The following is a 122309-nucleotide window of genomic DNA, read 5'->3' on the forward strand; positions in this document are numbered from 1 at the left end:
GGGCTCCGGAGATTTCTACCACCTGGGGTTCTTTAACGTGCACCCAAATCTGAGCACACGGGCCTACAACATTTCCGCCTCTATCTGAAATGCAGCCGCCACAGCCGGGAATCGATCCCGCGACCTGCGGGTCAGCAGCCGAGTACCTTAGCCACTAGACCACCGCAGCGGGGCGGGTTCTTTCATTGTGAGACCGCATCTCTCTACATTTCGCTCTTTACGATCTGCATGTAAGTTCTTTTTTTTGTATAATTTTAAGTTTTCCCCGCAAGGAGAGTAGATTATGGTGGATGACATTTTCGTCATAGGTTCAGGTAGGTTCACCTATATTCCGTCATAAGACAGCACGCGCAAGATCGGAAATGGCAATTCATAGGCATACAATGGGCAAGTAATTATACGTTCCTTGAGTTCTAGCGATTAAAGAAGATGCCAGTTTCCACGTAACAAGGGCGTTGGTTAACGCCTACCTGGGCGAATTTCCTGGCTGACTGTTAGCACGGATTTGTGGCTCAATGAAAATAATTTTATTTGAGCAGGTGTCCGAAGTATGTGCTTGTGTGTTTGACGCTCAGCACAAGGCGAAGGAAATTCAGAACCCGCATTTTAGAGCCGTCATGCACGCAGTGCACTATAGCTACCCATATCATGGCACTTAGCTCAATGAAAGTCAATGCGGCACACAAAATTGGCAAAGAAGTGGGCGCGATGTCCTATTTTTACCTTCCCCGAATGACTGATCATGCTACCTGTCGAAAGCTGTATGCACGTTCGAGTGATTTGCAATTCCATTTAACTCCGCACTGGCACCGAATTAACGTGATGTTTGCTTTATGCGCTTTAATTTTGTGTGCGCACTTGCCACAGTAGATACTGCCCATGAAAAGCTTTGAACTATCAAGGTGATGTGATGCTAAATGCCTTTGGACGCCGCGTTGTACTCAATCGGAGTTGTTTCCACGTTTTCATAGCCATAAACAGGTAATAGCTGCACTCCGTCACCGATCTCGACGCGTTGTCACTGTTAAACGATCACTCAGGGCGAGCGACTTGATGTACGTCGTCTCGACGATGGATGTCGTGCTGGTGCTAAAACACCGTTCCTTATCGTTCTTAAGAGTTGCAAGACGCGGACACGTACCGCCCCGGCGCCGTACCTCTATCGGTGCGCTATCGTGGGACGCAAGCTTATCGCCGTCCGTGGCAAGGTGCGTGTCGCGGGGGAATCCGGCCGAGCTCGGCAAGGACTCCAGAAGCCGGTCTCGCACCTGCGTCAGCGTGGGAGCGTCCACACGACGTTCCCGGACCCAGGCTGGTTCTCTCGCGAGTAGCCCTGGTCGACTGTGGGCACCTGAGGTCAACTGCACCCTTGCCGGCCATCGACGTAACGTCCGCACAGCACGTAACCTTTAACCACTGCAGCAGCACTCAGAGGCGCGAAGTCAGCAGAGGCCCGACAGAGCAGCGCGCTGAAGTACGAAGGCCAAGAGACCCTCGCCGACCGACAAAAGGCGACCTCTCTATAGCCGCACAGGGTGACCCACAAACGAGAAACAACCAGGAAACTGTAGCCGTTCCCCGACGATCTGGCTGGCACCGTTAAACTGCCAAGGTAACAAGGACGTAGAGGTGAGCACGTTTGATTCTTCCTGCCTTCGGCGACATCGAGGAGCGCCGTACCTAACTACGCAGAATTGACGGCTCCAACCTGATCTGAAACGTACTGCTCTCACTTGCGTCATGTATTATGGTGGCGTTTAAATTTTGCGGCCTCATAAATGCGCGCGAGGGGTACGAGTTCATATATTAATCTTCGAAAGCAAGCTCATATATTATGGAAGCAAGCGCACGGGCCGACACAATATCATCTCCAATATGAAAATAGTGCTGTCAGCAAACTGCCACGATAGTGATGCAATATGTTTACATCAGAAATGACTCGGGCGAGTCGTTGGAAAGAAAGTGCCGATTCGTAGCGCAGTTGACACACTGCACCATAGACCGCATCCTATACGTATACTTACAGTTAGTCAAAACCAGTTAAAATAGCGAGACTCTTTTGGTACGCACTCTTAAAACATTAAGTGCGAGAGTTGGCAAACCTAGCTGTCTTTGGATGAAACTAATGAAACATTAGCGCAAAACCATCTCTGATTATTATTTTCTTTAAAAGCTAATCGTCAACATTGTGCAAGCATGTATGGGCTGTTCAATAATGTTCTTGACAAGAAAAATTAATCTGCAACGATAGTGGCAATGTCAATTTTTCTCATAAAAGTTAAAACTCTATTCGCTGGATTAGAACACTGCCGCAAAACAAATTAGGCATATGCCACCTGTCGTCGTGAAACATAATTTTAATGCGTATTAATTGCGTTCTGGTTCCGGTGATCCCGGCTGCGGCGGGTGCATTTCCGATGAAGGCGGAAATGTTGTAGGCCCGTGTGCTCAGATTTGGGTGCACGTTAAAGAACCCCAGGTGGTCTAAATTTCCGGAGCCCTCCACTACGGCGTCTCTCATAATCATATGGTGGTTTTGGAACGTTAAACCCCACATATCAATCAAGAAAAGAACGCTGTCATCACAACTCATTATATTTCAATCAGCCTTGCTGCTTATTGTCATTATGTCAGCCTCGGTGGATACAGAACTCGACTGCTGGCCCGAAGGTCACGGGTTCGATTTCGGCGTTTCGATGGAAGCGAAATGCGCCCCCTGTGCGATGTCAAGGAACACCGTGCGGCCGACATTTTTCTGAGCGCTCCACCACGCGTGCCCCATAATCCCGTCGTGATTTCGGTGCTTAAAGCATATTATTTTTACTACCATAATAGTAAAACCAATATTCGTTGCCCGTAACGTCTGCTAACAGTAATTCATTTCTTTTGCGAGATTTTCTTCGCACTGAACGCTTTTTTTCTTTTCGAAACTTTTGTTCATTAAACAAGTATATAGTTCTGGTACGACCAGTGCGTTCCCGTCATTCCTGTTCTGAAAAAAAAAAATCTTGGGGATCTCTTGCAGAGACGGCTGTCCAGGACCAAGTGCTTTGATAACGGTCCTTCGGCAATAGTCCCTCACTGTACGCGCACGATTACATTGCGCGCGCTGAAAGGGTATCATCCGTGGAACCTTCCTTCCCGGAAACCCCGATTTAAAAAAAAAAAGTTACTTCATTTTGGCTACCCTCTCCCTTTAGGCCTGTTATCATGACTGCTAATTTCCGCCCTTTGTTTACCCAGTTCCACCTGAGAGTTGATAGCGATCCTGTGTTCTATCTGAAGCTTTTCATGTCACAAGAAAGGCGCGAAATTGGGGTTGAACAAAAAGAAATACGTCAATGAAATGCTCGCCTTTATAGAATATTCGAGATCACGCAGGATATACGAGGGAAGTCGTGTCGAATAAGAAGAGCGAGGAAGCGGTGCGGTCATTTTCTCTCCCACTTCTTTGTTCGCTTACTACAACAAGTTTCTAAATCCAGTTAACGTATAACATATCGGTTCCTCTGAGTTAAGCCGTTCGTTATGTTATCTACCGACACAAATACTGCTTGCTTGCACAGGCATTTCAGACGTTTTGTAGTAAAAAATCTTCACGTAAATGCATGGAATCTGAAATAACAGGTGAAAAAAATCTATATTTTTGTGTGTTCGTGAATTATTGAGATCATTGTTCATGCTAGTATTCGAATCTTTATTTGTGTCTTTTAAAGTGCTTCTGCTGCGAGATGTCCATCAGAATATTCACAATCGTTTATTACCCAGTCAGAGGCAAGACGTAAAGGAAATCCCTCGCATGTATGTGCCGTAGCCCACTGGGTGGGAAACAGTTAAGACAATCATGTTTCTTGTCGTCCGAAAGTCGGGTGGAGCGCAGTTGTTGTCAGACACGTAGTGCTACGTGTTACGTGGGGTGATGAAGTCTCCTTTTTTTCGGAACCAAACATGAATGAGAAATAAGCGTACCACTATTGATCGGAAAATTCGATCACTGAAGACCACAGCTTTACAAATAAATGAATTGGAGTTGTCCTTAACAGAGTCGTGGTAAAAATCTTTAATGCAACGGAGCAGCATAATAACGAAATATTTTAATTGTGTACTTCACTATAGTTCATGAAAACTGCCACCTCAAAAGCACACGAACAACAACCACTTGTGCAATGAACAGTGCGTATGTAGCGTTTTATTATTATTATTATTATTATTATTATTATTATTATTATTATTATTATTATTATTATTGTTGTTGTTGTTGTTGTTGTTGTTGTTGTTGTTGTTGTTGTTGTTGTTGTTGTTGTTGTTGTTGTTGTTGTTGTTGTTGTTGTTGTTGTTGTTGTTGTTGTTGTTGTTGTTGTTGTTGTTGTTGTCTTTGGGGAGCGTTTTTTGGAGCAGCAAGAACATAATGAAGGAGACCTTTAAAGCGATAATCACATGAAATATAGATCACAAAACAGTTGGTGTAGTGCAGCTTATGTACACAGTATGTCCCAGGTAGCAAAGTGCATGCTCACTTTTGGGCTTAGGAGTCTCTCTCGAGCGTTCACAGAGAGCAGACGTGTTGCCCGGTGCTCCCGATTCTGCGAGAGACGCTACCGCGTCAGCCCGCGAGAGACGCGACCGCGTTCCGCGCAGTGCTCCTCGCGTTCCTGGACTCTCATACCCGTTCGAGTCTTGTCAAGGAGAGTAATCTTTACAGATTATGCCCTTGGATCCCTGCCACCGCTTTCGGTGACCTGAGCCCTGTGACAGCGTCCTCTGCTCCTGCGCGTCGCTGGGGCAGCTGTCATCCCGACTACCATGGCAGAGCAGTCCCCTCCATTCTCGGCTACGCCATTGGAACGCCCGTCGCGTTCCCTGGTTCCCACATCGTCACACAGACGCTCAGCGAGCGTCGCGTGCACCCGCGTGCTGTGGAACCTCATCTCCAGTGCCAAAGCGGTGCGGTTGCATCATGAACAGGCACAGAAACTGTGCAGAGTCGTCAGCGAGAAACCGACATCACTTCGCCTACCGGTGCTTGCTGCCGACGTCGAGACAACTGCAAGGGGCCTGACGTCCTCGGCGGCCTCCAGCCCTACCACTAGCACCACAGCATCTTCGACCGCTGTAGCGGCGCATCATACAGCCCAACTCGAAGATGCCGGGTCAATTCTGTGCGTGAACGTCACCGTTCCGCAGAACGTACCACTGCCGTTAGACGAGGAACCTGATATTGCAGACATGGATACTACGTCAACGCGTAAGCGCTCGCGTCCTAGCGAGTCGGGCAGCGACGATGAGGGTGGCTCGCGGAAGATGCACGCAGTAGCGCCTGAACGTGCCACAGTTGCGTGTCTTACCCCAACGTCAAATGATGCGGTTGCCCACGAAGACGCCGTCACACACGCAACTGACGAAATCAGTCAGTCTGAGTTTCAGACCGTCCTCTCCAAGTCTAAGAAGCGCCGACAGCGAGCCTCGACATCTCAAGGACCCGCTGCCCACACTGGTCCTCGTCCCGCCACTGAATCGACGGCTATGCTTGCCCACGTTGCTCCAGGGACTTCTAATGCGCCCACTGCGACTCAGACCGCTCCTGCAGGGGTACGCGCCACTGAACACACCATGCCGGCTTCTGCTTCATCGTCGCTAGACTCGGGCACTATTCTTTTTCGACCAGCAAACGCCAGCGCCTCCTTTCACCGCACCTCTCGTCTTGCCATTGCACAAGCTCTCTCTGCGCTGCCCGGAGTCAAGGAGGTGAGAGTAAACACGAAAAAGAACATCGTGGCAGCAGACGCATCTACACCAGAATGGATGAATCGCCTACTAGCAACATCGGAGCTCGCAGGAATACCCGTGACTGCCCGCCTCCCTGCTGACCGTTCACAAAGCAGTGGCGTGGTGCAAGGCGTCGATGGCGACTATACCGACGAAGCCCTCCTGGCCGCCGTGTCGTCCGATGTGCCGGTGATTGCAGCCAGGCGACAAGGGACATCACTAGTCTTGCGGTTCGCCTCTCCCGTGCCTCCCACCCGGGTCCGCCTTTTTCGCATGGTGTTCGAAGTGAGGCCATCCCGACCTCGCCCGCTTCAGTGCCGGCGGTGCGGACGCTATGGGCATATCGCCGTCACTTGCCGAGGACCAGAGCGGTGCCTGCGATGTGGTGGCCACCATGGGAAAGACGCCAACTGCACCAACAAATTAAGATGCCTGCACTGCGGCAGGCCACATTCAGCTGATTCCGCAGACTGTCAGCTCTGGCAAAGAGAGCGGCGCCTGGCCACCATCAAGGCATCAGCTCCCACCTACCTGCCTCACCGCGAGGCTCAAGCAGTCTTGCGGGCAAGCCCTAGTGTAACTGATAGTCCTCAGCTGAAGCAGACCACGGGCAAGAGCTATGCTGCCGCAGTGGGATCACCATCCAAGATGACGGTCAGCTCGACCCATCCAGGCCAGACAGGCGTACAACAACGGGGCCCTTCGGCTGGTCTCAAGCACCCAGACTCTACCACGACTCGTCCACCCGCGAAGGTACCTTCCCAGCCTCGTGTGGACCAGGAAAATGCAAACCTGAGGCTCCTGTTAAGAGCAGTTGCGGACCTGCTGCCTCCTGAAAATCAGCTGCGCTCCATCTGCCTTCAGGCAGGTGGCGCGCACCCTCATAGCAGCCACCATGGCTGACACTCATCCGCATGCTGCAGAGAACCACCGCCGCCGCCGCCCGTGTGTGCTTCAATGGAACGCTCACTCGTTGCGGCGGCGGCATGCAGACCTCTCCTCACATCTCCTGCAGAGCGAGTATGATGTGCTTGCTTTGCAGGAAGTGTACGTAGCAGCGACCGACTTGCGACTTCCCGGATACATCGGTTACCAAAGTATCACGTCGTGTACTCTAGACACGTGCCAGGACGCGCCGTGCATAGCGAGTGCACATCCCCAGGGTCGACCACGTTGTGCAGTGTACGTGCGACGAGAACTACCACATGTGCACATAAACGTGGCTGATGTCACTGGAGGGGCTCTTGAGTGTTGTGCCGTGACGGTGCGGCTTCGCGGTGTGGACACGACAGTGGCCTCTGTGTATGTGCGACCTGGACAGCGGTGGGACGCCTCCATGCTGTTACAGCTCACGGCTAAATTCGGAAGAGACTACCTCATATGTGGGGACATGAATGCTCATCACACCATGTGGGGGAGTAGCACCTGCTCCTCTCGAGGAAGGGATCTGGTGGACGTTATCCATCAACTGGGCCTACAAGTTTTGAACACCGGATCCTTCACTTTCGTCCGCAGAACAGCACGACCGTCATGCTCCGCCATTGACGTCACCTTGGCCAGTGAAGGGGACCGGTACGATTGGGCAGTGGAGCCTGACTCCTGGGGTTCAGACCACCTGCCGATCGTCATCTCACCTGTGGGCGGAAAGATCCCAAGGAGGAGGCTGTGTAGTACGATCGATTGGCGGGCTTTTCGAAGGCAGCTTCGAGACGTCCCAGAGGATCAGGATTTCCTGAATCTGGTAGCAGTGGCAGCGCAGGCGGCAACTATCCAGACCAGGGTGCCAGAGCACCACCCTGTGCCAGACCTCCATCACTTGAACTTACGGGCTGCGAGGCGCAGGGCTGAGAGAAGGTACCTAAAATCCCATGACCCAGCTCAACGTACACTCTTCAATCGTGTGGATGCGGTATGTCGGCGACATGCCAACCGTCGCAGGCGGCAAAGCTGGCAAGGCATCTGCCTCTCCCTGAGTCAGGCAAGAGGTGGCGCAAAAGCATGGCGACTTCTACGATCCCTCGTCACTGGACCAATGGTGCGGCAACCCGTCATTGCGGTGGCCATCTACTTAGGCATTAGTGAAAAAGAACTGGCAGAGCGACTGGCCGATCGCTTCACAGAACTCCCACCAGCCAATCCTTCAGCCCTCATCGCCACGCCTGCTCCCAAGCCACCGCAAGGTCATCACCCTGCCTGGACGGCCAGCCAGATCGCATCTCTGTGTCAGGACCCTATTTTCGAACACGAACTGAACGTTGCTCTAGCCAGAACCAAGCGCCGCAGTTCCCCTGGTGCCGACGGCATCACATACCAGATGCTGCGCAACCTGGATATGGCCTCACGACGACACCTGTTGAGGACTTTTAATGAAATATGGCAGAGCGGCAACCTACCTGAAGCCTGGCTGACCGCTGTTGTGGTGCCGATCCGGAAACCTCGCCGCCCTTGTGCCGCCATTACGTCCTACAGACCCGTTTCTCTCACCTCTGCTGCCTGCAAGCTCATGGAAGCCATAGCACTGGCACGCCTAAATTGGATTGCGGGGGCAAAGGATTTCCTACCAGAACAGCAGACGGGCTTCCGACGCCACCGATGCACAGCAGACTCGATCGCGGACGTCGTCTCTACCTTGGAGGAGGCCAAGCGCAACGGCGAAGTGGCCCTCCTCGTCCTGCTGGATGTACAGAGCGCTTTTGACAGCTTGCCTCACATAGCGATAGAGAGTGCTTTGGACACACTCGGCATCGTGAGCTGCCTACGTACCTTTATCAGTGCCTTTCTGGCAAAACGCACCCTCCGGGTTAGAGTACGACGCGCGCTCAGCGATCCACGGCCAGTGACAGCAGGCGTTCCACAAGGTTCCGTCCTGAGCCCCTTTCTGTTCAACCTGGTGCTAGCGGGGCTGCCGACCGCGATGCCCGCAGACAAGCGTTACCCCACGCAGTGCTCCTTGTACGCAGACGATGTGGCACTGTGGGTTAAGGGGCCTAGGCAAAACTTCACGGCCATAAGGCGTTCCCTGCAGCGCTCCTTGGATGCCGTCGTCTCTTTCTTCAAGGCAATCGGACTGAACGTTTCGCCCACGAAGACGGAGGCACTGCTGGTTCACCCCAGAGCCACTGCGCGGAGGGCCGTCCGAAGGCTTGTGCTAGGTGACCGACCTATCCCGTGGAGCGATGCAGTGACGTACCTGGGGCTAAGGATCGACCACCGCCTTACCTGGATACCAGCCGTTAAGCTCGCCGTCCTCAAGGCCACCAGGGTCGAGACTGCCGTAAGCAAACTGCTCAGCAGGGGCCAAGGGTGCACCTCACGGCTGGCTCTAAGACTCTACGAAGGGGCTGCAACGACAGCGCAAACTTATGCACTGCCCTTGGTGCAGCTAGCGCCACACCGCAAGGAGCAACTGGAGCGGCAACATCGCATGGCAATTCGGCGCTTCATGGGACTTCCCCGTCAGTCACCCATAGCTGCAACCCTGGCGGAGGCCCAGACCTGGCCTCTGTCACTCTTGATGCTACGACAGGCGCTGCATCACGTGGATCGCCTTCACAGGGCCCTCGGGGGCGCTGCCCTCCTTCGGAGACTGCGGAGCCGACCAGCGTCACGGATGGCACAGATCTGCGCTCTCTATGAAGAGCTGGTCCCCGATCCCCCCAGTCCAATCCAACCCCCTCCACCACACCAGCAGCCTCTGGACGTACAATTAACTCTGGACAACCTCAGAAAAAGGCGCACACCGGCATGCGAGCTCCATCAGGCAGCCGTGGCGAAACTTCATGAAAGACTTAAGGGGCAGCTCCTGGTATTCACGGACGGGTCCGTTCGGGACAGCCCCCATTCGGCCGCGGCTGCCTGCGTCATACCATCGACTGGGACAACCATCCGCTGCCGACTTCCCTTTCACGCCAGCTCCACTGCAGCTGAATTGGCCGGCCTTCACTTGGCAGCCGACCACCTCGCTGCCACGTTACCCCAGTTGCCTGTGGCGATTCTGTGCGACTCCCGACCAGCCCTACAAGCGCTGCTCCAACCAGACCAAGCAGGCATAACTGTGGCGTTGCTGCACGCAAAACTGACCGCCATCAAAGAGAGTGGTGTGCGCCTGTCCCTCCACTGGCTTCCCTCGCACGTTGGAATAGCTGGCAACGAGGAGGCTGACGCCGCCGCTAAGGCAGCACACCACTGCGACACGCCAGTCACTAAGGCGGTAACCCAGTCGGATTACTCACGGCAGCGACTGCGGAAGCTCTTACCAACGGCCCACCCTGACACACGGGTGGCAAGCGGCAAACCTCCACCATCCCTTCCGGAGACCGGCCTGGACAGATGCGAGCGGCGGTTGTTGCTTCGCCTGCGTACTGGCAGCGTCTGGCCTGCGGCACGCATGTATTCCGCGGGTCGCTCTTCATCGCCAGCGTGCCGAAGGTGCGGTGATGACGAAACGCTGCAGCATATTGTTTGCTCCTGCCCTGACCTGGCCACTGAGCGTTGCGCACTGGTAAGCCGCTATCGTCTGCTTGGACTACCTGCCGAAACAATGGAAGACATACTTTTTCCCGCGCGCTCGAAGACGAAAGCCCTTCGAGCCTTCCTCGAGTTCTGTGCTTGCGCGGACCTCGCCGCCTTATAGACGGACTCTTTTCACTCGCACTACTGACTGTACTGACAAGACGTTCTCTTGCCATGACATTCACTTTTTCTTTCCTTCCTCTCTTCTTCCTATCATCTTTACTTCCCCTTCCCCGATCCCTAAAGGCGCTGAGCCGTGCCCCCGCGACGGGAGGCAGAAAATAGCGTCCTTTTTGTCTCTTCCTCTTTCATTAATCTCTCTCTCACTTTTGGGCTTATGGGAGAGAAGTCGCAGCCTTGATCACGGCCGCTGCATTCGAATGGGGGCGCAATATATGAACGCTCGTGTGCCGTATACATTTGTGGCACGTTAAGAACCTCAGGTTGTAAACATTCATCCATTATTCCTATAAGATGGTATAGAGTTGCTCGAGTTGGAAAAAGCTCTTGCCGTTCAGCGCAAACAGAACACGGACGAGAGAAGAAAACAACATTAAACATTCAGTTGACAGGTTTGTTGGTTGTGCATTAGAGTCGTGGCGTAAGCCACCATGGGGCATCAGCCATAAATCGGACGGTACCTCATTTTAGAGATAAAATTGTGCTACGAGTTGACTACGTTCTAAACGTAGTCAGCTCGTAAAACAATATTTTTATCTCTAGAACATTTGTAAAGTTTTATCTCTGAAATGGGTGGTTCAAAAATGAACAACATTGGTAAAATAAGAATTAAATATATAATGAATAAAAAGAAGAAAACTTAATATGCTAATATGGATGAAAAATAAAGTGAATTTATGCCAAATCTTAACATTCTATTCCTTTTGTTTCCATTAAAAAATCGCATACGGCTTCGCAAACGATCCTGCGGCTATAGAGCCCATTTCAGTTGCCCCCTAGGAAATAACCACTGGAAGGGTTAAATTTAAAGCCGTCCTACAAACATCTTCTTTTAGCAATGCTTCTATTTTACTTGAACAATTTTGACTTTGAACAATCTGCCTATTTGACTTTGAACAATCTGCCTGTTAAAAGAAAACGATGCAGAGATTCACTCTCGATTGATTGATACGAGGGGTTTAACGTCTCAAAACCATCATATGATTATGAGAGACGCCGTATTGGAGGGCTCTAGAAATATTGACCACGTGGGGTTCTTCAACTTGCACCCAAATCTGAGCAAACGGGCCTACAGCATTTTCACCTCCATCGAAATTGCAGCCGCCGCAGCCGGGATTCGACACGTGACGTGCGGGTCAGCAGCCGAGTACCTTAGCCACTTGATCACCGCGGCGAGGCAAGAGCACACACTTTTGTCTGTTTTGCCCTTCGCGTTAGCTAAAGAAACTGTAACCTTTTTATTATATTACTTTTAAAATATACAATAGAAAATGCTCGAGGTAGACTTGCGCAAACAAAACTACGTTGTCTCATCGTCATCCTCGCTTTTTTTTTTCTTTTTTCCGCCCAGGGGCAAGCAGACAAGTGGAAGGGCGGATTTGGGGGAGGGAGAAAGGGAAAGGTATTGTCTTTCGTATAGCCACTTTTTTTCTTTTTTACCTTGGATAGAGCGTCGCCTTGTGAATAGGCTTCGTTCCAAGTCACGAAAAGTGCGTCGATACATGGACAGCACAAAGGCGATTCATATTATCGCGCGCAGGAATTTCACGTAAATAGAGACTACGACCGCATCTATGGTGACGGGTCATCACGCGAGTTGTTGCAACCGCGCCTGAAACAACACTAACAGACGTGACGTCGCCCAGGGAACGCGGCTATCATTTGTTTAGCACAGCTGCGGCAACTTGCACGCTCGTGTTTGTTTCCGGAACCTCCGGCGGCCGAGCATCCTCGGTCGTGTGGCAGTATAAGGTGTTCTGTGGTGTGGCGTTGCTGGTTGCTTTTAAAGACGATAGTCTTTCATGGGGACCTTCAACGCCAAAATTTTGGTCTGTCTGTCTGTCCGCCCTTAGCGGTACTCTAAACGGCACCAAAGTGTCCAAACGGCCGACCCCATCTGCAGCGCCCACCAATATTACTCAAGATTCAGCGTTCATACTTGCGCGATCGTCAATTAAAAAGCAATTATTGTACATATCTGAGGCACCTTAACAACATGTCAATAATCTGTATGCGTGTATCTTACTATAGAAAAGGCATACATAAGTAATTATAAGAACCGTAGCGTTTATCACGTTGCGCTGACCATGTAACGCTTGCACGAAAAGGCAAGTGTTTCCAACGCTTTGCTAAGGCTACACGGTGGTGCCACCTACCTGTCGCCTTGCGTTCTACACCTTATCACCGCCGAGACGGGCGTGCAGGGCGCGCGCGCTTCGTTTTCCAAGATAACTGCCAGATAGCGCTCATGCCTCACGTGTGACGTGACTTGATGCACTCGTTCGCCTCCGCTGCACGCTCGAGGCACTCTAACGCAGCGCCTCCAAAATATCATTTACCGATTTCTTGCGCAAAACTTCAAATAAATGTTTTGTTCACTCTCTCCAGACGTAAGACTATCGTCTTGCGACGACATTTACAACGTAACATGCAGATATGGGGACAATTTTTTGTTGCATTAATATTTAGAGTGTTCTTAACTCTGGTTGGTGAAAAAAAAATGTGTTGCCTGTTTTGCAGTGTTTGACGTTGGTGTTGAAGTAAAGCGTCTCACAACGAAGGCGGCCGACAACTGTCCCACGCACGCGGCTATAGTACACATGCGGCAGCTACTGACGCTCGAATAGAAAACTGACCAGTCGAAGCGACTCGCAGACATTTAGAAGGTACACACCGAATCGATTTTCAATATCGAGTCAGTTGGGCACGTGCCGTAAGAACACATAAAAGCGAATAACAGCGAATGACGAATGAGGGATTTGTAGTATATGCGCAGAACTATGAGAGTCTTGAGGTTCTAAAGAAAGGTATACCTCGGTTGTCATAACAGTGTTGCATCATTGCCGCTGCCTCACGCTGTAACTTGCGTTGTTAACCACACTGCACCTGATGAGATATTCTTGTAACGATTCTTCAGAAATGCTGGCGTGGGCCTTCTCGTCGCACTGCTATTGCCAATATAACGAGCGTCTCTACAACTTCTCGAAATCATGCCGAGACTTCGCTTAGCTGATGTTATTGAATGAGTTAGAAGAACTGAATATTTAAGAGAGACACCAGCTTAAAATTTCAACATGTCTTGTGAGGACAGTCTGGCTATTTATTAATATTGTGAGATAACCTGGAAAACTGATCGGCTGTAAAAAAAAAATGAAGGGTATTGTGTACGACACGAGAATGACGTGATAAAGTATATGGAATTGTGCTGGGGTAAGAGAAAAAGCAATAACATTTGATTAGTTTGGGCGTGATTTGGTCATGCTTGTAAAGCGTGAGAGTTACATTGGCGTGGGTGTAATGAAACATATATGATGTTTGGTCGGCTGAACTGGTTTGAAGTGCACCTACAAATATCCTCCAACACACTTGTGCTGTTATCGATGCCATAAACTATCCAGTTTGAAGCCTGAACTTTCATTTTTTGACGCATTTCGCATGATACTCACACGCCTATTTAAATACCTGGATGATAACGACCTGTTTCCGCACACGATGATCAGTTTCAGGTTGAACCTATATCCCCACATATATCATGCTGCAGATCAAGCATCAAATCATTGACGTGCAGACACAATCAGCCGATGACAAGGCCATTCGAAAGAACGTAGAGCAAAGCTGATCGGGAATACAAATACTCAGTAACCTTGACATAACGTAGTGCAACACGCAGTTAGGACAAACACACCACGGGAAACACGGCAACACCATCATGTACCACTACTGCCGAAGAACATGCACCGAGAGTTACAAAGCGAGAGTACAGAACGATTGAAGGCAATTTCAATACATTCATGCACTCAACGGACGCTGACACGCAGCGGAGTACACACACTCATGTGGCATGGCGATTGCGATCGTGCATACGCCACGCCGTTGATTAGCAGATCCACTCGAACTGGCAGCGTCTAAGCGGTTGAAAAATCGCTTACCGCACTGGCATCATCTTCCACACAAGCGAAAGATATATTCGTCAATTCCAATGCCACAGTCAGAAATTTTGTCTGAGGGTTAATGTCGCCGGAAGCAGATATGATCATGGTCAATTTTCGAGACCAAATAAAAATCCAATTCGGGCCTCCCTTCATGGCACCGAGCCGGTGTACACCGCGGCGAACTGCAGAGACATAGGGTCTAGAGGAGACCGCATGGTTACCTAGTAAGTTACAAATCATTATAGATTGAAAAAGCTTATGGGCGTCAGCAGGGGGGGTGCAAATGTGGCACTTGCCCCCCCCCCAAGCCACGCCAGCAGTACCCCTGGGCTCATCTGCCCCGCCGTTATGCAACACGGCTTTGCGGTTCTCAAGCGCAATTGGTGCCGACATCCATGGAAAGAGCCCGGTATCCTCCCGCGCACCACACTTATCGAGCGGCTTCTCCTACAAAAAAAAAAAAAAAAACACGTACCCGAGCCCGATGGCGTGCAGTGACTACTATACTCTGGTCAATATTCAGACATCTGTAAATTGGGCGAGAAAAAGGCGGACCTATAGTGCACATCCAGTGGGCCTGCCCAATAATGGTGTGACAGGGTCACTCTGTCACAAATGATGAGCAGCGGTAAACCGCGATGCTCAGCTCAGATCTAGAGAAGCAGGTCTTGACAATCAGACGGTTCGAGGACGCTGCCAGGACTAATAACTGCTCCTGGCTGACACCTGTAGGCGTGAAACCAGCACCACACCCAGGTGTGGAACCAGCACCATCAAGGCCACTGGATTCTGATAATAAAGTTTCATCTTTCTTCTAACTCTCGTCAGTTGATGCTCTGGCAACGTTGAGGTATCTGAGTGAAAAAAAAAAATAGAGCTTCGAGAGAAGTTATATTTTATTTTCGTGTCGCGCTTCCGAAATCGAACAATACAACTTGTGCAATTCGGCCAACTCATCTGCACAAATTTTACACGACTGTTATATGAAGCGAAAGCTCGAGCGCATTTGTGTCCAGTTACCTGTTTTTATGCTCCAAATGCTAAGAATTATTTGCCGATGCTTCGAACGAACTTTGAAACATCTGGTAAGTGTGTATGTTGTTTTGAGTTATACTGTTGTCTAGCTCGGAATTCCAATTCAGTTTCCCTCGTGAACTCACTTTCATTCACTGTCATTCGACAACGTATACCCAACGTATTGTTTGAAATTGTTCCCGTCGTGCGAAATGCTTGCTCAGGCGTAAGCATGCATCAGTTTAGTTTAAAGCTTGGTCGCCTGAAATCAATTGTTCAATGATTTGATAACGTGCTTCTTGAAAGAAAGAAAAAACGTATGTAAGCGCCTTTTCTGTTATTGCACATCTCGAACACACCAACTCTGGGGATATGGAGTTACCCGTATTTATAGACTCATGGCCCTTTGCTAGCCCATGCAGTTTTCCTTCAGAGAACAGCTGTGTAATATGGAGCATGTTCAATCTAATGACATAGTGGTCCGTTCTCCGCATCGACAGTATTGCTTCGAATGTCTGAAAACTTGATGCAAAAAGTAATATTGAAAAAAAAATGTTTTATCCAGTGCATTTCTGTAAACCTATCAATTAGCGCGTGACCATTCATTTCCATATCATCACAAACCTAGTGACAATCGGCGCTTTCAAATTACATTAGTGGTATAACGTTGATGACTATTAAGCGAATATTAGTTAATTAGGCAGACAAATGACCAGACACGCAATTTTAGTTTCTTCCGCTTTTGCCGCAAATCTTATTCTGCAAAAAACAACACTATTATACCCCAACTGTTTCCGTCAAATAGACAGTTGTCGCTGAATAACCATGGCGTGGTATATGTTTATGCAAACGGGACATTCTTTGTGCCGTGCGACCGAAATGCGGTGGGACCGAAACACAGTCAATAACTCTCGGATATATGTCCGCTTATCATCGACCATTCGGTTTGCTCTCCAAACACCAGTGGTGCGAGGGCGAACGGATTGTGTTATCGGCGTCGCAAGAGCACCTTTGCGCGCCGTGAGTAAATATCTTGCAAAACCCATTAGCACCACAAGACTTGCCGAGTGAACTGAAAGTGAGCTCCTGTGGCCAGTTTAGTGGCCCTTGACTACAGCACACTTTCACATTGCTGGAAGCGAGCAGGTAAAATAAATTTAAAATAAAAAAAATGTGGCCACACTCCCAGCAAGTTTGCGAAACGGGACACTTGTTCTGTATAAGCGACCCGCTGTCGGCCGCATCGTTTTTAGTGTATCCCGATATGGTTCTGTTTTTTCGTTTCCGTATTTTTTTATGTAAGTCCTAGCCGGCAGTGCTTCATTTCTTAGATATATAAAAAAATAACCTGCTATATATCACACAGAAACCACAATGTCTTGCTAAACGCAACACAGCCAGATACTCGCAGACGTGCTTGTCGGCCGTGCATATATAAAGCTGTATGAGAAGAACTGAAGTGACAGTTAAAATTCATGTTCGCATCCTTCGTATGGCTTCTTTTACTTGTTGCTACCTGTTTATTGATTGTTCTCGGATGTTCTATTTCACAACTTCGGACTTTTGGAATAGTGGTACTTTTTTTGCAAAGAATACAGCGTTGTTTCAATACTGTAACGACTTCGCAGACGGTCGCGAAGTATTAAAAGCCTTTTACATCAGACGGCGAGGGCATGTGCGTCTGACGGTTATATGGTTTGCATGCTCATCGCACGAGAGGAACAAGGTGAGGACAGCGCTCTACCGTGCTTTGCATTCATAACTCCCTGCACTGCAGGAAACGAGCAGGGGCAAAAGCATAAAAACAATAATACATTATAGATATAGGGCTGTAAACAATCAAATCAGACGTTTTGCAAACCAATCTACAACTTAATAATTGGATTTTTTGCGCAGCTACGTTACATCAGAAGTTAATTAATTTTGTCTAATTAAGTAGTCAAGCCAAACACTAATACAGTGTGACTTATTGCATACAGGAGCCAGCAACATGCATTTGGTCGCGCCGTCGACAAGTGCGGTGGCATATACTTAAAATCTGGCTAAAGTTAACTGTGGTACCCTATATTTATATAGCATTTTTGTCAGATAGTATTATGTTTTAAGAGCATTCATTGTTCTTTTTTTCTCTTTCTGGCTGCAGGACTTTCTCTTCATTGCTATGCGGGCAAAATTATCCTGTCTGCGAATCCAGTGAGGACACGCCATATCAGGGCGCACAGCGTGGAACAAAACTAAGCGCCGTAAGTGATAATGAACACGTTGCATCGGAGGCCAGCGTGGACGTTTGGGTTCCGTTTACCCTAATGCCAAGCCTCATCGGTCGACCGAGGACCTCCATTTCGTTCGTGACGACATGTCTTACCACTCGTCACGTTGGTGGGCCTACTGCCTTATCTTCTCGTTCGCCTGCCAGTTGCTTCTTGTGAGTATACCATCACTAATGCTGCACGCATGCACTGCGCAACAGTGATCTACAAATAATTTTGTTTTATTAAACACATATAAAAAAGACCTACGTGATTGACTACGTCACTGTGGGTGAATTTCAGGCGGGTGTCATTGCTAAAAAAAAAAGGAAGACGAATAATTTTGCTATCTATTGTCAAATTAATTCAGCGACATTACTAAATATAAACATTACGGCACAAGTTCTGAAATTGAAAGTTGTGGTAATCATAAAAAAAAAATATCTAGTGGCGTTGCTTCATATCAAAGCGGGGCGATGGGACGAACTGAGGTATCACTGCCGTCAAATTACTTGTTTAATTTATCTGACTGTGCGCGCGGGCCCGCCAGGCACGGTTTATAAAATACAGGAATCCGCGAACGCTGTGCCTAAACATAGTACGGCTGGAACTAAATACGCAATTTCTTATTGTAATTAGTTGCGATTGTATGGTTATAGTAGCATGGATATGTTTATAGAAGAATTTCAACCTTTTTTTTTATGTCAGTATATATAATGTTTGAACTTACGGCTCCCTATTTTGCTGCTTTCGTAAAGTATGCATAAATGGCTAGCTCATCTTGATAATCTCAAGGCCACCGATTTCTCCCAAGCCTTGGGCGACGAATGCTTACAACATATTCTCGTTCATAGGAACAGTCGGCCCGTCTCTTGACGTTCTTCGCTGTCAGTCTCGTGCGCATGCTTCGTGCAAAAGAACTTCTAGCATTCTGGTTCTGAAGCAGGGCGCTATGACGTGATGCGATGCGCCCGCAGGCGCTGCCCGGCGCGACGCTGGAGTTTCAGGCTCGCCACCTGGCTTACGCGCCAGAAGGCGAACGCAGCGAAAAGCACGAGCACAATGGGACGTGCACCTTCCGCGGAGACCCCTACGCCTGGAACAAGTTCATCGAGAAGGCCGCCGTGGAATGCTACATGTACACCAATGGACTACGTGAAGAGTACCAGAAAAAGTAAAGCAACCTCTACCCCTCTCTCCGGTCGGTCCAACCACCTTCTATTTTTGTTTATCTTGATGTCTATCTCGAGCTCGGACAGCAGCTCTCACACGTCAGGTGTGCAGCCATCCTAAGTTTTAACTTTCTTTCCGCACCTCTCGATGGAACGAAGTTGCAAAAAGATGCTTTGTGGGCATGCACTTGTCCTCCCCGTTCTTGGAACCAAAGTGATACGGCGAAGATACACAGAAAAAACTTGGTCGTGCACGATAGTTAAATTCTTTCTTTTTCTTTGTAAATGACAAGTAAATGCGTCTCGAAATCATGTTACTAGACGTATTTCTTGCCTACCCTCTTAATATATATATATATATATATATATATATATATATATATATATATATATATATATATATATATATATATATATATATATATATATATATATATATGTGTGTGTGTGTGTGTGTGTGTGTGTGTGTGTGTGTGTGTGTGTGTGTGTGTGTGTGTGTGTGTGTGTGTGTGTGTGTGTGTGTGTGTGTGTGTGAGATCTAAGATCTAACACACAATAATGCCAAGGAATGTATAAAGGAAGTTATTAGACCCAATTGTAATGTAAATGTGAAGAAAGAAAAATGGGTGAAAAGATAACTTGCCGTGAGCAAGAACTATATATGTGACGTATGAAGCGATGGTTGGTAGAGGCCGAGAAGGAAGAAGTGAAAGAATGCATGAATTACGAACAAGAAAAAGTAAACAAGGAGAGGTTGAAAAGTCACAAATGTCAAAATTCACAATTGGTTCTACGCTCCAGTGGAGTTTCGTACACTTTCAAGGACTTCAGCAGAGAGTGCAGCAGTCCGGTTAACAAAGGCGTTCGGGTGGGCGAGGCTGACTGTGGCGTTCTGGAAAAGATAACCACGTCTTGCACAACTGCACTGACCATGACACGGCTTCAGCAGCTGCGAAGAACGAACGAGGTTGGACGTCCTTGTAGCCTTTGAAGGTCATACGTCGTATGCGCCAAATTTTCTGTCATGGGTGCTGTATTTTGTGTCGTGGCTAAGACAGAAGCATTACTTCCAGCTGGCGTTTGACAGAACCGAAGTTGATGATACGATGTCTGTGTTCCTGCATTTTGCAAATGGTAGCGTTCAGTCTGTTTCGTGGTTTTCTGTGGTGGTATCTCCGTCGGTAGGATTGTACATGATGCATTGATATCTGGTACAGAAGGCTTCCTTGACGTTTTCTTCTACGAATATGGCTCAGATGTCGACTTGTTCTTTTCTTTAGTTGGTGTCGTTCTTGACGACCATCCTTAAGCCGCAAATCTGCTTGTTATCTTATTTTAGTTCGTCGTAGTGCTTGATGTAACTGCCGTACTTTCCGGAGTTCTTTGAGTTCTTGATTGCACTGCTGATGTTGCGGAATCTGTCGAGGTGGTACTCCTTTAGTTACACGAACCTGCTTTTTCTTCATAGTTGATGTGACTAGTAGATAGTTGGTAGTCATTGGGTTGTCGTGATTCTCGAAAGAAAACGAAGGTGGTGCACTAGAATGGACAGGGAGGTCTTTGGGGGCTCTTGCGACGCCGTTCTTAATAGACGCTTCTGGTACAGGGCAGTGCTTGAGAGTTGATTCTTCCGAGCCTACTGTGTTCGTTGGACTCTTAAATGGCTGAGAACTCGACGGCGACACTGACGAACGCTTGATTTGGTCGAATTTCGCTTGAGATTGTTTCTCTGTCTGCGCAACTTTGGAGGTTGACTGTTCTGATGCATGAATATGGACGGTAGACCCTGGGCTTGGCTGAGTATGCTCGGAGCTTCTCCGCTCTATTCTGACCATAGTGAAGGCGTGAGACGCGAGGTAGACGTTGTGAGCTACCGAAGGGCCAAGTGATGGAAAAGTAGGAGGTGGTCGAAGTGCGCGAGACGGAAAGTACTGTGCACAGGGTGGCTCCCTAATGTGAGTGCTACGATGCAGTGATGACGTAAAGGTTGGTTTTCGATCGGGCAGTTGCAAAACGCGGTGCGGCAGGTCTTTCTGCAAACAGATCTGGCTGCCTTGATAGGGTGCTTTAATTGCTCTTGTTTCAAAGGCCAATTGATTTTTGGTGTCCCAATGCGTGAGCAGTGCTTTTGACTGCGGCGACCGAGCACGGTTGTCTGTGGATGGTCGGTTATAAGCGAATCTTCGTCGTAGTCGTCATTGTCTTCTTTAAACCAAACGATCATTTCTTGTTTTATCTTTTTCCATGACTCATCGTTTTGAAATATGTGGGTGAGGTAGAATTTGAAAGCCTCACCGGAGGCGTAGTCGGTAAAGTTGATGATCATTTCCCGTTCCGACCATGATGCAGCGGTTGCGTGGAGCTCGAACAGGTCGAACCAGTCTTGTACAGGTACATCGTCCGCTGCTCCGGCGTACTTGGGGATGGGAAGGGCAGTCGATGATTCTGGCATGGTGCTGGTCGCTGTGTGCGGCCAGGAGATGATTCCGTAGTCGATGTATGGTCAGGGCGTCTTGTGGAGAACTGCTTCAATGATGAGACACTGATGACGTGGCTGGGAGGTTTTCATCCTGTCGACTCGTGTGACGCTATGATGAATGGGAGACGTGGCCTGGCTCATACGCCATGTATTATTCCATTCTGACTTCTTCTTCATCGGCTTCTACCAACCATCGCTTCATACGTCATATATATATATATATATATATATATATATATATATATATATATATATATATATATATATATATATATATATATAGAGAGAGAGAGAGAGAGAGAGAGACAGAGAGAGAGAGAGAGAGAATCTTTGATTAGTTACGGTGAAATTAGCACATCGTCAAAATTTTCGTGAAAGGCTCCGGGCTCTTCCGGAGTTTGTACGACGTTGTTGCTGTACACCCATTTTCTAGGGTGAACAACGGACCATTGTAAGCGAATTATCATGCTTACCAGGCATGCGCTATCGTGTGAGAGATTTTGGGGCCTTTCGTGGTTTAGGTGCACAACAGCGAAGCAGTCTTGTTCTCATACTGTGGTGGCTCCAACCACGCTACATATGTATGCTGGGTAACGGCTGTGCTCTCTGCTGAATTACAAAATCAGACACTTCACAGCAAATATGCACCATCAAACTAATTATTCTTAAAGAAACTTGCCAAAGCATTTAGCTATTCGCATATGCGGACAATAGCAATCAGTCACAATAGGATTATGAGGCATTTCGTAACGGAGGACTGTAGAGTAATTTTGGCCACCTCGGATTTTTTAACGTGCGTCAAGATCCACATATACCAGCATTCTTGCATTCTGAACCCAATCGAAATGCGACCGCCACTACCTGGAACAGAACTCAGCTTCATTGTGTGCCGCCGCTGCGCAGGGTGTGCTACAAGGTCCGTTTCCCCAAGATCTGCTTGAACTGCACGAGTGATACGCGACCACCGAATGAAGAGGATTGCCACTTACCAGACATTAACAACGAGAGCAGCCCACTCTTCTTGGCCTTCCGCACCAAGGCGATCGGGCGTCTGTGGGCAAACTGCGTCCGCGAAGCCATGGCCTGCTGTCAATACATGCTGAAAACGCCGCAGAGGACGGGTGAGCGTGCTTCTATGGAGCCTCGTGATGTTTTCTTGCTGAGACACCCTGCTTGGTTGCGTACATTAGCATTCTGAGTGGTGACGCGCACTACTGCTGCCACACGATTTCGAGCACCTTGTGAAAAGTTGTTTTTTTTTCTGCGTTTTTTTTAACCTGAAAGTGTTTGATTCCGGTGTTCACCAGACTTCAGTGACGTTATTTCTACCACGGAAATGACGTCAAAAATACACGCGATCAGAAGACAGATAGTTCCGTCAACGAGAGTCGAACCGATGACCTGTCGGCGGACGACATTGTGGGCACGCTATCCCCTGCGCCAAGGTCACAGAGACTTTAAAAACACGCCTTTTATATCTACCATTTCACCAACGCTCTTGGCAAAGTGTAGAAATGTATCATTACCGTAACACCCACGATTAGTTCCTTCAATGCGTCGTTTCTACGCGTCCATCCTATTCTACGCGTTTCCAATAGATCTAAGTGCAATTTTCTCAACGCCTTAACACACCGCCAGGGGGTAACCTTTCTCATAAGTGTCGACGGGGCTTATAGCCCCCATCCACATTATAAATTGCTCTACAACGCGCCTGCTTCACCTAGATGTAACTCCGCGTTCCCCTCTTACGCTCGTCTCGCGAAAAATCATGGCTGGCCAACAGGGAAGCCACAAAGCACATTGCGTTTTCCTCTAATCGGGCAGTGGCGTTCAATAACCATAACATGCCGCGAGTAAGCGAGCTTAGCCAAAGATCGGCGTACAATCAGTCACACTCTTCTGGCTTTCACACCACTTTCTTTGGTTCCGCCCTAATCGTTAACCATTTCAGCTACCACAGGCATACAAGACCACAAGGGCATGTTCAATCATTAATTATGGACGTTAGTCGTCGGGATGGAGATGTATCACTAAGCGTCAACGCGAATGTATTTACGTTAAACGGTGCTTCAGTTGTCAAACACCCAACATACATTTTATAAGCTGCCTTGTATCAATGCACAGTAAGCATCGAACTACTTCTGTAAGGAGACATTTTACTTTCGTGATATGCCGGTTTCTATAACGGAGGAATCAACCTTTTTTTTTTCGCGCTATTTTTTAGTTGCAGTCATTTCATAGTTCTCCTGACGCAGTAACGTAGCCAGGGTGTGGCACACCGGGTCTATGCGCCCAACCCCCTTGCATTATTATTTTTTTCAACCATGACATACAGAGCACAAAATGACACACGACCACATGTGCCTGCTAAGCCCCCACTTCTGTTCAAGGTGGTGCCCCCCCCCCCCCCCCCAAAAAAAAAATTGTGCCAACGTCCCTGTTCTGACGTGCTATTTTCTGCTAAAGAGCACCTACGTCCATGTTACCCTGGGAGATGACGGTGACCTAATCTTGTTTAGAATGAGCTGCTCTGGTCATTACCGTTTGGTTTGTGCATATTCCAGCCATGTAACATAACGCGAGCGACATCGCGCTGACCCATTGCAATGTATACCATAATATAATGTTTGTGCAGAAAATGCTGAAACAGTCACTATAACGCCTTGACGTCGAGCTTCGGGTGACACTTTTCTTTTTTGTCAAGACGCAAAGCAGCTTCAAAGTCATACGTACTGGCTGCAGGACACATATTGAACAAACAATGCCACTGCCGAGAAGTGCATCTTTGAGATCAAAGAAGTGTATGTGTAGTCTTTCTCTCTGGTGTAGTTACTTCGGATTTCACTGACAAATAGAAAGTACAATACGCCACGTAGCAAAATAAGTGTATCTCTCACTCTTGATCTTTCTTTTTTTTTTTCCAGAGGGGGTATATTGCAATCGCACGTGGGATGGTCTCACGTGCTACGAAGATACTGACGTTAACAGAAACGTATCGAAGGTCTGTCCACGGGTTCTCTACATCTACTCGAAGCCGCACTGCGAATGTAAGTGCATGAGTTAATGTCCCCTCTCCGCGCGGCTAATGCCTTCTGTATACGTAGCTTTCATAAGATGTAACTGAAGACACTGCCGGCAAGTAGTGAGACCATGGTGATAAAAAACAGCGAAGGGGGGTGGGGGGATAACATGGCCGCGACCGCATCGATAGCGGTAAAGTAATAGTGGTTACGTGAATCAATTTCCGAGTCTTTCACTCAGGGTGCCCCCGCCAACTTTGCTTAATAAATGGTGTCTTCATGCAGCTGATTGGAATGATGCGTTCATGCGGCATTTGGCAGATTGACGCCTGTCGATGTCGGTGTCTTCCCAACGATAATGCACGACGAGACTCGCTATCTCGTTTTCTCAGCCACCCTCGTTACTCGAAGGAATAAGATCGTACGGTCACTGAAATACCGCAACTACTTTAATAAACCGTTTCAGGAAGACAAGATGCGGCAGCCAGCTACGCTTGGACCTTCAGCGAGGCGGTCACTAGGCACTTGATGGTAATCGCAATGGTGGATTGTGATATCGCGTGACTTAAAGGCCTAAAAAATGTTAAAACGAACGGGATCCAGCTTCAAGTGCCCAAGTCACGGGAGCTTATCTCCCCCGCCCCTTTATTTTTGTTGACGAGTGTTTTCTCCTTGTATTTTCGGGGACGATGCAGACTACTCGACAAGGTGGTGCCATGAAAACGGCTCCTGGTACCGGCTGATGAACGTTGAGCGGACCTTCTACACAAGCTGTGCGCCCAAGCCGTGGGTCAGTGGGGTCTGTGGCCAGTTTGGTTTCTCCACCAATAAACAATGTAATTAGACGACATTGCTCCAGGCGCAAGCATACTGCCCGATTATTACGCGGCTTTTTTTTTTTAATTTACGTTCACGAATTCCTACTGCGTTAATATAGCGGAATGGTAAAAGAGGCCGCAATTTTCGTAATGCGTTTCAAGCTATACGCCACGCGTTACGCTTCGATTGTTCCGTCCGGAAAAGGTGCAGTCTTTGAAGTGCGTGATTCGCCGCGGGCAGCCCAACAGAAGCACACGTCCCACAAACAGGCAGATAAAAGATAACCGGTTCAAGATAAAAACCGTGCCTTTCAGAGATGGTAAAACAAATATATGCCAGTGTTTTCCGTTTTACTATAAGCATACTTACTTCTCTATCATGGTTCGACCAAATGGGTCTAGAGAAATAACGTTCAGCCTCTCCACGCGTAGCCATTCAGATTGAACGAATAAAAAAACCTACAGCGGGACACCACTTGTGCTTGACGGCGTTCCTTATCGCCCAAAGTCTGACCAACGAGTAAGTGGCGCCGTCTTACAAGCATGGTTATTTGGAACTGCGGAATCCAAGTCAGGCTCTTATAATTTATGCTAGATCTTAAGATTTTGCGCGAAATTCAGCGAAATATATTCGTATGCGATGCGTGTGACAAAATAAACCAAGTCGCAGAAAGGTGAAGGCCATGAAGCCGTTGCTGGCTACAGCTAACTGGCCTTGACATTTCTTTTTAATTGACAGTGTGTACTAAACTCACATTCTACGTCATTACCTTACTGAAAAAATATCCCTCGCCACCGCGGGATAACACTAAGTGTATAATGCCAACGCATTTCGTTGCAGATTTCTCAAACCACTGCTGTTGTATGCTTCGAAACCGGTGATAGGCGGTATTTCTACAGAACAAACAGAGAAGAAAAGAAATTATACAGCAGGAAAAACAGGGATGTTAATCACTTGAGAACAACCAGTTCGCTACCCTACACATGGGAACGGGATTGAAATATTGAGAAGTAAGAAATAAGAGAGAGAGAGAGAGAGGATCGATGTTATTGCTACTCTGGGTGCTGCAGTAATTACGTGAACTTACTGAAGCTATGACGTTTGTTTATGAGCTTATTTAAAGTCGGGATTTGATGTCTACATGATTTCCGCTTTTTTTAGTAATAGGGGAGACATCTAATAGATGATATCTACATGCACTGTGAAGTCGCATGGGCAGAGATAAAAAGAAAAGGAAACACTTCTAGTTAATGGGAAGTGAAGCTATGTGGTTGTATAGTAGCTCGAGCAACTTTGCATCGGTACTGATTCTACCACAATGACCACGCATGCCAGCTGTCTCATCGCATCATTGCAGGAGTACGTCGGCGTATACCACTACTCCATCGGTCTCTTCACGCTCTCGGTGTTATCGCTGATACCGGCATTGTTCATCTTCAACTGGTACAAGTGAGTCCACTTTACGCATGTCAATAAGGTCGGGACGCCTTGCATGAGCCACCTATTTATAAGCTGTTTTCCAAAGTTCATCAGTTGATATTCTTTTTTTTTCTAAAAATTGTATATTTCATTGAAATATATAATGGTTGTGTTTAACCCCACAGTGAAGCGTTTAGCTGTGCACCACAAAAATGTTTGCGTTATAAAATTATGCAGTCGCAGGGGTGAGTCAAGTTTGCACGTCACCATATTGCGTCCAATTGTGCACAGAAAGAAAGCCGATGACAAAATGTCCCGTAGAAAATCCTCCACTATATAAGTGCACCTGTTGACAGCATCTCTGGGGGTCAAAGCCTCCAGCTATCTCGGGCCCAAGAGATGTAGAAGCAAGTGTCGTCGGTTGATATACACTACAAATGCTGCGACATATTATACTGTTTAGTGACGACGGTACACAACTTCAGCACTCTATTGGCCTGGTTCGAGCAGCGCCGCTTAACCTTGACACTGCGTGTCGAGAGGTTGCCGTATCGCTGCCAGAAATTGATTTTTAATGCCCCCATGCGCAAACAAGACGATCGTCGCAACTTGTCGACTAAGATAAGCCTTCGCGCGCACGCTCGACGCCTTGAAAGACGTCAGGACGAGGTCTAGCCCGTGAGGCAGGGGGAGCATTTACTGACGGAGTGAGGTCCTACCGCGCGGAGCATTTTTATCTCTGGCAGACGCCACGGCCCCGATTGGCGATAAAAGCTGTGCGGCCGCATCTGCGCGTCCTCGTAAAAGCCAGCTCGACCATTTCGTCGAGATAAGCCTCCCGCATATAAAGTGACCTGGCTCACTTCACAGCAACCGTTTGTAACTGCCTTGGCATTTTACTCCATACCAACTTTTTAAATGCGAATACAATTCTTAGTCGGGCTATTTCAGGCATCCGGCGTTGTCCGCGGTGTCCGCGCGCCGGCCGGTGTTATCTTTCCGCTCTCACTCTCTCTCTCTCTCTCTCTCTCTCTCTCATAGCAACAGCTACGGGTGCGCGCGCTTATCCTCGCCCCTAGCAACCGTAGCATGTTGTGCGAGAGTGTATAAGAGAGGGTAGGTGCAGTGTTTTGCCGCTCTTTCCCTCGCCGTTCGCTCTCTCTCTCCTCCCTGCGCCCCACTTCCCGTCCGCGCGCACGCCTCACTCCCGCAGTTCGCTGGCTGGGCGCCTTTCAAGAACATTCGGAAATGTGTGATCGAGACGCCGCTCTGAAACGCCAACGCCGAGCTGAGAACGCTGTTTGTTTTGTTCACTTCATATTACTTTTTAAGCGTGCACGTTAGCTACAAGAGCTGGAAACACGTACCACGTTTTCAGCTCTAGTAGCTAGCTCGCAACAAAAAAAAACGCCACTTGCGGCGAACGGCGCTATTGACTGCCCGGTGTGAAAAAAAGAGAAAACATTATTCTTCTAACACTGGATTCTCACGTGCGAAACGACGTTACGGACGCTACGCAATGCATTCGCGCGTTTCCTCACGATTCCTTTCGGGGAGGTGGGGGCATTTTTTTAACCACGTACCAGACCACTGCAACGACAAGTTCGCGTCACAAGAGTGAACCCAGGTCTACTTTGCGATATGAAGATACATTGAACGCAGTCAATCCTAGGTGGCAACAACTTGTAGGTTTGAGCGAGTCAATTCATTTTGCAAATGAAGCAGAGCAAAAAAAAAGAAAACAAAGGAGGATTGATTTATACGTGTGGTTTAATGTCTCAAAACCACCATATGATTACGAGATATGCCGTAGTGCAGGGCTCCAGAAATTTCGACCACCTGGGGTTCTTTAGCGTGCACCCAAACCTGAGCATACAGCATTTTCGCCTCCATCCGAAATGCAGCCGCCGCAGCCGGGATTTCATCCCGCGACCTGCAGGCCAGCCGCCGAGTGCCTTAGCCACTAGACCAATAAAAAGAGGACGACGAAAGAACACACACAAGAGAAATAGCGCTGGTCCTGGTGTATGTGTTCCTTCATTGCTTTTTTTTTTTTTGCTCTGTTTCAAGTTATTCGCGATCCTGAATCATTTGCTTTCAACGCAGGGTATCAAAAAAAAAAACTGCCGTACATGCGTATCACCTCTTTCTCTTGTCTTCCTCGCCTTACAATTTTAAGTCGGCTTTGCCGACAGGCGCTGTGGCAATACCGCATACACTTTCTTTCATCAGCAGGTACGTACCCGGCTGGTCAAACGTTCCCAGCTAGGCCGCTATCCCATGTATTCCTATTGGAGCGTGGCCTGGGAACTTTTGACACAGCCCTGCCCCCTCTGCACTCAAGTGCTTACCTAAATGGTGAGCTCTACGAGATGCAGGTTGTGACTTGACTGCGGCGAAATCGTGTGGGGCAGCCAAATGCTAGCACTCGCAGTTTGTGATTTGCTTTCATCTACAGGACGTGTACATAGTCAATGGCAAGTGCACTGTGAGCAAGCACACTTTCTAATAAATTTTTAATGAGTACGCTCACCGCACGTAACATTGTCAAGGTTAATTCGAATTGACAGAATTGTAAGAGGCATCATTTTGCTTCATTCAGTTTCGAGTTGCCGTATAGAAGTGTTTTCTGGCCGCATATATGCATGCATGCCCATTTCTTTTGCCGCAAATGTCCGTCCAGCTTCTGCTTAACTATATTCGTTCTGAAGTCAAATAATCATAACATTTCAGCGCACGTACTTAAGAAATGCAACTATAAATCTCTTTGTAAGAGTATATGGCAGCAAATCATGATATCGGGCATATCATTAGCAATGGCGATTGGCCAAACACCAAGAGCTCTTAAAGGCCAACTCCTGCGATTTTTTCACCATGCCAGGGTAATCGCGCTTTTATATCCCTGAGACACGTTTGTCATGTGCCTGATAGGTTAAATGCTAAGCCACTTCGAAAATAATTTTCAATAAGCAAAAAGACATAATACCCTTGCTCGCTAGTATTCATTTTTATTCATTATAGCACACGGCATAAATGTTGCCAAGTAGTTTCCTTGAGCGCTGAAAAGCTGTGAAGCGCTCTTGATATATGCCTGTCATTCTGTCTTTATACTTGTAGCTAATGCTGTCCCTCCTCTAATGATTTTACAGAGCAATACAGGTACCTCGCATCATGATCCACAAGCACCTTTGCTTCGCGGTCATGATGTGTGGAGTGATGTATATCATCGATCATTCGGTCTTCACGCTGGACGACGTCAAGCCTACCAAGTACACCAAGAACCTTACTCATTCTAACGCGGTGCGTCTGAGTTCTTTATATAGTAATATATATATATATATATATATATATATATATATATATATATATATATATATATATATATATATATATATATATATACATATATATATATATATATAAGGGGAAGAAGTGTTACTTAAGGGCTCATTTTTCCGTGTTTTTCGACACAATATTAATGAGATCTAACAGACAATAATGCCTAGGAAAGTATAGGGAAAGTTATTAGACCGAATCGTAATTTAAATGTGAAGAAAGAAAAGTGGATGAAAAGATAACTTACCGTGTCGGTTCCTGCCCACGGCAAGTTATCTTTTCACCCACTTTTCTTTCTTCACATTTACATTACGATTCGGTCTAATAACTTCCCCTATACTTTCCTAGGCATTATTGTCTGTTAGATCTCATATATATATATATATATATATATATATATATATATATATATATATATATATATATATATATATATATATATATATATATATATATATATATATATATATACTTCAAAGGACAATGTGCGGAATCACACCCACACGTAAATGATGTAGTGGAGGTGGTGACAACGCCAGCGCTTCCTTCTTCTTCTTCCTCATCTATCGTGGCTCATCATATCAATCACAGGGGAATAACCAAGAAGCTTTACTATTATTTCCCAATTGTTAGTATATGTCGGTGAACTGAAATAGCCTTATAATGCTATAATGCAATTACATGCGAAGCAGGAAGATGAAGAAGAAAAGATACAAAAATAGATAAACGTTCAGGTGAAATAGTGACTAACAGTGAATTAAGTAATGAACCAATATATCATCGAAGGTAATTTATCAAAGTAATCTTTTTGTGTCTCGGACAAAGTTAGAAACGAGGCTAAAGGCATGCATGTCAGAATGTGTCTCGATGCCCTAAATGAGAGAATTATTGTGAAAGTTCACGTTAGGCCAATTTAAAATAAATAGTTTACCTTTTGTAAATCAATTGCACGATAGAGAAAAAAATGTTTAACAGTTTGAGTCACAGACTACAGTTACAGACTACAGTTGGAACATCATGATGCAAATAGTGCCATGCTATACAGTCCCGTGTAAATAAAATTTAAGCTGTGGAATATGGTAGCGCTGCTTTGTAGTGTAAACTTCACAGTGCCTTGACTGACACCAGTTATTATTCCTCAGAAAGCTAAAATGACTGAAGTCAAATGACACTGCTTGGTTAGGTACTTAAGACTTTCAAAATATCGCCAGACGTGGGCCAAGATTATGGGATACTGAAATGCCGTCAAAGATTGTTCGTTCTTGTGAAATCTGCCATTTCATTAAAGTGTAATCTACGATGTCTCGGTACCCAAAGTAAGCGAAATTGCCAAAAGAGCCGAGGAACAATTGCATGCAACAATCTCAGAATATATAGTTGAGTTAAACGACGGAGCAAGTGGAGGGCGTATACTGACAGGAAGTCAATTGCACAAACAGAAAAGAAAACATTTTGGCTATAGTTTTGTAAGCCCAGTGTACAATCGCCAGCAACTGTTCCTGAAATACGGGTTTACCTTCGCCTTCATAAATAAAACTTGAGGGCTGGGTATACCACGGTCAATATACATTAAAAAATGACGTGTGTTCTAGTGTAAATGCATAATGTGAAGGTGTTTTCTAACAAAGAAACAAATTTTGAAAAATTTTTGGCATGAAAATGCCGAATCAATACGCCCCTGACGTTTTTTTTCTGTATTTTTTTCAGAATCAACTAAAAAGTTGGGAGGTTGTGATTATGTACGAGTATGATGTACTTTTTTATAAGCACGCAGTTTATGTCCCATGGCAGAAGTCTCGGTCATAATCCGATATGTCACACCATGGACGTTTTTTAGCTAAGTTTTGTGATGCCATAAACTTGCTGGGTTTCCTCCTAGCTCTAATGCTGCGTTAGTTTGTCGGCATGCTAATAAAATACAAAATTTCCCTTGTTGCTGCAGCGGTAGGATACAAAAGAACGAAACGACGCGAAAAGCCACTGCCACCAGCGAGCGCCAGTTGCAGCAGCAGCAGCAACAACAACACTTAAAATAGGAAGCTTGATCTATCAACACACTTGCTATTGTTTGTGCAACTCGAAAAAGAGAAAAGAAACGTCATTACTCTCACGTGCTTGGACCATGTCTTCTACGCCGGGGTCAGCAAGAATATAAACTGAACACACCATTCCATTTAGTTCACGCTGCAGAGTTCCGAGAATTTTTAGTCTTTTCAGCGAACTTGTCATGATCTAGGCTTGCCGTGCGTTGGAGCATTATCATCATTATTATCATCAGATGGAACATTATCATCATCATAAATCGACAGGCGTTAATAAATTCCCCGCCTAGGCAATCAGCACAGATGGTTAACAAGAGGAATTAAAACGTGCGGCCCCTAATCAATGTTTGCTACCCGTGTGTTCCCTTGTAAATTTTTAGATGACTAGGGTGAGCGAATTCAATTTCGTGGCACATACTCACTATATGTGTTTCACAGCAGAACTGTTATTTCAGATCGAGGTTTGCCGTGCGTCGTAGTGAGAAAGCTGAACCAGCACGCGCTCTCTCCGTCCTATTCTTAATTGCCTTCCACTTATACTTTGCCATCAGGACACGTTTGCCGATTTGTCCGGCGTGGAATGCAATAACTCTGATGGGCGAGAGAACGAGTGCAGAGAGGGAGAGAGAAATAAAGAGGCAGAGAGGGAGAGATACTCTTGGCGAATGGTGAAGCGAGAAAGATATGAATGTCAGGAAAAGGGGAAACGAGTACAGGGCGAGAAAGACACAGATTTAAAAGAGAGAGAGAAATACGAAAAATACAGGAAGCATTGCAATGTATTGTGTAAAGAAAAGCGTAAGTTTAAGAGTCTTCTTTTGTTTTTGACACATTATAATTGAGAACTAACAGACAAAGACGCCAAGGAAAGTATAGGGGATGCTGTTAGAAGTAATTGTGTTGTAAGTGTGAAGAAAGAAAAGTGGACGAAAAGTGGCGTTACACTGACACAGAACTCCTAGCCGGCCTAGTTGGAACGAATTTATCTTTTAGCCACTTTGAGTGCGACAAACAAGGACGTAGCAAGGAGTACACATGGACGAGCGCAATCTAACAACTCAGCCTAACAACTTGTTATATTGCGCTCGTCCGTGTGAACGTCTTGCTTCGTCCTTGTTTCTCTCGCGCAATGTGGCTAAAAGATGTTACGTTGACGATTCTGGTGCCGAAGTTATGAGGCGAAATTCGAAATGGCAGGTTCTGCGTCCAGTTTATAGCATCCTCCTTTTTCTTTAGCTATATTTAAAGAATCGTCTTACCAATTTAGTGTCCTGACTAAAGAAAAAAAAGTCATATAGCAGGCAACACTTAATTGTTCCTGTTTAGCGTCTCTTTAAATCTACCTCAAACACAACACACAAAATAGAAGCAGCAGATCTTTCAATGTTAATCAATAGGCGCAATGTAGTCGACATCAGAAGGTATAACATGGGTAGATATTGAACATGCTCTAAAGGACAGAGAAAGCCTCAAAGTGGTTAAAAGATAACTATAGGCACAAGCAAAAACCAGATGTGTGCAATAAGGAACTATAAAGGTAACATCACTGTACCAATAATGGTAGGTAAGTTAAAGTAGCTTAAGAGTTTTCCGAAAATTTGTACAGTAGCCGGGACAACCAGTATGATAATGTAAGAAGACGTAGTAGCCCAAAGGAATCGGACATTCCTCCAGTTACAATAGCGGAAGTCAAGAAAGCCTTGGAGGGAAAGCAAATAGGCAAAGCCTTAGGATCGGGTAACATCATATCTGCTGGAAGACGGTGGACAGATTGCATTAGAAAAACTGGTGATCGTGTGAACCGTCTCTTGGCGGTGAGGGTACAATAATCATGTAATAAATCCAACATCACCTTAATCTTAAGAAATGGGGTACGTATAAATGACTTTAAAAATTACGGGCACATCGGGTTATTGTTCATTGTCTACAAGCTATATATTATCAAAGATAATAACAAATAACATTAAAACCACCTTTAGAATTCAGTCAAACAAAGTACTAAGCAGGGTTTCGCACAGACCACTCAACCAGATATTGTATTCACACTGTAAATCAGGTGATAACTAAATGTGTGGAATATAACCAATACTTTTATATAGCCTCCATAGATTATGAGAAGGTATCTGATCCGATCAAGATGTCAGCAGTCATGCAGGCACTGCAGAATCAGGGCGTCGACAAAGTATACATAAAAATTCTAGAATAAGTTCATGGCAGCTCCACAGCCACCATAATCCTTCATAAAGAAAGCGACAAAATACCAATAAAGAAATGTGTGAACCACTGATACACGATCTCCTCACTGCCAATCACCACATGCTTACAGGAGGTTTTCAGGGCACTAGCTTGGGAAGAGTTAGGGATAAGAGGTAATGGAGAGTACCTGAATAACCTGCGACCCACTGATGACTTTGAATTGATGAATAAATGAGGGGATGAATTACAACTTATGATTCCTTAAACCCTGCAATTCCCATTGCAATATATTTCATACACTGAATATTATACCTCAATAATGCTACTAAAATCTCTTATAGGTGTCACGATAAGCAACTACTGCAGATTTGGCATGCTATGAAGAAGGTACAGTGACTTATATATTACACGATAGTAATTAATTATTTGCGGTTAGTACTAATTAAGTTATGCTTTAAACGAAATTTCATTCCTATTTTTCTTTATATGAACTGTACAAGCAAAGCAAAAACAGCCTTTTCTCACAATTTTTCTGAAGGCATCACTCTTCGTGGGCATTACAGGGTTAACTGGACAAGGAAAGCATATCGAAAGGTATGAAATTTAAAGTACAGAGAAATAAAGTAATGTACAACAGTCTCGGAAGAGAACAGCGCTTTCCAATAGCTAACCAGTTACTGGAAGTGGTGAAGAAGTACGTCTACTTAGTATAGGTAATGACTGTGGAGCTGAAATGGGACCGAACTAACTAGAAAAGGAAGAATGGGGTAGGACTCATACGGCAGGTATTCTTATATCATAAATGGTAGGCTGCCACTATCGCTCAAGTGGAAGGCGTGTGTCACTATAGTACCTGTACACTTACAAAGCACAGACGTGGAGGCTTACAAAGAGGGTTCAGCTTAAACTGAGGATGACACAGCGAACGACGGAATGGAAAATGATGGGTGTAACACTAAGGGACAAGAAGAGAGCAGATTGTATCAGGGAACAAACGGGTGTTAAAGACGTCATAGTTGAAATCAAGAAGAATAAATGGTGCGAAGGCAAGATAACCGATAATAATAACCGAGATAGATAACCGAGATAGATAATGCAAAGGCAAGATAACCGTTGGTCACTGACTGGTCACTGCTTGTCAGAGGAGGCAAGCGGGTGACGGTGAGGCACAAAATTAGGTGGGCAGATGAGATTGGGAGGTTTGCGAGTATAAAGTGGCACCAGCAAGCACATGACCGAGTTTATTGGCGGAACACGAAAAAAGCCTTTGCCCTGCAGTGGGCGCGGTCAGGCTTATGACGACAGTGGCGATAAGTGCGCTGATAAATATTGCACCACACCTCAGTAATTCCTCCCTTTGTTTTTTTTTTATTCATGTGGATGTAAAATGCTATAAGGCAAATCCTCTACCTCTCCGTACTGTTTTTGCGATGTATATAAAATGTTTTATACGAATTGTGCCCATAGGCCGGTGTAAGCAAATTGGAAGAGAGATGATGCGTGCGAATGATTAATGTCATATCCGCTCATTTCCGTGCGACTGAAAACATCACCTATACTATGCACTCCATTACCGTACTATATAAAAACGAAAAGTGCACGTGCCGCAGTGTCACAGGTTGCACTTCTTAAGTTATACACCTGCGTACTGACTCAGCGTTCGACGCCTTGGCGCAGTGGTGGTGCAAGCTGCTGTCGGTGCTCAACCGCTACTTCATGGTGAGCCAGTACACTTGGATGCTCTGCGAAGGCTACTACCTGCACCGCCTCGTGGCCCAGGCCTTCTCCAAACAGATGAATCTCAAACTTTGCTACATATTCGGCTGGGGTAAGTATACCGCTGAGTGTAGATCGACTGCACGGTAGAGATCGCTCATGCAATGGCACTGCTCTGGCTGGTTACTCTGATATATCACCGAAAGCTCCGTTAACAAAGTACAAGTCACGTTTGATATGGGCTTGCCACCTGCGGAGATAGCGTGGTGTATGCGCACACCATTAGGGCCCTTGTCGAGAAGTAGGCTTCAGGGAGATTCCTTGTCCAAGCACTGTTTATTACGTCCAAATCTTTATCTTCTTTGGTAAACTGAACAACTGCGTGACAACTTGTGATCTAATGTTACCGTATACAGGAAAGTAAAATAGTTAAGTAGGTCACCTTTGTTGTCTGATCGCCACTCGTCATCGTTGCCTTGACATCGTATTTGCGATCAAACTAAGTCATTCTTGTCTTCCCTGTAGGCCTGCCAGCTGTTCTCGTCATTATTTACAGCATACTTCGAGCCACGCAATCTGACGACAGGTGAGCTCACTCCTCATATCCGACTAAACAAAAGTTGTTTATATACAGCCACTGTCATGTCAACAATGCAGGACATAATTATAAAAAGAAATTTTGATGTGCGTATTTTATATATTCTCATGCCTAAAGAAACAGTTTTCTGTGGTGATTTAATTTGCCCGAAGAACAAGTTCATTCGTTGTTCTGCAGTAATAAGCGGTAGCGCATCAAACACCCGAACGTCCCAAATGTTCATTTTTGAGGACGAAGTGAAGCCAGAAAAGAAACAGGCCATTTGTGTGGCCTACCATGCATATTGTTTCGACAAAACTATGGGCGAAATTGAAAATGATTTATGCCTGTTTTATGTTTGTATTCTGTCTCTTTGTAATCTTTAATTTCCTCTGAGATTACCATGTTTATATATTTTGTCCACACATATATGGTCCGCTCATATGTGCTGTATGAGTGAAACTCCAACAATGCTACACTGGAGCTGGCATTCAATACACAGAATAAGAGCGTTTTCGTAACAAAGCCACCACTACCCAACTCTACACAAAGTGATGCGACTGATCACTCAAGCAGTAGTGAACCAACGAGTACAAGTGGTGGTAAAAAAAAGAATTACGTTTGCCTAGTACCATCACTCGCGCACACAGCTCTAAACAATAATGAAGCAATAAAAGTATGACTAAATAGACACGACTGTGCATGGGTTAACATAATGAACTTTCCCCATTCATGTGGTTCATCTTTCAACCACTGGCTTGTCGTATTTCTCGCAGTATATGTGACAGACAAAACAGGCGCAAATAATTTGGGTGATAACTAAAGGTTGCTGGTGCGGCACATTTGACTCTCAACTGATTTGGCCAATTAAATTGTGTGCAATTGATTCGGTATGCGTGTTACTTCGAAGCACATCAACTCTCGTGGCTATCACCGTCTTCCAGGGGGCTCGCTGTGCAACGCGTAAGCTTCAGAGATTCTTTCAGTGACGACGACTATTCTGTTATGCGTCAACAGGTGCTGGAGGAACGTCATGGTCTACGACTACGCGTTCACCGGCCCCATACTGACTTGTCTTGCTGTAAGTTCCGACCTTGCTTGTTTTCTCTTTATATTGTTATCCTGCCGGTTGCACGGCTTGGACCACTCACATTCGCTTGATTTGCGAGGTTACGCTGGAGCACAGTTTGGCACTTTCATTAGTTGGGTGGATATTGAGTAATTAACTAAAGGGCTACAAGCGGCTCGTTGAGGTCTGCTGCGGCGCGGGGAACTTCACCAGTGCGCCTGACTTGCAGCGATGCATGGATATGCGGTTCGAATCACAGGTTTCCTCTGCACTTCATGGAGGACACACAGTTGCACAATTTTGCGCGATGTATACTGATGCTAAGGCAAAAAAAATAAAAGTGCTAATTTGTTTTTGCTATTTCAAGGTCCATTTCACACTTCATGTGCTTTACTGCGAGCAGAATGAGCCAGGAAATTTCTGCAAGGTTACCTGGTGTTGGAGGCACTTCCATACGAGTACTATGTGCGACTACTTTGAAAATCGCGTTGGGAATAGGAGTCGCTTGAAAACATTTCGAGGCTAATTACAAAATCAATGTTACCATGTTCAAAGAGCTGTGTGAACATGTACCTATATAGAATACACGTACAACAAAGCAATGATATTGTCGCGCGCATGGAACTGCCACTCTGGCGCTGAAGTGACATCCAGCGGAGGAAGACGACAACGTTCAGTTGTGGCTGAACTCTCTAGCTTGTGTGCTCAAGCATCAGCTAGATCCGCTGGAACAGGATAAATCTGGCGCGTAACAATAGAACACCGAAAAAAGTTTTCGCACGCAAAAAAGCTAGCTCGGAACCCTTGCGTGTACTCATACGCAGAGGTGATGATATATTTCGACACAAGTTAGGTCAAAATTTGTAAGAAATTCGCGAGAAACGCTGAGATGCCAACTTTCAACATTGAGCGCCACATAACGCAAAACGTTTAGCTAGCCTGGAGCCACCTCTTATTGCAACTCGCTTATCGAATTGGAACACACGGTTTTGCAACTGATGAAAGAATCGTCTTTTGACGTGTGTTATCTGTTCAGTTAACAATATGTACTGACTCAGCAAAACACTTACCATAAACTGTCATAGCAGGCGCTGGAAAAGCTCCGTTATGTTTTTAGAGGAAAGACAAAACTTTCAGAGGAACGAAAAGAGCATGTGCGGGAATGAAGATGCTGATCTGAAATCTTCATGCGGTCGCGAGTGATTGCGAGGTAAAATACCACCTCTCTCATGTCCTATTCCCGGCAAGATCGGGGTATAGGTGGCAGCACTGTCCCTGCGCAAGTGTGGATAGGCGGTCGGTGGCGCGTATACAAATACACGCAGCGGCGCTTCGTTGCGTACGGTCTGAGCCGATTGTCGGTGGATAAAATACACGGACTACAGTTCACTGGTAATATCTACGCTCTTCTCTACTGAATCGGTGCACGAAGTCTATGCAACGTCACCTATAACCGCGAGTAAAGCACATTCTGCCTTCGATATGGATGCTCGGCCTGGGTGACTCTCTTCACGCTTTCCCACTAAATCACGCCTTTGATGTGTTGTTTGTACGTGAGTAGCTTTGTGTTCCGCCTGCTACGCACTGCTGTAGCGTGACTGAACTACTTATTTGCATCTTTGTCATCTGCATACTACAAAAAAGAGAGAAGGAAAGATCGTAGAAACCCCGCATATCTGTGCGATTAGTTCAGTACCACCATCCGCACCTTATACGTATATGATCTTTTTTTCTCTCTCTCTCTACTTCTGCTCACCATGAAATGTGGGACAGTCGATAAGTTTAGTCACGAAAGCTTAGTGGTTTACGGCGCTTTGCACTGCACTGCGTTTACCACGTGTACGCACGTACATGTTCTTGTACGAGTAAAATATGAAAAAGAAATTATATAAGAGTTCCGCAGAAAGCTTTATAGATTACTTGCATATCAGTGCTACAAGAAAGGCCTGGTTAATGGCACAAGCATGTTCTTTATTTTTTTTTTCAGACAAAATGGACCACTGCCTTCTGTCGGTCATTAACAATGCCACACAAACGGAAGACAATGTGATAAATATGAAATTTTCAGTCAAATATACGACATAATATATAAGGCATGCCGTCTGAATGAAATTTGAACGTCTGTGCTCTTTGGCGCGTTCTTAAATCTAAGCACACGGTTGCGCACGGTAACTCTGTTTTGAGTACAGTTTAAGTACAGAAGTGATTTAAGTTGATGTGATTGTAATATCTCTATGTAGTGGTACAACGGCCAGATAAATACAACTAAGGCTCCTCGCATAATCGACAAACTAGATTGCCGTAGTTGTACGCCTATACCCACAGCGCACGAGTGCATGACCTAGAGCCTGTTGTTGTTGTTGTTGTTGTTGTTGTTGTTGTTGTTGTTGTTGTTGTTGTTGTTGTTGTTGTTGTTGTTGTTGTTGTTGTTGTTGTTGTTGTTGTTGTTGTTGTTGTTGTTGTTGTTGTTGTTGTTTACAACCGAGTCGCTATAAAACACTGCAGTTCACACACCATTTCATAGTCTCGCGTTTGGGAGGAGGCCAAGAGCATTTTGCTATGTGCTTGAAACAGAAAGCGGCACCCGCTCTAAAATTATTCTAGTGAAAGAAGGGTGCGACGACAACAGCACTCAGGAAACTTGCCCTCGCCTATCTTATTACAATGCATTAGCAGCCGATAAAGACCAAATGCTTTCATGCGTCATTTCAGGCATGCGTAGAAACGCTTACACTCACGCTGACATGATCGGACAAACTACACTTTGAGAACGCGCATGACGTACGCGCACATAGAAACGCGACGTCGCTGGGAGGGATCCACACTTCACCACTTCAGCCAGTTGCCGCCAGGCGGCGACTCTGCTCAGTCTCGCAGCTTCATTACGCCGAGCATAAATAATAGCGTCCAAGCAAAGTACAGGCACTTGTAATCAATCGTATAGTGGCACCAAATGCAATATACGTACCTCACCATACGTCCGCGCACGCATATGTCCCTTTCTCTTTCTGTTTGTGTGTGTGCGTGTGTTGCGCGCACACTACACGCACACACACAATGTGTATAGTGCACGCGCAATGCACATCTTACATATTGCAATCCACCAGTTCAGTGCACGCGCCTTAATTCTTTAAGTGACAAATGAAATATACTGAATTTCTTCGGTGTACAGGCAGATTCGTAATAGTATTGTTCTCAGTACAGGCGGTCGCAATATCAACCAACAACCTTGATTAGGTCGGTGCATAATGCACTTCTCAGTGGGAGAATCATTTCATCCAGACGTGCACGACTGTGATAACTCATCAAATTGCGCCAAGGTGGTTGTTTCCTTTCACGGCTTGTCCTTGTCTATTTACTCCGCAGGTCAATATTTTTTTCATGATCCACGTCATCTACATCCTGGTAACCAAGCTCCGACAGCGGAACGTCAGCGACACCGAAAACTTTAGGTAAAGTACGTATAGCTTTCCTATTTGGTGCTTTGTTTTCCTTCGGGAACATTACGCAGCTTGAACAGGCTCCACAGTTTAGACTGACAAATTATAGTCTGAAAACTGTAGTGCCATAAAATTGACAACCATAGCTTTATTAATCGGTGACAGGCCTAATGTCGCAAGTTTCATTTTTAAATATCCCGTCGAAATATCTGATATTGACGTCAACGATTTCGAAATGGTTTTTTTTTTCGTATTTCGGCCACATTACCTCAACAGAAATTTCTGAAAATTGGCATATTAAGTCTCTGGCCTCCTTGGGAGCGTCGCCTTTGCGCAGCAAGCGTGTTTTATTGCGATAGCAATTATATTGATACTCTCGGCTGGATTTCGCCAACCACCAGCGTCCAGCGTCGGCATCACTAACCGTATATATATATATATATATATATATATATATATATATATATATATATATATATATATATATATATATATATATATATATATATATATATATATATATATATATATATATATATGAAAAACGCAAGAAAAACTAATCCAGGAAAATTCTCCTCCGTGCGGAGTCAAACGTCCAACCTCTTGCGAGTGCGAGGCGTAAGGCGATGAGCCACGAAGAAGCACCTCCTTCAACATTGAAACGGCAAGCCATTTATATCTACTACTTACCGCTGGCGACGCCCATCTCAGAGAAACTATCATGTTTTCAGCAATACCCTGAAGCGAGATGGCGCAAAGAGCGCGCGTCATCAGATCGTCACGACGCGGTGGTGCACGCTCTCAATCCCACGCATACTTTGGCCAGCAGAGAAGGGAGAGGGGTGGAAGCTCACGCATGCGCGCGCTTATCTCGCGGGTGGGGGGGGGGGGGGGGGGGTCATAAGCTTTGGGCTTTCGCCGGAACGATTCTGTTCATTTACCGGGCGCACAAAGGTCACTGCAATCGCTGCACAGTCTACGTTTGAGAAAATGGCGCGCTTTTCAGACACGGAGAAGTAACAACTGAGACACATATTCACGTGAGCATTGCGGGGCACGTTTCATTCTACTTGCCATTCTTCGCGGGACATTCCAATTTGTTTTGTTGCATTTATGGCTTCATCTTTGCGGCAAAGCTGTCTTTTTTTTTATGATATCGTGAAAGTAAGATTTACTAATACGAGAAAAATCGGTGTTTTCGTCAGTGTGTCTTTTACGCTGCTCACAGGGCAAAGTGTGGTTAGTGAATAATGATTTTTGTAATAATAATAATAATAATAATAATAAAAATAATAATAATAATAGAGTGAAGCTAGCAGGAAGTTCTTGTGAAGAATTAAGTACTAGACTTTATCGTAGCCTTCACTCGCTCCGGTTGGTACATGAAATTATAGATCTCATCGAAAGCTGGTATGCATGTCTAACACTGAAGTCATATCGTTTCCAATTTTAGAATGAAAACATTTTCGACAGTGCACGTGAGGAGCCCATTCATAAAGTGTCAATGATTCATTTGAACCACTATATAATGAACGCAGATCATGTGGGGGACCAGAGCTGCCCGTGTTATCACGGGATCAGTCTATAGATTATCATGTACGTTTCGTATAAAACAAAATAACACTCCCACCCACCCTCACCCCCTTTTTTTTCTTTTCACAGAAAGATCCTGCGCGCCGTGGTGATACTGATCCCCGTTTTCGGTGTACACTTCGTGTTGACCACGTTTGTGAGCCCAGCTTCATGCACCGCTTACCTCAAGAAGCTATACGCCGAATGGAGCATCGTTGGCTTGCAGGTAGATGCTGCGGCGTTCATGGCACCTAATTATACGTACTACAACGAGCTTTCGGTGCTTCGCTAAACCTTCGTATTTTATTCATTTATTTTCTAGATCTGAATTTTTAGTGTCGTGGGATTTATTGTGGTACGCCCAGTACTGCTCGACTGCTCATAACATGAGCAATTGTGGTGGCAGCCGCATCCTATATATACAAATTGTTTCAAAAAACGTGTCCAATTTCATTAAAAAATTACAGAAAGGAGGCATCTGGGCATCTGGATGCTGCCTGCGGCGTTCCCTTTACTGTGGCAGAAAGCATGTTTAGATGTGTGCAAACATTTATTATGGCAGTAATTAGAGAAATGAAAACAATCACCTTTTAACTAGTGGAAATAGCCGAGCTAGTCCATTAAGCGAATTAAAGTACTTTCTGAAAATAGTCCGTAGCTGCTTTGAAATTTTTGAAAAGTGGCCACTGGTAATCACCGCAGAGGGATTAAATCTGACCATTTTAGCTGTCGAAACCAAAACCCACGTACCGAAAAGCGCATCTACCATTCACTTTGACAACGCTCTTTGTGACGACGCTGTTTCCCTCACATCGGGGGAGAAGAACAAGCGAGCGTCGATGAGCGGCCTCGAAGCGAAGTGACGGTTGATAGCAGCGAGGGAAACAGTAGGGAGTTTCAGAATACCGTTTGCAAGCGCTGCGGGCGTTGCGGGTGCCATATGAGTTTTAGAATAGCGTTTGCCCTACTGCGATCCGCAACGCACGATCGCAGCGACACCGTAGCCTCAAAACCAGCGCTTGCGGGCCACACGGGGGCCACCATAACCACCCGTAGCCTCGAAACCAGCGCTTGCGGGCCACATGCGGGCCGCCATTACCGCACGCAATTTCGAATTTTTTGCGTGCGGTCCGCGAACGCTGACTTGCGTACGACGCATGCGCAGTGGCAGCGACCGCACCGCAAGGGCTCGCGGTGCGCTATTCTAAAGCTCCCTAATGTCGTCATTGAAGGCGTTTTCGAAGTTAATGGCAGATTCGCTCTTTGGTGCGTGGGTTTCGGCTTCGCCAGCTAAATTGGCCAGTTTTAATCACTCCGTGGTGATTTCCAGTGGCCACCTTCCCAAAGTGGCTGTGGACTATTCGTAGGAAGTACTTTAGTTCACCCGTTGGACTCGATTGGCTATTTACTGCTTAAAAGGGTGATTGTTTTAACTTCTTTAATTACTACTGTAAACATTGTTTGTAAATCTCTAAAGATACCTCCTGCCACAGTAAAGGAAACACCGCAGGTAGCACGCAGATACGTCCTTTCTGTAATTTTTAAATAGTATTGGACACATTTTTTGAAACACCCTGTATATAGAGACAAATTCCACCGGACTTACGTCACGAAAATGCGGTGGCGCTGTCGTGGTAGGCAAAAGACGCTCTGCCTACCGCAGTTTCTGCCGGCTTTTCAATTGTGCATGCGGTGTTGTTCTCAGTCAAGCAACGAGAAAAATACGGTATGACGACGATCTGCGTCGCGGTTGGATGTGAGTCGCGTCTCACGGCGTAGTTTTGTTTGTTGGCGCACACCGCAGCCCTCCGCGTTTATGGCTCTCACAACGCTTATGGTGTCTCACAACGTCGTTTTGTTGGCGTACACCGCAAACCTCAGTGCTTATGGCGGAACGATATGGCGCATGGAGGAAGGAAAAACTAAGTAGAGGCCCTATCCTATCCCAATGCATTGCGAGAAGTGCGGCGGAAGTGACGTCAAATTTATGGGGCAAACAAAACAGCAGACGCTCCGCGGCGAGCTCTCAGCACCTTTGAGCGGACTTATGGCCCCGGCGTAAAGTTGACGCGTACTGTATGGTTTGCATGCAGTAAAATGTTGCGAGCACACCTTTCCGAAACTGTTCGTGCAAGGCAGGCCCGAGCGCGGCGTGCTGAAATGCTTCGTGGAGTGTTTTCGTGCAACAGCACGGGAAGCACCGGTACGTGTCATGATCTAAATCATTCAGCCCCTGCATCATCGTATTCGAACTCACCCAGCAGTGACTTACGCGTTCTACTCGCCGTAAGCCTCCCCTCCCCACCCCCCCACCCCCTTTTTTTCTCTTAGCCAGATTTTCCTATCTTCGGACTGATTAGTAGTTCTTTGCTCATGCTCGTATATATAGTGTCAGTGTGGCAATGCACGATTTTGAGAGCTTGCTTCGATTGATTGATTGATAGATTGATTGATATGTGGGGTTTAACGTCCCAAAAGCACTATATGATTATGAGAGACGCCATAGTGGAGGGCTCCGGAAATTTCGACCACCTGGGGTTCTTTAACGTGCACCCGAATCTGAGCACACGGGCCTACAACATTTCCGCCTCCATCGGAAATGCAGCCGCCACAGCCGGGATTAGAACCCGCGACCTGCGGGTCAGCAGCCGAGTACCTTAGCCACTAGACCACCGCGGCGGGGCGAGAGCTTGCTTCGTAGCTATTCCGTGCAACGCCAGCCTAGGACTTGACGTACTGCACGTCGGTAAGAAAACACCACTGTATTGTATACGCGATCGTGCACGAAAAGTGTGTAATTCCAGTGCGCGCGCACACAACACGCAGCGAGCGCACTCCGTACAATACACACGCATTTAGTCCGATAACAAGAAAAGCTTATTTTCCTCCCGTATGAACGACACAACTTCTGAAAATGCTACACGATGCCTACAACACTAAAAAGGAAAGTTCGCGTGTGTTCTGGCTCAGTTGGCGCAATGAATAAGAGCCAACGGAGCTTACAGGTGAGAGCTCCGCATGCAAATACCATGCATTATTGATCAACAGTGAAGCGAACATACGTGAAAAGTGCCACCAGGTACATCTGGCGGTGCACGCGATTCGCACCGATGATACACTACAGCTGGGCATCGCACAGCTTTCCTAAAACACGCAAAAGAAGCAGCACTCGTGCATTGACTCGCTGCCGGCAGAGAACACCTACCACTGCTACCACTCCGACGGCGCCGCTTAGAAGGCCGCTGCGGCGGCTACTCGCCAGAAATCACGAAGTGTTTATCTGCTTTTCCGCTAGAAGGTAGTGCGGGTGTTTGCGATGCAGCGGTTTCAAGATTATGACGTCATTACCTCTCCCACGGAGGAAGGTAGGAGAGGGCATGCCCAGCCGGCCAACACCCTCTAGAAAGGCCTTTCCAGTTGGTGTTGACTGAACACTCTTTTTTCACACGTATTGGATTCTTCGTTGCCCGCAGTATAGCGCATTTTTAAGACAGTCAGAGAACCGTGTTTGATATAGAAATACCTTGGAGGGGAGACGTTGGGTACATTGGCTGAGAAGAAATAAGACTGATTTCGCATTTCATTCATCTGAGGTGAGCGCATAAGAAACCCCGTAAGATTATTAATTTTTTTTTTCATATAAGTCGATACGGCACAACGTCCAAGCTTCGTTGTCGTAACTTGGCTACTGCGTACAAGTGCACGCTAAGCGTGGAAACTTTATTGTACCCGATTTAAAATACGTTTGAATGAATTGCTGAGGTCTGTGTTGATGGTATATTCGTCCATAATGCGTGTCTGTCTTGTAAGTTGATACTCTGAACAAATTGCAGTAAAGCAGATAGGTGGGCGAGTTGGAACTGACGCATATTGAAAAAATTTCTGCGTAAACAGGACGTTTCTTTGACAATACTGTCATCATGCACAAACCTAGTGATAGAAGGGCACGGTAACTCGCGGAAGCGTACTTCATAAAAGATGCGGGAGATGGTTGCATATCTGAGCCGTCGGTTTGCCTTTTAGAATGTGAGCTACGTAAGCCTAATGAATTGAATTTGAATTTTAATTCAATAAAACTTCAGTCGATAGGCAGCACCTGCGTTGTGTTGTTCCTTCTTTGTGCTCCATCCCGTTCACGTTGAAAAGTTTTCAATGTGAACAAACATAATGAATTTATCGAAGCAATATGTCATTAAAGTGCGGGTATCAAGTCCCTGATGCAGCTTCTATAGCACTGTGCACTTAGTAAAATTCTTAGTTCACACATGACGTCACAGCTGCCAATACTCAGCGTGAAAATGCTGTTGAACAAAACTATGACTGCCTCTTGTAGCAACATTGCTCAAGTCCTGTGACATTACTCATTGTGACCGACGTTGCTCATTGCCCTGTGAGACCGCCTGTGAGGTAGCAGGTATAAAACAGCGCAAATACAGGGACTTGTGGAGCGATATGAATGAGTCTATAGTAAAAAATGCAGCGCTTGCGTCAATAGCATTTTTCTTGTAACCTTCTCTTTGTGCGGTTTTTACATTCTGCCTTGTATCAAATCCAACTAGCCCAATTTTTAGTACGAATTGAGTTCACGAGAAATATTCCGGAATAAGCGAAATAGTTTCATCGGTGATTTTAATTTCATATATTGTACCGTCAGGGCCAAACAAGGCATATAGAGGGGTGTAGGTTACAGGTTACAATCAGTAGTTTGTAAGGATAAGTAAAGCATAAATGTGCAATACAGAGTAAAAAGTAAATATATACCATTACAAAGTATTAAATCAAGGTAAGTTATACAATGAATACAAAACGAGAGAAAAACATACACAATATGCAGGAAAATAAATGACAATCTAGTAAGCAATGCTGCTTAATGCAACACGAAATAAGGAGTTCTCACTAAAACAAAATATTTTTGGGAAGATGGTTCCACTGTAGTGACGTGCGAGAAATGCATAATTGACAAAATGAAATGTGTTGGTGCTGCTAAAAGGAACATGAACCTTATAATAATGATCGATGCAACACAATACATAGTGCATATTATGAATGAACATGACATGCGATGTTTCGTGGTGAAATACTTCATGAAACAATGTCAAACTGGAGATTTTACACCGGGCTGCAAGAGATGAAACTGATAGGCGAGTTTTATGGCTCTTATGTCTACTTATAACAGTTCTGTTATAAGTAGAAAGAATAAAACAAGCTGCGTTATTCTGAACTAGTTCTAATGCTTTAATGAGTTTAGTGTTATGAAGGTGCCATACTGATGAGGATGATGCCAATTTTAAACGTATTAATGTTTTATAGTGTCATAGTTTTAAAAAGTCAGCAGCATTAAAAAAGCTTCGCCTGAGGGAGCCAAGGGTGCGGTTAGCATTGTTAATTTTGTAATTGATGTCTGTTGTCCAAGTAATACTTGATGTGATATGAATTCCTAAGTATTGTATGAGGTTACTTGATCTCAAGGGATATTAAAGTAGTATGCACAAGAAGAATTAGCTGACCTAATTACATGCTTAACTTTCCATTTGTAAATATTTAGTTCCATTAGCCACAAGCTGCACCAGTTAGATATTATATTTAAATAGGGGTGTAGGTGATTACAATAGTCGTCTGAAGTAATTTCTGTAAAAGTATCGCAATCATCAGCAAAAAGGTATATATTAGAAGTTACTTGGAAGGGTAGGTCAATAATATATATTAGAAACAACAAAGGACCGAGGACCAACTCTTGGGGCACTCCTGAGGTAACATGACACATTAATAATTGTAGCCGTTAGTGGTAACGTACTGTAAGCGATTAGCAATAAAGCATCCGACCTATTTTATTAGGTTAATGTCAAGATTTAAGTTCCGTAATTTGTGGATGAGAAGTTTATGGCACACTTTATCGAATGCTTTTGCAAAATGCAGTCCGCGGATGATGAACGATCAAGAATTAGATCAGTGAAAGGTACGAGTTGAGTCTCACATGGTTATTATTTCCTAAAACAGTGTTGTGAAGGCGAAAAAAAAGTGTTATTTTCAAGAAAATTGAGGATGCTTCTGATTACAAAGTATTATATAATAGTTAGAAGCGCGTGCTGGTAAGAGAAATGGGGCAATAGTTGGTTGTTAAGCTTTTGCTATACTTGATTTGAGAAGTGGAACTACCTCCCTTAACTTCCACTGATAAGGTAAAGTACCTGTGTGGAGTGATAGGCTCGGTAGAGCTGTCTTGTGTAGTAAAAAATGCACATGCGAAATACAATGCAGCTCGTTTGTTATAAAAATTATGTTGTAAAACTATTATGATCTATTTCCACAATGTGCCTAACAAATACAAATATTGTTAGACATTCATTGTGCACACATTTGAAATGAATGCACGAAAAATTAAACACAAAAGCCACCACAAAATGTGCGCAACCTATATACATATCTCGATACAAATATAAAAAATTACTGTGCGCACAAATTTACAAATTATACCTATAAACAGATGAAAATGCCAAGATCAGGTAGGTAGTACACAATGTAGGTACTTATGTTCAAGCACAGTATTCAGTAATAAATGCACTTTGTATACACTCAAACAGAAGATAAAAAATAAAGTATTCCCAAGTACTTTCATTTCTTGTCCTTATCAAGCCTCAGGAACAATTTTCTCTTTATGAGATAGAGCCCATCACCGACCAAACATTCCCGATGCAGTAACTTCTTTCAGATCTTTCAAGCATAAAATCACAGTAGTGCTCAATTTTGGCGTCTTATTGGTGTCAGAACTCACTTCAGCTGCGAAAATCGCACAGACCCCTGACGTAGGCAGTACTGGGGTGAAGGGGGGGGGGGGGGTGCTTGTGTACACGTACACATACAAAGAGATGCACCAGCCTGCATAAGGAACGGTAAAGCCTCAACTTGAAAGAATTTTCTGGCTATGCTGCTGGCACAGCAAACAAATAAAAAAGAACCAATAAATAAACATGAACCATTTTGAACTAAATGCTTAAGGCAGCAACAATATGATGAAAGCTTTATGAACGTTTCTTGTGTTTCCAAAAGCCTAGGTTATGTTACAGAAATTTATTATAAAAGCTTTCAAGAACTTAGGAGAACAATTGGACACCACGTGAAATGAGAATATACATTTGTCTAAAAACTGGAATATTTTTTTTTTCAGAAGAAGAAACTCAGCTATGATCGCCCACGTGTAGTCACTGGTCAAGTGATTATCACAGGACACAGTGGCATTCCTAGTCACTGGTTCGTTCACAAGTTTTGCGCTGCTGTCCTATTCGTGTGAAGCATCTGACACAGTTTTGATACTGATTTTACTTTGGTAGAAATACCATTTGCCATGTTCTGTCCGAAGTTCAGCGGCATCCATGTCTTCAATGTCAGTTGGTGATGTAACCTTTCGCTCCATTTCCTGGGCGCAGCGAGGCCTCTTCGTGCGACTTTCTTGTATGAGACATTCGTTCCAATACTCCAGATCGAGTTTTCTGTAAACACGGCTGGCTTTCTCATGCACAGCAATTTCAAGCCGTTTGTCGAGCTTCAATACATCGGCAGCAGCATTCCATTTATTCCATTTCGCATGGAGATGCTCCAGAATGTCATTATTCTTTTCGATACCTTCGCTGGAATACCAGGAGAAAATACCAGAAATTTTTGTATATCGTGCAGCGCAAGCCGTCTTTGTCCTGAAATGACCTCCTGAGGAGCATCGTGCAATATTTCTGCGATCAGAGACCGGTCAGCACTTGCTTCCTCGTGTCGCAGAAGTCCAAGTGTGCATCCCTGCAAAGACGCGCCTTGGCGTGACAGTGTGAGGCCCAGTCACTATGACGAGACACTGGCCTTTGCTTCTGGCGTGTGACACTTCACGCTACGACGTCGATGCAGTGCTTTCCCAGATTGACAATCAAGGCAGAGAAGCAGCGATAGCCCAGTGTCGGAACAGAACGAAAACGAAAAAAAAAATATTTTGACCGGTACGAAAACGTAACCAGAACGTCAATAATTATTTCGTTCCGGAGCAAAAACGAAATATTTTTTATCTTTTCTCGTTTCACGGGAAAACTTGGCGATCCGCAACAACTGTGATCATGCAACGTGAGCAATATTCTGCATACCTGAAAGCACAGAATCAGCGCGTATCTATAGGGCAGGTATCTCTAAGTAAAGATGTGTCCAAATATTGTGGAAAACGAAAGAAAAAGTGGCAATCATAGACGTTTGTATTAATTCAAGCGAGATTTCGTATGCCTTTCACAAAGGCCACCCTTAAGTTTGCTTGATCAGAACAGTGGTCGCGCATATAAGAGAATACCATCGATGACGGGCTGCTTCTGAGATAACGCTCGCCCTATTCACACACAAAAAAACATTGAGCCTGTTCAGAATATTTCTAATTCACTCTTCAGAAAATCAAATACGATAACTTAGAAAAGCACTGATTTGCATTATTTGGTTACGAATTCACGGTAAAGCTTCTTGTGCTTCCCTTAGGAATGTGGTCATTTATTTTAGTCCGGTCCACGGGCTCTTTAACAGGAAATGTTATGTTCTTATAGTTAATTTAACTTTCATGTTTTGCAGAAAAATAAAAACCGTTACGAATCGTTAAAGAACTTTATTTTTTTCTCTGGAACGGAAATGGAACGGTACTTTTTGCGGTTGAACGAAACTAAAAGCAAACCGAACAACCCTGCGATAGCGTTTGCTTCCCACACGCTAACCCCTGCGGAACAAAATTATTCTCAGGTCTATCAAGAAGGACTGGCCGTCGTCTATGGACCCACGCATTTTCATCAGTACATCGCGGGCAGACATGTGACTGTTCTGACTGATCGCAGGCCACTCCTGAGTATCCTAGGACCCCAGAAGCAGATTCCACAGACACTTTCGCCTTGTATGATCCGATGATGCATTAAGATGTCAGCATAAGACTACGACGTCGTGTACTGTCTCGGAAACAAGCACGGAAACACCGACGCACTGAGCCGCTTACCCCTCAGCGAAACCATTGAGGATACACCTCAAGTTGGCTGCGTGCTCATGTTCGAAGCGCTACCAAGGCCCCCCACTAACAGCCGACGAAGTCACAATGGCCAGGCAAGATGACCCGACATTCTTCAAGCTGTACAACGCCCTGATGGAAGGCAGAGTTCAAAACTTCAAGATTGAGAACTTCAACGCTTTTCACATGAAAGCAACGGAGTTCAACTGTCATCGTGGTTGTATCAAATTCGGACCACGAGTTGTTATACATGGCCGACTTCGACAACGAGCAATGGCTCTCATTCAGGCCGGACACCGAGGCGTGATCACAATGAAGTGCGACCGCAGCTACATGTGATGGCCGGGGAGCGTACTTGGAATTGCTGGTCCCGCATCACACGAAAGAGGGAAAAGAAAGAGTGCGAGGAGGACGCCAGTGCCAGTCTCAGGATTGCTCGCGCGCTATTGGTTCGCCTCTGGAAGTGATGTGCTGGTGACGCGCACGCCGGGGATGCAGCGACACAGACTAAACTTGCACACCTGCACAAGAGTGTACTAGAAGTGTTGAGTGGCGTGACCGCGCTTTGCCGCCTGATCCCTTCCGCGTTGCCCGCAACGGCGGCGTTGTAGCCGAACAGTACTGAAAGAGCCGCGCGCCGCGTTCAGGAACTGCTATGCGCTTCGGCTCCTCCGTCGCGATTTCTTGATGCAGATTTATTCGCACCTGTCCATCAATCATGTCTAGCACATGATGTCATAGCCCTTGAAGTATGACACGCCCGTCTACTGAATTTGAGCTCCATAAAAGCCCTTATGAGAGATCGATTGTGAGATTCGTTGGTTAGGCGTCTATAATATTTAGAATAACTGAGCTGATTTATTGGAAGTTAGCTGTGCTCATAAAGCTGTGAGATTAAAAAAACAAATACTGTGTCACACGCAGGCAGAACCAGAAAGCCACAAGGAAAGAGGGGAGAGGAAGGGAATCTGAACCCCCTACACCATGAAATGTTTTGGTAATTTAACATTTCAGGGTATGCTAAAATAGTTACAGGCATTCACAGCGACCACCAACCGCCAAAGTTAAGCGTTCTGCTGCACACCACACCTCTCAAAAAAAAAATCCTGGGAAGCCCTGCGCCAATAGTTTACAGTTGGCGAAGCGGAACATAGCGTGTCTCTACAAATGCGCACTGTAGATTTCACCTTTTTGAGCATGAGGTCTCAAAACTAGTTGAAGTCGAACGTAGTCGGACGAGAAACGCACCGCCTAAAAATAGTAGCTGTGCTAAGAGGCATTCAATATATATGTGTGTGTGTGTGTGTGTGTGTGTGTGTGTGTGTGTGTGTGTGTGTGTGTGTGTGTGTGTGTGTGTGTGTGTGTGTGTGTGTGTGTGTGTGTGTGTGTGTGTGTGTGTGTGTGTGTGTGTGTGTGTGTGTGTGTGTGCGTGTGTGTGTGTGTGTGTGTGTGTGTGTGTGTGTGCGTGCGTGCGTGCGTGCGTGCGTGCGTGCGTGCGTGCGTGCGTGCGTGCGTGCGCAAGGTAAATTTCTCAAAACAAGACGCACCACTGCCTGTCTACACTTTTTATGCTTATTTATGGAACTACGCTTATAATACAAAACATCGTCATAAACTTGCTCACTTCCAATGACGTTACGCCAATAGAGTATTTGGAAAGCAGCACAATTTAAGCTGTCCATACAAAATGAGAACTGATTACAATGAATTTACGCAGATTAACAGACGGGCTATATATACAATTGGCACTTCTTAATATGTTTGAGAGTTGTTTTTAATAAGTTTAATATGTAATAAGCCTTTCGGAAAGCAATAATTATTATCTTCTACAAAACTGGCATGATAAAAAAGAGTCGTCACCAATTAATGTTGTGACAACGTTACTTACACTCGGGTTTTTCGTGAAACAATCGAGCACATGTAGGCTCATATGAGGAACACTGTGCTCTGGATATCGTAGACACTGCTGACAAAACGAGCGCATGATTTAATCATAGTTTTGATACTTCTCTCCTTGTAGTTCGCGGGTAGCCACCTATGATGTAACGCAGCTTAAAGCGCTGATTGAGTAAGAAGCTAGGCGGATCTTTGGAAATTTCGATTGACATTTTTTTGGGGTTTAGGGACAGGGAGGGCAAAATAGGTTTCCCATGGCGTGACGCGGGGCCCCGCCCCCACCGTGCGGGAAAGCGCGCCTCCTGCTCATGAGCCGGAATCCTGGGCACGGCTCACACTTGGTTCAGACTATTTCAGCAAAAAGTCAAACTCCTGTAGTTTAACAAGCTCCTTACTCTCCTGATATGGCCCCGTACAACTTCTGGCTGTTTCCCAAACTCAAGAGAACATTCACAGAAGAGCGGTTTAAGACAAGGGAGGACATTATGGCTGCAACGACAGCTGAGCTAAACTCTATTCTGAAAAAGGTCTTCTCAGAATGCTTCCAACAAGGCATAACCGCTGGGAGAAATGTGTGGAGTCTCAAGGGGACTACTTTGAGGGGGATTAGGTTTCCAACGCTCCAATTATGCCGGTTTTTTTTTTCTTCTTCTAAGAAAGGTTGGATACTTCACTTTTCTAACAGACCTTATGTATATAATAGAAGGTGCGTATCCATAGCCCTGCGCAATAAAAAATGACGTGGAAGGTGTTACTGTGTAAAAGTATGGGGCAGAATTGGTGCACCCCCGGCACATCCACCCGCCACCTGCGCGCATTTGTGTCATCCGCAATCTGCGACGCCAGTGTAGCTCTTGCTAATCAGCCCGCCGTCTGCGATCTCCAGGCGCCATGTAGCTAGCTCTTGCCGATTGGTGTCCCGTCCTCGGACTTTTTTGATCATGTCCCCACCTTTTTCTTCTCTCTCAAACTTTACTTTTCTTTCTTATCACTTTCATTTTTTCCTTATCCTCTTCCCTTGTGAGCTACTGCTGTGGTGTTGCACTTAGCTGCAGCAGTGGTGTTAACTTTTTTTGCCAAAGACGCCAGGACGCTTCCGAAAAGTCGCCAATTTTAGGCAGAAGTCACTAAACGATGATGATGATAATCATAATTTTTTTCGGGCTTTATGTTTATTTGATAAAGCATGCGAGGAGATTGTTTTTCTTATTTAAACAGTATTGTAAAAATTCAATGGGCTGACTCATTGCACTTGACTCATCATTGCAAGGTGCCCAATACTTCTCCAGCGTTGACCTTTGGTCCGGATATTGGCAAATTCCAATGGACGAAGCAGACAAAGAAAAGACCGCCTTTTCTACGCTGGGCGGTCTTTACGAGGTTAACATAATGTCATTCGGCCTATGTAATGCCCCCGCCACATTTGAAAGGATGATCGACACTGTTCTTCGTGGCCTCAAGTCGAAAACTTGTCTATTCTGCCTTGTTAATATCGTTGTGTTTACTTCCACTTTTGCTGATCATCTGCAACACCTAGATGAAGTGCTCACATGTCTTTCCGATGCTTGACTTCAACTAAACAGAAGGAAGTGCCATTTCGGCAACACAGCTATGGATGTTCTGGGACATCAGCTATAGATGTTCTGGGACATCTCGTTACTAAAGATGGCGTTTAGCCCAATCCGGACAAAATTTTCGCAGTACTCAATTTTCCGCGCCCCTTTCGTTCCAAAGAACTATGTAGTTTCCTTGGACTCGCGCCGTACTTTCACCGCTTCATTTGCAACTTAATTTGCCACCATTGCCGCTCCTCTCCACAAGCTCCTTGCTAGTGCAGGTTCCTTCTAATAAAATGATCAATGCGAAGCTTCATTTCAAGAACTCAAGCACGCACTGACATCCCCACCAGTGCTTTGTTATTTCGATGACAAGGCACATACGTTATTACCCACTGACGCTAGCGGACAAGGAATCGGCGCTGTACTCCTCCAGCGCGACCATGTCTTTCGTGAAAAAGTTATTGAGTATGCAAGCCACACTCTGACCTGTGCAGAGAAGAGGTACTCGATAACCAAACAAGAGTGCTTGGGTGTTGTCTGGTCCATCCAAATATTTCGTCCGTATCTACGTGGTCGACATTTTACTGTTGTGACAGACCACCATGCTCTTTGCTGGTTGTCAACAATCAAAAACTTGTAGGGCCGACTTGGCCGCTGGATTCTCCGGTTACAATCATATGGCTTTGACGTCTTCTACAAGACCGAAAGACAACACTAAGGTGCTGACGCTTTATTACGATGCCTTTTGCCGCATTCTTCAGTGCACGTCACATCCCCTTGTCAAATTGGCTATGCGGTGGATGCCTCGTCGATATCATCCATTTCTTCCCTACCTTCATCCACCTGTCCTTCAGTACTTAGCACTCACCAGCGAGCCGATTCTTGTTGCACTGACCTCATCGGTCGCCTTACCGGTGCTTCGTCTTCCCAAAATGCCAGGCACCGGAAACAACTCTGACTATTCAAGTTGGAGGACGATGTGCTCTATCAATACGTTTTCCACCCTGAAGGCCATCGATGGGTTCCCGTCGTACCACGCGCACTACGCACTGAAATTCTGCGCGCTTCACACGACGACCCGACATCAGGCCACTTGGGTTACTACAAAAGCTATGAGCGCATCCACAGTCGATTCTTCTGGCCAGGTCCTTCCACGACGGTAGCTAAGTATATCGCCTCGCGCGCACTTTGCCAACACCGCAAGCGGCCCACTACTGCTCCAGTCGGGACCCTACAACCACTTCCTTGCCCAGCATAGCCGTTCTCTGTCGTCGCGATTGAATTGACCTCTTCGGGCCCCTCCCAAATACATCAGACGGCAAGAGATAGATCGTCATTGCGGTTGATCCCTTGACTCGGTACGCTGAGACGGCCTCGATCACTTCAGGAACTGCTTCCGAAATAGTAACTTTCTTCTTGAATGCTATTTACCTACGTCACGGAGCCCCTCGTGCTCTTTTGAGCGACTGGGGCAAGGCATTTCTTTCAAGCACGCTCAGTGAAATTCTTCAAGCATCAAAAACAGTTCATAAAACAACATCTAGCTATCACCCACAAACCAATGGCTTAACGGAAAGATTTCATCGCACGCTGTGCGACATGCTGTCCATGTATATCCGACCGGACCATCGCAATTGGGATGCCATTCTTCCCTTTGTGACATGTGTATATAATACGTCAGTTCAACAAACTACAGGCTATTCTCTATTTTTCCTAGTATACGGACGTCAACCGCGACATCACCACTCGATGTTTCATTCTTTTCTGGCCCCGTCAACTCTTCACCATTCGTTTGCGATCAGTTTCTGTCCCGTGTTGCTCAATGCCGTCGTCTTGCCTGTGTAAACACCGAATCTATATATAGCCAAGAAGATCGCAAACATCGGTACGATGCCACTCAACACGTCATTCTCTACCGCCCTGGTGACGATGTACTTCTGTGGACTCCTGCACGAACACCTGGCTTATGCGAGAGGCTTAAGTCACTCTATCTTGGCCCCTACAAAGTTGTCGAACAGACCTCACCAGTGAACTACCATGTCACACCTGTTCATGCCCGCACTGACCAACGCTGCCGCGGGACAGATATTGCGCAGGTTTCACGTCTCAAGCCCCATCAAATGCGTTCCACAGCGTAATTCGCGGCCAGCCTGGCCGCTTCCGTCGACGGGGGAAATTAGTGTAAGAATTCATTGGACTTCATCTTCCTCATCTATCAATAACCATCATCAGTCTTTGCGCTGTTCCTCTTCAATATCGGCGCTATCTTGCTGTTGCTTGAATAAAGCAGCAGCTGAACCGTGGTATTTTAATAGTTCAAATAAATTACTGTTGTGGCAAATGAAGTTAGACTGCACTGCTACCTTTTCGCTATGCCACTGCAAACCGGTGAGCAGCTGTAGTCCACCTGTTTTTGGTCAACTGTGAGCCGTTCAACTGAACCGGTTCAGTGTAAAGCCCCTATACCTTCGGAAAAGTACGGAAATGTTGTAGGCCCGTGTGCTCAGATTTGGGTGCACGTTAAAGAACCCCAGGTGGTCGAAATTTCCGGAGCCCTCCACTACGGCGTCTCTTATAATCATATGGTCGTTTTGGGACGTTAAATCCCACATATCAATCAATCAATCTTCGGAAAAGTACAGCGTTCTTTTGATCTGCGCCGCTTCCTCCTTTCCCCGCCGGAGCTTCTTGTCTCTTCGGCTGGATGCGGTTAAGAGCCGGTTTTCACCGCTCGGTGCCATGTTGGATGCGCCTAAGCGCCAAAGTCTTGCTTGTTCACCGCATGCAAAGTGCAGGACGTGTAAGAGCACTTCTCTAAAAAGTGGTTAATGTTTCGAATTTCATGATTATCGCAGCTGTTCACAAGCGCAGCCCGTGTCGGCAAAAGCATGCACGACAGGTATGCTCCTTATGAAATGAACCGCTGGCACTTGCAAAAAAGAAACGGTTTGTTGCACTACATATAAGAATGTGCCGAACTTTCTCATTGCTTTGAGGTGATACTGTGCGTTGAGTTCAGATTATACATAAATATAAATGGGCGGGCGGTAATTTCGACAGTGTTGACGCGACTGCGTTTTTCTACCTCTACATCACAGCACCATCTTGGCCGTCCAGAAATTCAAAATAGTTTCCATGTGCGGAACGACTTTTATCACATACATTATCTGCAACGCCCATGAAGACATGCAAAACCTCAAGACAATGGTTGCAAACTGCGCCACAGAGGACAAACATCTAAGAACGGCGTACTGCGTACACAAGTCATTGGACAGGTAGAAGAGAGGTAGCATGTGAAACGTCACGAAGTGCTGAGCAAGCACTTTCATGGACATGTTGACATTGCTACAGTTATAAAATATTCAGATAGTTTGTACACACGGGAACTATTCCTTCCCAAACGGCGTGGCTTAAGACACCGCAGCTGCGATTTAAATGTTTCTTACCAGTTCAATAATTAGCGTGCCGAGTTTACTGAATTTAATTTCAACCTGCTCTCAATAAATCCAGTTATGTATATGAGCACCAAATACACAAGTAAACACTATGCTGCCAAAAGAAGATTAAATGACGTGCAATTTGCTTCAACTTGGGCATGACTTGCAGCAGCTCTTCTGCCATAATATTGATGGTGAGTGCACCCAGTCTTGCCGAGAAAATCAACGCAGAATAATCACTACATAAAGCCGTATGAATTGAACACGCTCTGAAAAACGGAGGAAGCGTCAAAGCAGTGAAGAGGAAAGTTGGGATAGGCAAAAGTAGGATGTATGCACTAAGGGACAAAGAAGGCAAAATAACTACCAATATGGATAGGATAGTTAAAATAGCGGAGGAGTTTTACAGAGATCTGTACAGTAGCCGAGACAACCACGACCTTAATACTATAAGCACTAGCAGTAACCCATATGACACCCCACCAGTAATGATAGAAGAAGTCAGAAAAGCTTTGGAGAGCATGCAAAGAGGCAAAGCTGCTGGTGAGGATCAGGTAACATCAGATCTGCTGAAAGATGGAGGAAAGATTGTGTTAGAAAAACTAGCCACCCTGTTTACGAGGTGTCTCCTGACGGGAAGAGTACCAGAGTCTTGGAAGAACGCTAACATCATCTTAATACATAAGAAAGGAGATGACAAGGACTTGAAGAATTACAGGCCGATTATCTTGCTCTCTGTAGTATACAAGCTATTTACAAAAGTAATTGCTAACAGAGTAAAGAAAACATCAGAATTCAATCAACCAAAGGAACAAGCAGGATTTCGAACAGGCTACTCAACAATCGACCACATTCATACTATCAATCAGGTAATAGAGAAATGTTCAGAATATAACCAACCACTATACATAGCCTTCATAGATTACGAGAAGGCGTTTGATTCAGTAGAAATATCAGCCGTCATGCAGACACTGCGGAATCAGGGCGTCGATGAAGTATATATAAACATCCTGGAAGAAATCTACAGGGGATCAACTGTTACCATAGTGCTTCATAAAGAAAGCAACAGAATACCAATCAAGAAGGGTGTAAGGCAGGGGAACACAATCTCCCCAATGCTATTTACCGCGTGCTTACAGGAGGTTTTCAGAAGCCTAGAATGGGAACAGTTAGGGATAAGAGTTAATGGAGAGTACCTTAGTAACCTGCGCTTCGCCGATGACATTGCATTGCTGAGTAACTCAGGGGACGAATCGCAACTAATGATTACAGTGTTAGACAAGGATAGCAGAAAGGTAGGTCTTAAAATGAATCTGCAGAAAACGAAAGTAATGTACAACAACCTCGGAACAGAGCAGCGCTTCGAAATAGGTAATAGTGCACTTCAAGTTGTAAAAGACTATGTCTACTTAGGGCAGCTAATAACCGCGGAGCCGAACCACGAGATTGAAGTAACTAGAAGAATAAGAATGGGGTGGAGCACATTTGGCAAGCACTCTCAAATTAAGACAGGTAGATTGCCACTATCCCTCAAGAGAAAGGTATATAACAGCTGTATCTTGCCAGTACTTAGCAACGGAGCAGAAACCTGGAGACTTACAAAGAGGGTTCAGCTTAAATTGAGGACGACGCAGCGAGCAATGGAAAGAACAATGATAGGTGTAACCTTAACAGGCAAGAAGAGAGCAGAGTGGATTAGGGAACAAACGGGGGTTAAGGATATCATAGCTGAAATCAAGAACAAGAAATGGACATGGGCCGGGCATGTAGCGCGTAGACGGGATAACCGCTGGTCGTTAAGGGTAACTAACTGGATTCCCAGAGAAGGAAAGCGGGTTAGGGGGAGACAGAAGGTTAGGTGGGCAGATGAGATTAAGAAGTTTGCGGGTGTAAATTGGCAGCAGCAAGCACAGGACCGGGTTAACTGGCGGAACATGGGAGAAGCCTTTGTCCTGCAGTGGACGTAGTCAGGCTGATGATGATGATGAAAGCCGTATGCGAGGCATGGCACACGGCCAGCGCTGGCTGTACAGAAATGGCTGGAACTATTGCAGCATCTAATAACGTTGGCAGCTGAGCAGTGGCCAAGATTACCAAATGGAGTGAGCCTCAAACCACCAAATTGGACTTCGAGATAATCCAAATATAGCCCAACGCGTAAATTTGAAGTAGCCTAAAAATGGTCCATGTCAGTTGTTTTTTTTTTAATTTTTCGTGGTTATATAGTTAATTTCCCGCTAAACTATGTGTATATTAAGTTGGCAATTATCAACCAAAATTTTATTATTCTCATAAAGATGATATTAATACAGCCCCGTCACTCCCATAGGACATGTGAAGGGAGCGTATAGAAAAGTTACATTTTGTTATACAAACACAGAGCACGTAAGAAAAAAAGAACAACTGACAAGACTCCCGGCATCGTTTACGAAATCGCATGCGCCGAGGGCCCTTCGTGAATTGGCGAGACAAAAAACCTATCGGACCGACTCTGATGACACGCCAAGGATGTCCTGAAGCTGAGCAAAGAGCGCAGAGCCGTCGCCAAATATTGTGAGAAGTTCGACAAGATAAATATCAACCATACAACCATCCTGGAAAGCGAGAATAACTGGAAGAGAAGACTACTACTGTGCCGTGGCATATACAGCGAACGGCCCAAAACATTTATTGTTCCCTCAGAACCCTTGCCCCAGAGTACACTTCACTGCAAAACGTCGGGTCATTAACCGCGGCGCAAGTGTTTTCAAGACGTCACTGCAACCAACATTTATAGACAAAAAGTATCTATAAACGTTGGCTGCAACGTCGCCATGGTCCTCCTGATGGAAGAACCAAGTCGGTTCCGATTGGTCGGATTTTTACGTGTTTTCAGGGACCTCACATTGGTTGGGGATAAAAGTTTTTCTCAGTTCACCTACCTCTTGTCTAATGCCTGCATCTGAAAGCTCCCTTTGGTCAGTTGCAGAATATTCAAGGGGAGCCGGGAGGGGGCTGGTGCTCGCTCACCCTCAAAATACGTTTTCAAAGTGATGACACGTCAAGCCCTTTCTTGGACTATGTCTCCAAGTACAGGGATCGTTGAACATATTTGAGTATTTTGGTGGTGGGACCCCAAGCAGCGCGCGCAAATCCTTGTGTTCTTTATATATCCATGGGGAAGGCTGAGATTACAAAGGAACGCATGCGTGCTTGCCGTTTGAGGTCCCAGGTTCGAAAATTCTCCCCATTGTAAGTCGATAACAATGTAGTCCGAAAATAGCCACATAGCCAAAGAGAAAATTTTGACGCCAACTCGAACAAAACGAAGCACAATTTGGCAATGAATAGCTCAATCTGGTAACCCTGGCGGCGGCGCAATAGGGTTAATAGGGGGCCTAACAGGAACAGAAGGAGTGCTCGGAACAGCCACACTTCACGCTGAAGATCGCAGCACCACAATCAGCTTGATCCTGTATGCTATGGCCTCGTTTGCTTAAGGTCATTCTGAGCATTTCACTGTTCTCACAGTTTCCCAATTTTTCATCTCTGTTTTAGAACCCTCTACCTCAATTTATGAAAGTCCCCCAAAAAAGTCGCTCAGACTCCAAGGAGATAGAATTATCGCTAGCACGACTGAAAAGGTGCTAAATTTGGTGGCGACTTTCTCACTAAGTTAACACTACTGAGCTGCAGACAGCTGCGGGCTCACTTTTTCCTTCTTTTCTCCTATTTAAAAAACATTAGCCCCCCCCCCCCCCCCCCCATGCTGCCTCGATTGGTTTATGGGGTTTAACGTCCCAAAACCACACTGTGATTACGAGAGACGCCGTAGTGGAGGGCTCCGGAAATTTCGACCACCTGGGGTTCTTTAACGTGCACCCAAATCTGAGCACACGGGCCTACAACATTTCCGCCTCCATCGGAAATGCAGCCGCCGCAGCCGGGATTCGATCCCACGCCCTGCGGGTCAGCAGCCGAGTACCTTAGCCACTAGACCACCGCGGCGGGGCCCCATGCTGCCTCTGGCAGCACTTTTTGAACATGGATTTGAGCAAGGTAGCTGCCAACAAATGGTAGCAGATTGGGTGCTTGCAATACCTCCATCATGTGCGTCAATCAAAATCAAACGCCATAACAGTAACTAAATGTACTGTTGGTCCACGCTCTTGCTTGAGTGCTTCATTTTAATATTTGTGAACCGGCGAAATTTATAAGGCAGTACCTGAATTCAGCTATTAAAGGCAACAGTTGTATTATAGTGTTTGCTGTGAGTGTACGCTTGTAATTGAAGAAGAGAAGGAAACATTTTCTTTGTAAGACGCAACTCATTAACGACCAAGAAAGCATAAGGACATTACCGTAGCTTTAATGGAAGTGTAGCACTGGCATAAATGAAAATGAAATTAAGTTGACGAAAAAATTACTTTGCAGCCAGTGAACCAATCCCAACCCTTAGTATAACAGTCTCGGCTGCTCTTTAACAATAATTGTCCATTTCACTTTCCGTTCCACGAGCATCGTGATGTGAATTATTCTCTTCCCAATCGTCCCTTACTCTTTTTTTTCTCTTTACAGGGATTCTTCGTTTCCCTAATATTCTGCTACCTCAACGGCGAGGTGAGTACATTCAAGATCACTTTAACCCGATGCCGTGAAGACATACTGAATATGAAAATGATTTTTCACCTATTAGTAAAGTACCATTTGCCCATCTCGAAAAAAAAAACACTCTTACCATGACACAACGCTTCGTAAGCAAGAAAATGCGCGAAAAGAAAATATGGCTGAAGACGCCACCTAGAGATTCCCACACTAAAAACTGTAAGCGAGAAATTAAACTTTATTTTCCGACCAGGTGCGCGTTCTCTTCACCCAGAGGTGGATGACTTCCTCATTCCCGGTAGCCATGGCTAGCCGGCAACACCCAGCCCTTTCTACCAGCCGGAGTCGGTCCTCGGGGTTTACCGACGTCAGCAACGCCTCCCACTGGTCTTTTAAAGTTGCTTGTTCGCTCTGTTCTTCCGTGGGCGGGATACTCGGGTTGTTTCGGCAGCCTCATATTATGTGGCACAGGGTGTTTGCAGAGCGTGGGCAATATTGACAGTTCGTGCTGCAGTTGCCAGGGTACATTGCAAGTAGTAGTGTGCCGTGCGAATAGGTGCCTGCATATAGCCTTCTCTACTCACTGCTTGCTTTCTACTCAGCCTTTCGTTAGCAGCTGGATAGTGGCGTCGTTGCTTCCGTTAGTGCGCAAATATGTCGGAGTATTTTCTCGGCATTGGCTCCTTCACGTTTCCGAAGTCAGAGTATCGCTGCGGAGAAGCTCGGTATACATGTTCGCGGGCACGGGCATGCGCTGCTCGGTTCCCGGCTAGAGATTTGTGCCCCATTGTCCAGAGAATACTAGCGTTTTCGAAGTCGCACTTTAGGAGGATTTTAAGGGCTGATTTATCAATTGATCCTTTTTGAAACCTGCGGCATGCTTCTTTTGAATCTGTCATGACTGTTACTGACGAACAGCTTGAACTAACTGCTAATGCAATGCCCCGTTCCTTCACGGTGGTCGCATCATTGGCATATGCCAAAACGGAAGTGAGCTCTCTACCTTTTTCATCCACCGTGCAGGCTATATAGTTGTTTGTATCTTGGTATTTAGTGCCATCTGTGTATCGTACAGTCTCATTGTGGCCATAGCTTGCTAGCCTCTGCTCTAACAACTGTGCTCGTGCATGTCTTTTTCCTTTATTATGTTCCGGGTGCATGTTCCTTGGCATTTGCCACAAATAATTTATGGGGAATAGACCGAGGCAGGTGCGCTTATTTTTCGACTGCATAGCCAAGGTTCTTTAAAGTGCTTGTCCTGTTTTTGTACGTTTAAATCTTTCTAGTTAGTTCACCTTTTGGGCTTCAATTAACTCTTCCCAGGTATTATGGACCACCATCTTGAGGAGCTTTATTGTGGATGTGGTCGGTGAAAGTCCCATGGTAATTTCATAGGTTTTGCGGATGAGGATGTTCACTTTGTTACACTGATCGTTCTTCATGTCTACGCACGGAGACCCGCATTATTGTGCTTGTAAAAGTAACAGTTGAATCATAGTTATGCAGTCCTTCTCTTTGAGTCCATAACGTTCACTTGCAACTCACTTGATAAGATGCGCCACTTGCTGAACTGACAGTTGTGGCTTTTTTATCTCCGCTCCACCGGTTCCATCTTTTTGAATAAAAAGGCCGAGAATGCGTAGCGTTGAGACTTTAAAAATACCGATTTCCCCAAGCGTCACTTCAGGATCCGGAATTTTGCATGGCGGGTGGGCGTTCAGGAGTTACAATTTCTCTGGGAGTCTACGAGAGACATGTTGCGAGGCATTGTTCAGTGATTTGCACCGCTTCTTGCAGCTGATCCTGTTAGGTTCCGGTAGATCCACCCGTGGTTCAGATCATGATGTCATCGGCAAAAAGTGCATGCTTGATGCCTTTTACTCGTTTAGGTAGGTTAGGCAGCGAGCTCATGGTTACGTTGTAGAACATTGATGATATAACACAGCCTTGTGGTGTCCCTTTTGACGGCAGCTTGAACTTTTCTGAGTGAAGGTTTAACAGTCCTATCGTTGCAGTCCTGTCGGTGATGAAATTTTGAACATATAGTTTTTCTCCGTAGTTGTAAAGATTTAGGTGATGAAGGATGCTGTCATGGGAGACATCGTCAAAAGTCCCTTTTACATCACGGCCAAGGTAGATCGCTTTCTGTAACCAAAATGAAACCAAACATGGTGTTTGGAATGTATTATATTTTATTTGAGGCACGGGGTGAGCCTATTAAGAAGCACATGCTTATAAAGTTTTCCCGCACACAAAGTGAGAGATATGGGGCGAAGATTCTGAATAACCAAGGGCTTGTTGGGTTTACGTATCATACTTCAGCATCGTTCCAATTAGCGTAGAACTCTCCCTTCTTCCCAACATGTATTGATATAGACAAGAAGCGAATCAAGTGCTTGGCCGTCAAGGTTACGAACAACCTTGTTGTTGACTTTGTCCTTGCCTGGAGCAGTATTGCGAGTGCTTAAGACCACGCTCATTTCTACTGCAGTGAAAGGGTGGTCTAGTTCGTGATTGAGGCGACTGGTGTATGAATAAAATTTTGATGCACATTTCTGTTACAATCTGTTCTGAGAAACTTCTCCTTGGCTTCATTTTCGACGTCACCTTCTGTCCGCTGGTAGAAGATTTTCACGGCATAAACTGGGTGCTACAAAACCTCTAATCGATAAAAATAAAGTACATCATCATCTGGGATTGCCATAGACATAGCATACAATATGGTTTCAGAAAATCTCATAGAGCCAATGTCGCGAAAATACAAAAAAAATGAATTTTGAAATTAGTGAAAATATGTGCAGGGATTTCAGTGCAAAATTTAAAAATCCAACTGCAACGTTGATTTTCTCCACTAATAAGGAACTTAAGATAGCGAAACTTATATTAGTTCTCAGAGTGCAGTTTATCAATCTACACTAAGTCATTGTTGCTTTTTGGTGTCCCTTTAACACACGTCACAAGCTCAGTTTACTTTGGACGCAGATCCAGAGCCTGATGAAGCGCTCGTACAGCCGGTACAAGAATGACCGCAGCATTAGCAGGAGGCATCGGCCAAGCATGCCACAGACCACCACTACCACAATGACTGCAACAACTCCCATGTGAAGCGCCACATCGCGCGCATGAACACTCACAGTGCTCTTTCTGAAAAGTTTCGGGAAAGGACGCTTCGGAGGCGCTAAGTCGAGTACCCTCGTACTGACGGTCATGTGCTCATCAACGCTCTGTACCTCGGATACACGCTGTCTTCATGTGCTGTCAAGCAAATTCGGCTATCCTTGTGATACAGTGTAGTACCTACATCTGCTACAAATGCTTCACAGCGACCGCCGTATTGCGCATTCCTCATTCTGTTTTGTACCTGGTTTGCTTGAACGGTATGCATAAAAGAGACTGGGGGTGCCATCATGGATGGTCGGAGACCACCATGTTCATGTTTTTAATCGCAGGTATAGGCGCCGCAGTAGCCTCGTGGGCTAGTTGGCTATAGAGCAGGTGAAATGACGATGTTGACAGTATGGTGCACCTTGAGAGTCTATAGACTAGCCCTTCGGGCATAAGAGAGATCGATTTCAACGTGTTCTCATTCCTATAACAACAAAAGAAACAACACGAAAAAAATCTAGGGACAGAGCATGGTGACAGGGCAGTCAGCCTCTAGCGTTGTTCTCAACGCTTACATTTGCAAATGCGAAGAAACTATGAAAGCGCATAAAGACCGGTTGGTGGAAGGTTTAGTCTAGCTGGCTGCTAGACTTACCGATGCTTTCTGCTTGCCGCACGGTATGGCGACCTTCCGGCTGCATTGTGGCCTTTGGTGTGCGGCGGCAGCGACACCTGAAATTCCGTTGCCGTGCGATGGCGTGCACGATTAGCTAGCCGCTTGCTATACAACTTCCGGGTGGCACAGCAAACAAGTACAACGGTGAATCCACTGCGGCCGAGATGGTCATCATAAACAGCCGCTTTTCATCCCGTGCTTCCTCCATACTTGAAGCATATAAACCTAACACCTACAACCACTCACTCGAATACAGGGTAGTGAAGCGATCCATGCACTGGTTGTTTCCTCTCACTTTTCTATCTTACATAAAGACGTTCTCGTGTTACGTAGAAAAAAAATATTAGTTGCAATGTATCTGTGGTATGTAAAACGATAGATTACAGTTACTTCGGTTTATTCATGCTTTAAAAAAAGCGACGTGGCAATAGGTGTTTGAAAATTGTCAAATGTTAAACAATAGTGTTTGAAATGTGTAGTAATGGCAAAAAAACGTGTAAACTGAAATCATGATTTTATCTCCAGCGAAAAGACAAGGCTGCACTGGTGACTTCAACATGTGGAGATGTCACTATGCTGAAAGTTTTGAAATTTTAGGTGGGTGCCAAAGCTGCCAACTGTGTCGGCCGTACGTGCCTTGTAGAGAATGACGTGGCAAAAGTGAGCAGTACAACTTTCCGGTCGTGCAGAAAATGTTTGATTCAACTGTCGCATGTTGAGTTTTGAGGCATATCTTCTTCAAGCATATGTCACATTCTGTCGCCCTTTTCTCTTGCGTCTATGCCCCTTCCCCCCCCCCTCATTTTTTTATTTGAATGAGTTAAGACAGTGACGTAGTTGTTTTTCATATGCATACTCCGTTACACACATCATGTGCAACGCTTTGAAAGCTATGCAATAGGTTTGGTTTCGGTCAGCAAAGTGCATTACTGTGCGCGCCTCGTGCTTAGATTTCATCATTGTAAACGTGACCTCCACAATTGGTTCCGGTGCGCGCTACCAAAACTAATCTTTGAGGCCACGCTAAGCGACCAAAACAAGCTATTGACAACTGCATAAATAACACAGTTTGTGTATTTCTAAGGCACGAAGCATGTTGATTTATTACTTAGTCTATAGACGAAATAAAAACCATATCAAGCCTGGTAAAATGATTTAATTATTTCTTGGCGCGAACGTATCTACTTCAAGAAGTCTCACTAGTTTCCATTGCATTGCACTTGATGCATGAAACAGGAGCATAAGTTTAAAAGGTGGCAGTTTTACATGTGAAGCACATTGGGGTTTACTTGCTAACTAAAATTATTTACTATTTAATTTTCTTTGTAAGATAGCCAATCCTAAACTGTGCTGCAGAATAGCGTGGCACTCCGGTTGTTTCACAAAAGCATGCGCGAAAGAATACGCAGTTATTTTAGGTGTTGCAACAATGCATTTACCGCAGAAGTGCTTCATGTTGAGGTCCGACAGACTGTTGGGGCGACCCACGCTATTCGACTGGGCCTACGTGCATTAGATCTTTCTATGGAGCTGCTGTATATAGTCCCCGAGAGCTCTTCTTGGGAGTCGTCGCGCGCACGAGGGGACAAAGGGGGAGCAGGGGGCGCAAAGCCTGCCCCATACCTTAATAGCGGTGGGGCCGCTGCAATGAACTTCGCCCCCCCCCCCCCCAAGAAAAACTCTGCGCACTCCTATTATGGGAGTCAATACTCCAGATGTAATCCATTTCTCCTACACGAAAGTGAACAGCGTTCCTATCTCTCTCTTTATCTCACCTTGGTAATATGTTCGAACATGATCTCAGCAGTTCCCCAGAGACTGGTTCTGTACACTGAATGATAAAGGCCTCACCTATGCTCAAAAACAAGCTGCTGGTAAGTGAATGCAACTAGTTACTGAGCCAAATACGTGAAAAATCGTTGCCACTTGAGCAGAAGCCTCAATAAGAGGACTTGCCTTCATCAGGGCAGCAACTTATTTCCTTTTCCAGCGTTCTTTTGCAATTCTCAATCACCGACTCGAGTTCCCACCAAGAGTGATGGAGGATAACTGCAAGCTGTTCAACAATTTCTCATCACTTTCAAGACTCCATTTTTATACAACGGCAAGGACATACTGTTACGCCTGGGAGTCCAGACCGAACGCCATTGCCTCTGCAAAGGCAATCTGTGTTACTGCCAGCGAGCGAGCCTGCCTGCCACCATTACCACAACGACGTAATCAACCCTGGCGGCGCCGGTGTATCTTGCGCAACACACGGCAAGCTCCCTCAACCCACGGGCCCGATAGCAGCCCGACGATGCAATCGATGCCATCCAGTCTGGCGAGTCTTGTGCAACGCGTGGCAACACTACTCGCTCATGGGTGCAACCCAGCGCAGCGGCTCCGGATTGGGGGATCATGATGCCCCCCAGCGCTTGGTACCGATTTGAGGCAGCTGACGCCACCAGCAGCTGTTCTGATTGGACGTTGCTGACGTAAGGGAACACCCGGGGCCTATAAGGAAGCAAGTGGCGCGATGCCATGCAGCAGAACTACGAGTCAGAGAAAAGACGACAGTGTTAGAGCGTCCGAAGACATCTCGGCTCTTCGAGTCCTTAAGCTGTCGGCCCCAGTGTCGAATATGTAACGCCTCTATTTCTGTGCTGTACATAAACCTTGCAAGTCACCGCCCTCTTGCCCGCTCGCCTATCAGCTCTGCGCAAAAGCAGCCACGAGCTGAAAAACGCGCTATCGAACAACCTTGGTGGCCCGTGGCCTCGGCGCACTATGCAACAGTGTCGGCGACAGTAGAGTCGTAACAATACGGAGTCATCATCTGTCGTAAGCAAGTGACTGACTGAAGAAAAATGGAACTAATTGATCAAATTGAAAAGTGTGTTCGGCGAAAGCCCGTGCCCATTGAGACGGGTCGGTGTTAATGGTACGCGATGTGCACGTCTCCCTTCTTGCATAACCCCTACCGCTCGATTGGAAAACGGCCTTAGTAACTTTCATCCCTAAATCAGGCAAATCTGTAAATATCGACAATCTCAGACCAATTTCCCTAACCTCATGCGTAGGGAAACTTATGGAAGCCATGGTCCGGGACAGGCTCTCTGAATACTTAGAGGCCCGACACACATTTGCAGACACTATGTACGGCTTTCGCCCACATCGCTCTGCTCAGGACATCCTCCTGCAACTCCATCGTGACGTTGTCGAACCGGTCGAACATCCCAGTGACGACAAGGTAGTCCTCGCCTTAGATCTCAAGGGAGCTTTCGATAACGTTACCCATGACATCATCCTTACCAACCTATCACAAACAAACTGTGGGCATAATGCTTTTAGGTACGTCCGCCAATTCCTCATAGAACGGCAGACATACCTGCGTATTCAAGGCAAGGAGCATGGACCGTACCCCCTCGGTACGCGCGGAACACCACAGGGAGCAGTCCTCTCCCCTCTTCTGTTCAATCTTGCCATGGCTCACCTTCCCTCATTGCTAAACGATGTCCCAGGCGTGCAGCACGCTCTGTACGCCGACGACATCACGCTATGGGCAACTCAGGGTTTCCTTGGTAGCATCGAGACATGTCTGCAACATGCCGCGTCGATAGTTGACAGCTACGCCCGCGGCTGCGGTCTCGAATGCTCACCCACCAAATCGGAATACGTGCATCTTCGCCCCAAACCGAACGACACGACACAAATTGAACTCACCTTGTGTAACAGGGCCATTCCGGAACGCGACGAAATCAGAGTCCTGGGACTCTTCATACACAAACACCGCAAAATTGACACCACTCTGCGCAAACTACGCACTGTGGGGGATCAGGTGGGCCGCATGATCCGCCGGGTTTCGAACAAGCGAGGAGGTCTCAAGAGCCGTGCTGCTCTGCGCCTCGCCAACGCTTTCGTGACCAGCCGGATCCTTTATTCGACACCTTACCTGCGTCTGCGTAAATGCGACGAGAATACACTAGACTGTATACTCCGCAAAATTTACAAACGTGCCCTAGACCTCCCCATCTCAACGTCGAACCAACGTCTCGCAGACCTGGGCATGACAAACACGTACGGGGAACTTAAAGAGGCTCATCTCAATAACCAGTACCTGCGCCTTAGTAGGTCTCAGGATGGGAACAACCTCCTACACCGCCTCCACATTACCAACACCCACAAGGTGGAAGAGCGTACCGCGATCCCCGAGGATTGGCGTGGTGCACTGATCATTCCGCCTCTGCCCCAAAACATGACAAATGGGACTCACGATGGGCGGCGTACAGCGCGGGCTACAGCCCTACAGCAACGCTATGGCTCACGCCCGGGAGTCTTCTACACGGACGCATCCGGCCCCCACCACGGCGGGTGGTACACGGCCGCTGTGGTTCACCAAAACGTACCTATTCAAGGGCTCACCTTTCGAGCACCGGACATCACACACGCGGAGGAGGTCGCCATAGCCCTCGCCGCAGCGGACCCCGCATCTCGGATAATTATTACCGATTCGCGGAGGGCGTGCCAAAATCTCACACGGGGTTGCATCAATGATCGCGCCGCCGAAATCCTTAAGCGATGCTATTATCTAGATCGCCCAAATCCACGCACCGTCATCTGGACTCCTGCTCATACGGGGCTAGTTGGAAACGAGGCTGCAGATGCCTCGGCCCGCGCGCTTAATTACCGGGACCCGCCTCGCCCTCCATCGCCTGATGTTCCAGAACCCATTCCGGCTACCTCTTTCAGAGAAATCACCGCTATGTACAAATCGAACAGGCTCCGCTTCCCACCCCCAGCATCGGGCCTGCCCAAGAAGGACGAGCGCTGGCTCCTCCGTCTCTATACCAATACAGTATTGTGCCCGGCGATACTCAAACATTTCAATCCGGCATTCTCTGGGGAATGCCCGCACTGTGACCATCCGTTCGCGGATACTTTCCATATGGTGTGGGCATGCCCCTCAAATCCGGCGGTCCCGCCACTTCCTTCCCCTTCCCTCCCTACCCGAGAGAGCTGGGAGGCTGCCCTGCTCGGTTGCTCGACCCTAGAAGACCAGCGTGCCCTAGTGGCCCGAGCGCGTGCTGCAGCAGAAGCCACAGGGGTCCCGGACTAGGGACTCCTCCTAGATTTTGTAAGGGGCCGGCCCTTAAAGCCGTCCCCAACTCTCTCCTGTCAACTGAGTTAATAAAGTTTACTACCTACCTACCTGCATAATAAACGTAGCCGCGCGCGCCGCTCACCGCTGAAGCATTTCGTGCAGATTGACCAGCGAAGCTTAAACATGCCGACTCGGTTATCATGGTCTGTGATCTATCGAAGTGCTTTCTATTGTAACTTTTGATTATTAGATCACTTCCTTTAAGAAATGAGCACTTTCACACTTTGCATTTGGTGACGTTAGCCCAAAGGATATTAAGCACATCTAAAAGTTGTTTAGGGGTGGCGCTTCATGCTGCAGTTGGTATCATCACAAGTTATATGGCTGACTCTTCAAGGTAATGTATGCTAGCATCCACGGCACGCCCTGACACAGCCGGTCATTGCGAGTATATGAGACACGCAAGGCTATAGCCTTAATAAGGGGCCCCGCTGTGCACGCCCTCAATGCACTGCTGCTTGGTTAAACGCCTCGTGGACGCTCTTCTGAATTTCACGTGCCTTTAAAACAAATGAGGTTGTTCTCGCGCTCTCCCACAGAGGCCAATTACGATCGGAAGGCAGTGCAAAGAAGTATGAAAGAGTCCCCTCCCACAACTACCCCGCTTATCCTCTTCATGGGTTTTTGTATGCATGCACACATACACATACAAAAAGTAAAAGTTGGGGTAGGTTTGTACCCCTCAAACGAACCCCCCGGCTTGGCCACTGCGTTCTACTAAGGAGTCTGGCATTGCCCAGCAGTGGCATCCCAGGTCTAACCAAGCTTGTGCAAGCGTGGAAAGTTTGGCTACTGTGAGCACGAGGAGTGACTTTACTGCATAGCTTTAGAACAAAGTGGCAGACCTATCGCAGTTCGGCTCCTTGTGAAAGCATAGACAGGGACACTGCCATCAGTATTAAAACTTGATCAAGTGCCATGGTGCCGTTTAGAACAGAGTGTCCATAGTAAAACCACAAATGGACGGCTCTGCCCGGTGAGATGGGCTGGGTTTCGTTGGAAGAAAGGCACACAGAAAAATTACCTTTCAGTAAAAGCATGTTACAAAAAAGCTACGGTGCAGATTTCCTCTGAGTACTGCACACGCTTGAGCGAGCATTATGTTGTTCGAAAGGTAGAGGACAACTCTCAGCTTGAGCATTTCACTATGCTCGTCGGACTCTGGCCACGATACCTGTACTATGCCCTTTTTCGAGTCCCATACATGGGTAAACTGCGTCACGTATGGGTGTACAAATTATTACGGCGAAAGTAGGTGTGCTTTTTTTTTTTACAATCAAGGTGTTTTTTCAGGGGCCTTCGTATATCGGAAATGGATAGTTGCCACTACTCAAAACTCGCACTACTACTCCCACCACTCCCGCCACTTCATTCACCCACTTCATCCTACTTCAACCTGCTACAGCCTAACTTCAAAGAAATCCTACTTCATTTGACCAATAATTGGCGAAGCGAAGGCTTCTTTGCAAGCCGAAAGCTTTGCCGTTTCATCAATGTCCGCTATGCACAGCTGGTTGATTTCATTTCTTTTTTCATTTCCAGTCTGAGAAGCGGTACCCACAAAGATGAGTGCTGTGGGTGAACGCTGTAAATCTGGTGGATAAAAGAGGACACCTCAATATGGCAGCTAAGTGTATTTGAAGATTTGCAGCGAGCACTTTTTAAGAGGCGTCACATTTTGACCTGTATATAATTACTGCAAACGAGTTTCCTGGTATGTTTTCCACACGAACAGCCTTGACCACAGAGAAGCTTAATGCCAAATATGCGAAGCTACTTGTGCTCCAAAACAGGTTCATTTACATGGCAGAGTTAACCCTATCGAAATTTAAAGTCTTTCTTTCTTAGTTTATTAAGAAGAATATTGAAATTGTCCACAGGGACATGGCTAAAAGCAAACATTGCCTGACTGGGCTATGCCACCCATACAACAGTAGCAGCAGACGGACATTTACAAGCATTACACCATACATGGAAATCAATCTACACTTGTCTTGCACAGATGGAAGTAAAGAGTAAATTGGGTGACCATTATGTGCAGATTTTTGCGAAGAGGTACAAAAGCCAGGGGGCTCCACGTTTGAGTTGACTGTTGTAGACACCGACGCGTTCTAATTATCGGGAGTTTTTCCCCACAGAAATACACAGCGCAGTGCTGTAACCAGGCCATCAGTTTGAATTAACTATAAGTTTGAATTAACCGAGCTGGAATTAACGAGATTTTGCTCCATTGTCACAAGAGAAAGTACACGAAAAATGGGAAGCATACCAAATTAGGAAATCAGTGTTGAAGGTAGGTCCTAGTCTAGGCCAAAATCAAAGATGCAAGCAATCACTGGCCAGCTGGAATATGTGACAAAAAAAAAGGAGCGTTTGAATATACATGGAACCATTCAAAGTCCCTAGGGAAAAAAAATTAAACAGTCCAATATGACATTACATACACAAACAGAAACCATTTGTAGGGCCAAGACATACTATATATATAGAAAAAATAGTCGAATCTCTAGAAAATTATGATGAAATGAGCAGACACAGAAAGCTGAATAAAGAAAATAAAATAAATTAAGAAACAAATTTTGAACTAGAGCACCTGAACAGGAGGTAGCAATTCCTGTATGCACTTGAACAATACTGGATGACAGAGGCATAGCCAGTTTTTTCAGGAGGGAGGGAGGGATACCTATACTCTATGTACGTTCACGTATGTGTTTGTGTGCATATTACATATACACAAGCAAAATTGAAAAAACTTCAGGGGGGGGGGGGGGCTTGAACTTTCCAACCACCTTCCCTCTCCTTGGCTATGCCTCTGCTGGGCAAAATAAACTTATTAGAGCACTTTGGTCAAATACAAACGATGTACTAGAGGTAGGAGGCAACTGGTGACAAAGAAAAATCAAGCCCTGTAAACTGCTTGGAATAATGTCAGTAGTGTACAGAATAGCTATGCAAACCCCTAAACGAAGCTTCAATTATGGACAGGAAGCAAAAGTATACAAGTGGGACTGCAGAATGAATCTGGAATGACCAAGCACATAGCTGCTAACCTGTTTGTATATATAGTCACACACTGCATATAAATATCCAAAGAGAACAGATAATTACATAGTCTATCTGGATATTAGTGATGCATATGATAATATTAACATCAATAGTCTACGAACCATTCTAAGAAACTATGGATCTGGAAGGAGTAGCATTAAGTTTCATGAGGAGATATATCAAAATGACTCTTCAGCTTAAAGGGGAAGGGATAACTAACAACACATCAGTAGCTTTCCAGAGAGGACTCCACCAGGGGTGCCCACTATCACCAATCATGCTTATGATATACGTAGGGCTCAGTGTTTTCAGGCAGATTCGAAAAAAAAATCGAAAAAATTCTATAAACATTTATCGGTACAATTTTTGACAATTTGGATTCATCTGATTAACTACGACTTTAAAAGGGAATTTTGAACATTCAAAGCGCATTTTCAAAGCTGAAAATTTTCAATCGAAAGGAACGCACCTCTATCAGTGGCATCAACCTCGTAATGTATACTTGCATCTATTAGAAACAAACATAGGTGTTCTGTGTTCAAGTGCTTGTGCTTGTATGTATATTTTTGTGTGCTCCAACCTTCCAGACAACTAAAATACACATGGTGCGTTCGCATTTTTTTGTGTTCAGATATCATTCCATCTAAGACTTTGGAGTATTAATATTAATAATAATAATAATAGTAATAAATCCTTTATTTTTTCATCAAGAAGATAAGGTAACATTGCAGAAAAAGCTGGGAAGCAGCTCGACCAGCTCATGCACCCCCCCCCCCCTCAAAAGTACACTTTGGCGAGTTCACAGCAGTACAAACCAACAGCTTCATTATTTTAACAGGGCAAATAAAAAGGAAACGAGAAGAAATGAAAGGATTGAGAAGCAGGATTATTAGCAACAATGCAAAGCCTATTCATGCCAAATATAAGTAACAAGAACACATTCCAATAATTTATAATGTAAAATTAGACACCGAAGTTGAATAGGAGATTCACAAGAAACAAACTCTGATAAATGCTGAATTTCCTGGACACAAATAAACTCCGATAAACACCCTCCGGATTGTAAGAAAAATATTGGTCTTCCCAGAGCCGGTACATGGAGACATGGGCTGTAGTGTGTCGCGACATATAACGAAAAATTTTAAAAAAGCAATATTTTTTATCGGAACGAAAACGTGACCAAAACGTTACCTGTTATTTTGTTCCAGAATGAAACCGAAATTTTTAAAATCCTTTTTTAGTTCACAAAAAAACTAGGCAATCTAAAACAACTGCGGTCATGCAATGTGCGCAATAATGCGAATCCCAGAATACAGTATACAGTAATCTCGGACAGGAATTACAAAAGAAAGATGTCCTGATATGGTGCTAAAAACGAAACTGTGACAAGAAATGTTCACAAGTGGTCATTCGAGTGCCCTGTCACGCTGGCCAGCATGAAGGGGGCATTTTCGGCACTGAAGTTTGTTTTGTCAGAACAGTGGTCATGCAGATCAGCGAGTCAGCCCATCATCACTCGATGAGGTGCAGCCTCTGACGCCATGCTCCCTCCCTATACACAAGGCATTGGGCCTGCTCAAAGAATATTGTCATTCACTTTTGAGAAAATAAAGACTATGCATAATTAGAAGAGTACCAGTTCGCACAAGCTGGCAAGAATCCGTGGTATAGTTACTTACGCTCCTCTGAGGAACATGGAAAAAAAGTGTTTTGCCCCTGTCCCACTTTCTTAAGAGAAGCGCTAATAATTGTTACTTTAACCTCAAATCTTGTATGCAAATAAAAACCATTACAAACAGTTATGGAACTTTTTTTTGTACTGGAATAGAAACGAAGCGCAACTTTTTGCGATGGAACAAAACCAGAATCAAAATGAAAAGCATTTCATCCCAACACCTCGATGGGTTGGGAGTCTTTCGAAGCTCGCGAAGCTCAGAGAAAAATCTGCTACCCAAAACGGCTGAGAGAAATGTATAAAAAAGAGATGGGCATCTAGAATAGTTAGGTACTTATATATAAAAAATGTGGACACACAGTGGAGGACGACAAAGAAGCAAACAGTAAATAACTAAGAGATAACAGTAATAGGGCGTACTAAACATGAAGACAGAAACAGAGCACCGGACCGAGACAATGGGGAAAAAAATGGTCACAAGAAGTATATCAGTAAAGAAAGAGTGAAATACAAAAAAATGTTTTATGACAATTCAAGGGGAAGTTCCCCACTCTTTAAAGGGGTACCGACACAAAGTTTCGCAGCTGAGATAGCCTGCAGTATCGATACCACTCAACATGCGTATATCATCTACAAAATATCAACTGCAAATATAGCTTGGAAAGTATTTTACAGCAATATTGAAGTTTGAATATTGAAGGTATTGACACTACTTAAAGGGACCCCATGGGGACCCCCTTCCGTGATGTCACGATGCTGCAGTTGATGAAACAAGTTATGACATCATAGCTGTTTTTTTTTTCCACCTGTTCCAGAAGTCTATACTTCTCGGAGGTTGGTCGCGAGGTTCTACAAACGTTGGTTGCAAGAGCGTGGCCGCGGCGCATGCATTGAAAAGTTTTGTTTGGCAACACTGCAGTCCCATTTTCTATTCGAATGAAATTCTTGATGCAGACTGTGCGGAAGTGCGTCAGTTCTGGGTGCTGGCATGGTCAAGAGCTGCACACGCTGGGTGGCGCTAGTTGCTCACGGCAGCTAGCGGCAAAAATGATCATGAGGAGGAGGAGAAGGTAAGTTTATTTACAGAAAGGCAGAGAGGTCGGCCTGAGCGATTGTTTGCTCTAGCCTGCTACTCTACACTGGGGGAAGGGAAAGGGGAAAAGAAAGATTAATGAATGACGATGGTGAGATAGAGCGGTGAGTATGTAGTGTTCTTTCTAGTTGAGACACATTTCATAGCCGCGCACATAGTCAAGTTGTTTCCAAAAAGGTTATAACTGCTCTTGTGACCGCAGTTGCACTGTTGGTGTCTGGCCAAGGGCCCAACATGGTCTCATCAGTTAATGACCTACTGCGATATAGTTCAGTAGAAGAAATCAGTGTTTGTCGTTCACGTGCGTATGCTGGGCAGACACAAAATATGTGCTCAAGTGTTTCTGACACATCACAGTGTTCACAATTAGGACCGGTGTCACTGCGACTGATGATATGTGCGTAACGTCTGGTGTACGCTACATCAAGACGAATGCGGTGGATCATACTTGTGTGTTGCCGTTTCAATTTAGGGGGCATGCGGAACCTCATTTCCGGGTCCCATTTGTGAAGTCGCTGGTGTCGCCGTTCTGGTTTGGTCCAGTGCTGAAGTGTGTAGCTGTGCATCACGCAGCGAAGCAGGGCGTTTGTGTCAGCTCGTGAAAACGCAATGCGTACTTCAGGGGCACTGCTTAAGGCATTTTTAGCTTCAGCGTCTGCCTCTTCGTTTCCCATCACGGATATGTGTGAAAGGCTTGATTTCATCATTTGCAACAGTACCCAGAAGTGTGAAGGGCAATTAACATGGGAGGTAGGAAGGCTGCAGTTGACGATAGATTACGCACTGACGTCACATAGGATATATGACAAGCTCAGGGGAACGCACATAGATGAAGGTGGCTCCAGAAGTCTGGGTAGTGATCACAAACGTATCAAGCTAAGTTTTGGAAGAGCAATGAAAGTGGGAAGGAGACAAGATGAGCAGCTACAGGAATATTTTTATTCAGAAAGGCAAATTGAAATAGCCACTAAACAAATTGAGAAAGTAATCACCGAGGATAATAAAACAGTGTGGACATACACGAATCTAATTAGACTGTTTGAGCTAGAGCTTGCTAAAGCACGTGACAAGTCACCCTGGAAAAGACACAAACCCAAAAGTTGGTGGGATGAGAAAGTTAAGAGAGCCATAGCAAAACGTCAGGAAGCCTCTAGGGAACACAGACATGCTAAGCAGCGGAGTGAACCGACAGATGATGTTGAAAGAAAATGGGAAATCTTTCTAAGCTGTAGAAGGGATGCATCCCTCCTGATCAATGAAAAGATTAGAAGAAAGGGGGCTCAGTGGCTGGCAGAAGTACATAAAAAAGATAGAAAGGCAGCTGCGAAATTGTGGAACCATCTAAACTCCCTAAGAAATGAGACGAGCCTAGAGCAGAGGTTTATAACTACAGCTCAAGGTGCTAGGCTAGAAGGGGACGAAGCTATTGAATATATAAGAACAAGGGCGACAGAAAAGTTTCAACAAAGAAGTGCTTTATGCACCACAATAGACAAGGATGGATCAAGTGGCGCAATGCCTCCATTTTCACAACGAGAGTGGGAAAGGGCTGAGAAAAGGGGTCCTAGTAGTACATCAACAGGCCCAGATGGGATTCCAATTATGCTGATAAAGACATTAGGTTCGAAGTCTAAGCAGGCTTTGAGAGAGGCAGTGAACAAAATAATAATCGATGGAGAAGTTCCCAATGGATGGAAACTTAGCAGGATGAACATGATCTATAAAGGAAAGGGGGACAAAGCTGACATAAACAACTACCGTCCTATAACAGTGACATCAGTGATCTACAGGCTGGCAATGCAGATTTTAAAGGAAAGACTGCAGGCATGGATAGAGGATGAGGGAGTGCTGGGGGAACTACAGAATGGGTTTCGGAAACACAGGAGGTTGGAAGACAATCTGTTCTCACTGACGCAGTGCATCGAAATAGCAGAAAAAGAACGCAGGCTCCTATGGCTAGCATTTTTGGATATCAAGGGAGCGTACGATAGATAGCGTGGTTCAAGAGGAATTGTGGGGAATACTGGACACACTAGGCGTGGAAGATGTAGTCACTAATCTTTTAAAGGATATCTATAAAGGTAACAAGGTAGTTATAAAGTGGAAAAAACAGGTATCCAAGCCTGCAGAGGTAAAACGGGGGCTTAGGCAGGGGTGTCCCCTGTCACCCTTATTATTCATGATGTACCTACAAGGATTAGAGGCCAAATTAGAGGGAAGTGGACTGGACTTCAGCCTTTCTTTCGTCAAACAAGGAAAACTCATTGAACAGGCACTACCAGCATTGATGTACGCAGATGATATAGTGCTAATGGCCGACAGCAAGGAAGATTTGAAGAGATTGGTGGACATCTGCGGTACTGAGGGAGATAGGTTAGATTTCAAAATCAGTAGGGAAAAATCAGCAGTCATGATTTTTATTGACAATGAAGGTAGTGAGCTTAGAATACAGGAGGTCACGCTAGAGATAACAGATAAATACAAATATCTGGGCGTATGGAAAAGCAATGGGGCCGAGTACGTAACGGAACACGAAACACACGTGACGACTAAAGGTAACAGGAACGCAGCAGTAATGAAAAACAGGGCACGGTGGAATTACAATAGGTATGATGTTGTGAGAGGAATATGGAAAGGGGTCATGGCTCCTGGTCCGACGTTCGGCAATGCAGTCTTGTGCATGAGATTAGAAGTTCAAGCAAAATTAGAAATTAAGCAACGTGGAATAGGTAGGCTTGCCTTAGGAGCTCACGGGAATACACCAAATCAGGGAGTACAAGGTGATATAGAATGGACATCATTTGAGGGCAGGGAAGCTAGCAGCAAGGTAAAATTTGAGAAGCGATTGAGAGAAATAGGGGAGGAGCGTTGGGCAAGGAAGGTTTTCAGCTACTTGTACATGAAGAATGTCGATACAAAATAGAGGAAGCGAACCAGAAAATTGACTGGTAAATACTTAGAAAACAGCAGGGGGTCAAACCAAAAAGAATTATCGGTTAAGAAGAAGGTGAAGGAGGCTGGGACCGACATGTGGAGAATTGGCATGATTAAGATGTCCACACTAGAGATATATCAAACTTTTAAGCAGGAAATTGCCAAGGAAAGGATCTATGATAATACTCGGGGTAGTTCTCTACTGTTTGAGGCCAGGACGGGAGTATTGTGAACCAAGACTTATCGGGCCAAACACGAAGGAGTAGACACGGTATGCAGTGCGTGTGGAGAGGAAGAAGAAACTGCCGAACACTTGATAATGTTCTGTAAAGGGATTCACCCTATAGTTCAGGATGATGGCGCAGAGTTCTTCAAAGCACTGGGGTTTAGGGACAGGGAGGGCAAAATAGACTAAGCGGGTAGAATTAACTAGAAGGAGGTTATCTGATTGGTGGCTAAAGTCAAGGCATGAATGAAAATTAAACCCTTCAGTGCAAAGTACGAATCCTCAACGTCACTATTTAAAGGGGGAAAAAAAATCTAGTTTTATGGTTCATTAAGTATTACGGCTTGGTGGCACTAGCCACCGCCCGATCTAAAGGGTACAGCTATATCCATCCATCCATCCATCTATCCAGCTTGTCATTTTTGGAGCTCTCTCAAACGAGCTGAAACTGGTCAATAATGAGGGGCATTAATTATTTATTACATGCTGCAGCAAACGATGTGCCATGTTATGAATACCAGGCCCCCAGCAATACATAGCAGAAAAGAAACGCGAGGTTAAAGTTTTTGTGGCAGTGCCCCTTTAAGGCCAGATCAGAATACCTCAGAATGCGAAGCTACGAAAAATTTTCCAATGAGGCCAAATCACGCCTAATATGTGGAAAGGGACCAGTTGAATGACAAGATATCAAACCAATAGCCACAAAAAAAGTAAGTCTGCCTGAGATGTTGGAATTCAAAGACAGTTTGTTAACATATGTGTATCTACTGTAAAGACAAGGGAAGGCTGAAAGATAGGTGGCGTAAAACTACGGGGAGTAAGAAAACTCATTAGTAGCATAATCTGTAGAAATCAAGAAGGCTAAAAAAGAGCTAGGTGGCACTTGTTGCCACCCCAATTCAAAGGGAATGCTCCCTTCGGTCCATCCACAAAAAGGAGAAGAAATGGATGGCTAAACTTGAAAGTGTGGACACATAATAGAATGGAGGAAGAGGTCAAGTAAATTGGCAAACAAGTATATGGTAGTACTTGAATGCATAAATAGGCAACCAGGATCAAGAGAAACATACAGATTAACAAATACAACGAAAAAGAAATGAGGAGAAATATCTAAGAAATGTCAAAGCACAGGGCTTTGCTCTAAGAGATGCAAGCTGGCTGCCAGAGAGAAAGAAAATACTGGAGAAAACAGTCGCAACAACACACAACAAGATAAATGCATAGAGATTCAGAGCAAGCAGAAGCATTGGGGTTTTGAAACAACTTGCAGATTTACCGTACGCAAATATGGGAAGGCAGCACAGTAGCACTCCTCCTTTTCAACTATTTCCAACTAGTGCTTTTGCCACTCCCTGTTCTGAAGAAGTCCGTCCCCCGAATGACAGGTGTCTCGTTAACAATGCGTAGACTGACAGGCAACAGTGAGGCTTCACCGCCCCACATTTATTTTTGAGAAAGATTTTGTTTTGTTGGGTCGCTTTTACCGGCAATTAGCCGACGACCGGGAAAGGAGGAGCGTTAGGTTAACACTGTACTGCATATGCGCACCATATTACTGTAGCTTGCTAGAAGACCCTATTAACTTTTCAAGAGTCAAGTCGAAATCGCTAAATGAGTATGTGTGGAAAAAAAGATATAGACATTGACAGGACCAAAGTATAGACAGGCAAAGGTAACATCACAATATAAAAATACTAGGCACAAATTCCGAAAAGATCAGAAAGAGATAGCCCAAAACTCTCGGCTGAAATATGTGGCACAAAGTCAGGCATCCAGCATGATTTGTATTATTGTCTTGAATTGGGCTAGTTGGTACACATTGATTTTAGATGGAGAAACAGCGCTGTTTCTTCATTCAAGACCAGTATGATCTATACGACAATATTAGCCATCTTGAACATGAAGAAAAAGATCCTCGAATTTCCACGAAGTGAATCGTGATGAGTAGGTGAGGCTTTGGATATTGTATTGGTGAGTAACCGTACGTTACCCGTGCAATGCCCCATATAATGTTATCTGAGTGACATAAAGTGTATACAGGAATGCAAGTTCATTTTGTCTTCCAGTCATCTAAGGCAACTCAAAAAAGACTTTAAAAATTGCTGGAGTGGAAGATATGCCTCGAAAGTAAATCCAAGAGACCGCTGTCTTACTGGAGGCAAGATGCCATTTTAATTAGGGTAATTTGTTGGGACATATATGCTCAACATGTGCCTTGGTGTTACAGGTTTCCTTGAGAAGCTTCAACATCTTGTCACATTTTAGTAGAGATCAACTCAATACTCTTCTCAATAGGTTATTTTCTCTGGGAACAGTGATCTTGAATTTTATTGTAAAACCTTTTTTTGTGTCTCGCATATGTTTCAACTACAGCAACAGTCCTAATTCATGACTACAATAGAAGACAAGGCTAGGTCCTAAAAAGCTTCAGCCCTAAAATTAGAATTTGCTTCCTATTCTCAACTACCGCGTCACCCATTTTTATTACTGGGCAAGATGGTGGAAATTCACATTGGTGGAAATGTCAGCCATGTGCCTCATCGGACAGATGAGACACATGGTTGTGCTGTTGATAAGTTGTTGATTAAAAATAAATGAAATCAATTATGTACAGCTGATGGTTTCGATGATATTGCAGTCAACAAAACTTACTAAACAGAGTCTAAACAGTGTTCCCAAACAAGCTCCTAACAGCTTCTAAAGGCAACACGATGTCACAAACTTTGTCAGAAAACTGAGCAGTTTGTTGAACACAGTGGTCTTGCAACAAATATGACAGCGCTGCAGCTGCTGACCACGACTCTACGGGGGGACCGTTGATCTGTATGTTTCGCACATCTTCACTCTGCTCGCCCTCCAAGAGGAGCTGGGTGCAATTTTGAAGGACCTTAGATGCTGGACACAGAAGCGTTACCGCACTCAGCAGTGTCACCATGCCAGGATACAAGCTTTTGAAAGAGGACACCATTCTCACGGCAAGGGCATCGAAGTTGTCTCTCAGCTGCGTCACGAATGAATTATGTACGGTTCGCTTGTATGATCCCCATTCTTGGAACACGTCTACACTGTCCAGCAGTGAGTAGCGATACTCCCGTGCCAACACCTTTATAGAGTCGAAACCGAAGTCATCCAACTGACATGAGTCTACCGGCCACACCTTAGGGTCCAAAATGCTAAACTTGCTAATGGATGGGGTGGTTTGGCGCACAATATCATCTAGGATCTCAGCCATGAGGCTGCACACCTTGTTCATAGTGGCTGTGAATAGTGCCTCGTCCAGATCACAACTGATGTCAACCCCACGGTAGCGCCCACAGCTCTGTCGCAGTTCCTCAAGCAGCTCTTCAACACGAACGCCACCAGTGGAAGTGTGATGCCGAAGCGTACTTGAGGCACCCTGTAACTCATTGAGTACTTGGTAAGCAGGAATGCCCAGAGCCACCACTCGGCTTGTCCATTCATGTAGACTTCGGAAAAGTTCTATGTAAAATGCCAGGTTCACAATGAATGTCGTCGACTTGAGGGTGGCTAAAATGAAAGAAATTACCTGACGGTCATCTTCCACGAGTGAGTCCACTAAAACTTTGTTCAGTTTGGTCACAATGTCCAACCAGTGATTATGCAGTGTAACCAGCGTCTTGTAGTTGAAAAACGTGCTCGTGGACGACTCTGGGCCTTGAAACATTGCATCTCCCAGGTTGAGGTCATCAGCTAGAGCCAGGTTCTTCAGCATGTTGCACAGGTTGGCTATAATGGCTACCTGAGGATCGTCCAGCATCGACTTCTGTAGTGCATGACCGAGCACAGATTCTAACTTGTAGATGACACAGTGAAACTCGAGCAGCGCATTAGTGCGGTCTTTTTTTGCATTTAATAAGGCCTCAATCTCGTCCATATGAAAGCAATCTCTGTCAACAGTTGCTGCTACCAGCCGACAAGAATCTGATACACCCAATTTGTGCAACCTCATATTAAGTACATCAGCAAAGCTTGAAGCCATACCTTGCTTAAAAGAAACAAGGTATTTGATAACTAGCTGGTTGTTCTTTACAAAGGTAATAAATGCAGCATCCTCGAATTCTCCACATCTAACAAAGGCTAACCCATACAGGCCAGCATCGTTAATGTCTTTTCCCAGAGCCTGCAGTAGACACTTGTCAATAGCTGCACCAATTTCAGACACAATGCTGTGTGCATTTTCCTGACAGAATGAAACAACATCCTCGGGCTGTTTATTGAGGCCCACAACCACAGGGAGGTCACTGGCAGGACTGTTTGCCTTGAGAACTTGATAGGTACACTGGAACAAGCAAGTCAGGTTGACCTTTGAACAGGTTCCGATGAACTGCATGTTGATGTCCGCACTCTCAGTTGGGTCAAAGCTTCTGGGATATTCCAAAAAATGTCCTGCAACATGCGGAATATGAGCAAGAATTAGATGGAGGTGAAAATTGGACAAATTAAATAAACAAAAGCAGTGTGACGATGCTCCCAAGAATAATTTGTGATAGGGTGAATGGAGTACTGGGGTGGATCCAGTAATTACCTCTTTTAAGTGCATGGTAAACAAGCCAATGCACCGGCCAGCTTGGACTGCACCATCCACAGTGTACAAGGACATACTCCCAAACCTGCATTGTCCAACTCAATATTAAGCTCCTAACAGCTCCCTAGAAATGGGTTGACTCGTGCATGGCACAGTTATGACAGCCAACTGCCGGGCAGAGCCAAGCCGATATATCCACATCTGGTCAGACAGAGTCTGCATGTGTCAGGTTTGAGAAAGTGCGAAAGCCATGCTGAATCAGTAATCAGCACTATTGAAAAAATATCTTTTCACATTATTAAGTTGAAAATGAGCCATTTGCTTACAAAATTTTTCACTCATTACCAGTTTCATTGTAGAAGTTTACCGTGACAAGGAAAGTGAAAAATATTGTGCAGCGGAATATTCAGTTTTCCCATTCTTGAAGGTATGCAATAGTACGCCGCTTCAGTTATCACCAGCAATATTTTAAGCTGCACATTGTACTAAGCATTGGCAACACCGCCACTGCTTTGACATAGCTCAGGAACCCCGTGTGATGTTCCACAAGTAATGCAAGCACTGTCATTGTCTAAGAAAATTTGCAGGCTGTGGCAATGTAGGCATGGGCGTTTCGAAGTGACATTAAAATTGGTACACAACTAACAATTATAATATTAGTTATGTAAGTTAGGGCATGGGTAATCCCTATTAAGTTTCAGGATTACCAGACACATGCTACCAATTACAGTAAAAGTCCATCGGCAATATTCATTGTGCACGGAGTTAAATTGACTTCATTTTCTATGCACTTACACAGGACAGCATAAAAATTCTGTATGTGTGTGGCTGCCATCAGCAACAGTATACAATGAAAATGAAGCAAAGCTTATGTGTACAATCACTAGCATAACACAAATTTGAGCATGAGTAACAGCACTGAAAGTATTAAAACAACACAATGAAGTTTGCATTCAAAAGTAAAATAAGACTAAACTTATTTTGTCTCAAATTACAGCAAGCAACATTCCTGATTGCTTTAAGTTCATAGTGAAATCAGTCTTATCCGACGTGACTGTGCCCACACCAGCCAGAAAGCTTGGCTTCTACAGGGCTTTTGTGGAATCCATGAAACAAAATGTGATACACATCAATTGTGTTTTGAGTCTTTGTTGGCTGACAAAGGTTACTGATACCTAATGTTAACCAGTTATTGCGATGTCATAGCATACCAACCAACAAAGGATATCGCAATGTCTCATGATGCTGCTCAACACCTTTGGCACAATCCCAAATAGATGCAGCGAAGTGACATCACAGGAAACAGATGCAGTGTAAACCTCTCTGGTGCTATTGCACCAGTGTCTCTGGTATGAAGATGAGATCTATCGCATGTGCATGCATCTGAATGCATCTGTACACCAACTATAATAGCTCACTGAAAATATTAAATATAGTCATATTCGAAGGTAATCTTGAAAACATCAATCAAGTGCTTGCAAAAAAGGGCCAGAAAGAATGCAAGAATGAAAGACACGAAGATGCTGAACACTGATATTCAAGTTATCTCCCCATAATATAGTGTGTTATACTGAGTACCAGATGAGCATTTCTCAGTAATAAAAGATTACATGTACAACGGGAATGAAAATGGGAATGCTACAGGAATGTACATCGTGACAGGAATGTAAAAAAACAGCCTCACGTGTCATGGGAATACTTTTATAAAGAAGGCCCAAATACAAAAAAAGAAACAATGAAAGCTGCAACATCCAAAAAACATTACTGCATGGAGGCTAATACAAAACAAAGACCAGACGTGCGGCAATATTTTTACTTGTATTTCGTTCAGGTGTTTCCGTGCCATTAAATGCAAACACTTTTGAAACAACACCTCACCAAGCTAACTTGTGACAATGTTTCTCTTTAGTGGCCCTTCAACAGTTCTATCATGTCTAGGCTGTGGTATCTCAAACTTCTTGTAGCTTTTACGCATATGGCTTTTTAAACACTATAGTGTACACAGTGTGCTATTTATCATTATGTGCCCTAATCTAAATATTTCTGGACTTTTTGACAGTTCTTTCATTAGGCACAAATTATTTTTCAGCATACAGCACACAGTGAACTGCCATCCTTCACAGGTATTGGAGCATGGTTCTATCAGCACACTACTCCAGCTAAACTTTATTGAAAAACTACCCCTAAGAAAGTTATACCGCTTGTCCATGAACTAAAGTATATCGATGCAACAAGCTGCAGCACATACATACCAGAGGCAGTTCCTTGAGAAGCAACAAAGGGGTTTTCAGCCATCCTGCAAGAACTGTAATGGGCCAATTTTCTCTACTCGCAACAGATCTGAGACTGCAATACCAAAGATGTCAGAGAAAAAACAACAACAATAAGGTGATGAAGAAACACACAGCTAAAAACATTCACAATGTAGATTCACTAAAAAAAGGGGGTTGATTAGTCAAGCATTAAGAATAAGCATATACCAGATCAACTAGCCCCTAGTTTCCTCATTTTCATATTGGCATATCATGTGTAGTTGTGTTCAAGCTATACACACATATGCACCAAGTGTTTCAAGAAAGGTGTCTAAAGTCCTCAAAAATCAGGTAAATGCAATATATGTTTCATTCCTTCACAATTACTTCTTCCGTAGTCACAGGAACCTTAAATGACGATGCCCAATTTTCATCATAATTCGGGCATGTGGGTTAATCCTTGTGTATTAGCGGATAGGCTGATAAAAAAGCACTTGATTTATAGTTAAATATTTTTATAAATAAGCGAGCAGCCTTAGAATCGGGTACCACTGGCACACTCGCAAGTCATGACGCAACAAGCATCTAGCTGTGTGAGCATCCACATTCAGGCGGACGATATTTCTCTGTGGCCAGCTGTGCATGAAATCAATATATTTTAGCTTTCTTCAGCTTGGCACTGAAATCGAATTATTTGCAGAGGCTGAAACTATGGTAGAAGATGATGGCTACACTTCTTGCTGCACATAACAACGTTTGCCATGGCAAATGGCGATCGCCGGCGGTGGGCGGAGTTTACAGCCGGTGGCTTCCAGAGCTTTGCATCTAAATATTCTCTTAAAGAAAGCGACAACTGTCCAGAACATGAAATGAGATGACTGCACGGATGGAAAGATTGTCTCTCGCAGCGACTCAAACCAATCCTGTTTTTTTTTTTTTCGTGAAAAGTGGAGTTATATTTTTATTTCTTCATAGAAATTCGCAGAAATAGAGTTACTGTATATGCTACCTTTAGGTAGCAGAGTTGCGCCACTGTTTTCCGGGCGCCGCTCGCTCCGCCTACAGGAGTACAGCGCCCCTATTCGCCGAGTGCCATCACGTACTCATAGGTGGTTCATTTGCACTGCGGAGAAGCCAACGCTACGCAGATTCCGGGCAGATCAAGCGGGGTTGGCAACTGCTGTTGTCATTCTCGCCGCACTTCTTCGGTAATGTAGCCATGCTGCCTGTTGGTCTCGAGAAATGCGGCAGCAAATGCATTCTGTGTTGAATTGTACTACGTAGAACCCATGCAACTAGACGTGGGTGCAGCGGGTGTTACTATAGAAAGATTAGTGTTCAGTCGGAAGGAATAAACGTTTGGCCATGTTGTCGTCGGCAGGATTTTCTCTTGGGGGTGCAAACCATTGTTGCGTTGCAGCTTTGGGAGAGCGATAGCACTGGTCTAGCTTAGGTGAGGGCAAGTGCTGCTGTGGCTTGAGGGGGGCAAGGGCTTCTTTTCCACTTCTCTGCTGACGCCCCCCCATGCGCTTGGATTTTTTAAAATCTGCCCACGGCACTGCAAAACTTGCTCTATTTATATTAACCACAGATGTAGTAGTGAATACATTATACATGCAGAGTTGGGCAGCATATGTGTTAGCTGCATACGTCCAAATTAGTCTAGGAGTTAAAACGCTAAAAATAAAGGGCGAGTTTGAGGGGAGATGCAGGTCAAAAAACGTGAGTTTTTTTCAAAACTACCGATTTTTTATTTTTACCTGTTTTGACAAGAATAGTACCTCTACTGTTATGAAAAAAATATACAGGTCGAGACTTAACTAGAAATGCTTTAAAATTGAATCTAAAGAGCACAAGGTGCCTGTTAAAAAGTCCAAAGTGTGCAGTCTTCGAGCACCTTGCCGCCGATAATGCGCCGCCGCTCGCCATTGTTGATCACATTAGCCGAAGAGTCGAGTCTCACTCTTCAAGCCACAACAGTTTCCCTCGCTGATGCGGTGCAAGAAATAATAAAAAGAAGCACGCTTCTGCGCGTTTCTCAAGCGCCGCGACTGGCTTGTCCCGTGGTATGGATTGGAGACCTCCATAGGCCGTTGCGCGCCTGTATGTGCTGTGAAGCCTACTTGCGGGGTCCATGTCTTGTAGAGCAGCGCAGCTGAACAATTCTTGTCTCGTGTATTTATCTTCGTTATGAATGAAAAAAGCCATTGCTTGTGTGTGAAAGCCGTCATGGCAGCGCACTCTGAAGGAATAGGCTACGAGCAGCTGGTCCAATTTGCGGCAGTAGTTGGCTTGCAAAAACCAATGCATCAAAAGTCATTCACACCCGTCAGCCGGAAAGTTCGTGATGCGGCAATGGATGACGTCAGTACCAATCTTGCGAGGTCACAAGAGCTCGCAGTGGGAGAACTTGGTAGGGACGACATTGACATTATGTACGACAGTATGTGGCACAAACATGGCCGCAAAATGGCATGACACTGGACTTAGTTTGTATTTCGCAGTTCTGACGAACTTCTTCCTAGCTTGCAGTTGGCACAAGGCTCTGCCAGATGGAGCGGAAGTTTGGCAAGCGTTTCATGGCCCTGTCTGTGAGCGAAATGTCTGTGAGGAGTCGGCTCGGAAAAGCAGAGAAGGACAAACTCATTGGGGCTGGTGTATTTTAGTCGCAGTGGCCACTACAAGAAGGATTGTTCTTTTTGATGTACAAATTTCGTCAGATTTAATGATAATCTTTCACTAATAAAAACTCAATTTTAACTTAAAAACTCGTTTTTCTCAAAACATAAATTTTGCTATTTTTTCAATGTGCCCCTCTTTTTTCGGGCACTTCTAATGCTCGAGTCTGCATGAAATTTTACCCACATTTTTTCCAAAGTATGGCGAATGCAATTATCTAGTTTAAATTTAAATATTTTATTGTATAATAAAAAAATATTATGTAAACTTTTACTAGGGTAGGTGAAATATGGACTTTTTACGTCTATTATTTTTTCACACCTATTACATATTTTATATGTGCTTCCTAATTAGTTATTTGCATTCTACACTTTATTTCAAACATTATGAACTATGAATGGTAAAAAATTACGGAAGTTCAGGGATGAAAAGAGGGGTTGATTGATTGATATGATATGTGGGGTTTAACGTCCCAAAACCACCATGTGATTATGAAAGACGCCGTAGTGGAGGGCTCTGGAAATTTCTACCACCTGGGGTTCTTTAACGTGCACCCAAATCTGAGCACACGGGCCTACAACATTACCGCCTCCATCGGAAATGCAGCCGCCGCAGCCAGGATTTGAACCCGCGACCTGCGGGTCAGCAGCCGAGTACCTTAGCCACTAGACCACCACGGCGGGACGATGAAAAGAGGGGGGGGGCAAAAGGGTTAAAGTATTCAATTAGTCATTTTGCAGTACTAAAGGTAAGTAACTTGCAAGAAAACTAATTATATATTTGAAATCAGCATAAACAGTTCCATAAACTGCTCGAGTTTCATCGCTCTAGGGTGAATTATAAAAAAAAAGTGTCTTCGAGTAGCATCTCCCCTTAAACTAGAACTATTTGAATCAGCGAGGTGTTACTGCTAGTGCGTGAATCGATCGAGTGTAGCTTTGAAACCTTAAGTGAAAAGAATGTTGGACACGACGGGTTGGTGAACGACGATTCTCATTAGTTGTCGTGAGCCGCGATTATAATACAAGCGTAATACGAGATGCGCGCTTAACGCAGGCGTCGCACGGCCACTCTCGATCGCTATCCAGCTCGATTCAGTTGAAGACTACAAAGCTTTAGATGGTTAACTCACACAGATAATAAATGAGCCCAACGCAATTAAAATATCCCATCCCTGGCTAGATGATGATCAAGAGTGAAAAATAAATGGAAAAAACAGTGCAAAATGAGCCAAATAATTTTCGCTAGGCCGAACGTGGCCCTACGGAGGCTGGCACTTGGCCAGGTCGGCCAATGTGGTCGGCCCTATGTCAGTGACTATAACATGGGTCAATGTGAGGCCAGTGTAAATCCCCATATGTGGGCAGACTTGTGCAGCCAAGCTAAGCCCAGCGTCGGCCAAAGACCTTGGGCCAGCGTTGCGCCGAGCACTTTTGTATTATAGGGAGCCTGCACACCCACAAAACGGAGTCTGTTGATGGTTGATATAAAGACGCTCACTTAGGACATCACGGAATAATTTGACAGTTGCGCTCTTCCATGCTTTGGCTTTGGTTTTACCATTGAATTTGGCTAAATTTCATCCCATTGCAAGTATTACCACGGGCCACTTTTCAAAATCTCAAAGATGCAATAAATTTTTAACATGAACGACTCCAATGTTCTCATTCGATATAACTCAGTGATGGAAGTGACATTTTGATTTTCGGAGCAGATTCTGGAGCAGGAAAAGTGGTGCCTTGGAGCAGCTTTGATGGTATTTCGAGCAGAAAAAACACTAGCCGAGAGCAGCTATTGGTGGAGCAAACAGCAAAATATTTTAAACAACTCCTGAATTTAATGCAACATTTAAGCTTCTTAATATTTATTATTAAACATATTGCACATGCAATCCCTTCAAATTGCAAGAATTATATTTGGGCAAATGGATGGTTTTTAAACACCTAGTGTTGTTTTCATATTTTGCAGAAGTAGCCACATAAAAATTTTCAGAATCGAATAAGCTAAATGAATTAACATCTAAAATGCTTGTTCTTATGACATAAGCGATGTGAAAGCTAATGAAAGTGCTCAATGCAATCAGTCACTTATCAAAGTTGTCACAGCAGCGGCTAGTACGACTAAGAAGTCTCGCACGTATTTAACCTAAATAGTCTGCTTGTAAGGTACAAATGTACAGTTAGTTAATTATATTGGATTTATTGGCACAAGAGCGACACTGGCTAAGCTGGGCCAAACACCAGGTACCTAGTGATAACCAGTATATACATTTTAATTCTAAAGCTTATGGAGGAATCCACTTTCTTTTAAGAAATTGATAACGTTAGACAGTGGAACAAGTGAATCGTCTATAAGTTTGATTCGGGTGCATCGCTGTGTGGTGTTTGTATAGTGCTCTGAAATGCTTTCATATGCACACGTGATGTACAGACACATGATTAGAATGTGTAAAACGTTAATGGCTGTTGACATTTTTCACATTCTGGCAAATGTTCTCTTCAAAGCGAAAAGTTGCGAGTGAGGTGAATGTTACAGTTATATCAGATATATAAGAAAATGCGAGCATGTGTAGCATTGTCAATACTCTGGAGTATAGCTACCATACAAGCTGTATACTAGGTGACAGTATACAGCTTGTTCTTGTTTTCATTTAAGCTCGCTGGATGGTCACATGGTTTAACTTCAATGTTTTTAGTTTCCCCAACGGCACTTCAATGCAGTTATAAACAAATATTGCGCTTTGGAGCAGTATTTCTTTTTTGGAGCAATTGTAGCAGCACTTCCACCACTGATAACTGCCTAACCACAATTAAAAAGTAAAAATTCCTGATTACTGTGCAAAATGACACTTTAGCCATATTAAGACACCCATGGCCACAGAAGTAATTACGAAGGCATCTAATGAATGCCACTATTCCCCGACTTTTGAAAATAGGACAAATTTTTTAAACATTTGGTGTGTGTGTGTGTGTGTGTGTGTGTGTGTGTGTGTGTGTGTGTGTGTGTGTGTGTGTGTGTGTGTGTGTGTGTGTGTGTGTGTGTGTGTGTGTGTGTGTATGCACATGCACCCCCCTCCCCCCTTAACAGCTTTTTCACATGTTTCATCATACACATCTCTTTTGTCTGCATCCCTGTCCTTGCTACACACGAAAGAGCACCTGGACTCATTGAAACACTCAAAACACTCGTCTCCTACTAGTTCACAACTATCACTTTAGTGAACCCTCCAGACTAAGTTAACAGCATGAGGGCAGCGATAAACATAAGATCCACTTGGAATGAATATGACAAGTACTGACAAACATGAAATAAAGTAACGATTGAGGTCGAATAGTCTAAACTAAGAAAAGTCCTAGTTACTTGCACACGTAGTATTGCTGTTGCCTTTCATGTACACTCAACCACTTTTTTTTTGTCTGCACCCCCTTCCTCGCAACACATGAAAGAACACCTGGACTTATTGAAATACTCAAAACACTTGTCTTCTACTAGTTCAGAACTCACTCTAGTGAACACTCTGAACTAAGTGAACAGCATAAGGGCAGCGAAAAACATAAGGCGCACTTGTAATGAATATGACAAGTACTAACAAACATGAAATAAAGCAACGATTGAGGTCGAATGCAAGATTAAACTAAGAAAAGTCCTGGTTACTTGCAAGCATAGTATTGCTGATGCCCTACATGTACACTCAACCACTGTCACGGACTACATCTAGGTTTCTACAGTGATCACACTATCGTAAAAGGAATAATGAATAATGACCACCTACAAAAAGCAACAAGATGTTTCAACCACCACCTACTGTACTCCTGACCTGCCCAGCCAGCGGAGCACCAGCCCGCCCTTTGTAGTACAAGCGCCTGCCAGTATGAGCCCTGTGGCGCTGCAACATACACCATCCGCACAAGCGGCTGCCGCAACATGTGCCGCTACGCTTCTTTATTTGTCGTCTGCTCGAGTCATCCACAAAATAAACCAATTTACAAGCAGGTATGCGTAGTGATGATGATCATGAGAGTTTTATGTCCCCAAACCACGACATCATTACAAGGAATGTCGTAGGGTTCTGGAAATTTTCACAGTGTGGTATTCGCCTAAATCTGAGAAAGAGAAATGAGCCTATGAACGGAGCGTAGCGAACCAATTGAAGAACGAAACGAGTGATAAACTACCATCAAATGCCAAAACAAGGGAGAACCTCTCTTGTATCATCAAACGTATGTAACTCTACGATTAAGTTACCGTTTCGAAACATTTTCACGACCATGACTTAATTCGTAAATCTCGAACTCTGAACATGGTTTAGGTGCTCTTAGGAACCAATTACAAAACTCTTAAACGCTCAGGAATGCGGTCAGTTGTCAAGGAATTTCAGTACATGTAATTTCTGTTAGCGAAGACCCATAAAGTTGTGTGCTCTCTTTTGGCCATTATTCCAGAGGAAGGTATCTGGCAATATATCTCAGTTTTGATTCTGCTAGATAAGCTAGCTGTTACTAAGAACGAAGAACCAATTTTTGCTCGAAAAATTCTGTGCAGGTTGAGTATCTGGCAGCATAAAACTGCAAATGAGTCGGCCTTTTCAACAGACAAAGAATCTTTTACTCGTGTTTACCACAGTATGTGCTAGTAATAAGTGTTGAGTGAGCGACTTTCAGTGCTATTTCATTTCAAAACAGCTGGAGAGTGTCTTTCATTGATTTTTCATGTACCTGCAATTTACATACGCCATACAAGACGAAGGTATTTACCTGCAAAATACTGTATATGAATTGGGTTGCTTTCTATGTGCGCTGGATGCCGCAACCACTGTCAAGTGTTGCAGTCCTTGCCCTTTCTTGCCACGAGAGTAACTGCAAGCTAGCTTAGTATACACAAAGGAGAGATGCACACACACAGCGCTGTGTGTGTGTGTGTGCATCTCTCCTTTGTGTGTGTCCTTGTCGTGGTGCACTATACCAGTGAAAATGATAATTCTAGTTTTTCACGCTGATAGATGTGTTTGTATCTGATTTGTGGTTCTCTTTTAAAAATAATGCACTGAAATGTCAACTAATGAAATGCAAAAGACACTCCAAGTCACATTAAATAAAACGATTCAAGTTACGCACCACGTTTAAACACAATGCGCGATGAAACTCCTCTCAAACCGGCAATAACCCATGCATCCACCGGCACTCAGCTGGAGTAACTTGAGTGCACCCTTAGCGGCGAAGTTCGAAACCAGATTTGGCGCAGGCAGCTCCATAAACCGCCGCAAGCAAGGCAGCTCAAGAGTACAGTAGGTCATGGTTTCAACTACCATATGGGAGATCTACTTACAATGGAAGAGAAGGAAATAAGCGGAAGTTTAGATATATGTAAACAGATGGCGCTGGCAGAAGAAAAGAGGGCCTCCATCATCATGGTTCAGCATGGAATCAGCCATTTTAAATAGCAATTACTATTCAAAGTAGAGACATCAGGCCATATTTCTTTCAGCAACTACCACATTAGGTGCTGTCTAAACAGAGATACGCTTGATTCCATCACACAGAGGGAATACTGTATATAATACCTAGGTACTTATAGCTTGGAAGATTGTCTTTCACACTCACAACAAGCATGTATTACACTTTCTAGCAGGCACATTTGCCACAAGCATATCCAAAGAATGAAGGGTGCAGGCTCAGGCCTCGCTAACAGACGGAACATGCAATATTGGAAGACATTTGCAAGAATAGATAAGACAAGTGGCATAACTGACACCACACTGAACCTAAAAACGAAGTAGGCCCAATTGGTGCACAATATTTTTATACAAATGGCCCCATACACAATTTTACAAAGTCATTAGATAAATGGCATATTTGCTTAGAATGCTACATTACTGTTCCCAGTGAATAGTTTGCATGAAAGGATAGTAGAAACAGACAATCACGTGTAAAATGACTGTGGCTAGACGCACAAAGTCATGAATTACTTGGTGGTGGCCATTAAGATACACTTTTGTGCGGCTCTGCAACGCAGAGTGACACGGCTGCATTAATGATTTTTGGCTTCATTGACAAAAAAAGAAATGCAATACATACAAGCACTTAAGGAGAGAAAAGCAATTAACTAATAGGCATTGCTTTAAAGTAATATTAGCAGAAAATGAATTCAGCAAAGTTCCGCACCAGCACGACCAAAATAGTGGGAAGAATACAAGTGAAAACAAATAAAATTACACAGAGAAGCAGGGCGCTACCACCCTTGATGACAATTTCCCTCAACCAAAATAGAAATTTCGACACATTTAGGGCAAAGCTGTGATACTTGCAGGCAATGTATTACCGATTCACTAGAGTAATACTTTTTATTAACAGGCTATCAGCATATAGCACACACAGGAAAACTTCGTCAGAGGCATGCATATCAAACCTTGTAGCTACCCACCTAGAACAAATCAGAGATCAACACTGATCACGCAACTCGCATAACCACGAACAAGAAAACACTGGTTGTGAGCAGGAGATTCGCTGATTATATTAATACTAGTAAAGGTTGTTAGACTATTTTTTAATGTTTTTTAAACAAGACAAATTGGAGTGTTCAGACAAGAGCAATATTTGTGACAAACCCTTGTTCGTTGATTACACTGGTGATCAACAAATGAATGTGAAGGCACATACAATGTGGGTCAGGTTCATACATGTATACAACGTACGCCTCTCCGTACAGCTAGGTCATCATATTTCCCACGGATCATGCACAAAGAAAGTGATATTCAGACCATTTGAATGAACATTGAGCAATACCACTTGCAGCCACTTGCTTGAACCTCACTTCTTGGCTCATACCCACTACAGGGAATTGGTCATGAAACTGGCAGTTATCATAAGGGGATAATTTTTTGAACTCCAGACGAAGAATAAGGAGTGAATCGGTCGTCTAGGATATAAACAAAAATGGAAAGATGACTGGACTTTGAAGAATGGAGACAAGTAGTGATGTAATTATATGGAATATGACCAACTATAACCAGAGAAATTTTGAAGTAATGAATTTCGATTGGGTGACATATTGACAAAGCACAGTTTTGTGTCACCAAGAAAATCCCATATGATTGAGCAGACGCTCCTACAGCAATAGCCCAGTGAAGAAGCTCTAAAGCAAGGAATATTTCAAAAATTCAGAGTAATTTTTAAGTTCGTGAATGATATTTCAAAATGCTTAGTGAAGCGGCAGCTTGAAAGCAAAATAAAAAAGTTATTGATGTTTACAAGTTCTTGACAGTAACAGCATTAAGACGGCACCCAGACCAGACCTGCATAAATAAAACAATAAAAGAAGGCTTACGGTATGCAAATTTCGTAACAGACACTTCCAATTTCCGAGTTGAACACCACTTAATATCCCAAGCAAAGAAAACATGGCCATCTTCCTGTACTCGAAATTTCATGTTCAGTGAATTTTGAAGGAGCATTTACGGAAGCTAGACTCGGTAATAAAGTATGCATCACGTACAATGGCCATTACAGGACCATTTAGGGACCACTGCGCAAGAGTAAAATCAACCCCTCCCACTCCTTATGTTTGTTTTTTTAAGACGATAGTTTTTCTTGGGGACTTTCGATGCAAAAATTTTGGTCTGTCTGTGGACTGGTCTGTTTGTCCACCGAAAACAGCCAAAATCCAACCCCATTTGCAGCGCCCACCGAAATTGCTCAAGTTTCAGGGTTCATACTTGTGCGATTGTCAATTAAGAAGCAACTATTGCGAATATCTGAGGCACAATAACAACACGTCAATATTCTGTATGTGTCTTTATACTAAAGAAGGCATACATAAGCAATTCTAAAGACAGTAATATTTGTCACGCTGCATGCAACGCTATGCACAAAAAGGCAAGGCATTGCAACGCTTTGCAAATGGCGAATTCAATTGGGAGAGCAGGAGCGCTCAAAAGCACGCTGAAAGTGCTCTCTTCGGAGCCACCGTGTTTCAGTGGTCCAACAGGTGCAGGAGCACTGTCATCCATTAGTAGAGCGAGAGTGCTTTTGCTGCGCCGAGAGCAGCCAGGAGCAGTTTGCAGTGCTCTCGCCTGAAAAGCGGAGTAGGCGCAGTACGGCGAGTCACGTGGCCCTTGAACGTCACAGTCTTCAAATTTTTTTCAGCAGCAAGTGCGGCGGCAATGGTAGCAACTGTGTGTAGTTTGACACCGCTGTTTTGTATGGGCTGCACATCTGCCTAATGTGTCGTTAGCATCACTGCACTAACAAACTAGGTAGTAGGATAATTAAGAGCGTGTGGCTGACCCGTTTTACGAGTATTTTTCTGCTTCCCCACAGAGAATACTCTGGGAGCGCGCCGCATTCCAGTGACAGGTTGAGTGGCCCAGCTCTCAGTGCGCTACCCCCCACTCCTCAGTGCCCTGCCCCTCTACTCCTGTTCTCTCAATGAAATTCGCCATAAGACGACATGGTGGCACCCAGGCCCGAAACTAGGGGGGGGGGTTGAGGGGGTTCTGACCCCCCCCCCCCGAAATTTTTTTGATGCTTTAACTTTTCAGGTGATACTAAAATATTTACACGCCTTCACAGCGACCACCAGCTGCCAAAGTTACAGTGCAACTTTCCTGGCATTGCTTCCCTCTTCTTCCTTTCTTCAAACCTACCCTTTTATCAGAACACCTCAGCGCTCCCTCCCCCGCACGCGCACCTGCCCTATTTGTACAGCTTTGCACTTCGCCCTCGCGGTCCATCGAGTTTTTTTTTTTTCGTCTTTCACACGCTAGCAGCTCCTTTATTGATTCCAGATGCTTTCATTGTGCATTGCAGCTGGAGAAGTTATACGTCGTGTCGGCTTTGGGTTCTTACGAAAAGCGCGTCTCTTACGAAAAGCGTGTCGTGTCGGCTTTGGGTTCTTACGAAAAGCGCGTCTACTTTTGTGAAGGTAAACAGTTCGACAGCAACGGCAACACCATGTGCGCAAATTTGCCAGGGAACGAAACCCCTAAGCGGAAAAACTCAGCGGCGCATTCCGAGGACGCAGGCTGCAGGGCAAACTTTTCTCAAACTGTAGTCCTCGCCACCGAAACGAATCATCGAAGATGACATCTACTGAAAGACTGGCATATCCGAGCAACTTCGAACAACCTTAACCACACGCAAGGAAATCTACCTTTTCTGTACACAGAAGGTATATGCCCCTCCCTACAAAGCGCACAAAGCGAGGATGCAGCCGGCACACAATCCGGCACCAGCGGTCAACTTTCACAGGAGAAAGCCAAGCTGGGCTGCGCGCGGGAGTACAGAGGCTGACATCACAGCCTACAAAGTGCATTTTGGGGGGGTCACGGCTATTTAATTAGTGCAGCCCAGAGAGAATTATGCAGGCGCCAAGGGAGCCGTCTGTGAAAAGGTGACTTTTTCACAGGAACGGAGCAACACCTCCTTTCTGGACTGTACCACGGGAGTGCAAATGTCTCGGCAGTGCATTCTTGGGGGTTCACGTATATTAAGGGGAGTTTGCAGTGCTCATGGAGTCTTCTGTGAAAAGGTCTTTAAGTAGCGTTAATCCAGTTTGCTGCAGTTGGAGTACAATAATGGGCCTGCATGCACACCAGCTGTAGCGGCGTTCAGAAAACACATGCGCCACGCGGGAGCCGGCGCGTTCATCACACTTCTACATTCTAGCCACTGTAAAGTGGATAAGAGAGGAAGAAAACATCGCCCGCCGTTCACGCCAGGCAGTCGAAGCAGTCGCAAAGGTCTTTTTGGAGCCACTGGCCACTTCTGTGTGCGCGCACAGGATTGCGGCAGCAAAATGAAAAGACACTCTGCAACAACGAAGCAAAGGAGTCTTGCGTCTTACTTCAAGAAAGTTCGAACCGATGAAGTGGACGGAGAAGAACCGCCTCCTTCGAAGGATAAAACTTCGCCCTCCTCAGCACTGGTGGAAAGCCAAGCGCGTCCGAACTTCTGTAGCGACTCAGGAGAATGCACCAGTTTATATGAATCACCTGAGAACGAACACAAGCAGGACACCCATGCGCCGCCGTGAAATGATGGGGGCCGCAGTGCAACTCCAAGTGATCTTTGTTCTACAGTCAACGCTGGGCAAAGTGACACCTTTACCACTGGGCAATGCCCAAGGAAGGTGAGTGGCATGGCACCTACACATTCTGGTTCGCCTCCCCTCTGTGCAACGAGTGCGAATATTTTCGACTTGGGACTGTTTGTCTCGAAAAGCAATAATGTAAATGATCCAGAGACGATGGAGAAGCAGCTGCTCAATCCGTGGACCCCTTTGGCTAACTATGATTATCCAGCCACAGGGAAAAGGAATCTGAAGTTCCAACCTCACTGGGTAGATTGTTACCCATGGCTTGTTTATTCAAAGAAGCTTCAAGGAGCATTATGCAAATATTGCGCAGTCTTCGCAAGCGAGTGTGCAGGAAAAGGGGAGCACCAGCGCTTGGGCTCTTTTGTAACTAAGGAGTTCACCAATTACAAGAAAGCCATGGATGCCTTTAAGAGCCACGCATCCAGCAGTTATCACGCCATGTCAACAACGCTATCAGAGAACTTTTTAGCAGTCTGGTCCCGCTCACAGTATGACATCTTAACACAACTTGACCACGGCCTTAAAAAGCAGGCGGAAGAAAACCGCAAGAACTTGCTGCCAATAATAGAAACAATCCTTTTCTGTGGCAGGCAAGAAGTACCGCTTCGCGGCACAGACGACTCTGGTCCGATAAATATGTCTGAAGTGCTGCCATTCAAAAATGATGGAAATTTCCGCGCACTGCTTAGGATGAGAGCAAAATGTGGAGATGCCGCCTTGAGAGCTCACATGGAAACATCTCCGGCAAATGCGCTGTACACGAGCTCAAAAATTCAAAATGAGTTGATCACCCTCTGTGGTAAAATCATACAAAGAAAGATAGTGGAAAACGTCAACTCAGGTTCGTGTTTTTCAGTTCTAGCTGACGAGGCCACTGATATATCTCGCACCGCCCACATTTCCCTATGTGTAAGGTACGTTGGACACGACACGTCGGGAGTGCCCATTCTTAAAAAAAATTTTGTAGATTTCGTTCCCGTGTACGATCTCACTGGCAAGGCGCTGGCGAGCACAATCCTGAACAGCCTTAGAGGTCATGGCTTTGACCTGAACCTACTTTGCGGGCAAGGATACGACGGTGCGGCATCAATGAGCAGCCACCTTAACGGTGTTCAAGCCTTCATTCGTCAAACAGCGCCCAAAGCGTTGTACGTGCATTGTAGCGCCCACTTGTTGAACCTTGCTCTGCTTCACGCATACAAACTCCCCAGCATCCGCAACTGTTTGGGAACTGTATCCTCAACCTGTACGTTTGCGAGAGCTTCGCCACAGAGGACAAACCAACAGCAAGACAAAGTAGAAGATTTAACACAAGAAAAATGAAAATCAGTTCTCTCCTTTTGCCAAACAAGGTGGGTAGAGAGTCACGATGCACTTCAGCGTTTCCTTGAACTGTACGTGCCTATTGTACAATTCCTCGAATATTTGGAAGAAGAGGCCGCGTCATCTGATACTTCATCAAAAGCTTCTCAACTGCTCAATGCCATTACGAAGCCTGAGTTTGTCGTTTCGCTTCAGATCTGTGGCGACCTCTTCTCTTTGACACTGCCACTTTGCAAGTTTCTTCAAAAAATTGACTGTGACTTGGCTCAAGCGAGCGATCACGTAAAGAATGTTATAGACGTTCTTTCCACAAAAAGGGCTAGTGCGGAAACGGAATTTAATAAGATGTTTCTGAAGTTGCTCTCTTTGCTGAAGATCACAAATGTTGAGATGACCCTACCACGCATCACTGGAAGGCAGATGCAAAGAAGCAACGTATCTTCTGCTACTCCCGAAGAGTACTACCGGAGGAATGTGTATTTGCCTTTGCTGGCTGACTTCGAAAATCAATTAAGAGACCGGTTCGATGCCCATAAGAAGGTCGTGGTTGGCCTTAACATGCTGCTGCCGAAATTCTGCGCATCGGCTAGCCTTTCTGATATTGATGATGCAGTGCAGTTTTACCTTGGCGACATTCCTTCGGCTAATGTCATCGAAGCAGAGTTAACACTGTGGGTGAACAAATGCTGCCAGATCGAAGAAAAAAATCGCCCAGCTTGTGCTTTACAGGCCTTAGAGATGTGCAACCGCGACTTTTTTCCGAGCATCCACAGCGTACTTTCTATCCTGGTGACTTTACCCGTGTCCATGTCGACCCCGGAACGGACTTTTTCCACACTGAGAAGGCTGAAGAGCTACCTTCGAAATCATACGAACAACAACAGATTGACCGGACTAGCACTGCTCAGCATCCATCGAGAACTTCAAGTGACCCCAGAACAACTCCTCACAGAATTTTGCAAGTTGCCGAGAAGGAAAAACTTCCTCGTTTAAACTTCCCTCTATGTTTCAAGAGTCGATTAAAAGCTAAACCCAGCTAGCCCAAGCTTCAATCCTTCTATCCTTTCGCAATTACGAGGAAACTATCCAGCAAGCAGAATGTGCGAACGGTAACAAGATCGGAATGTCGGGCGACTTGTTTGTTTGCTTGCATACATGCTGTCACGGACTGCCATTTTTGCGACCCGGCGTAACGGCAAATTAACGGGCGCCGCACTCCCCCGCTGACCGGTGGAACCGTTCGCTCATGAAAAGACTGGCCTTTAGTGCAGGGAAGTACTGAATGGGGTGTTCTTCTTCAAACGTTAGTCGCCGATGTTTGATCCTTTGTACCTACGAAGAGTCGGCAGGGTCGTCAAAGGCCGCGATGCACCCCGAACTAGCTGTAGACTGCAAGACGCACCGGCTGAAACCAAGGAAACTGACCATTCCCACGGGCAAAACTGCTTGTGGACAAGCCGTATGGGAGAACCCCAACAGGTTGTCACTCTCGCTCAGTTGAGGACCCTCTCCTAATTAAAAAGGGACGTGGTCAATATATTTTTAGGGTGAAGTTTCTAACAATGAAACGTGCATGATCGGACCCATGTAGAGGTCTTTTTTCCCCCAGGACGAGAATCAGGGGACACGGAGGTCGATTTAGGAGCAGGATTTCGCCTTGCTAAGCAGTCTAGTTGCTGACCAACATGGTGTAGAAGGAGATCAAGAAGTGATCATCAAGAAGGAGATCAGTGTCGGCTGGCCACCTAAACTTAGCCATTCGTCTAGTTGTGACGCGAAATTAACGTCTGTAACGTAGGCATCGGTACTTGAATCTTGAGTAAGCTCAACCTGCCCGAGATCGGCTTCAAGCACTAGCCTCCCGGAAACACCAGTGCTGCAACACCGCCGACATCGCAGTTGTGCCAGAACTCTCTCAGACTTCTTGCATCCGATTGTCGTGGACTCAACGCTGCCGGTCATCACAGGTATCCCTTCACCTGTTTATACCTTCGGACTATCTCATCTGTAGTTTTATTGTTCTCTCTTGTAAGCTGATTTATTGATTTTATATGTATTTTGTTAGTTGGTATTAAGTGTTGTACTAGATTCCTCTGCAATATTCCTAGATTCCTCTGCAGTGCTGCAATATCACTAGAGTTTTGTTTTTCCCCACATACGTCTCTGATCTCTTCACTGTCTCTGCTTACGTACGGAACGACCTAACCTGCTGCCATTCCCGTCGCCGACTTCGCGCTGGCGACGCTATAGTGGCAGCTTGTAACGCATACATACCGTTTTTGTACCGCGGTTACATTGTGTTACTTCATCAGGAGCCGCTGGTCGCGGTGTCCCCGGCTTTGGTGGTGCTATTGTCCAAACTTATTTCTTGCTTTAACCAGAATTTGAGGTTGACATACCAATTTCTTTATTTGGGTACAAATAATTGAAAAGTACCATCGAATTATTACAAGTAAGCGATGTACTTGTTTTATTCACGAAAATAAGCCAGTATAAATCTTAAAAATTGGCAGCCGTTCTACACGCAACCCCCCCCCCCCCCCCCCCCCCAAAACAAAATTCCTGGGTACGGCCCTGGTGGCACCTACCCGTCGCCTTGCTATCAACACCTCATCGCCTCCGAGACGGACGCGCACGCCGCGCGCTTCGTTTTCCCAAGATAACTGCCAGATAGCGTTCATGCCTCACGCGGGACGTGCCTCGATGCGCTCGCTCGTTTCCGCTGCACGCATCGAGGCGCTCTAACGCAGCGCCTCCAGAATACCATTCACCGATTTTCTCGCGCAGAACATCAAATAAACGTTTTGTTAACTCTCTCCAGGCGCAAGCCTATCGTCTATCGACATTTGCAGTGAAACATGCAGATACGGGGCTTTTTTTTTTTTTGCTTAGTTTATTCTCCCTTCCGTCTGCCATCACTACCCTGCCTCTTAGCACTGGAGTGATATTACCTACGACGTTTAACAAAGTGTTTTATAATAAAAAGGGAGCGAAATACACTGGCGATCAAAACGGCATTTCGTGGGCGTTTTTCGCGCCGTTTTTACAGCATTGTCTGCTTCTCACAGATACACGGTGAAAGAATGGTAAAGAAAGCATGCAACACAGCGCTGTTTGCCTTCTGTTCATTCGAAACAGCAGCACTCGTAAGCGAGTGTTTATTTTAGGACATACAAGAACGAATACAAGCGTACTTACATTCAATGCGATACTGTCGATTCAAAGCACGCACAGAAACGTTTCAAAGACAGTTCTTTCCTTTTCACAGCTATTTCACCTAATTTGACCGTACAGTCCCTTACAGTGGATATTTAGAGTAAAAGCGGTTTGAGACATCACCGCACGGTCGTGGAAGGCCATCTTAGTCGCGGTGCGCTAGACTGGCTGACAAGCAGGACCACAGAACCATGACCTACTACACTCCTGACCTGTTCAGATAGCGGGGTTCCTATGGGAGCGCGTGTCCCCGCTCTCGTTCAATCGCTCGCCGTAGGTGGCGCTACCTATAACCTGTTCGTCTGCTTCTTTACGGTTGTTTTGTAGGCGCTGGTATAAGAATGCCTGCTTTCTGTGGTGAACTGTCGGCATATATGTGACTATTTCTTCCCATACATTGCTGGTCAAGTAAGCTGTTCAGTGCGCTTAAGAATTTATAGCACACTGGTTGACAAACGTGGAAACCCGTGGATTTACATTATTTTGGACAGCCTATGCGTTGTCGCGTGCATTTTATTGCAAAAAAAATTCTGAATGTCTTTTAGTATTATTATTTCTGGATATTTCTAAATTGTGGATCATAAATTCGCACTACGAGTGCTTTGTTGGTTAAAATTTGACTACAAAGAGTGAAGGTGACGTCAGCGAACAGGTGCTGCCTAGCGCCACGCCGCTCGTAGGTGACGGCCCTAGCGGCAGAAGGTATGAACTAGAACGTGGGCGCTGGAAGAGGTGCTCTCTGGGCAGGTCAGGAGTGTAGTAGGTCATGCACAGAACACCTACCAGACCACGACCTTCTACATAAACTTCCGGATGGGTAGATGGATGGATATGGCTGTACCATAGAGAAAGAATGGCTGTACCCTTTAGATCGGGCGGTGGCTAGCGCCGTGAAGCCGTAATACCAACGTTTATAAATATATATCGTTGCGTAATACTTAATGAATCAAAAATATATTTATTTTTTTTTCCTTAAAAAGTGAGTTTGAGGATTCGTACTTTGCAGTGAAGAGTTTAATTTTCACTCGTGCCTTGACTTTAGTCACCAATCAGATAACCTCCTTCTAGTTAAGTCTACCCGCTTAAAGTCTATTTTGCCCTCCCGGTCCCTAAACCCCAGTGCTTTGAAAAACTCTGCTGCGCCATCATCCTGAACTATAGGGTGAAGCCCTTTACAGAACATTATCAAGTGTTCGGCAGTTTTTTCTTCCTCTCCACACACACTGCATACTGTGTCTACCCCTTCGTATTTGGCCCGATATGTCTCGGTTCGCAATACTCCCGTCCTGGCCTCAAAGACTAGAGAACTACCCCGAGCACGGAGGAAGAAAAAAGGTAAGGAGAGGGCATGCCCAGCCGGTGCAGGGCGTAAAAAGTGTGGCGGAAATGACATCATGGCAGCCATTATCAGTAGGCACAATGGCGGCGTTGTTATGGTTACGTGTTGCGCAGTGAAGCTGGTCTAGCAGTGAGCGGCCGCGGCTGGCGGCGGAATGTGTGCCTCCCCAGGTCTCGTGCTGAGCCGTGGCGGACAATATCTGTGTTCTGCGCCGCGTTATTGGTTACGCAGTGTTCGTCTGGCTGTTACATTACTCTTAGCAACGTTTACAAGTCTCTTTGTCCATCACGGGGTTTCAACAGTGCGTAGAACAAGTGCATATCCATGTGTCGTGCGGCGGATGACGCGGATGAAGCAGTTAGTGTTCAGCGAAATGGCGTTGGGCACCATGACGAAACTGAATGACGACGAACGCCTTGCAGGTCAGTGACGGTTGAGCAGTGCTCCTGCTTGTGACAACGGACGACGCTGTTGAGCCCAGCAAGACGCCGTGAGGACCATGTGCACATACGTAGTTTCGTGTTGTGTGTGTACAGTAACAACTTGCATGTGCGTATTAAAACACCTTTTCTGTTCCGCTTGGTACACTCTCCACCAGCATTGCATGTAATCTCAACGTAACAGCAACCACGTTCAACTGTCACTAGCACCGTGCTCAAAGTCACCACGGTCGCAGAATGCTGACGCAGGTGAGTTTCACGCGGAACACGGACACAGTGGCAGGACGCTGCGTCAGTCGCTTGGCGGAATGCAACCGTAGAAGGCACACGACCGATCGTGTTGTCTGTACAGTTGCTGAATTAGTGACGTGAAAGCACTCGTCGTTGTCAGTGCATCTAGCGCGCGTTCTCTCGTAGTTGCTTCGTTGTCGGCGAGCTGTTACTCCCTGTTATTACTCGGACGAAGCGATTTCGCTGAAGGTGTCCCGCTGGCTCAGAGTGATTAGCCCAGTTCCATTAGTTTCGGATCGTCACGACACACGCGCTGCGCAGCCCACGTGCTTTCCGAGCCGGAGAGGGAGTCGCGCCTTCTGCTTCGCATTCATATGTAAACAAGAGAGGAGAATTTGCCTACCCAATATGGCCGACTTCCGGCTTCATCGCGGCTTCACAACGAGTGACGTCAGGGCCTCTCCTTACCTTTTCCTTCCTCCGTGACCCCGAGTATTATCATAGATCCTTTCCTTGGCAATTTCCTGCTTAAAAGTTCGATACATCTCTAGTGCGGACATCTAAATCATGCCGATTCTCCACATGTCAGTCCCAGCTTCCTTCACCTTCTTCTTAACCGATAATTCTTTTTGGTTTGGCCCCCTTCTGTTTTCTAAGTATTTACCAGTCAATTTTCTGGTTCGCTTCCTCCATTTTGTATCGACATTCTTCATGTACAAGTACAAGTACAAAAACAGGTATCCAAGCCCACAGAGGTGAAACGGGGACTTAGGCAGGGGTGTCCACTGTCACCCTTGTTATTCATGATGTACCTACAAAGATTAGAGGCCAAATTAGAGGGAAGTGGACTTGGCTTCAACCCCTCTTTAGTCTAACAAGGAAAACTCATTGATCAGGCACTACCAGCATTAATGTACGCAGATGATGTAGTGCTAATGGCCGACAACAAGGAAGATTTGCAGAGATTGATGAACATCTGCGGTAATGAGGGAAATAGGTTAGATTTTAGATTCAGTAAGGAAAAATCAGCAGTCATGATTTTTAATGATACCGAAGGTAGTGAGCTTAGAATACAGGAGGTCCCGCTAGAGATAACAGATAAATACAAATATCTGGGCATATGAATAAGCAATGGGACCGAGTACCTAAGGGAACACGAAATATACGTGACGACATAAAAAAGGTAACAGGACTGCAGCAGTGATGACAAATAGGGCACTGTGGAATTACAATAGGTATGTTGTGAGAGGAATATGGAAAGGTGTCATGGTTCCTGGGCTGACGTTCGGCAATGCGGTCTTGTGCATGAGATCAGAAGTTCAAGCATGATTAGAAATTAAGCAACGTGGAATCGGTAAGCTTGCTTTAGGAGCTCACGGGAATACACCAAATCAGGGAGTACAAGGTGATATGAATGGGCATCATTTGAGGGCAGGGAAGCTAGCAGCAAGATAAAATTTGAGGACGATTGAGAGAAATGGGGGAGGAGCGTTGGGCTGGGAAGGTATTCAGCTACTTGTACATGAAAAATGTCGATACAAAATGGAGGAAGCGAACCAGAAAATTGACTGGTAAATACTTAGAAAACAGCAGGGGGGCAAACCAAAAAGAACTATCGGTTAAGAAGAAGGTGAAGAAAGCTGGGACTGACATGTGGAGAATTGGCATGATTTAGATGTCCGCACTATAATAGAGATGTATCGAACTTTTAAGCAGGAAATTGCCAAGGAAAGGATCTATGATAATACTCGGGGTAGTTCTCTAGTCTTTGAGGCCAGGACGGGAGTATTGCGAACCGAGACATATCGGGCCAAATACGAAGGGGTAGACGCAGTATGCAGTGTGTGTGGAGAGGAAGAAGAAACTGCCGAACACTTTATAATGTTCTGTAAAGGGCTTCACCCTATAGTTAAGGATGATGGCGCAGAGTTTTTCAAAGCACTGGCGTTTAGGAACAGGGAGGGCAAAATAGACTTTAAGCGGGTAGACTTAACTAGAAGGAGGTTATCTGATTGGTAGCTAAAGTCAAGGCACGAGTGAAAATTAAACCCTTCACTGCAAAGTACCCGTCCAACTTTACTGTTTAAAGGGAAAAAAAAGATAAATCTAGTGGTTAGTTCACTAAGTACTACGGCTAGGTGGCGTTAGCCGCCGCCCGATCTAAAGGGTACAGCCACATACATCTATCCATCCATCCATAACAGACGATACGCCGTCGTTTACATTGAGCGCGCGTCTACGTCTCCGCGCACTGGTGTGTGTGTGTGTGTGTGTGTGTGTGTGTGTGTGTGTGTGTGTGTGTGTGTGTGTGTGTGTGTGTGTGTGTGTGTGTGTGTGTGTGTGTGTGCGCGCGCGCGTGTGTGTGTGTGTGTGTGTGTGTGTGTGTGTTTAACGCGTGCGCTGACTGATTCACAGGATTTAATATCTCGAGGCAACACACTGGTCATAATGAGCGCAGGAGTCAAGTGAAATTGATGTTGATCAGCTGAGTTTCCGTCAGACGGCCAACAGACGGCCGGGAACACGTAGGCCGCATAAACAAATAATATACAAAAGATGAACTGGGGAATGCAGCCGTTACATTTCTAACTTCGCTTCGCGAGCCACGCATCAGCTGTGGAAAAGTAATTCAGGGGTTGACGGCACATCTTGAAACAAAAGTTTACCCACGCTGTCGCGCTGTCTTCAGGACCAACTCGTTGCCGCTGCAAGAACTTCTGTTTCAAGACACACCATTTCCACGCTGTCCAGATGTGAAGGGTGTATGATGAGCGATAATTGTAACCCTCAGAGTGAAGCAAACGTAAGGCGACGTAAACGTGCGGCCCTTGCACATGTCAAAGTTTTAGCAACGTAACGGCTTGCCGCTACAACGAAAGTTCGTGCCAACAGTATTTTCAAAACGTCCACCATCTAAATTTCGTCATCGCGGTTACAGTCAGTTGAAACGTTAATGCGCCTTCAATACAATTACCACGTATCTTGCATCGGTGGGGCCATCACGCTTTCTCATCACTGCTGGTACACTGTCTTGAGAATATGCTTCATATAAAAGCATTACGAGACAAACCCAACTTAATCATTCCTCCCCTTATCATTTTATGTATTCCGACTATCCACTTTGCAATATCACTTTCTTGTTTCACGAAATTTTATATCTGCCAACAAGTTTTACAGTTTGCGAAACTATGTTAACCTATACAGCAATACCTACTATGCATGCACTTGTAGCGGCGAGGGAAGAGAGACGTGAGACGGCGTCGAAGGCGGCCGATGGGGCCGTGCTGATCTCGCCACTTTATTGCACGCCTGAAGAGGAGCCGCGGTGGCAGTCCACGTCCGACGCGCCAGGTGCGTGAGCTCGTTCTAAACCTCGCGCAGCTCGAGCTCGCGCCAGCTGCGCGAGAGACGCGGCGCGGTGTTGGAAAAAATGATGATGATGATGATGATGGCACTACAGGGCTCCCCCCCTAGCGCTTTGCGCGATTTGAACGCATATGAAAAAAAGAAAGAGGGCGACAAATGCTATGTACATGAACGGCAGTCCATAAAGTGTTCCTTTGGTAAGTCCAGTTTGTCAACGTGTAGTGACCATCGGGAACCAGTGGGTCTCTGGTGGGCGACACTGAGAGTTGCGCAGTGGACGAAGAAGTAAGCGCTCGATGGAAAGAAATCCGTAATGACGGATGGCTCGGTCCCAGAGGTCTTCAATCGTGGAAAGCACCTCTGGAATTTTGAGGTCTCGCGCCACTTGTGATGCGTTTCTGTAGGCGAAAGAGAGGCCGTACTCAGTGACGCTGTGAAGCGACGCGTGACTGAGAACGTGCTCAACTGGTGCACTTAAGTGCGGGCTGTAAAGCGTGTCAAACGGGCCCGTGTCGTAGAGGCCGTCGTAGAAGGTGTAGTCACACACGCCGTCCGCAGGCAGCGGCTGCGACTCATTCGTCGCCGTGCCGAATACGCGGACCACGGGAAATGGCGTCATGGGAGGCTGTGCAGGAAAGACGGGTTCAGTTGTCGCCTCAGTCACTGTCGAGGTATTCGACGCTGGTGGACTGGTGGCAGTGCTTGTTCCCATGCTTTCAGTTGGCTCCACAGTGGTTGTAGTTAGGTCGGTTGACTTGACAGACGTCATAGACAGTTCAGTTGGCTGGTCAGACGTCGTAGGCAGCTCAGTTGGCTCAACAGATGTCGTAGGCAGTTGAGTTGGCTCCACAGATGTCGTAGGCACTTCAGTTGGCTCGACAGGGGTCGGAGACAGTTCAGTTGGCTCGACAGATGTCGTAGATAGTTCAGTTGGCTCGACAGATGGTGTAGGCAGTTCGTACGCGGGACACGCGTCGCTAGTGGCCAGACGAGAGGAAGTCGGGAGGTCAATAACGGGTGAAAGGTCACCTGTGCCAGGCTCCGAGGCGGGCGGCAAGGTGGCCGTCATGGAGTCTGGTGGGGCCACGGTTGGTAGCACACGTTGCGACGCAGTGACAACCTCAAAGTCGCGGGCCCCTGGAAGCGGTTGGTACGTGAGGCCATTGCGGGCGAGCATTAAGGGCAGGCTCTGGCTCCGCGAAGGCACGGCGCTGGGGCCCGTCGTAGACCACGAAACAGAGACAGGGACAGGGTCGGGGAGTGGGGACGCCGAGTGTGGTCGGCTGCTGGCCGGGTAGGTGCGAGTGGAATGTGGCGAGGCACCAGGCAGGCCATTGCTGGCACCAGTGGCAGGTGGCGGAGCGGTAGAGGGCACCATCGAGGAGCTGACCAGCAGCTGCGGCGAGGAGGAGGCCGAGACGTCTGAGCTGGTGGTCGCGGAAACGGCGAGGGCCACGGTGTCGCGTGCCGTCGCTTTCTTGGAAAACGTGCAGGTAGCAGGTACGTGTGATGAAGCTCTGCACGGGGGCTCAGAGGGAATGTACCTCTCGGAGGGAAGGTCAGTCGCTGTGGGGGAGTCTTCTACCTCGCGGTCGTGATCAGGTGCAGGAGTGGATGTTTCTGCGACCGGATCAGGTGTAGAAGTAGTCGAAGCCGGAGTACCGAGGTAGCGGTCAATGGAGGGCTGCGGACCGGTTCGTATCTTGCTCTGCGACGCCTGGGAAACCTGCCTGGTGCGGGTAAACGGAAGTGGACGGTATGTGAGGCCATGTCTGGCAAGCACCGCCGAGCAGAGGTCATCGTAAGGCTGCGGGCTGGTGCTTGAAGTGGCAGCGAGATGGCGCAACTCTACCGGAAGGGCGTCTCGAAGAATGGCGTGCATCAGCGGCTGGTCCGTGACGCCATTCAACGCCAGAACGGCATCGAGCTGCATGAACCATACCTTGGGGTAAGTCGATTGGTACGGCGGCACTGGCGGGCAGAGTTGTGGGAACATGGCCGCGGGCCGCTCGGCGAAGGGCGTGTTCTCCGGGTCACCAATGTAGCGGCGAGGGAAGAGAGACGTGAGACGGCGTCGAAGGCGGCCGATGGGGCCGTGCTGATCTCGCCACTTTATTGCACGCCTGAAGAGGAGCCGCGGTGGCTGTCCACGTCCGACGCGCCAGGTGCGTGAGCTCGTTCTAAACCTCGCGCAGCTCGAGCTCGCGCCAGCTGCGCGAGAGACGCGGCGCGGTGATGGAAAAAATGATGATGATGATGATGGCACTACACACTGTTTCTGATCACAGGCTGAATTTCCAAATTATTGGTTGACATCATGCATATAATGCATCCTGAAGGCCTGTTTGGCAATAACTTCGAAAAACGAAATTTCAATGCTGTTCACTCATTCACCCTGCAATTTACTAGACAAGTTCCATATATTTCACTACTACACAAGTTCATAAATTCCATGCTTGGTGCTGAAGATACAAAAGTGGATTCCTTGAAAGCTATTGCCGGTACCTGTGCGAGCTTTCCCACTGCAAGAAGCAGAATTAAGAAGCAAGTTCACAATTTAAATGAGTTTATTTCACTCAGCATACACTGAAACACCTGCATTTGGCAGGCACATTGCCGTTAACATTTCAACATTAAATGTGCAGTCATTATCAGTGATGGAATAGACATTCTGATTTTTGTGGCAGGAAAAAGGCTGTTATGAAGTGGAATTTGGTGTGAGGGGGGCAGATGGCAAAATATTTTGCGCAACTCCTCGAGTTTAAAGCATCACTTAAAGGACACCAAACTTTGAGGCTATATATAACAAGCCTGTCGTGGGTTCTCTCTGTACGTATGCAAGAACACTCCACACGAAGGGTCCGACGCAACAAGCGTTCAAAATATAGATTAATTCACTTCCAAAGTGTACCCAAATGCTCATTCTCCCAATCACCCATCACTACCGCGGCTGACACTGACGTCGTTCTCTAGGAAGGGCAACGAAACCTTCCTAGAAAGTCGCCGGCTGAACTTGCAGTAAGGAACGCAGCAGTATACCATCGCAAAAAATGGTATTATAGTGCTGCCGTCCCTTGACGATGTTACCGACTATGTATATCAACTGATTGCACGCAACAGCTTCACAAAGGGGCACCTATCGCACCTAGCAAACTTCAGAGTATTGGCGGCGACTGGGAGCGTACGGAGAATGAAGTGGCCGCTAACACGATGGGGATTAGTGGAAGCGCCACAGCGTGCTGTGGCCGTTTTGAGAACCAAAAAAAAACTAAACAAGCAAAAGCAAATGTGGCGACAGGGGGAGCAACGCCATGAGCAGGTCGGAAGTTTATATAGCAGCAGATTAGCAGGTCGTGCACCAGACCACAAAATAAGCTTTCACAACAACTATAGCCAACGCCTCCTAGATTTTCTGTGCCTGCCAATGAGCGCGAAACACCGGTCATTTTTGGCAGCGCTGTCTACGTAGGAGTAAGAGTTTTTATACTCAGCCTTTAAGATTGGCAATTTTGGCGTTTGTTACTAATTTCAGAGGATGCCTTGTGTTGAAAAAGTTGTTTGTTGAATGACGGCGTCACTTACGTAGAGTTATTTATAATTACGTTTACGCCTTTTTAAACATTTTCATGTTATTTTTGTTGCACATAAGCTTTAAAAACGTAAAAACTTATTTGAAGACACCCCTACTTGAGTGACGCCACCACCGTAGTTCCGACCAACGTTTCTAGAACCTAGTCTAGAAACGTTGGTTCCAACCATAGAGTTTAATTTTGAGAAATGCTATGGTTCAGGGCACGACCGGCTTTATAAATAAAGCCGGTCGTGGTTCAGGGCAAGGTTCAATGTATAGTGTTCTAGAATATACTCAGGGTAAGGACAAGCACGGCGTCTGCTACAATGGCCGCCATTTTGCCTCCCATTACTCAGGTAGCAAGGCATGCGAATTGTGTTAGAAAACTCCCTCGTGGTGTGCCAATACGTTCGGAAACAAGTGTGTACACTAGCGTGCTTTTCCATTTTTTTCAAGCCTGGACATTCCTTAGTGCTGTTGAGTGTGTGTGTGAGTGTATATATATATATATATATATATATATATATATATATATATATATATATATATATATATATATATATATATATATATATATATATATATATATATATATATATATATATATATATATATATATATATATATATATATATTAACAAACAATAATGCCAAGGAAAAAATAGGGGAAGATATTAGACCGAATTGTAATGTAAATAAGAAGAAAGAAAAGTGGGTGAAAAGATAACTTAATGACCATAATCTTGCCGCTCATGTGCGTTACGTTTCTCTCCCCCCTGATCACAGCGTTTTTAATGAAGGACAGCAGACCACGCCGTGGGGCCATCCTTTCGTACACCTTCTTTCGGCGAGCTTACCGCATTAAAATGTTTGTTCTTTGTTCCAACAGTGCCTTACTCTCTCGGCTTGAAGCCCACTTTGCCAAACGTAACACTGTTGATAATTCCATGGACTTCCATCAGCCTCAACCACCAATACTTCTTGCCATGCAATGTCCTCATCATAACCATGCAAGGCATGACATCTGGCCACAAATTGTAAAAAAAAAAATTGAGCCAAGGGAACGAAAATTTTCACACATACTGGCCCGTCTTAAAAGTTTAATCTGCGGGCCTAAAGAATTCGCCTTTATTAACAGAGTATTAAGCAACCACGTCATTTGCATGCAATAGAAGCTTTAGCTATTCATAAGGCACACCTCTTGCCTTAAGACGATCATCGGTTAGCAAGAAAACATGTAAAAAAATGCACATGGCAATGCCAACTTGAAGTTCCTGCACCAGCTTGATCTGAAGTCAGATTTTGACAACATATGCTAGGATCTAAGTTGTTCCTAATCAATAAAAATGTAGTACATTCTCCTCTTAATGGGCTAGAGACCAAGTGTACCAAGCTTCAGAAAATTTTGATTAGGCCAAGGTGGCCAACACACAAACAAAAACAAGCATACTGAAATCTACATTACACTGTCATACGCAGAGATTTCCACACATTGAAAATTAAATTGTAACCCATTCCCTTTTTAATTAATAAACTTTCTATAAAATACACCTGTTTAAATTAATTCATTTTTAATGCTTAAGCAGATCAATACAGACCTTTCCAATGAGTGCTACCTGCAAGCACCAACACAAAATCACCTTATTGCAATGACACATGAGCACTCCCACTAAGAAACAAACACTGAAGAAATTGCCACGCAAGGTTTTCTGCTCAGGTGTTGCAAATTCGGTAATATATGCTATTGTTCTAACAAAGTGGAAAGACTTATAGGGGTGTGAATAGCTTTTATTCCACAGCAAAGAAGATAGCACATAAAACAGCAGCCAAGTCGCATACCCATCTCCACGCTTTCACAGTATATCAGGAAACCACTGGAGGCTATTAGCAACAAATTTTCATTTCATTAATGAAAAAAAAAGTGAGGCAGAGAGAGTTGGATACAGCTTTGACATGCTTGTAAGAAACAATCATGAATATAAATTTTTTCGTGCTAAGGCATGCTGCTTAAATGAAAGCAGTACACAATGACCAACCACATAACCACGTATGTGTAGAAGACCTCCATTAATTTGACTTTGGTTGCTTCACTCTACTTTGACTGAAGGTCCTGCCTGACCCCACACTTGCATGGCTCAAATTTAGTTATTTCAATGTGAATTGGGCCTCAGTAGAGTAATTTTGAACTTGGCAGGACCCAACAGTGATGATACCCTGTAGTGATCCCATGGTAATTCTAATAGCAGCAATGTTAATCTTGGTAGCATTTAGGCAACGTGAATTTTTAAAAGAAATGTCATTTACTTTAAAAAATGTGCATTTCCAGCTTACTTTGGACCAATTTCAAAGTGAAATGGTCGCTCAAAATGAATTATACATTTTTAACACCAACCATTACCATTCTTTTCTGAGAGAACTCGCTTGCAATGCAACTTGCATGAAACTAAAACAAAAAAATTGAACACTTTCTCAATTTTAAAATGTGTTTGGTGAAAGCTTGTGCCCATTGAAGCAGGGTCAGTCAGAATGGAATGCGATGCGCGAGTCTCCTTTCTTGCTTGAGTGGGCGCATCGTGGCCAGGCTACAGGGGAGATGCGTGCACATGGGAGCCATTCGACTAACTCTATTGCTGCAATGAGACGTTTGATGAAGGAGCGTTGCTGTGCATCGCTATGCCACCACGTGGATGCCGAGATACTGTACAGGGGAAGAGGCCTTAATACCCTCACCACTCGCATCATTTCGTACAGATGAACAACCAGCGTGATTGGAACAAGCGATCCCATGGGCTGTATTCTGCTGAAGTGCCTTCTGTTGTAACTTGATTTTTTTCTACCCCTATCTTCATGAAATGCCTGCTTCATACTTTCAATTTGGTGACGTTAGCTTACAGGATATTAAGCACACCTAAAGGCGTTTTAGGGGTGGTTCTTCGTGCTGTGGTTCATCATATCCCAGGCTATATGGGCTCACCAAACGTTAAGAGAAGCTAGTGCAAGTGCGGAGACTTTTCAAGGTAGGGTATGCTAGCATGCAGGGCACGGATAAATTTTGCGGGTCACTGCAAGTATGAGACGTTAAAACCTTTCGCCTTCATATTTTCAGCAATCAAAATAGCCTACTGTCAGTACCAAGCTAGCAAGTGCCACTAGAAAATGGCAACCATGTATGGTAATCAAACAATCTTGCATAGCATAATGAAGATGATCAGCCGCCTTTAGCCCGATTACAAAAAGACTACGAGGTAAGTTAAGATGGGGGCAATGAGACTTTAAAAACAATTTGGAATGGAAGCTCCCACAATGCTAATGAAAGCAACAAACCGTGATGAGCACTGATGACATGACCTCCCATAAAATTTGCCAATACTTCGACTTGTCAAGAAAACCAGTAACATAAGGATGTACGCGTGCGTACCTGCCTGGAAAAATGAGCCATAAAAAAATAGCATGGCATGCGAGGGAAACCTTGCTTTTTATTCTCTGTACGCTACTTTATTGTGCCCCTCGCAAGATGGCAGAGGTTCGGTTCCACTTTACAGGCATAATTATCACTTTCTTTTTTTAAACCTCCTTAGCTAGTGATAACAGTCACTATACATGCTCTTATCATTCTAGAAAACTGCAGAAATTGCATATGATCACAGCCGAGTCGATGATTAACAGCAGAATATGAAACATAAAATAAAACCTAAATCAATAATCTTTCATTCGTTGAAGGTAAAGTTTACTGGTTAGACACTTTTGATTCCTACTGTAACTAGGCATTGCAACAATTTAGTTTGTTTCCTCCTTTGAAAAAATGAATGGGTGTTGATATGATTTGAGTATGTGTAAGGATTGGGCAAGTACTGGGAAATGAAGCAGTTTTTTTTCTTTTTTCCAGCCCCTTGTTTATTTCAAATTTATAGGTTATTTGACCAATCTTGTAGGTTTTCTCAGGGTCGAATTAACTTAAATGACCTGCATTTTGTTGTTCTTCAGACTCCACAGGCTAGACAATGCCAATAAGCACATAACAAGACAAACATAACAGATGAGGAAGGTAACAAGAAACAAAAAAAAAGAAATTTTGTTGTAACAAAACAACAAAACTTGTCAATTACATCGTAACAAGTTTCAATAAAGGCTCTTGTAGAAAGAGACCTCACTGCTGTTATGCAAACTGCCACATCACTACTACCTGTCACAATCAGTCCATTGTAACACACAAAAAAGGCATATAATGACACGTAAAGTACAGCTCATGCAAAACCAACAACAGGTATTGTAAAAAATACCGCATGCAAAAGTACAACTGTTATACATCATGCTGCTTTCATGCTAGCAAAATCAGGGGTGGAACAGCTGGACAAGATCTTACAGAACAGATTGAATTCAGAAAAGGTTAACAGAGGAGAAAAAAAAGCACACTTTTTTTTTAGATGAACATTTAGGTTTGAAACAGAATTCTTCAAATATGAAGCAACTTAATGACGCAATAATTGTGCGTCCCCCGACAGTGAACTAATATTAATGTGCCTCATACTCTAGCTAGCCCCACCTTGGAGTTTGCACTCGGGCTGCCAAGCACACGGACCATCCATGCCCCATCTTTAAAAAATTTAGTGAGACAGCTGGCAACTGCATATGCAGTACCTCTGTGCAACCGGTGCTTTGAGTCGCATTGTCTCAACCTTTGAAGACACGATCAAGTGCAATGATACAAGCGTTTGTTGAACACTGTCAGCACTGTTCCATGCAAGCACTAGGACAGCAATGGCTGGCAATCATCAAGTGGGATCTGCAAGTTTGCCTGGGCATGTGTGGCAGCAAGCTTTTACCTCAATTAGTAAGCTTATGTTTGTTGCAATACTTATAACTGCCAAAACAAGCTACCTTAATTCACATGTAGTCCAATACATTGCTATGGCTATCATTGCTTCACAATTAGAGTGAGACATTTTCTTTTGCACAATATGTCTGGACTTTAGAGAAATGTACTTTAGAGAAATTCTTGCCTGTTGAGGATAATAAAACAACACGACACCCCTACCAGCACACAACAGTAACTGAAACTCCATTTACGCTTAGCAAGATGGCAACATCGTATGTCGCAAGTATTCCAATAATTCGAACCAAGTGGTAATTAAACTCTGCTAGCTTTTATATTTTGGCATCGGTGACCCAGTGTTCACCAATTAAAAAACCCTTCAATGATTTGAATCAAATTAACAATACAAAGTCATCAAAAAAGATTGTACAGCTATGAGTGTAGTTCTAAATCCTAACCTAAATGCATCTCTACTACTGTGAAACCTGAGGAAGCACCGCAGCACAGGCAGCCAGTAATTCTTGTTTGTACAGTTCCCACTACTCCATTTAAAAATCACGAGCCATCGATGACATCAATGTTTAAGGCAAGCATGTAGGTTTCCCGAGCACGAGTAGAATCTTTTTAGTCAGATTTGCAAACTCTATGGGCCATATGCACGCAACTTTTTAGCTGCGCTTTACTGACTTCCTGCCTGTTCTGACAGTTGAGGAACGTGTAATCTGCAGCATGCTCCATCGGGTTGTTCACCCTTCAGATATAGTGACAAAGATACTGGAGAAGCATTCACATGCTTGGCAAAGCAGCGACGCCCTCTCGTGCACAGCGTGGGTGTCAACGGCATCTTTCCAGAGCTTTTTTTTTTCAATATTTTAGTTAATCATTGTGATGACTTCATGGGTTTTTTTTTTCTTTCATTCTAGAAATACATTTTAGAACTTGTATGCTTATTTCAACCCAGATTTGTGCATTGCTAGCCTTGCTATAGGCCAGTCAGTATTAGCCCCTTGATTTTGAGCGTTATCCCGCCAGAGACCAACTGACAACAAGCAGAGACCCTAAAGTGCTGCGCACCTAATGGTGTACCGGCATGATTTTGAGCCATCAAAAAATGGTCATTTTTCGTTTCCTTGATTTATAGTATTAACACTCTCTGCATACCAGAGTCAGTCAATACACATAAAATATTTTCTTTGATTTTGCTGGGCATCAGCAAGCCAGCCCCACCACAATGGACATTATCCTGACGGATTAACACAGTTATATTGAGTTTGCGAACTCTGCGTCCTGCAAGCAACCTACATAGCAGAAATCGCTGTTGGGGTCGTTGGAGAATGCACACATCATTGTTTACATGTACCACGAGCAGATGGCAGACCTGCCGCTAGTACATTGCGAATAACTGCTTTCCTATGACGCCACACCACCATGAAACATCAGGACGAAGCCGACTTCTCGATATCGAAACCGAAAGTGCCTTTTTAAAGAAGCGGTAATAATATACGTGTTGTTATGGTGCCCCAGTTATGTGCAATAATTGCTTTTTAATTGACAATTGCACAAGATGAACGCTAAATCTTGAGCAACATTGGTGGGCGCTGCGAATGGGGTTGACCGTTTCAAGTACCTGATGCCGTTGAGAATGGACAAACAGACAAATGTACAGACAGACCAAAATTTTCGGGTCGAAGCTCCCCAAGAAAGACTATCGTCTTTAATATACAAAGCATTCCCAGGCACCACAGTACTCTTTTATATGCAAAACAGCTCTCTGACTAGCCTGTGTCCACACCGCTCTCCTCGCCGCAGGTGTTGGAGCAATGCCAAGTAGCTCACGCCCTCCTAGCAATGTGCGGTGATGTCTCTCCCTCGCTTGCCGCACGCTAGCCGCGAATTGGCTCTCTCCCGCTTCACCCTCTTCACTGCTTGCAATGCTCAAGCCCACTCCTCACATGGGCATTATATCACACGCGCCGCCGCTCTCCATCTGTCGGCGAGATTAAGCCGCCACCCTGAGAATCTCGCGGCGCCAACAAAGTGGACAACGCGCCACTACTTGCCGCGCGGTCGCGCCAACGGGCGGGACACCGTCATCGCATGCTTCCAGCTAATGTGCGCGTACCTTTCCCTGCTGTCGCCGGCGTTCCAAGGGTTAGCGAAGCCGATCGTGTACGCGAATGGCGACGTGAACATTGACAAGGCGTGAGCCAGGGAAGTCGAATGCAAGCGTTGGCAGTGGACGACCAGCAACACCGACAAGATGCGAATCAAGAACACCTATCGCGTTCGAGAATACAGACGACGCGCGGGTAACACCGACAGGACGCGAGCCATGGAAGCCCAGCGCAAGCGTTTGCAATGCGTCCCACCTCCAGTGTATTTGCGTTTCAAACTTTTACTAGAGTATACGCTACACCGAGTTTCGCTTCAAACCATTGTTCCAGCACCCGCGTCAATGCCCGTTTTAACCGGGTCAACGCCGTGTGCGCCGCTGCTGCTTCGCATCCCATCAGGGTTCCCTTTAGGGACATGGTCCATAGTTTTTTTTTCAAGGTTCTCAAAACCCATATTCTTATTTAAAGCAACGATCTCAAAATATTTAAAACTCATGTGAGCACTTCTTTAAAGTACTCGTGTCAATATTCCGAATTTGCATCGGTACTCTAACACTTAATTTGAAGTGCCCACAAAAGTGCTGACCGCATCAACACGTAGTGGAGCTTGCCAAAACTATTACATGCAGAAATGGTAGGCCTGTGGTTGAAATCTAACGTTAGATGTAATCATGGTATTGCATGACAATAGAAATTATTATTGTGTTTCTTTTCTCCTTAGCATGCATTTTCACTGAAAGCAGTACAGGCTAGAGCTATCAGACGTTGTCAACTTGAAGACTGCAGCATCTGGCACAGAATTCGCTGAACACCAACACGCTATAGAAAACATACCGGGGACGCTCTAGGTGCCACTATACGAAGAAACCAAAAAGAAAAAAATGTAATAGCATTGATATGGACGCTGTCGCAACAAGAAACATCCCCAAAACTACAACACATTATAGAGGCCTTCACAAGCTGCTTCAATTTCCATGTGCAGTTTACTCTTAAAGCACCATATTGTTTGTTCCCATAGCTATGTTGTCATAAATACATCGGAAATAATGGACAATATGGCACCCAAGCCTCCGGTGGAAAAGAGCTTTCAGTTCATTTCATTGGTGGGCCGCCCTATGTAACAGAAGGTGAGGGGAATGTGGTCAGGTGACCCCATGAAAATATAGGTAAGGGTAGGCGTCCATTTTATACCTGTGCTACACAGGCACAGAAAATGACATTAGGTAGTGAAGGCATTCATTTCCTGATTGACACTTTTTCTTTTGGTGGAGCTGCTGCATGTATAACTTGGATGACTTTTGACTAGATGATGCCGCTCACATCATCTTCTGCAGTGAGCAATAATAGAGTAGTAATAAAGAAATAAAGATGAGTTGCAAGCTTCATATACCATATATCATCATATACGACGCCTTCATATACCTTATATCATCATAT

The 122309-nt window shown here is 45.3% G+C and overlaps 2 protein-coding genes across 6 annotated transcripts; one reads left to right on the forward strand and one right to left on the reverse strand.

The window, feature by feature from the left end:
* Positions 1 to 1208: 1208 nt before the first annotated feature.
* On the forward strand, positions 1209 to 66418 carry LOC119176551 (calcitonin gene-related peptide type 1 receptor). 4 transcript variants are annotated; one of them, XM_037427899.2, is made up of 15 exons: positions 1214 to 1629; positions 17548 to 17829; positions 18631 to 18827; positions 22208 to 22425; positions 24229 to 24351; positions 25020 to 25123; positions 26501 to 26592; positions 29712 to 29862; positions 35814 to 35964; positions 36378 to 36438; positions 37447 to 37510; positions 40865 to 40950; positions 42601 to 42736; positions 62967 to 63008; positions 65976 to 66418. In XM_037427899.2, exons 2-15 carry the CDS (start codon positions 17761 to 17763, stop codon positions 66096 to 66098), a joined length of 1617 nt encoding a protein of 538 aa, XP_037283796.2. In that variant the 5' UTR covers positions 1214 to 1629; positions 17548 to 17760; the 3' UTR covers positions 66099 to 66418. The 4 variants fall into 4 exon arrangements, with proteins under 4 accessions (XP_075733988.1, XP_037283796.2, XP_037283797.2 ...); XM_037427900.2 differs by having other exon boundaries at positions 25020 to 25114; XM_075877872.1 differs by lacking the exon at positions 1214 to 1629 and adding an exon at positions 11843 to 11860.
* A 16621-nt stretch (positions 66419 to 83039) lies between these two features.
* LOC119176552 (uncharacterized) lies at positions 83040 to 105216 on the reverse strand. 2 transcript variants are annotated; one of them, XM_075877871.1, is made up of 4 exons: positions 104981 to 105216; positions 87689 to 87782; positions 85437 to 85521; positions 83040 to 85297 (listed from the first exon to the last, which is right to left on the reverse strand). In XM_075877871.1, the coding sequence occupies exon 4, from the start codon at positions 85239 to 85241 to the stop codon at positions 83553 to 83555; it is 1689 nt and encodes a 562-aa protein (XP_075733986.1). In that variant the 5' UTR covers positions 85242 to 85297; positions 85437 to 85521; positions 87689 to 87782; positions 104981 to 105216; the 3' UTR covers positions 83040 to 83552. The 2 variants fall into 2 exon arrangements, with proteins under 2 accessions (XP_075733986.1, XP_037283798.1); XM_037427901.2 differs by lacking the exon at positions 85437 to 85521 and having other exon boundaries at positions 104981 to 105214.
* Positions 105217 to 122309: the final 17093 nt, after the last annotated feature.

This window comes from Rhipicephalus microplus, chromosome X (assembly GCF_043290135.1).
Source record: "Rhipicephalus microplus isolate Deutch F79 chromosome X, USDA_Rmic, whole genome shotgun sequence".
NCBI classification, from domain to species: domain Eukaryota; kingdom Metazoa; phylum Arthropoda; class Arachnida; order Ixodida; family Ixodidae; genus Rhipicephalus; species Rhipicephalus microplus.

Bases quoted from the DNA above. Each gene is read 5' to 3' on its own strand.
- LOC119176551 (XM_037427899.2), top strand. From the start codon at position 17,761: ATGTCTTACCACTCGTCACGTTGGTGGGCCTACTGCCTTATCTTCTCG. The intron at 24,352-25,019 runs GTAAGTGCATGA...GGGACGATGCAG, and splicing joins CTCGAAGCCGCACTGCGAAT to ACTACTCGACAAGGTGGTGC. The intron at 25,124-26,500 runs GTCTGTGGCCAG...GCATCATTGCAG, and splicing joins CCAAGCCGTGGGTCAGTGGG to GAGTACGTCGGCGTATACCA.
- LOC119176552 (XM_037427901.2), bottom strand. From the start codon at position 87,731: ATGGCTGAAAACCCCTTTGTTGCTTCTCAAGGAACTGCCTCTG. The intron at 85,298-87,688 runs GTATGTATGTGC...CGCATGTTGCAG, and splicing joins TTCTCAAGGAACTGCCTCTG to GACATTTTTTGGAATATCCC.